Source organism: Dendrobates tinctorius, unplaced genomic scaffold (assembly GCF_039654945.1).
Source record: "Dendrobates tinctorius isolate UK_male_01 unplaced genomic scaffold, ASM3965494v1 ptg000559l, whole genome shotgun sequence".
In the NCBI taxonomy this organism is placed as follows: Eukaryota; Metazoa; Chordata; class Amphibia; order Anura; family Dendrobatidae; genus Dendrobates; species Dendrobates tinctorius.
The window spans coordinates 411614-555792 of NW_027362217.1; the positions used below are offsets into that span (position 1 = coordinate 411614).

Genomic DNA, 144179 nt, shown 5'->3' on the forward strand with positions numbered 1-144179 from the left:
GCTGAAATAATAATAATAATATAATAATAAATTTTTAGATAGAGAAAGGCACCGCGCTCACAGGACGATTCAAAGATGATAACGTAATGCTGTAATGCTGTAGATAAGCCCCTGATGAAACCTGAAAAATAAGAAAAACATGTTAGATTATACTCACCGGGGGGGGGGTGGGTGTCGTGGTCCGGTGCCTCCCATCTTCATACGATGATGTCCTCCTCCTTGCTTCTGTTGAGGGTATTGTAAAGTACTGCAGTGCGCAGGCACCAGGAAAGGTCAGAGAGGTTCGGCACCTGTGCACTGCAGTACTCTGCTCTGCCCTCAACAGGGCCGATAAAGTATGCATGCGTCATCATATGAAGATGGGAGGTGCCGGATGTTACGGCGACACCCATTGGACCAGACACCAGGGTGAGTATAATCTAACTCTTTTTTCTTATCTTTCAGGTTTCACCGGGGGCTTATCTACAGCATTACAAAATGCTGTAGATGAGCCCCTGATGGTGGTGGCTGCAGCTGATAGGCCAAAAATGGGGTGACAGATCCCATTTAAATTCCGCGCCAATATCGCTGATTGCGGCAAATCCGTGCGTGCAGGAGATGACCCGAGGCAACCGTCGGGAGATCAGCGGCTAACGCAGCATATCGCCTGGCGGTGGCGTGCGTCGTTCGAAATCCGTGCCAATTCGCGGCCGGACTGCGCCTGTAGCTGATCGGTCGCGTCCGGCCGGCCGCGACCAATCAGCAACGCGGGATTTCCATTGCAAACAGACAGACAAAATTAGACGATTATATAGTAGATGGCTCCATTAACACAAACATCGGAAAACGTTTTTCTAGGGCTTCAGCTGCAAGCCCCCAACCATAGACAAAGACACAATGTGAACTTAGATCAAGTTCAGCAGCGTAGCTAGCAGGGGGGCACAGGGTGCAGTCGCCCCGGGCCTCTTGATCTGAGGGGCCCATCCAGAGCTTCTGCCACTGTAAACCATGTCAGCGTGCGCAGCTCACTGATGTAGCTAAGCTGCACTGTAGTTGCAGGGAGATTATAGCTTTAAGCTTCCTCCGGCGAACTGCAGACACGCCCACACTGCTCCTTGTGTGTCTGCAGGAGAGAGGTCACCACACAGCACTAGCTTCTTCACCTGGACAGGAGCAGGACAAGACGGTGCTGTGAGTAAGAACTCGGGGGGCCCTGAGGGGTCTGTGCAGTGAGGAGGGGGGAGGACGCTGCTCACCTCCTGACAAATCCTGGATGGTTTATTTTCTTGTATCTGAGGCACAGTAGATTTATGGCGGCTGCTTGAACTCTTATACAGCTCAGAAGATGTCTCTGTCAGTGCAAATCAGCTGCCATAAATCTCACTGTGCCTCAGAGCCACTGACATGAGTGATATCATATACCGTATATACTCGAGTATAAGCCGACCCGAGTATAAGCCGACCCCCCTAATTTTGCCACAAAAAACTGGGAAAACTTATTGACTCGAGTATAAGCCTAGGGTGGGAAATGCTCCATAGATTATTCCCCATATGCTGCCCCCATAAGAAGCTCCATAGATTATTCCCCCATATACTGCCCCCATAAGAAGCTCCATAGATTATTCCACCATATACTACCCCCATTAGAAGCTCCATATTGTTCCCCCATATACTGCCCCCATAAGAAGCTCCATATTGTTCCCCCATATGCTGCCCCCATTAGAAGCTCCATATTGTTCCCCCATATGCTGCCCCCATAAGAAGCTCCATATTGTTCCCCCATATGCTGCCCCCATTAGAAGCTCCATATTGTTCCCCCATATGCGGCCCCCATTAGAAGCTCCATATTGTTCCCCCATATACTGCCCCCATTAGAAGCTCCATATTGTTCCCCCATATGCTGCCCCCATAAGAAGCTCCATATTGTTCCCCCATATGCTGCCCCCATTAGAAGCTCCATATTGTTCCCCCATATGCTGCCCCCATTAGAAGCTCCATATTGTTCCCCCATATGCTGCCCCCATTAGAAGCTCCATATTGTTCCCCCATATACTGCCCCCATTAGAAGCTCCATATTGTTCCCCCATATGCTGCCCCCATAAGAAGCTCCATATTGTTCCCCCATATGCTGCCCCCATTAGAAGCTCCATATTGTTTCCCCATATGCTGCCCCCATTAGAAGCTCCATACTGTTCCCCCATATACTGCCCCCATTAGAAGCTCCATATTGTTCCCCCATATGCTGCCCCCATAAGAAGCTCCATATTGTTCCCCCATATGCTGCCCCCATTAGAAGCTCCATATTGTTCCCCCATATGCTGCCCCCATTAGAAGCTCCATATTGTTCCCCCATATACTGCCCCCATTAGAAGCTCCATATTGTTCCCCCATATACTGCCCCCATTAGAAGCTCCATATTGTTCCCCCATATGCTGCCCCCATTAGAAGCTCCATATTGTTCCCCCATATGCTGCCCCCATTAGAAGCTCCATATTGTTCCCCCATATGCTGCCCCCATTAGAAGCTCCATATTTTTCCCCCATATACTGCCCCCATTAGAAGCTCCATATTGTTCCCCCATATACTGCCCCCATTAGAAGCTCCATATTGTTCCCCCATATGCTGCCCCCATAAGAAGCTCCATATTGTTCCCCCATATGCTGCCCCCATTAGAAGCTCCATATTGTTCCCCCATATACTGCCCCCATTAGAAGCTCCATATTGTTCCCCCATGTGCTGCCCCCATTAGAAGCTCCTTAAGATTATTCCCCCATGTGCTGCCCCCATGCTGCTGCTGCATGTAAAAATAAAAAAATGACATACTCACCTCTCCGTCGCTGGGTGTCAGATTCTCACCTGTCCTGCGTCCATGGCTGCTCACCGCTATCTGCCACGTCATCAGTCAGTGACGTTCAGACTGCAGGGGGCGCGGCACGCACTAACCACGTCACCGCGCCCTCTGCTGTCTGAAGTCACTGACCGATGACAGACAGCAGCAAGCAGCCATGGACGCAGGACAGGTGAGTATCGCTATACTTACCCGTCCTGACGCTGTCTCTTGAGCCCCCAGCTTCTCCGCGCTCTCTCTTCCTGCCTTCAGCGGTCACATGGTGCCGCTCATTAATATGCGCATATTCATGAGTTTTAATGAGCGGCACCACGTGACCGCTGAAGGCAGGAAGAGAGAGCACGGGGAGAAGCTGGGGGCTCAAGAGACAGCGTCAGGACGGGTAAGTATGACCTGACACACCCGCCCCCCTCCCCCTCTGACCCCCCGGTGTATATGACTCGAATATAAGCCGAGAGGGGGACTTTCAGCCCCAAAAAACGGGCTGAAAATCTCGGCTTATATTCGAGTATATATGGTATATGGTATATATGGTATATAAATGTAAAAATCTAAAGTAGTAAAAACTGAAGGCAGCAGTCTATTGACAAAATTAAGAAATAGTGTTTTAATAGCTCATTGGGGCTCAGCAATGTTTCAGTTTACTGAGAACCTTTTTCCAGGAGAATCAAAACTCTGTTTTTTTTCATTTTGTCTAAGCGGTGTGCTACTTTCATTTTTGCTGCTATATTGAAGATCGGTAAATGCCTGAAATGTTTGGCAGCCGTATATTTCATTTATCTCTACATATATGTATATATACAGTATACATACACCCCCCCCCCCGTGACTTGGTCCTGTAGCCGGGGTGAGGGTCATATCATCTCATATTGTAAATCCAGGGTGGCAAACATGAAAAGCCAATTACGGTATATAACTTTTTACTAAAAAAAATAATCCCCACAAAGTTGAGGATGAATATATATGATAAAGAGCCAAATAGAAGAAAATACAAACAGCCAGCAGGTGCGTATAGCTGATCACATATAGACCCCTGAACATATACTCAGTCTGGACAAGACCCCCCCAAAGGCAGAAAGGGGAATAAAAGAGAAGACGTACCAGGGTGCACTTTTCTTCTTTACATGAGTAATATTTTACCTCCCTCTCTTCTAATTCCCTCTTTCTTTCTCCCTCTTTGGGGTCTTGTTCAGCCAAGAATATTTCTTTTAGGGTCACCTGGGTACATTCAGGGAGCTATACCCATATCCTGGACTCTATACGCACCCACTGGCTGTTTATATTTTCTTCTATTTAGTTCTTTGTCATATATATCAGGACTGTGCAGGTTGTAGCTCACAGACAGGGACTGACAGAGACCAGAATCAGAGGCATGGGAGCTACAGCGGGGGCCATTATACAGTGTTAGAGCTAATTCGAGGGTCATAATCCAGCGGATGAGCTAATGCGGGAGTCAGTATACAGTATGGGAGCTGGTGTGGGGCCAGTATAGAGCGTGAGAGCTAATGCAGGGGTCATTATACAGTATGGGAGCTAGTGTGGGGCCAGTATAGAGCGTGAGCGCTAATGTGGGGGCCATTATACAGTACAGTTTAAAGGCTACTGTGGGGGCTGTCATACAGTATGGGGGCCTATATACAGTGTGGGAGCTACTGTGAGGGCCATCATACAGTATGGGGGTCTATATACAGTGTGGGAGCTACTGTGGGGGCCATCATACAATATGGGGGTCTATATACAGTGTGGGAGCTACTGTGGGGGCCATCATACAGTATGGAGGTCTATATACAGTGTGGGAGCTACTTTGGGGGCCATCATACAGTATGGGGGTCTATATACAGTGTGGGAGTTACTGTGGGGGCCATCATACAGTATGGGGGTCTATATACAGCGTGGGAGCTACTGTGGGGGCCATCATACAGTATGGGGGTCTATATACAGTGTGAGAGCTACTGTGAGGGCACAAGAGACATTCTGCTATGTAAAGGGCACAATAGTGGCATTATTATGTGAGGCAGTTAGAGGATTCCTGCGCTTGTACCACACAGCAGGTGCATTAATAGGGACACATACGGCAGCAGCAGCAGCTCAGTATTGGGGTATCAGGTACAATAGTAGGGACACATACGGCAGCAGCGGCTCAGTATTGGGGTATCAGGTACAATAGTAGGGACACATACGGCAGCAGCGGTCAGTATTGGGGTATCAGGTGCAGTAATAGGGACACATACGGCAGCAGTGGCTCAGTATTGGGGTATCAGGTACAATATAGGGACACATATGGCAGCAGCGGTTCAGTATTGGGGTATCAGGTGCAGTAATAGGGACACATACGGCAGCAGCGGCTCAGTATTGGGGTATCAGGTACAATAGTAGGGACACATACCCCAATGCTGAGCCACTGCTGCTGTATCAGGTACAATAGTAGGGACACATACGGCAGCAACGGCTCAGTATTGGGTGAGTAGTTTGTGCAGGTTGGAGATAGATGGGTACTAAGCTGGAAATGTGAGAAGTCAAATGTGTCTTTGTTGTATTCTCTGCAGATGAGTCCTGGCTGGAGAAGTAGACATGTCGGTCTGAGTAAAGTGTAAAAGTGAACGATTATCAGAAAGAACGGGGCCTGTAAGTTATCATATGTAACTGTATAGTAAACTCTTGTATATGCTGCAGGACTGGTATCTACCACTATGAGATCACCATATGGCGGTAATATCAGTATTGTTTTTTGAATAGAGATTTGTTTCAGTTACAGCGCGGTCATCTGCTGAGGTTCTCCTATACTCACGACTAGAGTGTGCCAACCTGAGTTGTAATCAGGGTTACCGGTTAGGAGCCCACTCAGATTTTTTCGCCCCCACCATAAGCCGAACCCCTAGCTACGCTTCTGATCAAGTTAATAAGTTATAGCCATCAAGAAGAAAGAAAAAAAATGGATCCAGCTCACTGCTTGTAGTCCAAATGGAGATCCTAAAAAATACCTTTTAAATAGTCTGTGGGCTGGCGCATGGGTCGAGATACATACCAGGCTGGCTCCATAGTCAAATAGCTTCAAAAAGTAGTAGTATATGTAATTACTGCTATCTCCTGCCAAATTCCTTAGTGATGAGTGCCGAACCTTTATTCAGGTTATTTTTTAACGCAGAATGCTTAAGACAACGAATAGGTTAATAAAAACACACTATGCCAATAATAGTTATTCCATGTTCCCGTGCTCTACAATGGGCTGCAGGGCTTTGCTACATTGCACAAACAAAAGAGAAGATTCAAATTATCCACAACTTTAATAAAAAAAATTGATACACATATAAAGCATTCACGGAAAGCCTACAAGTGAAGATCATTAACTGGAAAAATATAGTGTTTGTGTATCCATAGTCCAGCATAGTGCAATTATTCGCATGTACTTTTATATCTTGGTTGATTTTGGTCTCAGAGACCTGCTGCAAGTATTGGCAACGTGAAATAATAGTGGTTAGATTTGGCTTGGGGGAAAAAAAAAATTATATACAATTTTTTTTTTAATAATAAAATAGAAGGGACGATTCATTAAGACTGTGCTGTGCAGGCCAGTTTAAGAAGAGGATTGCTGGAGTACAATCCACCCAATTCTGGTGCCGTCAATATACCCCAGTCAGACTCTTTATGCAGGTGGGTGCAGCCATGCCCTGTCCATATTGGCATAGCTGGCTTGTAAAGTAAACTCCAAATGTTGCAAGATTTTTGTGCAACTTCACCAGAATTATGCTGAAAACAGCTTAATAAATCAGGACCCAAAAGGCTTCAAAATAGTGAATAATGAAGTTATTAAAATCTAATAAAGGCTCATTTTAATAGCTTACACATGTAGCAGAATATGAGCACTGAACTGTTACTTGCCAATTACAGGTGGGCTACATAGAGGTAAAGGGACCCCATCCCATTAGAAGGGAGGTACAGTTTACCATTACCTTTTTTGGGACAGTCACAATAACAGCCCCAATACACGTTAGTTGAAAGCCGGTCAAAGCCACAGATTTTGGGAGGATCGCTTGGCCATCTGATGTGTATGGGCAGCTCCTGGCTCTCCCCCCATAGAAGAGAGAAGGACCGGGCAGGTGGAGTGGCAATGCCTGATACTTTTGTTCTCAAGGGAGATAATCCCAAAATCCCTAGCACTCACAAGTATGTGGAGACGGGAGTGATAGTCTTTGACCGAACATTCAGCACATGGCTACCCAATGTGTATGGTTAGCTTTTTCCATCTCGTGTAGCTTTACAACTAGAGTTGAGAGAATATGTTCGTAAACCATCACCAAATCCGAGTTTGCCATATTCATGCCTTTTTTTGTACCCTATTCGTGCAGAATTTATGTTTGATGATCAGTCCCGAACATATTCGCTCAACTCTAGACCCATTGACGTTTGGTGAATACTGCAAATATAATAATCGCCGGCGATCGTAATCCGAACCAAATTTTGCAAAATTCTCTCAACTCTTGTCACAACCCCTATCTCCTGTGGCATTGCTTACTCCCAACACTACATTGATAGCTATACGATAGGGATTCATTTTTATAATAGACACAACCTGAATTTTAATGCCAGGTAACAGGAGAATACAAACCATCTTGCAGCAAGAATTCAAACCAAAATTTGTTTGCATAAAGTAAAATATGAAAAAAGCAATTTCACAAAAAAACAAACAAAACAAAGCAACCTTCATAATGTTGATAATAAATTGGAATATTCAGAAATGCAAAAAAAAAAAATGCATACTAGTTTTTCCAATTAAAGAAATTATTGCTGATTTGTATCCCCAGAAACCCTCTTGGCAGTGAACCTGTCAGACACCTGATGTGGGAGTTTTCAAATTAGGCCAGGATCACACATTGCTATGCAGCCGCACGCTCCGCTCCCGAGTGCAGGCGGCAGTTCCGGGTATTATCATGCGAGACTCGTCCAAGTTTCTCGCATGTGTGATCCCGGACTTAAACCAATTGTCGGTGGTAAGAACATTTTATTTGCTGCCGATGTGCACAAACAGCAATTGGTGTGAAGAAACCGAGACGTTGTTCATAGGACGGCACTTTTTATTGCAGCTTATCCCATTTTACATCAATGAAGCTACAATACTGAGCTAATCCCATGGACACAAGTATCTAATTATCCATTTATTAGATTTGCTGGCGTTTATATTATACTAGCTGAAGAGCCCGGCGTTGCCTGGGCATAGTAACCAACTGTAGTTAGTTATAACAAATTATAATGATTATATTGCACATAAAACCGTGCATCTAATCCTATCCTGTGTGATACTGACTGCTGAGCCGTGTATCTAATCCTATTCTGTGTGATACTGTCTGCTGAGCAGTGTATCTAATACTATTCTGTGTGATACTGTGTGCTGAGCTGCGTATCTAATCCTATCCTGTGTGATACTGTCTGCTGAGCCGTGTATCTATTCCTATCCTGTGTGATACTGACTGCTGAGCTGTGTATCTAATCCTATCCTGTGTGATACTGACTGCTGAGCTGTGTATCTAATCCTATCCTGTGTGATACTGACTGCTGAGCTGTGTATCTAATCCTATCCTGTGTGATACTGACGGCTGAGCTGTGTATTTAATCCTATCCTGTGTGATACTGTCTGCTGAGCCGTGTGTCTAATTCTGTCCTGTGTGATACTGGGCTCCCCCTGCAGTCTGTGTCAGAGGGTGGTCTGTGTTGGCACGGTAATAAATTGTGTTATTTCCAGCTTTACAGAAGGATGATAACACCATAGAAATGATAAGAATAATAGGCCTCAGTTACCACAACTGTTTACAAAGAAAACTGTTGCTGATAGCAACCAATCACAGCTCATTTTTCATCTTTTAAACAGCTCTGGGACAGCGTGGCGAGTTTTGAGTGGCGACTTTTGTGTTTGGACTTTTAGGTGGCGAGGTTGGTGTATGTGTGGTGAAATGTGTGCTGATGGTGGTATATGTGTTGAAGCACGTGGTAGTGTGTGGCGCATTTTGTGTGTGTGTTCATATCCCCGTGTGGAGGAACACACATGGACCCATTCCTCCCACGTCACCACCGTGACGTAACTACACAGGCACAGCTCTCCGGCGCCCCCTTTGGGGGTGATAAAGGGGGGGTTTATTTACTTTTTTTATTTTGATCACTGTGAGAGTTTATCACAGTGATCAAAATAAATGAACGGAATCTGCCAGCCGGTGGGCGCACTGCGCATGTGCCCGCCATTTTGCAGGATGGCAGCGCCCATGAAGGATTTGGGAGGGACACCGGGACGGACACAGGGACATCGGAGATACTAGGACAGGTGAGGGGGGATCAGAAGGCGGGGGAAGTGGAGGGAAGGGGGAGAGGAGCAGATGGTTACGGCGGCGGCAGATCGACGCCGTTAGTCAGTGGTGGGGGCTGATCGCCCCCATCATTTGGTGTGGGGGGCTCGGATCTCGGTTTCCAGCCATGACAGATGCTATTGCAGCATCAGCCATGGCTGGATTGTAATATTTCACCAAATTTCATTGATGAAATATTACAAATCGCTCTGATTGGCTGTTTCACTTTTAACAGCCAATCAGAGCGATCGTAGCCACGGGGGGGGCTAACGCACCCCCCGAGGTGAAGTACAAAGGGTCTTGTGCCTTCGGGTGAGGTGACCTTTCAGTGACCCCAGTCACCTGACCCGCAGGAACGCGATCCTTCCATGACACAGCATATGCGTCACAGGTCAGATTGGCACTGACTTTCAGGATGCATACGCTGTGTCAAAGGTCAGGAAGGGGTTAATCGCATATGGAATCCATGGGATGACTATGTAACTAAGCTAACCAATTGATGTTACGTGCTTCTTTTCTTTCTTTTTTTTCCCCCCTCCCTGACTTTTTCCCTATGTCTTCCCTGTACCACACCTACTCTTAGATGATGTATTAGATGTTTGACCTAATGTTAGTAGGAGCAGAAGTTCTGAGTACTGTACCACTGGATGAAACTTCTAAAATGTTTTGCATTGTTTTGCATAATATTGCTACAAGTCTACTTGTGTTTATGATGTTATTTGTACAAGAAAATAGAAAATATTTAAAAAATAAACAGTTTAACCCCTTAACGACCACCAATACGCCTTTTAATTGCGGTAGTTAAGGGTACCTAAACCACATCGCCGTTAATTAACAGCGCTGTGGAGAAAGTGTATAGCAACCCCCAGAGTCGGATTTTCTCCGGGGTCTTAGCTGCCGGAGGTAGCCGAGACTCCAAAGAACATGATTCGGGTTGATTTTTACTGACCCCGCTTTTGCCATCGCCGTTATTAACCGTATAACGGCGACCGAAAAAAAAGTCCAATGTGCCATTCAATTTCTCTCTCCTATGATGTGATCGCACATGAGAGGAGAGAGAAATAGGATCCCCAACCCCCCGGTACCTCCCGGTGGTCCTCGGCCCTCGTGCTTACCCTCCATGGGTGCCGCCATCTTCTTCTGGGAAGAAAATGGTGGGCGCATGCGCAGTGCGCCCGCCGAGATATGCCGGCCGGTACCCGGCAACAATAGGAAGATTTTTCCTATTGGTTCATTTTGGTCACTGTGATAGACCCTATCACAGTGATCAAAATAAAAAAATAGCAAATAAACCCCCACTTTATCACCCCATAGGTGGGAAAAATAATGAAATAAAGAAAATATTTTTATTTTCAGTTTTCCATTAGGGTTAGTGTTAGCATTAGGGTGGGAATTAGGGTTAGGGTTGGGATTGGCGTTAGGATTAGGGTTAGGTTTGGCATTAGGGTTAGGGTTGGGACTAGGGTTAAGAATTAGGGCTAGGGGTGTGTTGGTGTTAGGTTTGTGGTTAGGGTTGTGGTTAGGGTTGTGTTGTGGTTAGGGTTATGGTTAGGGTTGGGATTAGAGTTAGGGGTGTGTTGGGGTTAGGTTTGTGGTTAGAGTTATGATTAGGGTTGGGATTAAGGTTACGGGTGTGTTGGGGTTAGGGTTGTTGTTAGAATTGAGGGGTTTCCACTACTTAGGCACATCACAGGGTCTCTAAACGCGACATGGTGCCACCATTGATTTCAACCAATTTTGCGTTGAAAAAGTCAAATGATGCTCCCTCCCTTCCAAGCCCCGACGTGTGCCCAAACAGTGGTTTACCCCAACATATGGGGAATCAGCGTACTCAAGACAAATTGCACAATAACTTTGGGGGTCTAATTTATACAGTTACCCTTGGGAAAATTAAAAAATTGGTGGCTAAAAAATCATTTTTGTGGAAAAAAAATTATTTTTTATTTTCACGGCTGCGTTATAAACTTCTGTGAAGCACTAGGGGGTTCAAAGTGCTCACCACACACCTAGATAAACTCATTGGGGGGTCTAGTTTCCAAAATGGTGTCACTTGTAGGGGGTTTCCACTGTTTAGGCACATCAAGGGGTCTCCAAACGTGACATGGCGTTTGACCTCAATTCCAGCCAATTCTGCATTGAAAAAGTCAAATGACGTTCCTTCACTTCTGAGCTCTACCGTGCCCCCTAACAGTCATTTACCCCCACATAAGGGGTATCGACGAACTCAGGACAAATTGCACAACTTTGGGGGTCTAATTTCTCCTGTTACCCTTGTGAAAATAAAAATTCAGGGACAAAAAGATAATTTTTGTAAAAAAAAAGGTTTTTTTATTTTCACGGCTCTGCGTTATAAACTTCTGTGAAGCACTTGGAGGTTCAAAGTGCTCACCACACATCTAGTTAAGTTCCTTAAGGGGTCTAGTTTCCAAAATGGTGTCAATTGTTGGGGGTTTCCACTGTTTAGGCACATCAGGGACTCTACAAACGCGGCATGGCATCCGATTTCAATTCCAGCCAATTCTGCATAGAAAAAGTCAAACGGCGCTCCTTCCATTCCAAGCCCTGCCGTGCGCACAAACAGTGGTTTACCCCCACATATGGGGTATCACCGTATTCAGGAAAAATTGCACAGCAAATTTTGTGTTTTATTTTCTCTTTTTACGCTTGTGAAAATAAAAAAATTGGTTCTGAAATAAAATGTTTGTAAAAAAAAGTTAAATGTTAAATTTTTTCTTCTACGTTGTTCAGTTCCTGTGAAGCACGTAAAGGGTTAATAATCTTCTTGAATGTGGTTTTGAGCACCTTGAGGGGTGCAGTTGTTAGAATGGTGTCACTTTTGTGTATTTTCTGTCATATTGACCTCTCAAAGTGACTTCAAATGTGAGGTGGTCCCTAAAAAAATGGTTTTGCAAATTTTGTTGTAAAAATGTGAAATCGTTGGTCAACTTTTAACCCTTATAACTTCCTAACAACAAAAATTATGCTACTGTAAAGCAGGCATGTGGGAAATGTTATTTATTAAGTATTTTGTGTAACATATCTCTCTGATTTAAGGGCATAAAAATTCAAAATTTGAAAATTGCAAAATTTGAAATTTTTTTGCCATATTTCCGTTTTTTTCATAAATAAACACAAGTCATTTCGAAGAACATTTACCACTAACATGAAGTAAAATATGTCATGAAAAACAGTCTCAGAATCTGCGGGATCTGTTAAAGTGTTCCAAAGTTATAACCTCAAAGTGACAGTCGTCAGAATTGTAAAAATTGACCTGGTCAGTAAGCTGCAAATTGGCTCAGTCACTAAGGAGTTAAAAAAAGATTACTGTACTTGTCTTTTATTATGTACACCCCTCCTCACATGTAAAGCGCCATGGATTAAATGTCGCTATAATAATAATAATAATAATACATAATAATAAGACTTTTGGTTTGGCGTTCCAGTGATTTCTACTTATGCTCCTGCTCAGGGGCATTACTATCAGGAGGCAGACTGCAAAATCAGTATCATTACAGGGAGAGAACAGGAGACATATTATTATAAGCAATCACGGGGGTAAGAAGGTACGGGGTCAATATTATTACTATAAAGGGTGAAGGAGAATTATTATAAGGAGGCATGGGGGCATTATTTCTATATGCTGCTGTACTTAGATATAAAGAAATATATGAAAGACATTAGAATGTCTGGGGTAACAATGGACCAAAAGGAATATATGAATGGATAATATCCAAATGTATATATTATATATAAATCTCACAAAATCATATAAATATGACTGGTCATAGATCCCCAAACAATGCATAGGACTGGTAAGAACAGATTGCCAATAATCATACAAAGGAGGGAAGGAAACCAACAAAAATTGCAATCACAAGAGTCCATGTAATGCAAAAAATATATAATTTTTATTAGTCAAAATGAGCAGACAAAGATAGAAGGAGTTAAAAACATCAGTGGACATAACACCCTGCACTGCAGCCCTGATTCATATTGCACAGTGCCCAGCTATATCAGCCATAGAGATAAAGCAGTCACTGCATACATGTATACCCATCACTCTCACTTCTATACACAGAAGTATATGGGCTCAAACATCAGAATGTATACATGAACAAATGTCCAACATACTGTATGTATAATAAAGTGCATAAAGTCTTACAATAATTACCTGTTGGTGATAAGTGGTGATAGATGGCAGCAGCGTCTACAAGAGGCCAGCCCGCCCTCCCCTACGCACGTTTCGGATTACTCCTTTATCAGGGGGCGTGGTAAAGGTTGACCTAAGTGATGTTATAAAGGGAGGAGGCCGGAAATAATGTAATACCTAATAAGAGAAGAGGTGGTGCATCACCATGGTGTCCAAGATGCCAGCATCCGACACAGGAACTCCCAGCACTGGAAACACATTATCATGTGACCAGACGCCGGAGGCACCACGTGCCGGGGACCGACGCGATGAACCAAGAAGGCGTCGCATGTGCAGAGGAGGGGGAGCGGGAACAAGTGACGCGCTGCCAAGGAGGTGAAATAGTGTATATGTACAAGGCATGGCAGCCCGCACCCAAACCATGGTGTCCCTGAGGTCTGGCGTGGGATGCACTGCCGACACAAGATATGCAGAAGGGCAACATAATACAATAGAAAGCAGAGTAATACAGAATAGTACAAATACATAAGAAGCAGCACCACCGCACATGCAGCAGTGCCAACAATCAAAAAACATCCTATATGTATCCCACAAGTTTTTATAATAGCAATAGAAACATACCCTTCACTGCATAATATTTAAAGGGGAATGCCATATATATTTTTTGATAGATAATATAAAAATAGATAAGAATTCATATTATATTCACAATTTTCAAGCAATATCAAAATTGATATACAATCATATCACAAAGAAAGATATAATAATATTATATTTAATTATTGCCCACAAAATATATAGAACAGCATTACCAAGATATGATTATATAAGAGACATTATCATACAGTCCTAATTATATATCATTGAAAAAAATAGAAAAATAAATAAAATAAAATAAACAAAATAAAGATATCCAAAAGACATCCCCCCGACTCATCTTCAACCTCGTCAAAGGATCTTCTTCAAACATAGGTATAGGATGGACATAGAAAACAGTAGAAATTAGTCCATCTGTACAAGGTACCGCCACTATCCTGGACTCTGGAATCTTCATAGATCCACAAAATATCATAAAAATACCTAATACATGAAAAATACACAATTAAAAATATAATAAAAACAATAAAAAATAGCAAGGATTAGATCCACCCAATGTCCACCTGGAACAGTAAGGTGGTCACAGGAACGGATCGAAACTCAAATTCTCGTTTAGTCCTTGTGGATATACCGTATTAAGCGTCCAGATCCAGCGAGTCTCAAGTTTACCCAATCTTTGAAACAGATTGCCACCATGAATCCCAATATTTAAGGCATCGATACCCCTCACCTGTAGCACCGTACTGTCACAGTCATGAAAGTTTTTAAAGTGACGGGGTAACGTTTTAAGAGTGGATGAATCCATGTGGCCAGCCGCCGCCTGAATATCCAACACATACTCGTACACGCGAACCTTGAATTGTCTAGTTGTTAAACCGACATAAATTAATCCACATGGACAGGTGACATAATAAATAACATATCTCGTAGCACAAGTAATGTATTTATTGATCTTAGAATTTTTAACGCCACCTGAATCGGAAAAAGAATCACACTTTTCAATGTTGGGACAGGCAACTCAATGTCCACACGGAACACACCCACTCCTATGTGTGAAATTATCCAAAAATGTACCCTTTCTCTCACTTGTATAATGACTACGGGTGAGGTGATTGCACAGATTCTTAGCACGCCTAAATGTAATGACTGGTATATCCAGAATAAATTTGCCAATTATTGGGTCAATTTTCAATATAGGACATGCTTTAGACAAAGCCTGCCTGACCTGCCTAGAATGGGAATGATAATTTGCAATGAAGCATAGCTTCCAGGTCCCTCCATCTTCCTAGCTGATTCCCTATTGTATAGTAGGCCATTTTGGGAAGAATAAATAGCCCTGTTATAGGCTCTTTTGAGTAGATGCCGACTATAGCCATGTTCCAAGAATCTCATTTTTAGCTCCTCTGCTCTTCTCTCAAAATCCTCATTAATAGAGCAAATCCGACAAAGTTGGAGGAACTGACCAATGGGAACAGACCTGACCATGTGATCAGGATGACATAGCGAAGCGTGTAACAACATATTAGTAGAAGTCATCTTCCTAAAAATATCGGTCTGCCCCAGACCATCAGTATCCTTTTAAACAATGACAGAGAGGAACTCAATCTTATCAGCATCGCATGTGAATGTTTAACGTATATTTTGGTTGTTGCTATTCAGGCGACCAATAAACTCCTGTAGTTCCAGAGTAGTACAGAGTAGTACCCTACCAGACCAAAAATATAGGGCAAAATGGAGGAAATATACACTCCCTGATCGCCTCCCTCCACACGACCAGGGGGACGCGGCTTCTTAGATGGTACAGAAGATTTGGCGTTCGTTGGGCAGACCCTGAAAACATGACCAGTCTGCCCATAGCTAAAACATGCCCCCACACCACGACGAACTGGAGGAAACACCGCTGGAGAACCACCTCTTCCCACCTGCCTGGGCTCGTCTTCCTGCACCAGTGTGTCCTCCTCCCTAGCAAGGACTACATTGGGCATATTCGCCAAAGCCACAAAAAACTCGTCTACCGACCGTAGAGATGGTGAATCGGCCGGCAAGGAGAAGGCCCAGGATTGGGGATCACCCTCAAGGAGGGCTATAGTGAATCCCACCTGCTGTTCCTCACTCCCTAATGAGCGATTGTGGAGCCTGAAGTGTAGCTTGTAGGCCTCCTTAAAAACAAAAAATTCTCTCCCTCCAGAAAACCTGTCTGGGAGAGATAACTTGGGCTCTGGTTGAACCTGCATCTGAGCTGAAGCCCCGTACCCCACCAACTGCTGTAGCTGCTGCTCCACCACACCACGCAGCACCCCACGCTCCTCAGTGAGGGTCTGCAGCAATTGGAGACAGGTATGCATTATGGCCATGGCTCACCAGAAAAAATGGGATTGTTGGTAATAATGTCACAGGACAGTAGGGAAAAGGCAGGAGACATGGAACCTGGGCCCCTGAACTGTCCCTCAGGTTTAGGGGGTGCCCTGACTTTCCTTAACTTGGGGGTACACTTAATGGTAGTGAGGCCCAATTCTCTGACCTGTCCCTATCCCCTGTTTAGCCATGAGCTCAACCCCAACCCCCTCCCCAAGAGGTGAGACAGGGAATAAAGTAAACTGCACCAAATAACACAAGGGAAAATAAAACAGATACCACGGGGTTAAAGCAACTATAAACGCAAACTTAGCTTTATCTGCTGCCAATGCTCCAAGCAGCAGAGAAAGGCACCCAATCAGCATCCAGCAGCAACTCCACTGCTCCAGATAAGCTGAACCCCTTCTCCACCAGGTAGGTCCACACTTCACCAAGGTTCGTTAGCAAATGACTAGTATTACCAACAGGGAGCTGCAGCAGCTGATGATCTTTTATAGGATGGAGGGGGGAGGTCACCACATGCTGGCTAATTGAACATGTAGTAACACCAGCGGCCACCAGGAGAAAACCAGCAGCAGAGCAACTACAGTTGTAGTAACACCAGCAGCCACCGGGAAAAAAACCCATATTAACCCCCAGGGCCTGAAAGGAAAAAGGTTTATATAAGAGAGTCCAGACTCTGACACAGATCCAAAAATGGATTGTGACAAGTAAGCTCGGTTCTGCTCCCATACCGCTGTAGTAAGCTCGGTTCTGCTCCCATATCTCTGGAGTAAGCTCTTTTCTGAGCCAATATCTCTGTAGTAAGCTCCATTCTGCTCCCATATCTCTGGAGTATTCTCCATTCTGATCCATATCCATATCTATGTAGTAAGCTCAGTTCTTCTTCCATATGTCTGTAGTAAGCTTCTCCCTCCTGCCCAGCCTGGTTCCAGCACGCCTGCTGTTTCTGGGTAGTGTCAACGTCACTTTGCCACCGATACGTTGTCCTGTCGTGTTGCGGTCGGGTTAGCCGAGTCTATGGTGCCTGCAGTTTCGGTGCTTCCTATGTGGGCTGCGGGTTCTGGTAATAAAGGCTGGTTCCGTAGTGCCAATAGGACAAGCACCCCCTGTAGAACTGTGGGTTTCGGTATCTGCGGCCGGCTCACTGCCTTGCAGCTTTGTTTTTTTCCTGGGTACCTTCTGCTACCCATCCGGGTTCCAGCACCGTCAGCTGGTTCTCGGCAGAGCCTTTGGCCTAGGTGCCTCCTTCTTGATATCCGAGTTCCAGCAACGTCTGCTGGTCCTTGGTAGTGCTTTGGAGCACAGGTACCTCCTGCTTAGTAACCATGTTCCAGCACCGTCAGCTGGTCCACGGTTGTGCCATTGGCTGTTGTTCCTTCTGCTACCCCTCCAGGTTCCAGCACCGTCAGCTGGTTCTCGGTAGTTCCATTGACTCTTGTAGCTAATGCTACCCATCCGGGTTCCAGCACCGTCAGCTGGTTCTCGGCAGTGCCTTTGGCCTAGGTGCCTCCTTCTTGGTATCCGAGTTCCAGCAACGTCTGCTGGTCCTTGGTAATGCTTTGTAGCACAGGTACCTCCTGCTTAGTAACCGTGTTCCAGCAACGTCAGCTGGTCCACGGTTGTGCCATTGGCTCTTGTTCATTCTGCTGCCCTCCGGGTTCCAGTACCGTCAGCTGGTTCTCGGCAGTTCCTCAGCCTTCTTGTACCTTCTGCTACTTTTCCAAGTTCAAGCTTGTGGAAATGGTTTTTAGTTCTCACTCTGGATCTCCCTGACAATGACCCTGAAGACGACGACCCTGAAGACCACACAGAATAATACTTAAAAGATGACCCTGAAGAAGATGACCAAGAGGACAAAGAACAGGAAGACAACCAGCAAGATGCAGAACAACAAGAGACAGAAGACCAAGAAGCATAAAAACCAAAAGCAGAAGAACATGAAGCATAAGACTAACAATCAGAGCAAATGATATTATTTAATTTATAAGCAGAAGAAGACTAAGTGTATGGGGGTGAGTCCGTTCCTCCTCGTGGTGCCCCTGGAAAAGGCCTGCTGCTGCAGGCCAAACTGAACGCGGACAAATCCTGTTGTAAATCTTTTGTGACAGGCTGAACGGAAGGTGTAATCTTCAAACTTTTATAGATAACAACTACAGGAATGCCTGACACAAATAAGAATATGATGAAGAAGAATAGGAAGAAGATGAAGAAGTAGAATATGAAGAAGAATAAAAGAAGAAGATACTGCTGCTGCTGAAGATGATGAAGGAGAAAGTGTGGGAGAAGTAAAAAAGAAGGTGAAAGAGCATGGAAGTAGTGAAACATACATATCTGACAAAAAAATTAAAGACTTTAACATAGTCAATATCTTTGTAACTACGAATGTCTTTAAAAAAAAAAAATACTGCGATTCCATTTTATTGGGCTAAAGCTCTATGGCTTTAATGTCTCCCACAATACATTCTACATTATTATTAGTTGTTTTTCTCCATGTAGAATTAACCAACAGGGAAAGAAAGGTTTTTTTTAATTCCGATATTTCTGTTCCATTGACTTGAATGGGACTTCCGGGATCGGAATCGGCGATACCCGATACTTTTTTTAGATCGGCCGATCCATTCCGATACGATATTTTTCAGTATCGGGTGGTATCGCTCAACACTAATCACCACACATAAAGGGAAACGGGAAATACCAGCAGCAGCAATCACACGGTGATATATGCAGACCCAGTGGTATCTACAGCTGATAACCCCACAGACTATATAATTATAATTGTTAGGACAGTCAAATCACTGAACACAGCACAACACACAAAGAACACACTGACCATAAGTCCTGAATGTAAAAATATATATACTTTATTATTTTATAAATAAAGGTACTTGAGGCATTTTAAAAGTAGCAAAGCATCAGTGTTTTATAATATAAAAATATACATAAGAGGGCAGTACTATCCATTTCATAAGGGCATATTATTGCAGTAAATGGTGCTAACAAATATATATATCTCAACAGTGGAAAAAAAAAATTTTTTAAACCAAAATGATAATATATATTCATAAGTAAGGTGCATACAAATTAGTAAACATTTTATATCAATTCCTTATAGGTTTACATCATAATTATACAAATAAGAAAACGTATATAAAGTGCAAAAAATATATAGGTATTAAAGTGCAATATTAGTGCAAAAATAGTGAACACCATATGTGTCACTGCATAGATATACCACATGAATAATGGGAATAATACCCAATAGCACCAGCAGGTATCAGTATATGCATAGTTTATGTCATGGACCAGAAAAATTTCTGAAAACAGCATTAGACATCAAAGAGTATGGTAAGTATAAGGTATGACTTACAAGCTACACTGCACCTGATCTGGACAGCCGCCCTCCCCAACACGTGTTTTGGCCCTTATCCTTTGTCAGGGGGTGGCGCCTATAGGAGACAGGTAAGTATATATACCCAAACTCAACCAATCGTACATCGGATATGGCAAAACTGGCCAATCAAAGTGGAAGGGTGTGTTTAACAATCACCATGATGAACTTCCCATCCTATTCTACCTCATACATCATTTAACCCCTTACCTACAATGGACAAAATATTCTGTCCATGTGACCCTGGACCTAATTTCCATGGACGGAATATTATGTCATAGCGATCAGCGGCGCCCACGTGGTGAGCGCCGCTGATCGCGGCCGGGTGTCAGCTGACTATCACAGCTGACACCCAGCACAATGTGTCAGGGGCGGTCACGGACCGTCCCTGACACGTTAACCCCTTGCACACCGCGATCAAACACGATCGCGGTGTACCGGGGTTAAAGGGAAGCGTCGGCAGGGAGGGGGCTCCCTCCGTGCTTCCCTGAGCCACCCACAGCAGCGTAATGTGCAGCGCTGCTGTGGGGGGCTCTTTCCCTGCAGGCCCCCGAATCCAAGATGGCGACGGGGATCTTCGGGGGCCTGCAGGGAGCTGGCTTCCTCAGTGCCTGCAAAGCTGCGGCATGAGGAAAGCCTGTGCAGTGCCTGTGACAGATCGCTGATCTGTCACAGTGATCTGTGATGTGACAGATCAGCGATCTGTCACAGGACAGTGATGTCCCACCTGGGACAATGTAATAAAGTTGAAAAAAAGTGTACAAATAATTTAAAAAAAATCGCTAAATAAATAATTAAAAAAAAATATTCCTAAATAAATAAATTTTTTGGAAATAAAAAAAAAACAATAAAAGTGCACATATTTGGTATCGTCGCGTCCATAACGACCCGCCCTATAAAACTGTCCCATTACTTAACCCCTTTAGCGAACACCTTAAAAAATAAAAATAAAAAACGAAGCAAAAAATAATGATTTATTATCATACTGCCGAACAAAAAGTGCAATAACGCGCAATCAAAAAGACGCATATAAATAGCCATGGTACCGATGAAAACGTCATCTGGTCCCGCAAAAAACGAGCCACATACAGCATCATCAGCAAAAAAATAAAAAAGTTATAGCTCGCAGAATAAAGCGATGCAAAAATAATTATGTTTTATGTAAAATTGTTTTCATTGCATAAAACCGACAAAGCATAAAAAAACGACCTAAATGAGGTATCGCTGTAACCGTACTGACCCGAAGAATAAAACCACCTTATCAATTTTACCGCAGGCGGAACGGTGTAAACGCACCCCCCCAAAAGAAATTCATGAAATGCTGATTTTTGTTCAATCTGTGTCCCAAAAATCGGAATAAAAAGCGATCAAAAGATGTCATGTGCCCGAAAATGGTACCAATAAAAACGTCAACTCGTCCCGCAAAAAATAAGACCTAACATGACTCGGTGGGTCAAAATATACAAAAATTATAGCTCTCAATATGTTGTGATGCAAAAACTATTTTTACAGTAAAAAGCGTCTTTTAGTGTGCGACAGCTGCCAAACATAAAAACCGCCATAAATAGTAAATGAACCCCCGTTATCACCCCCTTAGTTAGGGAAAAATAATAAAATTAAAAGAAAATGTATTTATTTCCATTTTCCCATTAGGGTTAGGGTTAGGGCTAGTGTTAGGGCTAGGGTTAGGGCTAGGGCTAGAGTTAGGGCTGAGATTAGGGTTAGGGGTGTGTTGGGGTTCGGGTTGGAGTTAGAATTGGGGGTTTCCACTGTTTGGGCACATCAGGTGCTCTCCAAATGCAGCATGGCGTCTAATCTCAATTCCAGCCAATTCTGCGTTGAAAAAGTCAAATGGTGCTCCTTCCGTTCCAAGCTCTGCCATGTGCCCAGTGTTTTACCCCCACATATGGGGTATCAGCCTACTCAGGACAAATTGCAAAACAACTTTTGGGGTCCAATTTCTCCTGTTACCCTTAGGAAAATTAAAAAATGGGGGCAAAAATATAATTTTTGTGGAAAAAAATGATTTTTTTATTTTCACGCCCGGGCGTTATAAACTTCTGTGAAGCACTTGGGGGTTCAAAGTGCTCACCACACATCTAGATAAGACATCTAGATAAGTTCTCTGGGGGGTCTAGTTTCCAAAATGGGGTCACTTGTGGGGAGTTTCAATAGTTTAAGTACATCAGGGGTTCTCCAAATGCACATGACACCCGCAGACCATTCCATCAAAGTCTGCATTCCAAAACGTCACTACTTCCCTCCAGAGCCCCGACGTGTGCCCATATAGTCGTTTTCTCCCACATATGAGGTATCAGCGTACTCAGGACAACTTGGATAACAACTTTTGGTGTCCAATTTCTCCTGTTACCCTTGGGAAAATGAAAAAATTGGGGACTAAATGATCTTGTTTGTTGAAAAAATACGATTTTTTTATTTTCACACCCGGTCGTTATAAACTTCTGTGAAGCCCTTGGGGGTTCAAAGTGCCCACCAGACATCTAGATAAGTTCCTAAGGGGGTCTAGTTTCCAAAATGGGGTCACTTGTGGGGGGTTTCCACTGTTTAGGTACATCAGGGGTTTTCCAAATGCGACATGGTGTCCAATCTCAATTCCAGCCAAAAACGTCAAATGGCGCTGCTTCCCTTCCGAGCTCTGCCATGCGCCCAAATAGTGGTTTACCCCCACATGTGGGGTATCAGCGTACTCAGGACAAATCGCACAATAACTTTTAGGGTCCTGTTACCCTTGGAAAAATAAGAATTGAGGGTGAAAAGATCATTTTTGTGGAAAAAATATGATTTTTTAATTGTACGGCTGTACGTTATAAACTTCTGTGAAGCCCTTGGGGGTTCAAAGTTCCCACCACACATCTAGATAAGTTCCTTGGGGGGTCTAGTTTCCAAAATGGTGTCATTTGTGGGGGGTTTCACTGTTTTGGTACATCAGGGGTTTTCCAATCGCGACATGGTGTCCCATCTCAATTCCAGCCAAAAAAGTCAAATGGCGCTGCTTCCCTTCTGAGCTCTGCCATGCGCCCAAATAGTCATTTACACCCACATACGGGGTATCAGCGTACTCAGGACAAATTGTAGAATAACTTTTAGGGTCCTGTTACCCTTGGGAAAATAAAAATTAGGGGTGAAAAGATCATTTTTGTGGAAAAATATGATTTTGTAATTGTACCGCTGTACGTTATAAACTTCTGTGAAGCCCTTGTGGGTTCAAAGTTCTCATCACACATCTAGATAAGTTCCTTGGGGGGTCTAGTTTCCAAAATGGGGTCACTTGTTGGGGGTTTCCACTGTTTAGGTACATAAGGGGCTCTCCAAACGTGACATGGCGTCCGATCTGAATTCCAGCCAAATTTGCATTGGAAAAGTCAAACGGCGCTTCTTCCCTTCTGAGCTTTGCCATGCGCCGAAAAAGTGGTTCCCCCCACATATCAGGTATCAGCGTACTCAGGACAAACTGCAGAATAACTTTTGCAGTCCAATTTCTCCTGTTACCCTTTGTAAAATAAAAAAAATTGAACCTGAAGTATTTTTTTTGTGAAAAAAGTTAAATGTTCATTTTTTTTTTAAATATTCAAAAAAATTCCTGTGACGCACCTGAAGGGTTAATAAACTTCTTGAATGTGGTTTTGAGCACCTTAAGGGGTGAAGTATTTAGAATCGTGTCACTTTTGGGTATTTTCTATCATATAGATCCCTCAAAGTGGCTTCAAATGTGATGTGGTCTGTAAAAATAAAATGGTGTTGTAAAAATGAGAAATCGCTGGTCAACTTTTAACCCTTATAACTTCCTAACAAAAAAAAATTTTGGTTCCAAAATTGTGCTGATGTAAAGTAAACATGTGGGAAATGTTATTTATTAAGTTTTTTGTGTGCCGTATCTCTGTGATTTAAGGGCATAAAAATTCAAAGGTGGAAAATTGCAAAATTTTAAAAATTTTTGCCAAATTTCCATTTTTTTCACAAATAAACGCAAGTTATTTGAATGAAATTTTACCACTAACATGAAGTACAATATGTCACGAGAAGACAATGACAGAATCACCAGGATCCGTGGAAGCGTTTCAGAGTTATTACCTCATAAAGGGACAGTGGTCAGAATTGTAAAAATTGGCCCGGTCATGAACGTGCAAACCACCCTTGGGGGTGAAGGGGTTAATCAAAACCATATCATTATAAGCTGTGAATCGCTGCAATATGTGTGAAAACAGGAGACCAGGCCCTAATAGCGCGTGACAATCAAGAAGTAATCGTCACCGCTCATAAATACAAAGCGTCCCTGGTAACATAATGACACGCATACTGCGCATGACAGTTAAAACATGGCCGCCGCTACTCGTAGATATACAGCGCCCATAGTAACATAACGAATCACACTGCGCATGACCGGAAGAAAATGGCCACCCGCTACTCATAGATACACAGCGTTCCTAGTAACAACAAGTCGTACTGCACATGACAGGAAAAAGATGGCCGCCGCTACTCATGATTACAAAGCTTCCATGGTAACTTAGATACTTAAATTGCGCATGACAGGAAAAAATGACCGCCGCTTGTCCTAATTGCGTAGCGTACGTTATTACTTGTAGATGATACAAAAGCGTCCATGTTGATATCAATATTCATACTGCCCCTAAGCAGGGGAAAAAAAAATGATCGCCGCTGTAAATTTATAGCATCCATTAGAAATCACTCTGCGCATAACATAAAAATGGTAACCATTATTCTTAAATATCTAGCGCAGTAATATATGAAACAAACCACTGTACATAGGCAGAAAAAGAACAAGAACATGGACGCCAACATCTAAGGAGAAACAATATCCATAATGACCAAATGTCACATAGAATTAAGAGCCATCCTTGTATAATACCGGACGATCATGACAACCAAAATTAAGGCGCAAAAAGGATGGTACATGATAACATTAGGCATATATAATATAATAGGTGCATAATAGATGGGACATGATATCATTAGGCATATGTTAATATCAATAATAGCTAAGGTAAGATGAAATAACATTGGCATAGACAAGAACACCACTCCTTACACTTTTAGGAGGAGAAAGGCGTACTACTGCAAGATACACTAGATCTAAAAGGATTACAGATAACCATTTAATATCTCACCACACATGTCAGACGGAATATCTTGTGTATCTTGTACTAGTACACCTTCCTCCTCGTAAAAGTGTAAGGAGTGGTGTTCTTGTCTATGCCAATGTTATTTCATCTTACCTTAGCTATTATTGATATTAACATATGCCTAATGATATCATGTCCCATCTATTATGCGCCTATTATGTTATATATGCCTAATGATATCATGTACCATCCTTTAGGCGCCTTAATTTTGGTTGTCATGATCATCTGGTATTATAAAAGGATGGCTCTTAATTATATGTGACATTTGGTCATTATGGATATTGTTACTCCTTGGATATTGGCGTCCATGTTCTTCTTTTTCTGCCTATGCACAGTGGTTTGTTTCATATATTACTGAGCTAGATATTTAAGAATAATGGTTACCAATTTTATATTATGCGCAGTGATTTCTAATGGATGCTATATATTTACAGCGGCGGTCATTTTTTTTTTTCTCTGCTTAGGGGCAGTATGAATATTGATATCAACATGGACACTTTTGTATCATCTACAAGTAATAACGTACGCTATGCAATTAGGACTAGCGGCGGTCATTTTTTCCTGTCATGCGCAATTTAAGTATCTAAGTTACCATGGAAGCTTTGTAATCATGAGTAGCGGCGGCCATCTTTTTCCTGTCATGCGCAGTACGACTTGTTGTTACTAGGAACACTGTGTATCTATGAATAGCGGCGGCCATTTTCTTCCAGTCATGTGCAGTGTGATTCGTTATGTACTATTAGTGTTGAGCATTCCGATACTGCAAATATTGGGTATCGGCCGATATTCGCTGTATCGGAATTCCGATACCGAGTACCGATATTTTTTCAATATCGGATACCGGAATCGGAAGTCCCCATAATGTAATAAGCCACTGTTGTGGCTGTGATTGGCTGCTGAAATGATGTCATCATGATGCGCGGTCTGTGCCGACTGCGGGGGGTCTGTGCCGACTGTCGGGGGTCTGTGTCGGCTGCCGGTGGTCTGTACGGGCCTCTCGGGGGTCTGTACAGGCCTGTCGGGGGCCTGTGCCGGTGGTCTCTATGGGCCTCTTGGGGGCCTGCGCTGGCTGTCGGTGGTCTGTACGGGCCTCTCGGGGGCCTGTGCCGACTGCCGGTGGTCTGTACGGGCTTCTCGGGGGTCTGTACAGGCCTGTCGGGGGCCAGTGCCGGCTGCCGGTGGTCTGTACGGGCCTCTCGGGGGCCTGTGCCGGCTGTCAGTGGTCTGTGCCGGCTGCCGGGGGCCTGTGCCGGCTGCCGGTGGTCTGTACGGGCCTCTCAGGGGCCTGTGCCGGCTGTCGGTGGTCTGTGCTGGCTGCCGGTGGTCTGTGCGGGCCTGCCGGGGGTCTTGTATGTGTGCAGGCATCGTCCGATGGGACTACAAGTCCCATCGGGCGATGCCTGCTACAATGACAGTTATTGACACATTAGCCAATGATGGGACAGTAGTAGTCCCATCATCCGGCTAATGTGTTGAATGTAAAAAAAAACCCCAACATACTACATACATACTACATATATACTACATTCATACAACATACATACATACTACATACATACTTCATATATACTACATTCATACAACATACATATATACTACATACTACATACATGCTACATATATACTACATTCATACAACATACATACATACTACATACATGCTACATATATACTACATTCATACAACATACATACATACTACATACATGCTACATATATACTACATTCATACAATACATACATATAGACATACAGTACATATAACATAGAGTACATACTCACCATCACTTGTCACTTTGATCCCCGAAGCCAGTGTCATCTATGAAAAAATATGAAAATAACAAACAAGCCATATACTCCCTGATCCGCAGAAATCCACGAGGGTCACACGCAGATCTCCCGTGGAGAACAGCAGCATCAGCTGATGCGACCGCTCTCTAGGGGCTTCAATAATCCAATGACGGGAGGTAGGTATCCTTCCACACTGTATTCCTCCGCCACCGTAAAAAAATAGTCCCTAGTCTCACTTTTGGCATTGCTGTGTGAGAAAGTTCCCATGCACCTTTTGCCATAAAGTGAGACCAGGGACTATTTTTTTACAGTGGCGGAGGAATACAGTGCGGAAGGATACCTACCTCCCATCACTGGATTCCTGGAGCCCCGTAGAGAGCAGTCGCATCAGCTGATGCTGCTGTTCTCCACGGGAGATCGGTGTGGGACACGCGGGATTTCTGCGGATCAGGGAGTATATTGTTTGTTTGTTATTTTCATATTTTTCCACAGATGACACTGGCTTCGGGGATCAAAGTGACAAGTGATGGTGAGTATGTACTCTATGTTATATGTACTGTATGTCTATATGTATGTATTGTATGAATGTATTGCATGCAGTATGTATGTAATATGTATGCTGCATGTAGTATGTATGTATGTAGTATGTATGTACTATGTATGTATGTTGTATGAATGTAGTATATATGAAGCATATATGTAGTATGTATGTATGTTGTATGAATGTAGTATATATGTAGCATGTATGTAGTATGTATGTATGTATGTTGCATGAATGTAGTATACATGTAGAATGTATGTAGTATGTATGTATGTTGTATGAATGTAGTATATATGTAGCATGTTTGTAGTATGTAGTATGTATGCTGTATGAATGTAGTATATATGTAGCATGTATGTAGTATGTAGTATGTATGTATGTTGTATGAATGTAGTATATATGTAGAATGTATGTAGTATGTATGTATGTTGTATGAATGTAGTATATATGTAGCATGTATGTAGTATGTATGCTGTATGAATGTAGTATGTATGTAGTATGTATGTATGCTGTATGAATGAAGTATATATGTAGCATGTATGTAGTATGTATGTATGTTGTATGAATGTAGTATATATGTAGCATGTATGTAGTATGTATGTATGTTGTATGAATGTAGTATATATGTAGCATGTATGTAGTATGTATGCTGTATGAATGTAGTATATATGTAGTATGTATGTAGTATGGTTTTTTTTTTTACATTCAATACATTAGCCGGATGATGGAACTACTACTGTCCCATCATTGGCTAATGTGTCAATCACTGTCATTGTAGCAGGCATCGCCCGATGGGACTTGTAGTCCCATCGGACGATGCATGCACACACACAAGACCCCCGGCAGGCCCGCACAGACCACCGACAGCCGGCACAGGCCCCCGAGAGGCCCGCACAAACCACCGGCAGCCGGCACAGGCCCCCGGCAACCGGCACAGACCACAGACAGCCGGCACAGGCCCCCGAGAGGCCCGTACAGACCACCGACAGTCGGCACAGACCCCCGAGAGGCCCGTACAGACCACCGGCAGCCGGCACAGGCCCCCGGCAGCCAGCACAGACCACCAACAGCCGGCGCAGGCCCCCAACAGGCCCGTACAGACCACCGGCAGCCGGCACAGGCCCCCATCAGGCCTGTACAGACCCCCGAGAGGCCCGTACAGACCACCGGCAGCTGGCACAGGCCCCCGACAGTCAGCACAGACCCCAGAGAGGCCTGCACAGGCCCCTCCCGCACACACAGACATGCACAGTGTCCGCCCACGCACTGCCCACACTCTTCCCCCTCCCAAATAGGATGTACAAGGCAAGAAAGGGTTTTTTTTAATTCCGATATTTCTGTCCCATTGACTTGAATGGGACTTCCGGTATCGGAATCGGCGATACCCGATACTTTTTGTGTATCGGGCCGATCCAATCCGATCTGATATTTCTGAATATCGGATGGTATCGCTCAACACTAGTTACTATGGGCGCTGTATACCTACGAGTAGCAGTGGCCATGTTTTATCTGTCATGCGCAGTATGCCTGTCATTATGTTACCAGGGACGCTTTGTATTTATGAGCGGTGATGATTACTTCTTGTTAGTCACGCGCTATTAGGGCCTGGTCTCCTGTTTTCACACATATTGCAGTGATTCACAGCTTATAATGATATGACTTTGATTAAATGACGTATGAGGTAGAATAGGATGGGAGGTTCATCATGGTGATTGTTAAACACACCCTGCCGCTTTGATTGGCCAGTTTTGCTATATCCGATGTGCGATTGGTTGAGTTTGGGTATATATACTTACCTGTCTCCTATAGGTGCCACCCCCTGAAGAAGGCTAAGGGTTGAAACACGTGTTGGGGAGGGCGGCTGTCCAGATCAGGTGCAGTGTAGCTTGTAAGTTATACCTTATACTTACCATACTCTTTGATGTCTAACGCTGTTTTCAGAAATTTTCCTGGTCCATGACATAAACTATGCATATACTGACACCTATTGGTGCTATTGGGTATTATTCCCATTATTCACATGGTATATCTATGCAGTGACACATATGGTGTTCACTATTTTTGCACTAATATTGCATTTTAATTCCTATCTATTTTTTGCACTTTATATACCTTTTCTTATTTGTATAATTATGATGTACACCTATAGGGAATTGATATAAAATTTTTAACAATATGTTTGCACCTTACTTATGAATATATATTATCATTTTGGTTTTTAAAAAATGTTTTTTCACTGTTAAGATATATATATATATTTGTTAGCACCATTTACTGCAATAATATGTCCTTATGAAATGGATAGTACTGCCCTCTTATGTATATTTTTATATTATAAAACACTGATGCTTTGCTACTTTTAAAATACCTCAAGTACCTTTATTTATAAAATAATAAAGTATGTATATATTTACATTCAGGACTTATGGTCAGTGTGTTCTTGTGTGTTGTGCTGGCTCAAACCTTGAACCTGGTGGTGCAGTGCTTCCTAAACAATTATCCAGAGTTCATCCCTGCTCCATAAGATGCGAAGACTGTGCTCGCATATCCGTCGCTCGCCCGTAGACTCCAGTCGTATGCAGAGGCTGCAGCGATCGCTCCACCTCCCCAAGCACCGCCTAATCAGATGTTGCAACAAGGTGGAACTCCACCATGCACATGGTTGAGAGGCTGTGCGAACAGAGGCAGGCTGTAATGCATTTGTGGGAGGATACACGGGCAGGCAGTTTGAGGGCAGACATGGAGTTGTCGGGTTTGCAGTGGTCCAAGCTGAAAGACCTCTGTAAAGTCCTTCAGTGTTTTGTGGAATGCACACGGCTGGTAAGCGCAGACGGCGCCATCATAAGCATGAGCATACCACTTATGCATCTGCTCATGCAAACTTTGACGCACATTAAGGATCAGGCGTCTGCAGAGGAGGAGGAACAGGAGGAGGAGGAGGAGGGAAGCCTTGATGACAGACAGCCATTGTCTGCTCAGGGAACTGTCCTGGACGAGGTGGAGGAAGAAGAGGAAGAGGAGGAGGATGAGGGGCATGATTATTTTGGGGAGGAGGATGCTTCTCGGGGGGCAAGTGAAAATGTTGGCTTGCCCAGGTCATGTACAGGGATTGTGCGTGACTGGAGGGATGTGGATTTGGCAGAAAGTGCTTCTCCACCCACCACTGTCAGTGCATCATTGACACCTGGAACATTGGCCCACATGTGTGATTATCTCTTGCGGATCCTAAAAAGGGACCCCCGCATTGTCAAAATTATGAAGGATGACGACTATTGGTTGGCCAGCATCCTCGATCCATGCTATAAAGGCAAATTACAGAACATCATGCCACAGGAGAACCTAGAGCTAATATTGGCGAACAAACAAGCAACTCTGGTAAACCATTTGTAAGAGGCATTCCCAGCACACAGCAGCGGTGCAGGTTCTACCTCGAGCCGTACTGGGCCAAATGGAAGAGGTATTCGTGGGGCACACAGCCGAACTGGTGTTGGAGACAGGTGTTTCATGACCATGTTGTGGACTGATTTCTCGAGGACCGCTCACATGACTGTTAATACTGAATCGATTGCAACAGACAGGAGACAGCAGTTGTCAACTATGGTTCAAAATTACCTCTCCTCCCCTATCGATGTTCTCCCTCACAGTTCATTCCCCTTTGACTACTGGCCCTCTAAACTGGACACCTGGCCTGAATTGGCACAATATGCCTTACAGGAGCTCGCTTGCCCTGCTGGTAGTGTGCTATCAGAAAGAGTCTTCAGTGCTGCTGGATCAATCCTGACAGAAAGAAGGACCCGGCTGTTGACCCAAAATGTTGGTGATCTCACCTTCATTAAAATGAACCATGCCTGGGTTTCAAAGCATTTTGTACCACCTTCCCCTGATGACACATAGGTTGCCAGCAAAATGGCTCACTTTGTACTCCTCTTCCTTCGACTTCTGCAATTCCTCCATTTGCAGCTGCTGAACGTCCAGCCTACACCTCAACATATGCCAGTTTTTCCACCTCCCTAACTGGCCTGTACCCCCCCAGGGCCGACATCAGTACCTGGCGCACCCGGGCAAGTGTCGGGGCCCTGAGCAGGTGGGGGGGCCCACTCGTGGGCGACGGCACTGGCTTAGGGCCCCTCACAGTACGCAAAAGTCTTTGAGGGTGGGGGCTCACTCGCTGTCACAGACACCGTCGTACTATGAGGGGCCCTGTGCCACTGCCGTTGCCCACGAGTGGGCCCCCCTGCTTGCTCAGGGCACCAGCACTTGCAATACTTACCTCTCCCTGCTCCACTGCTGTGACCTCTTCCGCGTTTCCTGACAGTGACATTCAGATCAGAGAGCGCGATGACTTCACGTCTGTACGCCCTCTGCCTGAACAGTCCAAGTGCAGAGAGCTGGAAGATAGTGATGCTGAGGAGTCTAGAGTAGAGCAGTGCCCAGCGATGAGAGGTATTTCATTTTTTTAATGTTTGGAGCAATATATGGGGAGAGCATTATACACTGGAGAATTATATATGGGGCCCATCATACACTTGAGCATCATATATATGGCCCATTATACACTGGAGCATCATATGGGGCCCATTATATATGGAGCATTATATGGGCCCATCATACACTGGAGCATTATAAATGGGGCCCATCATACACTTGAGCATCATAGATAGGGTCCATTATACACTGGAGCATCATATGGGCCCATCATACACTGGAGCATTATAAATGGGGCCCATCATACACTGGAGCATCATCCATGGGGCCCATCATACACCTGCGCATTATAAATGGGGCCCATTATATATGGAGCATTATACACTGTTTGCATAATTATTTTTTTATATCAGGTAATTTTTTATTAAACATTTTCAAAAATTGAAAAAACAGGTAGTCATATACAGGATATTTCCCAAATAGTGTATTACATAAACACAATAGAACCTCACAAAAATCCCTCCCAACTCACCCCCCACCCTCACCCGAAAAAACACCTCTCGTCTCTCCCGATGCATTTGATCTCTCACAGCTACAATTTTTGGGTTATATCCTCCTCAACGCTCTCATCCATGTTAATCTAGGAGGTGCCAACCCGGGTGTGTCCAACCAAGGTGCCCACATATCTTCCCATTTCTTAGTTGTTCTTCTCTTTTGATACACATATTTTTCCATATCTATATTATTATTAACTGCATCAGTAACTTCCATGATTGTGGGTACGGAAGATCTCTTCCAGTGAGCCACCACCCTTTTACGAGCTTGATATAATATTCGTGAGACTGCCTGCTGGTGCTCCTCCGAAAGCGGCAAAGTCTCCACCTGCCCCAGAAGAGCCATTTTGGGGTCTAGTACCATTTGACATTGATAGACAGTAATAAGTAATAGACACCTCCCCAAAACCTACGTAACCGAGGCCAGTTCCAGGTCATGTGTATCAGATCCGCATTGGGCGTTCCACATTTCCAACAATCTGCCTCTCTAGCATAGCCCATTTTCAACAGCCATACAGGGGTTCGATAAACTCGATGAAACAAATAAAGATGCGACACTCTGCGCCTCGGTAACCGAGACTTTCGTGACTTCTTGCAATGCATTCTCCCATTCATCATCTGTTAAATCACCTACATCAACTTGCCACTTATTCTTCAGTGTCTCCAAACTTGCCACTCTCTTTTCCAACATGGTTGCATATATCATGGATATAATACCTCTTGATCCTCCTCCCATCACTACTCTATCCAACAGCGGAGTTTTAGCTAGATTACCTAGTGGAGAGAGTCACTGTTGTGCTTCACAAGCATGTCTCAGCTGGAGATATTGAAAAAATCTTTTATTAGGGATGGAAAATGTCTGTTTGAGATCCTCAAAAGAGCCAAACTCCCCTTCCAAATAAAGCTGTGATACTAGTTTAAGCCCTCTCCTCTCCCATAGCTCAAACCCTCTAATTTATTTAGCTCTGTACATGTCAAGTTTCTCCAGATCAGGGAATGCGCCGTGACTCCCTGTATACCTAATATTTCTTTGGCCATGTTCCATACCTTATCCATGCACTTCATTATCGGAGTATTGATAGCTTGAACCTGACGGAACTGCACTGAGTCTAGCGCCTGCACCAGTAAGTCCCTTCCCACTACGCATGTAAGCATACATCACGAGGAACTTCACATGAAGGAATTTTCCTCCCCCCATCCTCTGAAATGTTGCAACTGCGCTGCAAGATAATGCAGAAACGGGTCAGGAACCGCTAACCCCCCCAGTTCTTTAGATGTACGCAAAACCTCCAACCGAATTCTAGGAACACTCCTCTTCCAGATAAGCTCTCTAAATATTCTGTTTATCTGATAAAAGATTCGACCAGGAATCCAAATGGGCGCATTGTGGAGGGCATACAAAGCTTGTGGCATGAGAACCATTTTTACCAGGTTTGCCCTTCCCACCATACTCAGTGGTAACTTGCACCAGTCATTTATTTTTTTTTTAAATTTAGCAAGTAGCGGGGTAATATTTAAATGCTCAAAATCTTGTATATTATATCCAATATGAATATTGGAGAATTGGGCTGAAAAATGGCAAATGAGGTTTAACACGGATAAGTGTAAGGTTATGCACATGAGAAGGAGAAACAGATGCTACAATTACTTACTAAATGGGAAACTGCTTGGGAAATCAGACATGGAAAAAGACTTAGGCTACTTTCACACATCAGGTTTTCGGCGTCAGGCGCGATCCGGCGTCGTGCCGGAACGCCGGATCCGGCAAATGTTTTGTAAAACCTGATGTGCCGGATCCGGTATTCTGCCGGATCCGTCTTGTTCTTGACAGACAAAACCGGATCCGTCTCATCCGGTTCATCCGTTTTTCTATCCGTTTTTCGGATTACGCCGGATCCGGTTTTTAAAATTGACCCTTGAGGCCTTCCCAACGGGATTGGCTACTGGAAAACTATATATAGCGTGTTCCTACAGCCCTTCTTTGACAGGTTGTAGAGGAGAAAGTGCAGGTTGGAGAGAAGAGCAAGTTGGCGAAGATGGATGTTGTGATTGGAAATATTTTGAAGAATTTGGCGGATTTTATAGCGGAGGCGAATCGTTTGAGGGTGATTGTTCTGGAGAAGGAGAGAGCGAGACAGCAGCGCATCAGGCATCGTAGACGACGTTTGTGGATCCACCCCATCACAGCCAAGAGAATGACGCGTGGGGTCTATTCTACACTCTGCATGGACCTTCGACGAAACCCGGATACATTTTTTGGATATGTTCGGATGAAAATGGAGAATTTTGATTACTTGGTGGAGCGCATTGCACACCTCATAAGAAAAGCGGACACCTATTGCCGCTTCTCTGTTTCACCCGCAGAGCGTCTGATGGTGACTTTAAGGTAAGCCACATTTATTGGATGTGATCGCATCAGAGCACACTTTCACTGCAATATTGTTGGTGGTAGTTTGTATCTCCAAGTGTTATAGCTGAGTTTTGGTATGTAATGCTATGATTTAAAACTAATTGATTGTTTTTTAATTCCCCACAGATTTCTTGCAACTGGAGAATCCCTTTCGTCACTGCATTTCCAGTACAGACTTGGGATTTCCACCATATCTGGAATAGTGAAGTACACATGCCGTGCACTGTGGGACTCCTTAGCTGAAGAGTTTTTACCAGAGCCCACAACAGAGAGGTGGATTGAAATTGCTGACAAGTTTCAACAGATATGTCAGTTTCCCAACTGCTTGGGCGCTGTGGACGGGAAACATATCCGCATTGTAAAACCAGCCGGATCGGGATCGGAATATTTCAATTACAAGAAATATTTTTCAATTGTCCTCATGGCCATCACTGACGCGGAATACAAATTTATTGCTGTTGATATTGGGGCCTATGGCCGCTCCAATGACTCTCAAGTTTTCAAACTGTCTGCCATGGGGCGTAAACTGTTTGGAAACACCTTCCAGTTCCCACCACCTAGACCGCTGCCGCAAACATCTGGTCCACCTATGCCATTTGTCTGTGTAGGGGATGAAGCCTTCCAGCTGTCAGAACACCTTTTGAAACTGTACTCTAGCAGGGGATTGACAAGACCAAAACGCATTTTTAATTACCGCCTCACAAGAGCAAGAAGAATGGTTGAATGTACCTTTGGTATTCTGACAGCCAAATGGCGGGTCCTATTGACTGCGATCAACCTCAAGACAGAAACTGTTGACGAGGTGATCAAAGCTTGCGTGGTACTCCACAATTTTGTTATCTACAAGGAACCCATTTCCATTGAGGACACCTCTGAAGAAACCACCTTGCAAGATTACCATGACATTACCACTAGAAGTTCTGTGACGGTTTCAGTAATGAGGGACAATTTTGCACTATACTTTATGTCATCTCAAGGCAGAGTACACTGGCAGGATGACAGAGTGTGAAAGATTTGTGCCCTAACCAAACTTGTGTACCTTCTGTACCAACAGTATATACCTTTGCCAACCAAAGTTGGCTATCTTGTCATGGTCTCTATTTTTAGCTTTAGGCCACAGGTGTGCACCTGGTTGTGTTTTATGCAAAGTATTTCACCTTTTAACAAAAGTTGTGTACATTGTTAGGAAATCACCAACAATAAACACAACTTTTTAGGTGAAATACTTTGCTTCAAACACAACCAGGAACACAACTGTGGCAAAAAGCTAAAATTTACCCACAGTTATATACCTGGTTTTGAATACCTTTTTACCTTTTAAATACCCTGTATTTAACCTTTTTTTTTAAACAGAAAGAAATGACAGACAACCAGTGTAAACAATAATTTAACTTTTATTTAAAATATTTTTTTTTTGTAAACTGTTTTTAAAGTTAAAAAAAACTTTTTTAATAAAGGTTTGAAACCAACTGGGCATTTTTATTACAAAACACATCATAAATCTGTGTAGTGTGGGGTGGAAATACTGCTGGAGGGGCTGCGGGACACTTCGACAATGGGAGTGTGGAGAGAGGACTGGGATCGTGGTGGGGAAGGAACAGTTAGAGGTGATGGTGTGGAAAAAGCTACAGAATGGGTGGACATGTGGGAGGCAGAAGAGGTGGTGGGCGGTGGAGTGGAGGGTTGGGCAGGGACTCTAGGAGCAGATGATGTTGATGGAAAGTTGTATGGGGAAGGAGTTTGGTACGGGGAAGGAGTTTGGTACGGGGAAGGAGTTTGGTACGGGGCAGGTTGCTGGAAGTGGGGAGATGTCTGGTACTGGGGAGGTTGCTGGTACTGGGCAGGTTGCTGGTATGTAATAGGAGGGGGAGGATGGAAAGTGGCTGGAGGGGGTGCAGATGTAATAGGAGGGGGAGGATGGAAAGTGGCTGGAGGGGGTGCAGGTGGAGGAACTACAGTGGTGGGAGGTGGAGGTTGGGAGGTAACCTGCTGTAGAGCACCGTGGCACGAATGCATTACATGCATCTGCTGGGTAGGAGATAGTGTTGCCATGCGCTCCACAACAGACCTGAAAAAGGTGTGGTTTGGCGAAGATCTTGCTTCTGAATGCATGGTTTGCAGAAGTGTCTTCACCTCCAGAATGCTGGAGTTGATCTGCTGAAAGCCTGCGGAGATTTGCTCTGACAAGACTTTTAGACAGTTCTGGAAAGATGCATTCAGATGCAAGAACTCTGGCGCATAACTCTTTTCCTGACCCCTCTGCCACTGCCGCCCAGTACCCGCAGGTGTACTAGAGGTGGCAGGGGCAGAAGGGTGGGGTAAAGGGAAAGCGATCTCCTCACCAGCAGCTTCATGTAATGTAGGCAGCCACGATGCTCCTGTGCTGGTGGATGGGACAGATGGGTCGAATGTGTGGGAAGGTGCAGATGTACCGGGGCGGTCAAAGTGTCCCTCGGTGCCGGTCTCCTCAGGGATCGCCTCAGAAGGGTCCAATCGTGCAGGCTCCCGAGTGCTGCTCACCGTGCTGTGGAATAAAGAGAAAAAAAAACAATTAAAATAGTGACATGGTATGGCCCTGGCTGAAAAAAAAAAGTTACATCTAAACATTTTTTTGTCACATGTGGTGTGTAATATTTACCTTCTGGTGAGCATTGTCTCCCGGAGGAACGACAGGGCTCGTGCGTACTTGTACTTGCTCCTGTGTCCTCCAGATCCACTCGGGGCCTGCATCTCTTTATTGAACTCCTTCTTGAAACGATCCCTCACAGACCGCCACCGCTTCACAATTCTCTCCCCTGAAACGAGAAAGGACAAAGTGGTTAGTATACAACATCAGTGTTTCCCAAACTCCAGTCCTCATGGTCCCCAGGGGTCATGTTTTCAGGATTTCCAAAGTAAATAGAAATCCTGAACACATGATCCGTGGGGACCACGAGGACTGGAGTTCGGGAAACACTGGTTTAAATCAAGCAACCGGTACTGTATATACTTACGCTCTTTAATCTGGGCCCGAGCTTCGAGGTCCTCCCAGCGGTCCACAAGGAGCGAACAGATTTCCTCCCAGAGTCGTCGGGTAACGATAAGGTCAGCGTGGCGGCGGTCAGCCATATTCCAGAGCGGCTCCCTTTCTCTGACGAGATCGATGAGGTGGTTCACATCAATCCCTCCATCCTCACCGTCAGAGTCGGGAGCACGCTGTGAAGGCTGTTAAAGAAAAAGACAAAAATAACATAATTAGCCTCCACAAAAGAAATGAAATAAAAAGTGCAAAAAAAACAAAGCAAAAATATTTATACTTACACGCTGGTGACCGCCGCGTTGCTGTCGCCGACGACCCCGGGAGGCACTGCGAGGACCTCTTGGCCGAGCACCAGATTGGGAAGACTAGAGAAGAAAACAAAAAATGTTATGTCTTTGGATGTAGGCATTTGTTTGCTGTGTGTGGTCTGCAGAACATTGTTTTCTATGTGTTGTGTGTAGTGTGATGTTGTGTTTCTGCGTTTGATGCAAAAAACTTACCAATTGTGAGCCCACTCCAAGTGTCTGTCCACCTCTTCCTTCTTCTTCTGGGAGCTCCTCTTCATCTTGTGATTCCTGTTTTGAAATAAAAGGCAATGAATAGACATATATTACAGAGATGATGGATTTTGGAAATAAAAACTTACCGTCAAACGCTGACGATGCGAGGGAGGGCTCCCAGAAGAAGATGTGCTGTCTTCCTCATGGCCAGACTCCATGGCTGTGGGTGGTGTTCCTGCTGCTGCCGCCATTGCTGCTGCTGCTGCATCTATTGGGCGGCTGTTGAATAAAGAGAAACAAAGGGCCAATGAATATCTTGATATTCCATAGCCCTAGTTTGTAGGAATGGGGGATTTGATAATTACCGTCTCTCATCTGCTGCTGGACTCCCCTCCCGTTGTTCAGCATGCTGCTCCATTTGGGGTGGTGCTGATGGTGCTGCTGCAGATGTCTGCTGCCTTCTCCTGCTCCTGGTTCTTGGCTTGGGTGTCATGTTGGGTGTGGCTGAGGGTCCCACTGTCTTGCTTTTATATATGTCTTGTGGGCAGAGCTACTGAGCATGCTCAGACCAAAAAAAACGGATCCGGCCACCGGATCCGGCTGTCGCCGGATCAGGCGCATTGCGGCGCTCATAGGCTTTCATTGTATGAAAAAGCCGGACACGCCGGATCCGGCGTGTCCGGCTTTTTCGCCGGAGACAAAAAACGTTACAGTAGTCGTTTTTTCCAGACGCCGGATCGCGTCACATTGCCGGATCCGGCGAAAATCGGATGAAACGCATGGACATCCGGCTCGATCCGGCTCTAATGCAAGTCAATGGGGGGGAAACCGGATCCGGCATTGCATTTCGCCGGATCCGGTTTTTGTCAAAAGCGCCGGATCGCGCCTGACGGCGAAAACCTGATGTGTGAAAGAGGCCTTAGACATCTTAGTCAATAAGAAGCTAAATTGGAGTGCCCAGTAGAGTTGAGTGAAACGGGTCGAAAAATTTCAAAAGTCGCCGACTTTTGGCAAAGTCGGGTTTCATGAAACGAAACCCGACCCTAGGATGAGGTCGGCCACAAGGTCGGCGACTTAAGTGCCAAAGTCGCGTTTCAAAAGTTTGTTTTGCGCTCTTTTTCAGCCAATCAGGATCCACGGACACTGTGGGCAACGTGATGACATAGCCAGGGGTCACCACCATCTTTCAGAAGGGCATGCAAGTGATTGGCTTGCTTTGGTGGGCGTCACAGGGGGTATAAAAGGGCGTGCACACCGACCGCCATGTTACTCATTCTGATCTCAGAATAGGGAGAGCTGCTGCTGCTGATGATTTTGTAGGGAGAGTGTTAGGCAGGGAAGAAGACACCAAAAACTGCTTCTGCTGCTAGCGATTTTGCCTGTACAACACACCAGTCACTGTGTGTGCAGTGCAAGTGGAGGCTATATTTTGCTGGATCAGCGGTGTTGGTTGTTAGGCTGCCTTCTAAGGCTTCCTGACGGCTGCATTGCTGTTTACCCACTGCTCTGCAAACTGCTTTTTTAAAAGCCATCCCAATTTTTTTTTTGTCCTGGTGAGGTACTGAGCGTGCATTTTTTCACACCATACAGCGGTGACACTCCTCACACAGTACCGTGTAACAGCTGTTATCACAGCCACAGTGAAGCTATCTGTGTGTCACTCTGTAAGGATAAGTCGAGGACATGTTCCGTTCTTACAGACCTGCACCTTCTAGTTTTGTCTAGCTTTCAAACAGTTAAATATATTTGCTGTTTGATCACATTCAAAACTATAGAGAGACAGCATGTGTCAGTCCGTATACTTAAAAAACACGGAGCTTGACAATTTTACGTACACCGGACAGCCGTGTACGTGCACGCTCCTCTCTCAGTACCATGTAACGGCTGTTATCACGGCCACAGTGAAGCTATCTGTGTGTCGCTCTGTAAGGATAAGTCGAGGACATGTTCCGTTCTTACAGACCTGCACCTTCTAGTTTTGTCTAGCTTTCAAATAGTTAAATATATTTGCTGTTTGATCACATTCAAAACTATAGAGAGACAGCATGTGTCAGTCCGTATACTTAAAAAACATGGAGCTTGACAATTTTACGTACACCGGACAGCCGTGTATGTGCACGCTCCTCTCTCAGTACCATGTAACGGCTGTTATCACGGCCACAGTGAAGCTATCTGTGTGTCGCTCTGTAAGGATAAGTCGAGGACATGTTCCGTTCTTACAGACCTGCACCTTCTAGTTTTGTCTAGTTTTCAAACAGTTAAATATATTTGGTGTTTGATCACATTCAAAACTATAGAGAGACAGCGTGTGTCAGTCCGTATACTTAAAAAACATGGAGCTTGACAATTTTACGTACACCGGACAGCTGTCTACGTGCACGCTCCTCTCTCAGTACAGTGTAACGGCTGTTATCACGGCCACAGTGAAGCTATCTGTGTGTCGCTCTGTAAGGATAAGTCGAGGACATGTTCCGTTCTTACAGACCTGCACCTTCTAGTTTTGTCTAGCTTTCAAACAGTTAAATATATTTGCTGTTTGATCACATTCAAAACTATAGAGAGACAGCGTGTGTCAGTCCGTATACTTAAAAAACATGGAGCTTGACAATTTTACGTACACCGGACAGCCGTGTACGTGCACGCTCCTCTCTCAGTACCGTGTAACGGCTGTTATCACGGCCACAGTGAAGCTATCTGTGTGTTGCTCAGTAAGGATAAGTCGAGGACTTGTTCCGTTCTTACAGACCTACACTCTAGGGAGATTCCTATTCTGCCCAATTCTATATACACCTTGTAGTTTGTCATACACTAGCCAATTTCTGCCTGTGACATGTGACATAGCGCTGTGATATTCAGTAGGCCTCACACAATCCAAAAGTGTCCAGTGTCCACAAGTGTGTGCTGAAATTCAAAATCTCCGTTATCTTCTAGTGACATTTTTCACACCTGTGACATCAAGCCTGTGACATAGCGCTGTGATATTCAGTGGGCCTCACACAATCCAAAAGTGTCCATTGTCCACAAGTGTGTGCAGAAATTCAAAATCTCCGTTATCCTCTAGTGACATTTTTCACACCTGCGACATCGAGCCTGTGACATAGCGCTGTGATATTCAGTGGGCCTCACACAATCCAAAAGTGTCCAGTGTCCACAAGTGTGTGCAGAAATTCAAAATCTCCGTTATCCTCTAGTGACATTATTCACACCTGCGACATCGAGCCTGTGACATAGCACTGTGATATTCAGTGGGCCTCACACAATCCAAAAGTGTCCAGTGTCCACAAGTGTGTGCAGAAATTCAAAATCTCCCCTGTCCTATAGACACCTTGTACCTTGGTTTACATTACTATATAGTTTGTTGGATTTTTTCTACATTTCTACCAAAAATGAGGAAGGCTGGTGGAAGAGGCCGTGGAATTGGACGGGGGTTGGCAGCTGGTAATGATGGTGTTGGTGGTGGATCTGATGGTAGTGGCAAAAAAGCAAAATAGGACTGAATGCAGGAAGTGTTGAGCCTGCGTCATCGTCTGGCTCCACAAGGCCTCGAAGGCTTAGTTTTCTAGGAGTTGGCAAACCGCTTTTAAAGCCAGAGCTTCAGGAAAAAGTTTTGTCTTACATTGCTGACTCAGCCTCCAGCTCTATCGCCTCCTCTTCTGAAGTTGTAAAAAATAAAAGCACTGAGTCGTCATTGGAGGCTCATGTTCAAGAACCACACCTTTCCTTGTGTCCTTCACCCCAACCAAGATTGAAGGATGACGCAGGCCATACTACTGATTACTCCATGGAGCTGTTTTCACATACCATGCCTGGATTATCAAGTGAAATGGTGAATTACCCAGGCCAAGATGAATCTGACATGGAGTGCACTGATGCACAGCCACTGATAAATGATTCTGCTGGTACATTCAGTCAGAGCACTACATTGTCCTAGCAGTGTACAGAGCCAGATTCTGACCCTGATGAGACTCAGGTGCCCCTTCCCGCACTCTATACCACCATACACGGTGACACAGAGGAAGGTGCACATGACATTGAAGAGGAGGTGATGGATGACCCAGTTGTTGACCCAGATTGGCATCCATTGGGGGAAGAGGGTGCTGCTTCCAATAGCTCAGATGAGGAGGAGCATCCACAGCAGACATCGACATTGCAACAGCTGTTATCTGGCAGGCCCGGAGCACTCCAAAGACAGGTTCCAAAAATCAAAAGAGTTGCTGGACAGCTTGTCCAGAGGGTCAAAATATCACAGCGTGCTAGGCCGCAAAATGTCTGCCAAAGTAGGAAGAGTGCAGTGTGGCACTTTTTTGAACAAAATCCTCATGATCAGGCCAAGGTTATCTGTAAGAAGTGCGCAAAGACCTTTAGCCGAGGGAAAAATCTGAAAAATTTGAATACCAGTTGCATGCTTAGACATTTAACCAGCATGCACTTGCAAGTGTGGACACAACACCAAACCTCAAGTACCACATGTGCAACTGATCACAAAGAAGGTAGTCAGCAGCGCTACATTGTTTCCCCCACTGTAAGCCCACCAGTTAGCACAGCAGCAAATGTTGAGGTGTCGTTGCAAGGCCACAGCAGTCAGGGAATCCCACTGTTATATCAACGAAAGACTGAATCTAGGTCATCAGAAAGAACACCAACTCCATCACCATCATCAACCCTCTCTCAGTCCACCCTGTCCACCGCTACTTCCACCATATGCAGCTCTCAATCCAGCTCATCCTCCCAGACCCTATGAGTAGGTCAAGAAAGTACTCAGTCTCTCATCCGCATACACTGGGTTTGAACGCCCACATTGCCAAACTAATCTCGTTAGAGATGATGCCCTATCGGTTGGTGGAAAGCGCAGCTTTCCGCGAACTCATGGCCTATGCAGTACCACGCTATGACCTACCTAGTCGCCACTTCTTCTCTCGCAAAGCCATCCCAGCCCTCTACCATCATGTGAAAGACCGCATTGTCCATGCACTCAAGCAGTCAGTGAGTGGAAAGGTGCACCTCACAACTGATGCATGGTCCAGTCGGCATGGCCAGGGCCGTTACGTGTCCATCACTGTGCACTGGGTTAATGTGGTGGATGCAGGGTCCACAGGGGACAGCGGTGGTGGGACAGTGCTGCCTAGCCCACGGTATAGGAAACAGTTGGCTGTAGGTGTTCGACCCTCCTCCAGAAGCGAAAGCTCGTCCACAGAGCGCAGTCGTACGAGCACTCCATCTGCAGCTGCCACTGTTGCACACGAGGTGTCCCCCTATCGAGCAGCTAGTGGAAAGCGTCAGCAGGCTGTGCTGCAGATGATGTGTTTGGGCGACAGACACACTGCCGAGGTGCTGGCCGAGTACTTTCAGCGACAAACTGAGTCATGGCTGGGCAGTGTACATCTTGAGGCAGGCAAGGTAGATAGTGATAACGGCTGTAATTTTGTGGCAGCCATAGCCCTTTCAAAACTCAGCCACATACCTTGCTTGGCTCACACCTTGAACCTGGTGGTGCAGTGCTTCCTCAATAATTATCCGGAGCTAACAGCCCTGCTCCAGAAGGTGCGAAGACTGTGCGCGCACATCCGCCGGTTGCCTGTACACTCCATTCGTATGCAGAAGCTGCAGCGATTGCTCCACCTTCCCAACCACCGCCTCATTATCATTGCAACAAGGTGGAACTCCACCCTGCACATGGTTGAGCGGCTGTGCGAGCAGAGGCAGGCCATAATGCATTTGTGGGAGGATACACGGCCAGGCACTTTGAGAGCAGACATGGAGTTGACAGGTGTGCAGTGGTCGAAGCTGAAAGACCTCTGTAAAGTCCTTCAGTGTTTTGAGGAATGCACACGGCTGGTAAGCGCAGACGACGCCATCCTAAGCATGAGCATCCCACTTATGCATCTGCTCATGCAAACTTTGACGCACCTTAAGGAGCAGGCGTCTGCAGCCAATGTTGACGAGGAGGAAGAGGTGGAGGGAATCCTTGATGACATTCAGCCATTGTCTGCTCAGGGACCTCTCCTGGACGAGGTGGAGGAAGAAGCGGAGGAGGAGGATGATGATGGGGATGATTACTTAGGGGAGGAGGATGCATCTCGTGGGGCAAGTGAAAATGTTGGCTTGGCGTGGCAAGGTCTGTTACAGGGTTTGTGCGTGACTGGAGGGATGTGGATTTGCCAGAAAGTGCTCCTCCACCCAGCACTCGCAGTGCATCATTGACATCGGGAACATTGGCCCACATGTCAGATTATGCCTTGCAGATCCTAAAAAGGGACCCACGCATTGCCAAAATGATGAACGATGACGACTACTGGTTGGCCAGCATCCTGGATCCATGCTATAAAGGCAAATTACAAAACATCATGCCACAGGAGAACCTTGACCTAATATTGGCTACTAAAAAAGCAACTCTGGTTAACCGGTTGGTTGAGGCATTCCCAGCACACAGCAGCGGTGATGGTTCTCACACGAGCTGTACGGGCCGGGGGCAGCTTGGCAGAAGTGTTCGTGGTGCACACAGCAGAAGTGGCGTTGGAGACAGGGGTTTCATGACAATGTTGTGGACTGATTTTTCACGGACCGCTCACACAACTGGTAATACTGCATCGATGGAAAGTGACAGGAGACAGCAGTTGTCAACTATGGTTAACAACTACTTTTCCTCCCATATCGATGTTCTCCCGCACAGGTCATTCCCCTTTGACTATTGGGCCGCTAAACTGGACACCTGGCCTGAATTGGCACAATATGCCTTACAGGAGCTCGCTTGCCCAGATGCAAGTGTGCTATCGGAAAGAGTCTTCAGTGCAGCTGGATCAATCCTGACAGAAAAAAGGACCCGTCTGTCAACCCAAAATGTGGATGATCTAACCTTCATTAAAATGAACCATGCATGGGTTTCCAAGGATTTTGTCCCACCTTCCCTTGATGACACATAGGTTGCCAGAAAAATGGCTTGCTTTGGTCCTCCACCTATTCCGCGATCTTGACCTATTTCGCCTTTTGCAGCAGCGGAATGACCCACATCTACATATGCCACTTTGTAAACCTCCCTAAGTGGGCGCCCCCCGCCATGGCCGGGGTCACCACCTAGAGCACAAAACTGTGCGAGTGCCGTTGCTCTGGACAGGTGGGTAGGCCGACTCTTGGGCGCAGGCACTGGCATAGGGTCCCTCATAGTGCAATCAAGTGTCTCTGACAGTAGTGGTGCACACCCGCCGTCAGACACACCGCCGTACTATGAGGGGCCCAGTGCCAGTACCGACGCCCACGAGGGTGCCCCCCTTGCTTGGGCAGGGCCCCAGCATTTGCAATGTTTACCTCTCCCTGCTCCTCCGCTGTGTAGTCTGGGCTGTCAAATCCTTCACTGGGACTGCCACTACAAATTGATTGAACTAAAAGATGATGGTTAAGATGTAGCTATGCCCTGTCCTGCTGGCCGGGCTCTAGCTCCAGATGATCAGTGGCTTCCATTTCTTATGGACGTCGACTCACAATTACATGCAGTGGTGATTTATCATCAGCTTTCACAGTTTTCCTACTCACAAACGTGTGACATTCCGGCGCACATTTCAAAATGTGCCCTCTCATGCCAATCAAATAGAATCGCCTACGACCTGTGGCTTCTGTCTTTTGCACTCCAAAGTTACGTGACAGATCATGATAGCCAGTGAGCACCATGTTTACATCGCTCCCTGTGATAAAAAATCGCTCCCTGTGATAAAAATTGGATTGAGATGAGTAACAGTGATGGAATCAACGGAAGTGCGATACAGCAAGACTTTATTCACAAAAAAATGTTTTTCACTGTCTCAACACACAAATTAATTGAGGGTCAGCATCGCCTATGAGAATTGTGATGGAAGTTTTTCCCGTGAATAATAATTCCTAGATTTCTGCAATCAATAGCCTTTATGTCATTAATTGTATGCATCTCATTTCCTATTGCGGAGAGGCTGGACTGTATTACTGAGACAGAAATATATATGAAGATTTAAAAATAACACCAAAAGTATATAGTTGTGTACGCCTCAAATGCATTTCCTTTTTCCACTTTTTAGATTGCTGTGTAATCCATACTGAGAACACGGAGATTTTACATGTTTAAACTATGCTATATATACCTGCTATCCAGTGATAAAGTACCCTTTCTCAACTTTGTACAATCTGGTCAAATCCATACTGGGCCTGAGAACATCTGAGTCTGCCTCCTGATCTATAGACATTTTTTTTTAATATGTAAACTAGGCTACATATATATGTGTTATTCGGTGAAACTGTACCCTTTATCAACTTTCTACAATGTTGTTGAATCCATACTGGGCCTGAGAACGGCTGCCGAGCTGTTAAGCAAGCTACAGCACCTGTGGTTTGGACACGTAATTTTTTCAGGAATGACGGTTAGGCCTAACACCGGAATTGCGGTTGACCTGAACCTACTGGGAAATCATCGTTCGCGGGGAATAATCTGAATCCCAGATCCCCATCACTAACGGAGTTCAGCAGGTTATCTGCACCTGTAAGCGACAAAAGCTGGTCCTTTCAGTGTAGCGTGCATGCAGCCCCGGACATGTACTGGAATGCTAGACCTGTTATTGCTCGATCCCACGTGCCACAGCCTCGCGTATCCCTCTAGTAAGCTTGACGTGTACCGCGGGGCCATGCCGGAGTCTCGGTCGTTAACGGAATAAAGCTGAGAAATCGCTAGCACAACTACAAACTGACATACCACACCACACACAGAATCGACAAAGCTTGCAATCTGTCCATCTTTTCTGTAGCTTGTATGGTAGTGGTTTCCCGGGTGCAGTCCAATTAAGCCACAGGCTCCACTCCTGGTGGTGCTCTTTTGGACATTCCATTAAGGTTCAGCTTTGCAATCATACTGCTCCCGGAAACCAAAAACTTTGCCTTCAGGGACGCTGTTTGGAGGTTCGTGGGAATAACGCCGCCCGATCAGCAGTCGGCATATGGGTCGCCCTCCCAGGGCTGTAGGGTACTCGGTACCGGGCCGGTGTCAGTGGGATGTGTCACAGCAGCGGTGACCCGGACGGTGGCCCTGGGCACCCATGTAAATGGCGTGGTATAATGGTAAAGAGTTTATATAGATAGTTTGACGCCACCTGTGGTGTTCGGCAACATAGATGTTAGGCTGACGCTGCATGCAGATCCTCTGGGACTGATGTTGTTGTGCAGCAAAGATGGTGAAGCTCCCCACAGGTGGAGCTGGAGTCCCAGGGAAGTGTAGATGTAGTGATGGGGGAAAGGCACAGGTGGTGTAGGTGCTGGTACCCAGATGTAGCGGTGCTGGAATAACTGTAGGACACCAGAGCGTGCAGTTCCAAAGCTTTACTCACAGTCTGCAGTTTACACAGATGCCTGCCTCCGTGCTGTGTCCTCCGGGTGAGGACCTCTGCCAACCTCCGGGACCAGAATGGAAAGCTCCCTTCCAACACTCCGCCAACATGTACCTTCCTGAACGTCTCCTTTCTAGCGCTTGTGGGGGAAGCACTCACAGGACCGTGGTTCACTGAAACGCCTCCTGTCTAACAGATGTTCCTCAGACTTTACTTGTATGGCAGACAGCTGTAGCCTTTTCCTTCTTCCTCGCACACGTCGATGCTGGGGCCTCCGAGCCTTAGTTGGGTACAGAGCATTTATAGCTGCTACTTCCCCCGGTTTCTGCTGCAGGAACGTCAGTGTCCCTACAAACTCGGAGACCGGAATCGGGACCATGCGCTCCAGGTAGGAGTGAGCCTTAACTCTGCTCATCCTCCAGCTCCCCTTCTCATGTCCACACACTTCCCTGCACAGAGTGCCCTAACTTACCTCCTCCCGACAACAGAGAGCAGCTCCTCAGCAGTCAGGTTCAGAGGTTTCCCTGCTGGCCTGGAGTGGGAAATGTGTTGTGTGTTGGTTTCACTGCTAGAGAGATCCTTCGTTGCTCCCAAGCTTGACAACACACTCCCTAGGAGGAAGGCAATGCCACAGTGGCGACCGTACTCTTGGGGACGCCACAAGAGCACTGAGGCCCAGCCACTGCTGGATGATGCTGCTGGTACATTGACCCAGACCACTACATTCCCCTCGCACTCTACACAGCCAGAATCTGACCCAGAGGAAACTCAGGTTCCCCTTCCTGCATACTATACCACCTTACACGGTGACAAAGAGGAAGGTACAGATGAAAGTGCAGGTTCCTTGAGCAGGTGGGGGGCATACTCATGGGCGATGGCACTGGCACAGGGCACCGCATAGTACGCAAAAGTGTTTCTGCCGGTGGGAGGGCCTAAACAGCCAAGTGCAGTGAGATGGAAGATGGGGATGACAAGGAGTTCAGAGTAGTGCAGGGATTCCCTAGCAAGGAGACTTATGTCATTGTTTTCAATGTTGGGACAGCAATTTTTGGAGAGCACTATACTCTGGTGAATGATATATGGGGCCCACCATACACTGGAGCATTCCAAAGGTGGACATCAGACACTGGAGCAGCATTTACAGGGCCCATTATACACTAGAGCAATAGAAATGGGGCCCATTATATATGGAGCATTATTTGGGCCCATAAGACAGTGGAGCTTCATCCATTGGGACCAACATATACTATAGCATTATGTGGAGCTCATCATATATGGTTTGAAACATTATATGGGAATAATGATTCCGTATGGAGAAATATATGGGCCTCATTACTCTGTATAGCGCACTAAGCGCTGGCCATAATACTGTATGGAGTTATATACTGTCCGTTTTTGGAGGTATTGGAGAATTTAAAATGGATATCAGTCATGAGATGTAAGAAGTGAAGTATTTTTCATTGTACTATACTGCTATTTCTCTGCCGTATCGGAGCATCATGAGTTGTGGTATGTGTTAAAGGGGCGCTCTTTGGCCCTGGGCCCACGAAAACCTGGAGCCAGCCCTCCCCCCCCACAACTGTAGCCAAATAACCCCCATTTTTCAGTGCATAACTAGTATTATGAAGTTAATTAAGGTTGACAAGCTTCAGTAACAAGAATTTATGCTTTTGGCATTCAAATGGGCACTGTTGGTGTGTTTCCTGTCCTCCTCTCACTGTCGACTTTAATTCTCCATTGACTTACATTGGGTTTCGTGTTTCGGGACGACCCCGACTTTTCCCTAAAGTCGGCCGATTTTGCTCGACCCGACTTTTGGAAAAGTTGGGTTTCATGAAACGAAACTCGACCCTAAAAAACCAAAAGTCGCTCAACACTAGTGCCCAGTGTCAGGCAGCTGCCACCAAAGCAAATAGGGTCATGGGATGCATTAGAAGAGGTCTGGGGACACGAGATGAAAACATAATTCTCCCTCTGTACAAATCACTCGTCAGACCACCCTTGGAGTATTGTGTGTAATTTTGGACGCCGGTGCTCAAGAAAGACATTACTGAACTTGAAAGGGTTCAAAGGCGGGCTACTAAAATGATAAATGGAGTTGGTTCACTACAAAACCGAGAAAGGTTATCAAAATTAGGCCTATTTACTCTAGAAAAGAGAAGACTTACTGGAGACCTAATATATATGTGCAAGTATATCAGAGGGCAATACAGAGATCTCTCCAATGAACTGTTTGTACCAAGGACTGTGACAAGAACAAGGGGGCATTCTCTTCGTTTGGAGGAAAGACAATTTCTACACCAGCATAGAAGAGCGTTCTTCACGGTAAGAGCAGTGAGGCTCTGGAATTCTCTTCCTGAGGAAGTGGTGATGGCCAACTCACTGAATGAATTTAAGAAAGGAATGGATGTTTTTCTTGTGATTAACAGTATAGAAGTTTACGAATAACATAATATTATAGGTAGATGGTTGACCCAACTTAGGGGAAGGAATTTTTTTCCCTATGGAGAAAATTTGCTTCTACTCTGTGGGTTTTTTGCCTTCCCCTGGATCAACAATGCAGAACAGCTGCACTAAAAATAGGCTTAACTAGATGGACATAAGGTCTTCCTTCAGCCTTCAAAACTATGTTACTATGTTACTATGAATTCCCAATTATTTAAACTCTTTGACTACATTTAATCGTCCGGCCAATTCCAAGGAGTTCTCGGGAGCATCTCCCACCGGCATAATTGAAGATTTCTCCCAGTTAATACATAAACCAGAGATCACTGCGAAGGATCCAAAGACTTACATTGCCACCCTCAGAGAAGATGGCCACTCTCCAAAAACAAGAGCATGTCATCAGCATACAACACTATTTTTTCTTGCAAAGACTCATACCCAAACCCCTTAATTTCAGGTGTCGCCCGAATTACTACTGCCAAGGGCTCAATGCCAGATCAAACAGTAGGGGAGACAGGGGGCACCCCTGTCTGGTCCCTATGTATAAGTTAATTGTATTTGAGATCTCCCCATTAATTCTAATTTTGGCCTCTGGACTCGAATTCAGCAGCTGTATCCAGGCAATAAAATTTTTACAGAAACCCATCTTGGCTAATATAGCCCAGAGATATGGGTATTCGACGCAGTCAAATGCTTTAGCAGCATCCAAAAATGCAACAGCCCTAGGTTCCTATCCCTTAGATGGGATCTGTAAATTTAGATACAACCGCCTGATATTAATCGCAGTTGATTTCTCTGGCATAAAACCAGTTTGATCTGGATGAATAATACTAGATATTACTCCAGACAGCCGCATCGCCAGAATCTTTGCAAAAATCTTGACATCAATGTTTAAAAGGGAGATAGGCCTGTATGACTCTGGAAGACAAGGATCCTTATCAGCCTTGGGGATCACCACTATGATTGCTTCATTCAAGGACCGGGGCAAGTGCCCATCTTCCCTAGCTGCCTCAAACACCTTCAACAGCTGTGGAAGCATTATATTTGAGTACTGCTTATATACCTCCACAGGCAGCCCATCAGACCCCGGTGTCTTATTCCCTGCCATAGAATCTAGAGCAGTGATGGTGAACCTTGGCACTCCAGCTGTTGGAGAACTACAACTCCCAGCATGCCTCAACTGCTGCCTCAACTGCTGCAGGTTGCAAGGGCATGCTGGGAGTTGTAGTTTTACAACAGCTGGAGTGCCAAGGTTAGCCATCACTGATCTAGAGCCTCCTCTAATTCCTCCAGAGTAATTGGTGCCTCCAGCCCAACAGCTTCCGATTCTGACAGAGTAGGCAGACCAGCAGTCCCCAAAAAGCTACTGAGCAACTCGTCAGAGAACCCGCCCTGCGAATTATATAATGTCTCAAAAACTCGCTAAAAGTTGCTAGAATTGCCCCAGAAGATCTTTCTAGTTCCCCATTTTTGTTTTTTTATCTCCGCTACCATTGCAGGGCCAGATTGAGTCTTGATCAGGGTAGCTAGTAGCTGTCCAGTTCCCTCCCCCTCCCCGAAATAGACCTGCCGCCGGAAGTATCGTTTATCTGCAGCTTTTGAAAGCTTATGTTGGGTTGATTGTTTTTCCCCATCTTTTAATGCGTTAAAATGTATATCCGACAGAGTTTTCAAATATTGCAATTCTGCAGAGATAGCTTCCTTCTGTAAAAGTTCCTCATATTCTCTAGACTTAGTTCTAACTCTATTCACTTCCGAGATCAACAGTCCTCTCAGATAAGCTTTAGACGCATCCCATATTATTTCCCTGGGGGCTGTACCCTCATTAATAGCAAAAAATTATTTTAGCAATCAGGGATCCTAGCATCTGCTTGAATAATAGGTAACCAGAATGCGTTAAACGACCATGGTGCCCGTTCCCCTCTCCCACCATTTTCCCAATTAAATGTCGCCATAACAGGGGAGTGATCTGACAAGGCCCTAGGTTGATATTTGTTTGCATAATTATTACTAGGCAAGTTGTATTTGAGAGGATTCTTTTTATTATTGAACAACAACTATGTTCTCAATCAACCGAAAAGACTCATAAATATCAAAGCTTAATATTTTTGGAAGTTGGAGTGGGTTTTTTTTAGATTTGGCTATCTCAGGAGGATATCTGTTTGTGCAGGTAACTATTACTGTGCAGTATATACCCATCTCACTTGTTTGTTTTCACCAGGTAAACCAATATAACAACACAAAATGTAGAAATAAACATTTCTGACATTCAAAACAAAAAAAAAGTGACCAACATAGCCACCTTTCTTTACGATGACACTCAAAAGCCTTCCATCCATACATTCTGTCAGTTGCTTGATCTGTTTACGATCAACATTGTGTGCAGCAGCCACCACAGCCTCCCTGACACTGTTCCCAGAGGTGTAATGTTTTGACTCCCTGTAGATCTCACATTTTATGAGGGACCACAGGTTCTCTATGGGGTTCAGATTAGGTGAACAAGGGGGCCATGTCATTATTTTTTCTTCTTTTAGACCTTTACTGGGCAGCCACGCTGTGGAGTATTTGGATGCATGTGATGGAGCATTGGCCTGCATGAAAATCATGATTTTCTTGAACAATGCTGACTTCTTCCTGTACCACTGGTTGAAGAAGGTGTCTTCCAGAAACTAGCAGTAGGTCTGGGAGTTGAGCTTCACTCCATCCTCAACCCGAATAGGTCCCACAAGTTTATCTTTGATGATACCAGCCCATACCAGTACCCCACCTCCACCTTGCTGGCGTCTGAGTCAGAGTGGAGCTCTACAGCATTTACTGATCCAGCCTCGGGCCCATCCATCTGGCCCATCAAGAGTCACTCTCATTTCATCAGTCCATAAAACCTTACAAAAAACTGTCTTAACATATTTCTTGGCCCAGTCTTCACATTTCATCTTATGTTTCTTGTTCAAAGGTGGTCGTTTTCCTGCCTTCCTTACCTTGGTCATGTCCCAGAGTATGGCACACCTTGTGCTTTTTGATACTCCAGTAACGTTGCAGTTCTGAAATATGGCAAAACTGGTGGCAAATGGCATCTTGGCAGCTTCACGCTTGATTTTCCTCAATTCATGGACAGTTATTTTGAGCATTTTTTTAATAAAAACGCTTTTTGTGACCCTGTTGGCTATTTGCCATGAAATGCCTGATTGTTCAGTGATCACGCTTCAAAAGTTTGGCAATTTCAAGACTGCTGCATCCCTCTGCGAGACATCTCACAATTTTTGACTTTTCAGAGTCCGTCAAATCTCTCTTCTGACCCATTTTGCCAAAGGAAAGGAAGTTACCTAATAATTAAGCACACCTTATATAGGGTGTTTATGTCATTAGACCACACCCCTCCTCATTACAGAGATGCAAATCACCTGATTTACATAATTGACAGTTGGCTTTCAAGCCTATATAGCTTGGAGTAGGACAATATGTATGAAAAGGATGATGTGATCAAAATACTCATTTGCCTTATAATTCTGCACACAGTATATAGGCCCATCATACACTGGAGCATCATCCATGGGGCCCTTCATATACTGGAGCATCATATGGGGCCCATCATATGCTAGAGCATCATATGGGGCCCATTATATATGGAGCATAATATAGGCCCATCATACAATGGAGCATCATCCATGGGGCCCATCATATACTGGAGCATCATATGGGGCCCATTATATATGGAGCATAATATAGGCCCATCATGCAATGGGGGATCATCCATGGGGCCCATCATATACTAGAGCATCATATGGGGCCCATTATATATGGAGCAATATATAGGCCCATCATACAATGGAGAATCATCCATGGTGCCCATCATATACTGGAGCATCATATGGGGTTCATTATTTATGGGGCTGGAGCCCATTCTGTATGGAGCAATATATGGGGCCCATCATATACTGTATGGAGCTTTATATGCGACTCATTATACTGTATGGAGCAATATATGGGGCGCATTCTATTCTATGGGGACCGTCCTATACTGTATGGCACATTATATGGGGACCATCATAAACTGTAGCATTATGTGGAGCTCATCATATACTGTATGGAACATTATATGGGAGTAATTATTCTGTATGGAGCATTATATGGGGCTCATTATTCTGTATGGTGCACTATGTGGTGGACATAATACTGTATGGAGGAATATACTTTTTGCGCTATTGTAGAATTTAAAATAGATATCAGTCATGTAATGTAAGAAGTGAAGTATTTCTCATTGCACTATACCAATATTTCTCTGCTGTATCGGAGCATCATGAATTGTGGTATGTGTTAAAGGGGCCCACTGACACTCTTTCACCCGGGGCACACGAAAACCTGGCGCCAGCCCTACCCCCCCACAACTTTAGCCAAATAACCCCCAGTTTTCAATGCGTAACTATTATTATAAAGTAAATTAAGCTTGACAAGCTTAAGTAATAAGAATTGATGTCGTTGGCATTGAAATGGGCACTGTAGGTGTGTTTACTGTCCTCCTCTCCCTGACGACTTTGCTTCCCCATTGACTTGCATTGGGTTTCGTGTTTCAGTCGGACCTCCGACTTTTCCGGATAGTCGGCCCATTTCGTTCGACTCGACTTTTGAGAAAGTCGGGTTTCATGAAACCCGACTTGACCCTAAACAAGGCAAAGTCGCTCATCTCTACTCAAAAATATTTCTCGGATCCGTACATTCCTCAACCAAGAATCTGCAAAAACCCTAATCCATGCCCTCTTCATCTCCCACCTTGACTACTGCAACCTCCTGCTCTATGGCCTCCCCGCTAACACTCTCGCACCCCTCCAATCTATTCTAAACTCCGCTGCCTGACTAATCCACCTGTCTCCCTGCTATTCCCCAGCCTCCCTCCTCTGTCAATCCCTGCACTGGCTCCGTATTACCCAAAGGCTCTAGCTCAAAACCCTAACCATGATATACAAAGCCATCCACAACCTGTGCCCTCCATACATCTGTGACCTCGTCTCCCGGTACTTACTTGTACGCAACATCCGATCCTCACAAGATCTTCTCGACTCCCCTCTTATCTCCTCTTCCCACAAACGCATACAAGATTTCTCCGGTGGATCCGCCCTACTCTGGAACTCTATCACAACATATCAGACTCTCACCTACCGTGGAAACCTTCAAAAGGAACCTGAAGACCTACCTCTTCCAACACGCCTACAACCTGCAGTAACCACCGATCCACCAAACCACTGCATGACCAGCTCGGCCCTCACCTATTGTATCCTCACCCAGCCCTTGTAGATTGTGAGCCCTCATGGGCAGGGTCCTCTCTCCTCCTGTACCAGTTGTGACCTGTGTTGTTTAAGATTACTGTACTGCTACATCGAATAGCTTAATCAGTCCTCACCTCTCCAAAAACGCAGGGGGGTATTACCTTTCCAGACGTCTGGAGATATAACTTGGCCGTGCACCTTAGAAGGATACCAGCTTGGGCCTCCTTGCGGGCTTATAGCAAATGGGTAGAAATCGATAAACTTTGGATGGCTCCAGCGCATCCCGATTCATTGTTATGGAGAGATGGGAGTACATGCCCCTCAGTTCCTCTGCTGGGCTCTATGGCATTTACAATGAAAATTTGGAGGATAAGCAACAGGGCCTTTCCATTGATCTCCCCCAGGTCCCCATATTATCTCCTTCTTTTTTACACTCTTCATACTTTATAGTATTCCTGCAGCTATGACAGAACCATGGCTTCAAGCACAATTATTTTATTACGCAGATATTTTAGACCCCTTTAACATAAATATTCTTCCTTTCCAGACTCTTAGAGAGCGGTTTAATCTCCCACTTAGGACCTACTTCTCATACTTACAAATTCGCCACCTGGCCTTATCTTTATATAAAAACACAATGTTCTCTACCCCCACTCCCTTTGAACGACTCTGTAAAGGGAACCCCTCTACAAAGGGTTTGATCACAGACTTTTATAATATACTGCTCACTCTGCCATTAGACCCCCTCCTAAACATACTTACATGATTAAGTGGGAGAGATACCTGGGGAGGGAACTTCTGCTTCCTATATGGCAGGTCATATGGTCAAAGGCAGCTAAATCATCACCATGCACAATACAGAAGGAAAATCAGTACAAGATACTGATGTATTGATATCATACGCAGGAGGTTTTACATAATATTTACCCTGCCATGTCAGATAGATGCTGGAGATGCCTGGGGGCAGAGGGCTCATTGCCACATATATTCTGGGATTGCCAGACTATACCCCCCTTCTGGAAGAGAGTATAGGGGTTGATTTCTTAGGTGTTGGCTGTAGAGATACCTCTGGATCCTGTGGCTTATTTACTTAATGATCCACCCGTATCTATGAGCAAAGGTCCAGCCAGGCTGCTCCTCCATATCCTAACATCGTCAAAGTGTCTAATAGCCTCATACTGGAAGAAAAGATCAGCTCCTTCCATGAAAAAACTCAGCTTGAAGATTAAAGAAATGAAGACATATGGAGATTCTTACGGCCTGCATTAATAATGAACTTGATTTGTTCAACCCCTTCATGACCCAGTCTATTTTGACCTTAATGACCAGGCCATTTTTTGCAATTCTGACCAGTGTCCCTTTATGAGGTAATAACTCAGGAACGCTTCAACGGATCCTTGCGATTCTGAGATTGTATTTTGTGACATATTGGGCTTCATGATAGTGGTAAATTTAGGTTGATAATTTTTGCGTTTATTTGTGAAAAAACGGAAATTTGGTGAAAATTTTGAAAATTTCGCAATTTTCATATTTTGAATTTTTATTCTGTTAAAACAGAGAGTTATGTGACACGAAATAGTTAATAAATAACATTTCCCACATGTTTACTTTACATCAGCACAATTTTTTTGGAAACAAAATTTTGTTTTGTTAGGAAGTTATAAGGGTTAAAAGTTGACCAGCGATTTCTCATTTTTACAACAAAATATACAAAACCATTTTTTTAGGGGCCACCTCACATTTGAAGTCACTTTGAGGGGTCTATATGGCAGAAAATACCCAAAAGTGACATAATTCTAAAAACTGCACCCCTCAAGCTACTCAAAACTACATTCAAGAAGATTATTAACACTTCAGGTGCCTCACAGGAACTAAAGCAATATGGAAGGAAAAAATGGACATTTTAATTTTTCTGACAAAAAATTTATTTTAGCATCAATTTTTTTCATTTTCACATGGGTAACAGGATAAATTGGATCCTAACTTTGTTGGGCAATTTCTCCTGAGTACAACGATACCTCATGTGTGGTCATAAACCACTGTTTAGTGCACGGCAGGGCTCAGAAGGGAAGGAGTGCCATTTGACTTTTTGAATGGAAAATATGCTAGAATATTTAGCTGTTGCCATGTCGCATTTGGAGAGTCTCTCTGTGCCTAAACATTGGAGCTCCCCCACAAGTGACTCCATTTTGGAAACTAGACCACCCAAGGAACTTATCTAGATGCATAGTGAGCACTTTGAACCCCCAGGTGCTTCACAAATTGATCTGTAAAAAAAAGAAAGTACATTTTTTCACAAAAATTATCTTCTAGCCTCAGTTTTTTATTTTCACATGGACAACAGGATAAAGTGGATCCTAAAATTTGCTGTTCACTTTCTCCTGAGTACATCGATACCTCAAATGTGGTTATAAACCACTGTTTGGGCGCACGGCAGGGCCCAGAAGGAAAGGAGTGCCATTTGACTTTTCAAATACAAAAATTAGCTTCAATCGTTAGCGGACACCATGACGCACTTGGAGAGCCCCTGTGTGCCTAAAGAGTGTAAAAAACCACAAGTGACACCATTTTGAAAAGTAGACCCTTTAAGGAACTTATCTAGATGTGATGTGAGCACTCTGAACCCCCCAAGTGCTTCACAGAAGTTTATAACGCAGAGCGGTGAAAATAAAAAATCTTTTTTTTTCCTCAAAAATGATATTTTAGCCCACAATTTTTTATTTTGACAAGGGTAACAGGAGAAATTGGACCACAAAAGTTGTTGTGCAATTTGTCTTGAGTATGCTGGTATCCCATATATGGGGGGGAACCACTGTTTGGGCACACGTCGGGGCTCGGAAGGGAAGTAGTGAAGTTTTGAAATGCCAACTTGATGGAATGGTCTGCGGGCGTCATGTTAGGTTTGCAGAGCCCATGATGTGCCTAAACAGTAGGAACCCCCCACAAGTGACCCTATTTTGGAAACTAGATCCCCCAAGGAACTCATCTAGATGTGTGGTGAGCACTTTGAATCCCCAAGTTCTTCACAGAAGTTTATAACGCAGAGAATAAAATAATAATTTTTTTAGTACCCAATTTTTTATTTTCCCAAGGGTAAGGCTAGTTTCACACTTGCTTTTTTTTGCAGCGCGTTTTTCCCGCAAAAAAACGCATTGAAAAAACGCATACAAAAGCATACAACTGCTGCGTTTTTTTCAAGCATTTTTTTGAGCATGCATGAAAAAAACGCAGCGTTTTTATGCGTTTGTATGCGTTTTTAGTGCGTTTTTACCGCGTTTGCGTTTTTTTCCAACATTAGGTGGCCCCTCACACTAACCCAAACCATGACTTTACTAACCCTGACCCTAACCCTAACCCTAACCCTGACCCTAACCCTTAACCAAACCATACTTAACCCTAACCCAAACCCTAAACCCTAACTAACCCTAACCCTGACCTTAACCCTGACCCTAACCCTAACCCTAACCCTCACCCTAACCCTAACCCTAGCCCTGACCCTAACCCTAACCCTAACCCTGACCCTAACCCTAACCCTAACCCTGACCCTAACCCTAACCCTAACCCTGACAATAACCCTAACCCTAACCCTGACCCTAACCCTTACCCTGACCCTAACCCTAACCCTGACCCTAACCCTGACCCTAACCCTTAACCAAACCATACTTAACCCTAACCCTGACCCTAACCCTAACCCTGACCCTAACCCTTAACCAAACCATACTTAACCCTAACCCAAACCCTAAACCCTAACTAACCCTAACCCTAACCCTAACCCTGACCCTAACCCTAACCCTAACCCTGACCCTAACCCTAACCCTGACCCTTAACCAAACCATACTTAACCCTAACCCTGACCCTAACCCTAACCCTGACCCTAACCCTTAACCAAACCATACTTAACCCTAACCCTGACCCTAACCCCAACCCTAACCCTGACCCTGACCCTAACCCTAACCCTAAACCCCCTTAACTAACCCTAACTCTAACCCAAACCCCTAAATTCCATGGTTAACAAAAAAAAACGCATGTGCAAAAAAACGCATACATGAGCATGCCAGTGCGCATGTATGCGCATCCATAGGCTATAATGGCCATTTTTAGCGCAAAACGTGCGCATACGTGCGCATGCGCTTTTTTGCAGGGCCAAAAAATGCAACATGCTGTGTCTGGAAAATACAAACGCACACCCCAAAAAAACGCAGCGCATGAAAATCGCATACGTGCGCTTACCAGCGCGCAGGTATGCGCACCCATGTTAAATATAGGGGAAAAAACGCATGCGCACATATGCGTTTTTTTCCAGCGCAAAAAAACGCAAATGTGAAACCAGCCTTACAGGAGAAATTAGACCCCCAAAGATGTTGTGCAATTTTTCCTGAGTACGCTGAAACCCCATATGTTGGGTAAACCACTGTTTGGGCACACGTCGGGGCTCAGAATGGAGGGAGCACTGTTTGACTTTTTGAACGCAAAATTGGCTGGAATCAATGGTGGCACCATGCCGCGTTTGGAGACCCCCTGATGTGCCTAAATAGTGGAAACCCCCATTCTAACTCCAACCCAAACCCCAACACACTCCTAACCCTAATCCCAACCCTATCCATAACCACAACCTTAACCTCAACACACCCCTAACCCTAATCCCAACTCTAACCCTAAACACAAGCCTAACCCTAATCTTAACCCTAATTCCAACCGTAGCCCTAATCCCAACCCTAATTCCAACCCTAACCCTAATTCCAACCCTAACCGTAATTCTAACCCTGACCCTAATTCCAACCCTAACCCTAATTCCAACCCTAAACCTAATTCCATCCCTAACCCTAATTTCAACCCTAACCCTAATTCCAACCCTAACCCTAATTCTAACCCTAATGGAAAAATAAAAAATATTTTCTTTATTTTATTATTTGCCCCTACCTATGGGGGTGATAAAAGGGGGGGGGGTTATTTACTTTTTTTTATTTTGATCACTGTGAGAGTTTATCACAGTGATCAAAATAAATGAATGGAATCTGCCGGCCGGCGGGCGCACTGCGCATGCGCCCGCCATTTTGCAGGATGGCAGCGCCCATGAAGGATCCAGGAGGGACACCGGGACGGACACAGGGACATCGGAGGTACTGGGACAGGTGAGGGGGGATCAGAAGGCGGGGGAAGTGGAGGGAAGGGGAGCAGATGGTTACGGCGGCGGCAGATCGACGCCGTTAGTCAGTGGCGGGGGGTGATCGCCCCCCTCATTTGGTGTGGGGGGGTCGGATCTCGGTCTCCAGCCATGACAGATGCTATTGCAGCATCAGCCATGGCTGGATTGTAATATTTCACCAAATTTCATTGATGAAATATTACAAATTGCTCTGATTGTCTGTTTCACTTTTAACAGCCAATCAGAGCGATCGTAGCCACGGGGGGGCTAACGCACCCCCCGAGGTGAAGTACAAAGGGTCTTGTGCCTTCGGGTCAGGTGACCTTTCAATGACCCCAGTCACCCGACCCGCAGGAACGCGATCCTTCCATGACAGCATATGCGTCACAGGTCGGATTGGCACCTACTTTCATGATGCATATGCTGTGTCAAAGGTCGGGAAGGGGTTAATCGCATATGGAATCCATGGGATGACTATGTAACTAAGCTAACCAATTGATGTTACGTGCTTCTTTTCTTTCTTTTTTTCCCTCCTCCCTGACTTTTTCCCTATGTCTTCCCTGTACCATACCTACTCTTAGATGATGTATTAGATGTTTGACCTAATGTTAGTAGGAGCAGAAGTGCTGAGTACTGTACCACTGGAAGAAACTTCTAAAATGTTTTGCATTGTTTTGCATAATTTTGCTACAAGTATATTTGTGTTTATGATGTTATCTGTACAAGAAAATAGAAAATATTTAAAAAATAAACAGTTTAACCCCTTAACGACCACCAATACGCCTTTTAATTGTGGTAGTTAAGTGTACTTAAACCACATCGCCTTTAATTAACAGCGCTGTGGAGAAAGTGTATAGCAACCCCCAGAGTCAGATTTTCTCCGGGGTCTCAGCTGCCGGAGGTAGCCAAGACTCCAAAGAACATGATTCAGGTTGATTTTTACTGACCCCGCTTTTGCCATCGCCGTTATTAACCGTATAACGGCGACCGAAAAAAAAAGTCCAATGTGCCATTCAATTTCTCTCTCCTATGATGTGATCGCGCATCAGAGGAGAGAGAAATAGGATCCCCAACCCCCCCGGTACCTCCCGGTGGTCCTCGGCCCTCATGCTTACCCTCCATGGGCGCCGCCATCTTCTTCTGGGAAGAAAATGGTGAGCGCATGTGCAGTGTGCCCGCCGAGATCTGCCGGCCGGTACCCGGCAACAATAGGAAGATTTTTCCTATTGGTTCATTTTGGTCACTGTGATAGACCCTATCACAGTGATCAAAATAAAAAAATAGTAAATAAACCCCCACTTTATCACCCCATAGGTGGGGAAAAATAATGAAATAAAGAAAATATTTTTATTTTCATTTTTCCATTAGGGTTAGGGTTAGTATTAGGGTGGGAATTAGGGTTAGGGTTGGGATTGGCGTTAGGATTAGGGTTAGCTTTGGCATTAGGGTTAGGGTTGGGACAAGGGTTAAGAATTAGGGCTAGGGGTGTGTTGATGTTAGGTTTGTGGTTAGGGTTGTGGTTAGGGTTAGGGTTGTGTTGGGGTTAGGGTTATGGTTAGGGTTGGGATTAGAGTTAGGGGTGTGTTGGGGTTAGGTTTGTGGTTAGAGTTATGATTAGGGTTGGGATTAAGGTTACGGGTGTGTTGGGGTTAGGGTTGTTGTTAGAATTGAGGGGTTTCCACTACTTAGGCACATCACAGGGTCTCCAAACACGACATGGTGCCACCATTGATTCCAACCAATTTTGCGTTGAAAAAGTCAAATGATGCTCCCTCCCTTCCAAGCCCCGACGTGTGCCCAAACAGTGGTTTACCCCAACATATGGGGAATCAGCGTACTCAAGACAAATTGCACAACAACTTTGTACAGTTACACTTGGGAAAATTAAAAAATTGGTGGCTAAAAAATCATTTTTGTGGAAAAAAAATGATTTTTTATTTTCACGACTCTGCGTTATAAACTTTTGTGAAGCACTTAGGGGTTCAAAGTGCTCACCACACACCTAGATAAACTCCTTGGGGGGTCTAGTTTCCAAAATGGTGTCACTTGTAGGGGGTTTCTACTGTTTAGGCACATCAAGGGGTCTCCAAACGCGACATGGCATTTGACCTCAATTCCAGCCAATTCTGCATTGAAAAAGTCAAATGACGTTCCTTCACTTCTGAGCTCTGCCGTGCCCCCTAACAGTCGTTTACCACCATATAAGGGGTATCGGCGCACTCAGGACAAATTGCACAACTTTGGGGGTCTAATTTCTCCTGTTACCCTTGTGAAAATAAAAATTCGGGGACAAAAAGATAATTTTCGTGAAAAAAATATGATTTTTTATTTTCACGGCTCTGCGTTATAAACTTCTGTGAAGCACTTGGAGGTTCAAAGTGCTCACCACACATCTAGTTAAGTTCCTTAATTGGTCTAGTTTCCAAAATGGTGTCAATTGTTGGGGGTTTCCACTGTTTAGGCACATCAGGGACTCTACAAACGCGGCATGGCATCCGATTTCAATTCCAGCCAATTCTGCATTGAAAAAGTCAAACGGCGCTCCTTCCATTCCAAGCCCTGCCGTGCGCCCAAACAGTGGTTTACCCCCCATATGGGGTATCACCGTATTCAGGAAAAATTGCACAACAAATTTTGTGTTTTATTTTCTCTTTTTACGCTTGTGAAAATAAAAAAATTGGTTCTGAAATAAAATGTTTGTAAAAAAAAGTTAAATGTTAAATTTTTTCTTCCACGTTGTTCAGTTCCTGTGAAGCACGTAAAGGGTTAATAAACTTCTTGAATGGTTTTGAGCACCTTGAGGGGTGCAGTTGTTAGAATGGTGTCACTTTTGTGTATTTTCTGTCATATTGACCTCTCAAAGTGACTTCAAATGGGAGGTGGTCATTAAAAAAAATGGTTTTGCAAATTTGTTGTAAAAATGTGAAATTGCTGGTCAACTTTTAACCCTTATAACTTCCTAACAAAAAAAATTATGCTACTGTAAAGCAGGCATGTGGGAAATGTTATTTATTAAGTATTTTGTGTAACATATCTCTCTGATTTAAGGGCAGAATCGTCGGGATCTGTTAAAGTGTTCCAAAGTTATAACCTCAAAGTGACAGTCGTCAGAATTGTAAAAATTGGCCTGGTCAGTAAGCTGCAAATTGGCTCAGTCACTAAGGAGTTAAAAAAAGATTACTGCACTTGTCTTTTATTATGTACACCCCTCTTCACATGTAAAGCGCCATGGATTAAATGTCGCTATAATAATAATAATAATAATAATAATAATAATAAATAATAATAAGACTTTTGGTTTGGCGTTCCAGTGATTTCTACGTATGCTCCTGCTCAGGGGCATTACTATCAGGAGGCAGACTGCAAAATCAGTATCATTACAGGGAGAGAACAGGAGACATATTATTATAAGCAATCACGGGGGTAAGAAGGTACGGGGTCAATATCATTACTATAAAGGGTGAAGGAGAATTATTATAAGGAGGCATGGGGGCATTATTTCTATATGCTGCTGTACTTAGATATAAGGAAATATATGAAAGACATTAGAATGTCTGGGGTAACAATGGACCAAAAGGAATATATGAATGGATAATATCCAAATGTATATATTATATATAAATCTCACAAAATCATATAAATATGACTGGCCATAGATCCCCAAACAATGCATAGGACTGGTAAGAACAGATTGCCAATAATCATACAAAGGAGGGAAGGAAACCAACAAAAGTTGCAATCACAAGAGTCCATGTAATGCAAAAAATATATAATTTTTATTAGTCAAGATGAGCAGATAAAGATAGGAGTTAAAAACATCAGTGGATATAACACCCTGCACTGCAGCCCTGATTCATATTGCACAGTGCCCAGCTATATCAGCCATAGAGATAAAGCAGTCACTGTATACATGTATACCCATCACTCTCACTTCTATACACAGAAGTATATGGGCTCAAACATCAGAATGTATACATGAACAAATGTCCAACATACTGTATGTATAATAAAGTGCATAAAGTCTTACAATTAGAGTTGAGCGAAACGGGTCGAAAAAATTCAAAAGTCGCCGACTTTTGGCAAAGTCGGGTTTCATGAAACGAAACCCGACCCTAGGATGAGGTCGGCCACGAGGTCGGCGACTTACGCGCCAAAGTCGCGTTTCAAAAGTTTGTTTTGCGCTCTTTTTCAGCCAATCAGGATCCACGGACACTGTGGGCAACGTGATGACCTAGGCACGGGTCACCACCATCTTTCAGAAGGGCATGCAAGTGATTGGCTTGCTTTGGTGGGCGTCACAGGGGGTATAAAAGGGCGTGCACGCCGACCGCCATCTTATTTCTGCCGATCTTAGTATAGGGAGAGGTTGCTGCTGATTCTGTAGGGAGAGCGTTAGGCAGGGAAGAAGACAAAAAAACTGCTTCTGCTGCTAGCGATTTGGCCTGCACAACACACAAGTCACTGTGTGTGCAGTGCAAGGGGAGGCTATATTGTGGTGTATCAGTGGTGTTGGTTGTTGGGCTGCCTTTTAAGGCTTCCTGACATGCTGGCATTGCTGTTTACCCACTGCTCCGCAAACTGCATTTTTAAAAGCAATCCAATCTCCCTTATCCTCTCGTCACTTTGGTCACAGGCAGCTGTGCCATCGAGCGTGTCACATAGCGCTCAGATATCAGTGGGCCGCACACAATCCACAAGTGTCCAGTGTCCAAAAGTGTACGCAGAGATTCAAAATCTCCATTATCCTCTCGTCACTTTGGTCACAGGCAGCTGTGCCATCGAGCGTGTCACATAGCGCTCAGATATCAGTGGGCCGCACACAATCCACAAGTGTCCAGTGTCCAAAAGTGTACGCAGAGATTCAAAATCTCCATTATCCTCTCGTCACTTTGGTCACAGGCAGCTGTGCCATCGAGCGTGTCACACAGCGCTCAGATATCAGTGGGCCGCACACAATCCACAAGTGTCCAGTGTCCAAAAGTGTACGCAGAGATTCAAAATCTCCATTATCCTCTCGTCACTTCGGTCACAGGCAGCTGTGCCATCGAGCGTGTCACATAGCGCTCAGATATCAGTGGGCCTCACACAATCCACAAGTGTCCACTGTCCACAAGTGTACGCAGAGATTCAAAATCTCCATTATCCTCTCGTCACTTTGGTCACAGGCAGCTGTGCCATCGAGCGTGTCACATAGCGCTCAGATATCAGTGGGCCTCACACAATCCACAAGTGCCCGCTGTCCACAAGTGTACGCAGAGATTCAAAATCTCCATTATCCTCTCGTCACTTTGGTCACAGGCAGCTGTGCCATCGAGCGTGTCACATAGCGCTCAGATATCAGTGGGCCGCACACAATCCACAAGTGTCCAGTGTCCAAAAGTGTACGCAGAGATTCAAAATCTCCATTATCCTCTCGTCACTTTGGTCACAGGCAGCTGTGCCATCGAGCGTGTCACATAGCGCTCAGATATCAGTGGGCCGCACACAATCCACAAGTGTCCAGTGTCCAAAAGTGTACGCAGAGATTCAAAATCTCCATTATCCTCTCGTCACTTTGGTCACAGGCAGCTGTGCCATCGAGCGTGTCACATAGCGCTCAGATATCAGTGGGCCTCACACAATCCACAAGTGTCCACTGTCCACAAGTGTACGCAGAGATTCAAAATCTCCATTATCCTCTCGTCACTTTGGTCACAGGCAGCTGTGCCATCGAGCGTGTCACATAGCGCTCAGATATCAGTGGGCCTCACACAATCCACAAGTGTCCACTGTCCACAAGTGTACGCAGAGATTCAAAATCTCCATTATCCTCTCGTCACTTTGGTCACAGGCAGCTGTGCCATCGAGCGTGTCACATAGCGCTCAGATATCAGTGGGCCGCACACAATCCACAAGTGTCCAGTGTCCAAAAGTGTACGCAGAGATTCAAAATCTCCATTATCCTCTCGTCACTTTGGTCACAGGCAGCTGTGCCATCGAGCGTGTCACATAGCGCTCAGATATCAGTGGGCCGCACACAATCCACAAGTGTCCAGTGTCCAAAAGTGTACGCAGAGATTCAAAATCTCCATTATCCTCTCGTCACTTTGGTCACAGGCAGCTGTGCCATCGAGCGTGTCACATAGCGCTCAGATATCAGTGGGCCGCACACAATCCACAAGTGTCCAGTGTCCAAAAGTGTACGCAGAGATTCAAAATCTCCATTATCCTCTCGTCGCTTTGGTCACAGGCAGCTGTGCCATCGAGCGTGTCACATAGCGCTCAGATATCAGTGGGCCTCACACAATCCACAAGTGTCCACTGTCCACAAGTGTACGCAGAGATTCAAAATCTCCATTATCCTCTCGTCACTTTGGTCACAGGCAGCTGTGCCATCGAGCGTGTCACATAGCGCTCAGATATCAGTGGGCCGCACACAATCCACAAGTGTCCAGTGTCCAAAAGTGTACGCAGAGATTCAAAATCTCCATTATCCTCTCGTCACTTTGGTCACAGGCAGCTGTGCCATCGAGCGTGTCACATAGCGCTCAGATATCAGTGGGCCGCACACAATCCACAAGTGTCCAGTGTCCAAAAGTGTACGCAGAGATTCAAAATCTCCATTATCCTCTCGTCACTTTGGTCACAGGCAGCTGTGCCATCGAGCGTGTCACATAGCGCTCAGATATCAGTGGGCCGCACACAATCCACAAGTGTCCAGTGTCCAAAAGTGTACGCAGAGATTCAAAATCTCCATTATCCTCTCGTCACTTTGGTCACAGGCAGCTGTGCCATCGAGCGTGTCACATAGCGCTCAGATATCAGTGGGCCTCACACAATCCACAAGTGTCCACTGTCCACAAGTGTACGCAGAGATTCAAAATCTCCATTATCCTCTCGTCACTTTGGTCACAGGCAGCTGTGCCATCGAGCGTGTCACATAGCGCTCAGATATCAGTGGGCCTCACACAATCCACAAGTGTCCACTGTCCACAAGTGTACGCAGAGATTCAAAATCTCCATTATCCTCTCGTCACTTTGGTCACAGGCAGCTGTGCCATCGAGCGTGTCACATAGCGCTCAGATATCAGTGGGCCGCACACAATCCACAAGTGTCCAGTGTCCAAAAGTGTACGCAGAGATTCAAAATCTCCATTATCCTCTCGTCACTTTGGTCACAGGCAGCTGTGCCATCGAGCGTGTCACATAGCGCTCAGATATCAGTGGGCCACACACAATCCACAAGTGTCCAGTGTCCAAAAGTGTACGCAGAGATTCAAAATCTCCATTATCCTCTCGTTACTTTGGTCACAGGCAGCTGTGCCATCGAGTGTGTCACATAGCGCTCAGATATCAGTGGGCCGCACACAATCCACAAGTGTCCAGTGTCCAAAAGTGTACGCAGATATTCAAAATCTCCATTATCCTCTCGTCACTTTGGTCACAGGCAGCTGTGCCATCGAGCGTGTCACATAGCGCTCAGATATCAGTGGGCCTCACACAATCCACAAGTGTCCACTGTCCACAAGTGTACGCAGAGATTCAAAATCTCCATTATCCTCTCGTCACTTTGGTCACAGGCAGCTGTGCCATCAAGCGTGTCACATAGCGCTCAGATATCAGTGGGACTCACACAAACCACAAGTGTCCTCTGTCCACAAGTGTACGCAGAGATTCAAAATCTCCATTATCCTCTCGTCACTTTGGTCACAGGCAGCTGTGCCATCGAGCGTGTCACATAGCGCTCAGATATCAGTGGGCCGCACACAATCCACAAGTGTCCAGTGTCCAAAAGTGTACTCAGAGATTCAAAATCTCCATTATCCTCTCGTCACTTTGGTCACAGGCAGCTGTGCCATCGAGCGTGTCACATAGCGCTCAGATATCAGTGGGCCTCACACAATCCACAAGTGTCCACTGTCCACAAGTGTACGCAGAGATTCAAAATCTCCATTATCCTCTCGTCACTTTGGTCACAGGCAGCTGTGCCATCGAGCGTGTCACATAGCGCTCAGATATCAGTGGGCCTCACACAATCCACAAGTGTCCACTGTCCACAAGTGTACGCAGAGATTCAAAATCTCCATTATCCTCTCGTCACTTTGGTCACAGGCAGCTGTGCCATCGAGCGTGTCACATAGCGCTCAGATATCAGTGGGCTGCACACAATCCACAAGTGTCCAGTGTCCAAAAGTGTACGCAGAGATTCAAAATCTCCATTATCCTCTCGTCACTTTGGTCACAGGCAGCTGTGCCATCGAGCGTGTCACATAGCGCTCAGATATCAGTGGGCCGCACACAATCCACAAGTGTCCAGTGTCCAAAAGTGTACGCAGAGATTCAAAATCTCCATTATCCTCTCGTCACTTTGGTCACAGGCAGCTGTGCCATTGAGCGTGTCACATAGCGCTCAGATATCAGTGGGCCGCACACAATCCACAAGTGTCCAGTGTCCAAAAGTGTACGCAGAGATTCAAAATCTCCATTATCCTCTCGTCACTTTGGTCACAGGCAGCTGTGCCATCGAGCGTGTCACATAGCGCTCAGATATCAGTGGGCCTCACACAATCCACAAGTGTCCACTGTCCACAAGTGTACGCAGAGATTCAAAATCTCCATTATCCTCTCGTCACTTTGGTCACAGGCAGCTGTGCCATCGAGCATGTCACATAGCGCTCAGATATCAGTGGGCCGCACACAATCCACAAGTGTCCAGTGTCCAAAAGTGTACGCAGAGATTCAAAATCTCCATTATCCTCTCGTCACTTTGGTCACAGGCAGCTGTGCCATCGAGCGTGTCACATAGCGCTCAGATATCAGTGGGCCGCACACAATCCACAAGTGTCCAGTGTCCAAAAGTGTACGCAGAGATTCAAAATCTCCATTATCCTCTCGTCACTTTGGTCACAGGCAGCTGTGCCATCGAGCGTGTCACATAGCGCTCAGATATCAGTGGGCCTCACACAATCCACAAGTGTCCACTGTACACAAGTGTGTGCAGAAATTCTAAAACTCCCCTGTCCTATAGACACCTTACATTACTTTTACATTACTATATAGTTTGTTGGATTTTGTCTACATTTCTACCAAAAATGAGGAAGGCTGGTGGAAGAGGCCGTGGAATTGGGCGGGGGTTGGCAGCTGGTAATGATGGTGTTGGTGGTGGATCTGATGGTAGTGGCAAGAGCAAAATAGGACCGAATGCAGGAGGTGCTGACCCTGCATCATCGTCTGGCTACATAAGGCCTCGAACGCTTAGTTTTCTAGGAGTTGGCAATCCGCTTTTAAAGGCAGAGCATCAGGAAAAAGTTTTGTCTTACATTGCTGACTCAGCCTCCAGCTCTACCGCCTCCTCTTCTTCAGTTGTAAAAAGTAAAAGCACTGAGTCGTCATTGGAGGCTCATGTTCATGAACCACACCTTTCCTTGTGTCCTTCACCCCAACCAAGATTGAAGGATGACGCAGGCCATACTACTGATTACTCCATGGAGCTGTTTTCACATACCATGCCTGGATTATCAAGTCAAATGGTGAATTACCCAGGCCAAGATGAATCTGACATGGAGTGCACTGATGCACAGCCGCTGATGGATGATTCTGCTGGTACATTCACTCAGAGCACTACATTGTCCTCGCAGTGTACAGAGCCAGATTTTGACCCTGATGAGACTCAGGTGCCCCTTCCCGCACACTATACCACCATACACGGTGACACAGAGAAAGGTGCACATGACATAGAAGAGGAGGTGATGGATGACCCAGTTGTTGACCCAGATTGGCATCCATTGGGGGAAGAGGGTGCTGCTTCCAATAGCTCAGATGAGGAGCATCCACAGCAGACATCGACATCGCAACAGCTGTTATCTGGCAGGCCCGGAGCACTCCAAAGACAGGTTCCAAACATCAAAAGAGTTGCTGGACAGCTTGTCCAGAGGGTCAAAAGATCACAGCGTGCTAGGCCGCAAAATGTCTGCCAAAGTAGGAAGAGTGCAGTGTGGCACTTTTTTGAACAAAATCCTCATGATCAGGCCAAGGTTATCTGTAAGAAGTGCGCAAAGACCTTTAGCCGAGGGAAAAATCTGAAAAATTTGAATACCAGTTGCATGCTTAGACATTTAACCAGCATGCACTTGCAAGCGTGGACACAACACCAAACCTCAAGTGCCACATGTGCAACTGATCACAACGAAGGTAGTCAGCAACGCTACATTGTTTCCCCCACTGTAAGCCCACCGGTTAGCACAGCAGCAAATGTTGAGGTGTCGTTGCAAGGCCACAGCAGTCAGGGAATCCCACTGTTATATCAACGAAAGACTGATTCTAGGCCATCAGAGAGAACACCAACTCCATCACCATCATCAACCCTCTCTCAGTCCGCCCTGTCCACCGCTACTTCCACCATATGCAGCTCTCAAGTCCAGCTCACCCTCCCAGACACTATGAGTAGGTCAAGAAAGTACTCAGTCTCTCATCCGCGTACACTGGGTTTGAACGCCCACATTGCCAAACTAATCTCGTTTGAGATGATGCCCTTTCGGTTGGTGGAAAGCACAGCTTTCCGCGAACTCATGGCCTATGCAGTACCACGCTATGACCTACCCAGTCGCCACTTCTTCTCTCGCAAAGCCATCCCAGCCCTCCACCATCATGTGAAAGATCGCATTGTCCATGCACTCAAGCAGTCAGTGAGCGGAAAGGTGCACCTCACAACTGATGCATGGTCCAGTCGGCATGGCCAGGGCCGTTACGTGTCCATCACTGCGCACTGGGTTAATGTGGTGGATGCAGGGTCCACAGGGGACAGCGGTGGTGGGACAGTGCTGCCTAGCCCACGGTATAGGAAACAGTTGGCTGTAGGCGTTCGACCCTCCTCCTCCTCCTCCTCCAGAAGCGAAAGCTCGTCCACAGAGCACAGTCGTACGAGCACTCCATCTGCAGCTGCCACTGTTGCACACGATGTGTCCCCCTATCGAGCAGCTAGTGGAAAGCGTCAGCAGGCTGTGTTGCAGATGATGTGTTTGGGCGACAGACACACCGCCGAGGTGCTGGCCGAGTACTTGAAGTGACAAACTGAGTCATGGCTGGGCAGTGTACATCTTGAGGCAGGCAAGGTAGTTAGTGATAACGGCCGTAATTTTGTGGCAGCCATAGCCCTTTCAAAACTCAGCCACATACCTTGCTTGGCTCACACCTTGAACCTGGTGGTGCAGTGCTTCCTCAAAAATTATCCGGAGTTAACAGCCCTGCTCCAGAAGGTGCGAAGACTGTGCGCGCACATCCGCCGGTCGCCTGTACTCTCCGTTCGTATGCAGAAGCTGCAGCGATTGCTCCACCTTCCCAACCACCGCCTCATTATCGACATTGCAACAAGGTGGAACTCCACCCTGCACATGGTGGAGCGGCTGTGCGAGCAGAGGCAGGCCATAATGCATTTGTGGGAGGATACACGGCCAGGCACTTTGAGAGCAGACATGGAGTTGACAGGCGTGCAGTGGTCGAAGCTGAAAGACCTTTGTAAAGTCCTTCAGTGTTTTGAGGAATGCACACGGCTGGTAAGCGCAGACGACGCCATCCTAAGCATGAGCATCCCACTTATGCGTCTGCTCATGCAAACTTTGACGCACCTTAAGGAGCAGGCGTCTGCAGCCAATGTTGATGAGGAGGAAGAGGAGGAGGGAATCCTTGATGACATTCAGCCATTGTCTGCTCAGGGACCTCTCCTGGACGAGGTGGAGGAAGAAGAGGAGGAGGAGGAGGAGGATGATGGGGATGATTACTTAGGGGAGGAGGATGCATCTCGTGGGGCAAGTGAAAATGTTGGCGTGCCAAGGTCTGGTACAGGGTTTGTGCGTGACTGGAGGGATGTGGATTTGCCAGAAAGTGCTCCTCCACCCAGCACTCGCAGTGCATCATTGACACCGGGAACATTGGCCCACATGTCAGATTATGCCTTGCGGATCCTAAAAAGGGACCCCCGCATTGCCAAAATGATGAACGATGACGACTACTGGTTGGCCAGCATCCTGGATCCACGCTATAAAGGCAAATTACAAAACATCATGCCACAGGAGAACCTTGACCTAATATTGGCTAATAAACAAGCAACTCTGGTAAATCGATTGCTTGAGGCATTCCCAGCACACATCAGCGGTGATGGTTCTCACACGGGCCGTACGGGCTGGGGGCAGCTTGGCAGAGGTGTTCGTGGTGCACACAGCAGAAGTGGCGTTGGAGACAGGGGTTTCATGACAATGTTGTGGACTGATTTTTCAAATACCGCTCACACAACTGGTAATACTGCATCAATGGAAAGTGACAGGAGACAGCAGTTGTCAACTATGGTTACAAACTACTTTTCCTCCCATATCGATGTTCTCCCGCACAGGTCATTCCCCTTTGACTATTGGGCCGCTAAACTGGACACCTGGCCTGAATTGGCCCAATATGCCTTACAGGAGCTCGCTTGCCCAGCTGCAAGTGTGCTATCGGAAAGAGTCTTCAGTGCAGCTGGATCAATCCTGACAGAAAAAAGGACCCGTCTGTCAACCCAAAATGTGGATGATCTAACCTTCATTAAAATGAACCACGCATGGGTTTCCAAGGATTTTGTCCCACCTTCCCCTGATGACACATAGGGTGACAGAAAAATGGCTTGCTTTGGTCCACCTCTTCCTGGTACTTCACCTATTTCGCCTTTTGCATCAGCTGAATGTCCAACATCAACATATGCCACTTTCTAAAACTCCCTAACTGTGCTGCCTCCCCCCCCATGGCCGGGGTCACCACCTACCGCACGACACCGTGCGAGTGCCGTTGCCCTGGACAGGTGGGTAGGCCGACTCTTGGGCGCGGGCACTGGCACAGGGTCCCTCATAGTGCAATCAAGTGTCTCTGACGGTGGTGGTGCACACCCGCCGTCAGACACACCGCCGTACTATGAGGGGCCCAGTGCCAGTACCGACGCCCACGAGTGGGCCCCCTTGCTTGGCCAGGGCCCCAGCATTTGCAATCTTTACCTCTCCCTGCTCCTCACCGTCTGAGCCTGCCTCCTGAGACATATATTTTGAATGTGTACGCTATCCATACATGTTATCCGGGGATACGGTACCCTTTCTAACCTTTGTGCAATCACGTGCAATCCATACTGGGCCTGACACCATCTGAGCCTGCCTCCTGAGACATATATTTTGAATGTGTACGCTATCCATACATGTTATCCGGGGATACGGTACCCTTTCTAACCTTTGTGCAATCACGTGTAATCCATACTGGGCGTGAGAACGGCTGGCGAGCTGTTAAGCAAGCTACAGCACCTGTGGTTTGCACACGTAAGTTTTTCATTTTTTCAGGAATGACGGTTAGGCCTAATTCCGGAACTGCGGTTGACCTGCACTTACTGGGAAATCATTGTTCGCGGGTAATAATTGTAATCAGTGATCCCCATCACTAACGTTGTTCAGCGGGTTATCTGCACCTGTAAGCGACAAACGCTGGCCTTTTCAGTGTAGCGCACATGCAGCCACGGACATGTAAGGGCATGACACACCAGTTATTGGCCAATCTCATGTGCCAGAGCCTCACGTGTCCCTCTAGTAAGCCGGACTCGGACCGCGGGGCATGACGGAGTCTCGTTCGTTAACGGAATTAAACTTGCAATGTGTGCATCTGTTCTGTAGCTGGCATGGTTGAGGTTTCCCAGGTGGAGTCGAATTTAACCGTAGGCTCCACTCCTGGTGGTGCCCTTCTGGACATTCCTTTAAGGTTCAGCTTTGCAACCATACTGCCCACGTAAAACAAACACTTTGCCTTCATGAACACTGTTTGGAGGGTCATGACTCGTGGGAATAACGCCGCCCAATCAGTTAACCTGCTAGAGAGATCCTTCGTTGCTCCCAAGCATGACATCACACTCCCTAGGAAGAAGGTAATGCCACTGTGGCGACCGTACTCCTGGGGGAGACACAAGTGCACTGATGCCCAGCCACTGCTCGATGAATCTGCTGGTACATTGACCCAGACCACTACATTCCCCTCGCACGCTACACGACCTGAATCTGACCCTGATGAAACTCAGGTTACCCTTCCCATATACAGTTCCATCTTACACGGTGACAAAGAGGAAGCTGCAGATGAAAGTGCAGGTTCGGCCCACCCGCCATCAGACACACCACCGTACTATCAGGGGCCCTGTGCCAGTGCCGTCGCCAACGAGTGGGCCCCCCCTGCTTGCCAAGGATCACAGCACCTTCAAAGTTGAAATACTGTGCAGTGAGATGGAAGATGGGGACGACGAGGAGTCCAGACAAGTACAGGGATTCCTTAGCGAGGAGACTTATTTGATTGTTTTCAATGTTGGGACAGCAATTTTTGGGGAGCACTATACTCTGGAGAATGATAGATGGGGCCCACCATACACTGGAACATTCCAAAGGTGGACATCAGACACTGGAGCAGCATTTACAGGGCCCATTATACACTAGAGCATTAGAAATGGGGCCCATTATGTTTGGAGCATTATTTGGGCCCATAAGACAGTGGAGCTTCATCCATGGGGACCAACATATACTGTAGCATTATGTGGAGCTCATCATATACTGTTTCAAACATTATATGGGACCAATGATTCTGTATGGAGAAATAGATGGGCCTCGTCATGAGATGTAAAAAGTGAGGTATTTTTCATTGTACTATACCGCTATTTCTCTGCCGTATCAGAGCATGATGAGTTGTGGTATGTGTTAAAGGGGCGCTCTTTTGCCCAGGGCACATGAAAACCTGGAGCCAGCCCTCCCCCCCACAGTCTGTAGCCAAATAACCCCCATTTTTCAGTGCGTAACTTGTATTATGAAGTTAATTAAGGTTGACAAGCTTAAGTAAGAAGAATTGATGCTTTTGGCATTCAAATGGGCACTGTTGGTGTGTTTCCTGTCCTTCTCTCACTGCCGACTTTTATTCCCCATTGACTTACATTGGGTTTCGTTTTCGGGACGACCCCGACTTTTCCCTATAATCGGACGATCTTCCTCGACCCGACTTTTGGAAAAGTCGGGTTTCACGAAACGAAACGCGACCCTAAAAAACCAAAAGTCGCTCAACTCTAGTCCTAACGAGTAGATTCGCCCATCCCTAGAGCAGAACAGAGCTTACTACAGAAATATGGAAGCAGAGCAGCGCTTACTCCAGATATATGGGAGCAGAATCAAGCTTACTACAGAGATATGTTAGCAGAACTGAGCATACTCCAGAGATATGGGAGCAGAACCGAGCTTACTACAGACATATGGGAGAACTGAGCTTACTACACAGATATGGATATGGATCAGAACGGAGAATACTCCAGAGATATGGGAGCAGAATGGAGCTTACTACAGAGATATTGGCTCAGAAAAGAGCTTACTCCAGAGATATGGGAGCAGAACCGAGCTTACTACAGCGGTATGGGAGCAGAACCGAGCTTATTTGTCACAATCCATTTTTGGATCTGTGTCAGAGTCTGGACTCTCTTATATAAACCTTTTTCCTTTCAGGCCCTGGGGGTTATATGGGTTTTTTCCCCGGTGGCTGCTGGTGTTACTACAACTGTAGTTGCTCTGCTGCTGGTTTTCTCCCGGTGGCCGCTGGTGTTACTACATGTTCAATTAGCCAGCAGGTGGTGACCTCCCCCCTCCTTCCTATAAAAGATCATCAGCTGCTGCAGCTCCCTGTTGGTAATACTGGTCATTTGCTAACGAACCTTGGTGAAGTCTGGAACCCCTTCAGCTTATCTGGAGCAGTGGAGTTGCTGCTAGATGCTGATCGGGTGCCTTTCTCTGCTGCTTGGAGCATTGGCAGCAGATAAAGCTAAGTTTGGGTTTATAGTTGCTTTAACCCCGTGGTGTCTGTTTTATTTTCCCTTGTGTTATTTGGTGCAATTTACTTTATTCCCTGTCTCACCTCCTGGGGAGGGGGTTGGGGTTGAGCTCATGACTAAACAGGGGATAGGGACAGGTCAGAGAATTGGGCCTCACTACCATTAAGTGTACCCCCAAGTTAAGGAAAGTCAGGGCACCCCCTAAGCCTGAGGGACAGTTCAGGGGCCCAGGTTCCATGTCTCCTGCCTTTTCCCTACTGTCCTGTGACATTATTACCAACAGTCCCATTTTTTCTGGTGAGCCATGGCCCTAATGCAGACCTGTTTCCAATTGCTGCAGACCCTCACTGAGGAGCGTGGGGTGCTGCGTGGTGTGGTGGAGCAGCAGCTACAGCAGTTGGTGGGGTACGGGGCTTCAGCTCAGATGCAGGCTCAACCACAGCCCAAGTTACCTCTCCCAGACAGGTTTTCTGGAGGGAGAGAGAATTTTTTGTTTTTTAAGGAGGCCTACAAGCTACACTTCAGGCTCCACAATCGCTCATGAGGGAGTGAGGAACAGCAGGTGGGATTCTCCTTGAGGGTGATCCCCAATCCTGGGCCTTCTCCTTGCCGGCCAATTCACCATCTCTACGGTCGGTAGACGAGTTTTTTGTGGCTTTGGCGAATATGCCCAATGTAGTCCTTGCTAGGGAGGAGGACACACTGGTGCAGGAAGACGAGCCCAGGCAGGTGGGAAGAGGTGGTTCTCCAGCGGTGTTTCCTCCAGTTCGTCGTGGTGTGGGGGCATGTTTTAGCTATGGGCAGACTGGTCATGTTTTCAGGGTCTGCCCAGCGCGCGCCAAATCTTCTGTACCATCTAAGAAGCCGCGTCCCCCTGGTCGTGTGGAGGGAGGCGATCAAGGAGTGTATATTTCCTCCATTTTGCCCTATATTTTTGGTCTGGTAGGGTACTACGCTGTATTACTCTGGAACTACAGGAGTTTATTGGTCGCCTGAATAGCAACGACCAAAATATACGTTAAACATTCACATGCGATGCTGATAAGATTGAGTTCCTCTATGTCATTGTTTAACAGGATACTGATGGTCTGTGGCAGACAGATATTTTTAGGAAGATGACTTCTACTAATCTGTTGTTACACGCTTCGCTATGTCATCCTGATCACATGGTAAGGTCTGTTCCCATTGGTCAGTTCCTCCAACTTTGTCAGATTTGCTCTATTAATGAGGATTTTGAGAGAAGAGCAGAGGAGCTAAAAATGAGATTCTTGGAACGTGGCTATAGTCGGCATCTACTCAAAAGAGCCTATAACAGGGCTAATTATTCTTCCCCAAATGGCCTACTGTACAATAGGGAATCAGCTAGGAAGATGGAGGGACCTGGAAGTTACGCTTCATTGCAAATTATCATTCCCATTCTAGGCAGGTCAGGCAGGCTTTGTCTAAAGCATGTCCTATATTGAAAATTGACCCAATAATTGGCAAATTTATTCTGGACATACCAGTCATTACATTTTGGCGTCCTAAGAATCTGCGCAATCACCTCACCCATAGTCATTATACAAGTGAGAGAAAGGGTACATTTTTGGATAATTTCACACATAGGAGTGGGTGTGTTCCGTGTGGACATTGAGTTGCCTGTCCCAACATTGAAAAGTGTGATTCTTTTTCCGATTCAGGTGGCGTTAAAAATTTTAAGATCAATAAATACATTACTTGTGCTACGAGATATGTTATTTATTACGCCACCTGTCCATGTGGATTAATTTATGTCGGTTTAACAACTAGACAATTCAAGGTTCGCGTGCGCGAGTATGTGTTGGATATTCAGGCGGCGGCTGGCCACATGGATGCATTCACTCTTATAACGTTACCCCGACACTTTAAAAACTTTCATGACTGTGACAGTACGGTGCTACAGGTGATGGGTATCGATGCCTTAAATATTGGGATTCGTGGTGGCAATCTGTTTCAAAGATTGGGTAAACTTGAGACTCGCTGGATCTGGACGCTTAATACGGTATATCCACAAGGACTAAACGAGAATTTGAGTTTCGATCCGTTCCTGTGACCACCTTACTGTTCCAGGTGGACATTGGGTGGATCTAATCCTTGCTATTTTTTATTGTTTTTATTATATTTTTAATTGTGTTTTTCATGTATTAGGTATTTTTATGATATTTTGTGGATCTATGAAGATCATTGGACGGAGTCCAGGATAGTGGCGGTACCTTGTACAGATGGACTAATTTCTACTGTTTTCTATGTCCATCCTATACCTATGTTTGAAAAAGATCCTTTGATCCTTTGACGAGGTTGAAGATGAGTCGGGGGGATGTTTTGTGAATATCTTTATTTTGTTTATTTTATTTATTTTTCTATTTTTTTCAATGATATATAATTAGGACTGTATGATAATGTCTCTTATATAATCATATCTTGGTAATGCTGTTCTATATATTTTGTGGGCAATAATTAAATATAATATTATTATATCTTTCTTTGTGATATGATTGTATATCAATTTTGATATTGCTTGAAAATTGTGAATATAATATGAATTCTTATCTATTTTTATATTATCTATCAAAAAATATATATGGCATTCCCCTTTAAATATTATGCAGTGAAGGGTATGTTTCTATTTCTATTATAAAAACTTGTGGGATACATATAGGGTGTTTTTTGATTGTTGGCACTGCTGCATGTGCGGTGGTACTGCTTCTTATGTATTTGTACTATTCTGTATTACTCTGCTTTTTATTGTATTATGTTGCCCTTCTGCATATCTTGTGTCGGCGATGCATCCCACGCCAGACCTCAGGGACACCGTGGTTTGGGTGCAGGCTGCCATGCCTTGTACATATACACTATTTCACCTCCCTGGTAGCGCGTCACTTGTTCCCGCTCCCCCTCCTCTGCACATGCGACGCCTTCTTGGTTCATCGCGTCGGTCCCCGGCACGTGGTGCCTCCGGCGTCTGGTCACATGATAATGTGTTTCCGGCGCTGGGGGTTCCTGTGTCGGATGCTGGCATCTTGGACACCATGGCGATGCACCACCTCTTCCCTTATTAGGTATTACATTATTTCCGGCCTCCTCCCTTTATAACATCACTTAGGTCAACATTTACCACGCCCCCTGATAAAGGAGTAATCCGAAACGTGCGTAGGGGAGGGCGGGCTGGCCTGTTGTAGATGCTGCTGCCATCCATCACCACTTATCACCAACAGGTAATTATTGTAAGTAGAGTTGAGCGACTTTTGGTTTTTTAGGGTCGCGTTTCGTTTCGTGAAACCCGACTTTTCCAAAAGTCGGGTCGAGCAAGATCGTCCGATTATAGGGAAAAGTCGGGGTCGTCCCGAAACACGAAACCCAATGTAAGTCAATGGGGAATAAAAGTCGGCAGTGAGAGGAGGACAGGAAACACACCTACAGTGCCCATTTGAATGCCAAAAGCATCAATTCTTCTTACTTAAGCTTGTCAACCTTAATTAACTTCATAATACAAGTTACGCACTGAAAAATGGGGGTTATTTGGCTAGAGTTGTGGGGGGGAGGGCTGGCTGCAGGTTTTCATGTGCCCTGGGCGAAAGAGCGCCCCTTTAACACATACCACAACTCATCATGCTCCGATACGGCAGAGAAATAGCGGTATAGTACAATGAAAAATACCTCACTTTTTACATCTCATGACGAGGCCCATCTATTTCTCCATACAAAATCATTGGTCCCATATAATGTTTGAAACAGTATATGATGAGCTCCACATAATACTACAGTATATGTTGGTCCCCATGGATGAAGCTCCACTGTCTTATGGGCCCAAATAATGCTCCAAACATAATGGGCCCCATTTCTAATGCTCTAGTGTATAATGGGCCCTGTAAATGCTGCTCCAGTGTCTGATGTCCACCTTTGGAATGTTCCAGTGTATGGTGGGCCCCATCTATCATTCTCCAGAGTATAGTGCTCCCCAAAAATTGCTGTCCCAACATTGAAAACAATCAAATAAGTCTCCTCGCTAGGGAATCCCTGTACTTGTCTGGACAGGTGCTGTAGCTTGCTTAACAGCTCGCCAGCCGTTCTCACGCCCAGTATGGATTGCACGTGATTGCACAAAGGTTAGAAAGGGTACCGTATCCCTGGATAACATGTATGGATAGTGTACACATTCAAAATATATGTCTATACAGCATGAGGCAGGCTCAGACGGTGTTAGGCCCAGTATGGATTGCACGTCATTGCACAAAGGTTAGAAAGGGTACCGTATCCCCGGATAACATGTATGGATAGCGTACACATTCAAAATATATGTCTATACAGCATGAGGCAGGCTCAGACGGTGTTAGGCCCAGTATGGATTGCACGTGATTGCACAAAGGTTAGAAAGGGTACCGTATCCCTGGATAACATGTATGGATAGCGTACACATTCAAAATATATGTCTATACAGCATGAGGCAGGCTCAGACGGTGTTAGGCCCAGTATGGATTGCACGTCATTGCACAAAGGTTAGAAGGGGTACCGTATCCCCGGATAACATGTATGGATAGCGTACACATTCAAAATATATGTCTATACAGCATGAGGCAGGCTCAGACGGTGTTAGGCCCAGTATGGATTGCACGTGATTGCACAAAGGTTAGAAAGGGTACCGTATCCCTGGATAACATGTATGGATAGCGTACACATTCAAAATATATGTCTATACAGCATGAGGCAGGCTCAGACGGTGTTAGGCCCAGTATGGATTGCACGTCATTGCACAAAGGTTAGAAAGGGTACCGTATCCCCGGATAACATGTATGGATAGCGTACACATTCAAAATATATGTCTATACAGCATGAGGCAGGCTCAGACGGTGTTAGGCCCAGTATGGATTGCACGTCATTGCACAAAGGTTAGAAAGGGTACCGTATCCCCGGATAACATGTATGGATAGCGTACACATTCAAAATATATGTCTATACAGCATGAGGCAGGCTCAGACGGTGTTAGGCCCAGTATGGATTGCACGTCATTGCACAAAGGTTAGAAAGGGTACCATATCCCCGGATAACATGTATGGATAGCGTACACATTCAAAATATATGTCTATACAGCATGAGGCAGGCTCAGACGGTGTTAGGCCCAGTATGGATTGCACGTCATTGCACAAAGGTTAGAAAGGGTACCGTATCCCTGGATAACATGTATGGATAGCGTACACATTCAAAATATATGTCTATACAGCATGAGGCAGGCTCAGACGGTGTTAGGCCTAGTATGGATTGCACGTCATTGCACAAAGGTTAGAAGGGGTACCGTATCCCCGGATAACATGTATGGATAGCGTACACATTCAAAATATATGTCTATACAGCATGAGGCAGGCTCAGACGGTGTTAGGCCCAGTATGGATTGCACGTGATTGCACAAAGGTTAGAAAGGGTACCGTATCCCTGGATAACATGTATGGATAGCGTACACATTCAAAATATATGTCTATACAGCATGAGGCAGGCTCAGACGGTGTTAGGCCCAGTATGGATTGCACGTCATTGCACAAAGGTTAGAAAGGGTACCGTATCCCCGGATAACATGTATGGATAGCGTACACATTCAAAATATATGTCTATACAGCATGAGGCAGGCTCAGACGGTGTTAGGCCCAGTATGGATTGCACGTCATTGCATAAAGGTTAGAAAGGGTACCGTATCCCCGGATAACATGTATGGATAGTGTACACATTCAAAATATATGTCTATACAGCATGAGGCAGGCTCAGACGGTGTTAGGCCCAGTATGGATTGCACGTCATTGCACAAAGGTTAGAAGGGGTACCGTATCCCCGGATAACATGTATGGATAGCGTACACATTCAAAATATATGTCTATACAGCATGAGGCAGGCTCAGACGGTGTTAGGCCCAGTATGGATTGCACGTCATTGCACAAAGGTTAGAAAGGGTACCGTATCCCCGGATAACATGTATGGATAGCGTACACATTCAAAATATATGTCTATACAGCATGAGGCAGGCTCAGACGGTGTTAGGCCCAGTATGGATTGCACGTCATTGCACAAAGGTTAGAAAGGGTACCGTATCCCCGGATAACATGTATGGATAGCGTACACATTCAAAATATATGTCTATACAGCATGAGGCAGGCACAGACGGTGTTAGGCCCAGTATGGATTGCACGTTATTGCACAAAGGTTAGAAAGGGTACCGTATCCCCGGATAACATGTATGGATAGCGTACACATTCAAAATATATGTCTATACAGCATGAGGCAGGCTCAGACGGTGTTAGGCCCAGTATGGATTGCACGTCATTGCACAAAGGTTAGAAAGGGTACCGTATCCCTGGATAACATGTATGGATAGCGTACACATTCAAAATATATGTCTATACAGCATGAGGCAGGCTCAGATGGTGTTAGGCCCAGTATGGATTGCACGTCATTGCACAAAGGTTAGAAAGGGTACCGTATCCCTGGATAACATTTATGGATAGCGTACACATTCAAAATATATGTCTCAGGAGGCAGGCTCAGACGGTGTCAGGCACAGTATGGATTTGACGGCCCAGATTACACAGCGGAGGAGCAGGGAGAGGTAAAGATTGCAAATGCTGGGGCCCTGGCCAAGCAAGGGGGACCCACTCGTGGGCATCGGTACTGGCACTGGGCCCCTCATAGTACAGCGGTGTGTCTGACGGCGGGTGTGCACCACCACCGTCAGAGACACTTGATTGCACTATGAGGGACCCTGTGCCAGTGCCCGCGCCCAAGAGTCGGCCTACCCACCTGTCCAGGGCAACGGCACTCGCACGGTGTCGTGCGGTAGGTGGTGACCCCGGCCATGGGGGGGGGGGCAGCACAGTTAGGGAGTTTTAGAAAGTGGCATATGTTGATGTTGGACATTCAGCTGATGCAAAAGGCGAAATAGGTGAAGTACCAGGAAGAGGTGGACCAAAGCAAGCAATTTTTCTGTCACCCTATGTGTCATCAGGGGAAGGTGGGACAAAATCCTTGGAAACCAATGCATGGTTCATTTTAATGAAGGTTAGATCATCCACATTTTGGGTTGACAGACGGGTCCTTTTTTCTGTCAGGATTGATCCAGCTGCACTGAAGACTCTTTCCGATAGCACACTTGCAGCTGGGCAAGCGAGCTCCTGTAAGGCATATTGGGCCAATTCAGGCCAGGTGTCCAGTTTAGCGGCCCAATAGTCAAAGGGGAATGACCTGTGTGGGAGAACATCGATATGGGAGGAAAAGTACTTTGTAACCATAGTTGACAACTGCTGTCTCCTGTCACTTTCCATCGATGGAGTATTACCAGTTGTGTGAGCGGTATTTGAAAAATCAGTCCACAACATTGTCATGAAACCCCTGTCTCCAACGCCACTTCTGCTGTGTGCACCACGAACACCTCTGCCAAGCTGCCCCCGGCCCGTACGGCTCGTGTGAGAACCATCACCGCTGCTGTGCTGGGAATGCCTCAAGCAACCGATTTACCAGAGTTGCTTGTTTATTAGCCAATATTAGGTCAAGGTTCTCCTGTGGCATGATGTTTTGTAATTTGCCTTTATAGCGTGGATCCAAGATGCTGGCCAACCAGTAGTCGTCATCGTTCATCATTTTGGCAATGCGGGGGTCCCTTTTAGGATCCGCAAGGCATAATCTGACATGTGGGCCAATGTTCCTGGTGTCAATGATGCACTGCGAGTGCTGGGTGGAGGAGCACTTTCTGGCAAATCCACATCCCTCCAGTCACGCACAAACCCTGTACCAGACCTTGGCACGCCAACATTTTCACTTGCCCCACGAGATGCATCCTCCTCCCCTAAGTAATCATCCCCATCATGATCCTCCTCCTCCTCCTCCTCTTCTTCCTCCACCTCGTCCAGGAGAGGTCCCTGAGCAGACAATGGCTGAATGTCATCAAGGATTCCCTCCTCCTCTTCCTCCTCATCAACATTGGCTGCAGACGCCTGCTCCTTAAGGTGCGTCAAAGTTTGCATGAGCAGACGCATAAGTGGGATGCTCATGCTTAGGATGGCGTCGTCTGCGCTTACCAGCCGTGTGCATTCCTCAAAACACTGAAGGACTTTACAAAGGTCTTTCAGCTTCGACCACTGCACGCCTGTCAACTCCATGTCTGCTCTCAAAGTGCCTGGCCGTGTATCCTCCCACAAATGCATTATGGCCTGCCTCTGCTCGCACAGCCGCTCCACCATGTGCAGGGTGGAGTTCCACCTTGTTGCAATGTCGATAATGAGGCGGTGGTTGGGAAGGTGGAGCAATCGCTGCAGCTTCTGCATACGAACGGAGTGTACAGGCGACCGGCGGATGTGCGCGCACAGTCTTCGCACCTTCTGGAGCAGGGCTGTTAACTCCGGATAATTTTTGAGGAAGCACTGCACCACCAGGTTCAAGGTGTGAGCCAAGCAAGGTATGTGGCTGAGTTTTGAAAGGGCTATGGCTGCCACAAAATTACGGCCGTTATCACTAACTACCTTGCCTGCCTCAAGATGTACACTGCCCAGCCATGACTCAGTTTGTCGCTTCAAGTACTCGGCCAGCACCTCGGCGGTGTGTCTGTCGCCCAAACACATCATCTGCAACACAGCCTGCTGACGCTTTCCACTAGCTGCTCGATAGGGGGACACATCGTGTGCACCAGTGGCAGCTGCAGATGGAGTGCTCGTACGACTGCACTCTGTGGACGAGCTTTCGCTTCTGGAGGAGGAGGAGGAGGAGGGTCGAACGCCTACAGCCAACTGTTTCCTATACCGTGGGCTAGGCAGCACTGTTCCACCACCGCTGTCCCCTGTGGACCCTGCATCCACCACATTAACCCAGTGCGCAGTGATGGACACGTAACGGCCCTGGCCATGCCGACTGGACCATGCATCAGTTGTGAGGTGCACCTTTCCGCTCACTGACTGCTTGAATGCATGGACAATGCGGTCTTTCACATGATGGTGGAGGGCTGGGATGGCTTTGCGAGAGAAGTGGAGACTGGGTAGGTCATAGCGTGGTACTGCATAGGCCATGAGTTCGCGGAAAGCTGTGCTTTCCACCAACCGAAAGGGCATCATCTCAAACGAGATTAGTTTGGCAATGTGGGCGTTCAAACCCAGTGTACGCGGATGAGAGACTGAGTACTTTCTTGACCTACTCATAGTGTCTGGGAGGGTGAGCTGGACTTGAGAGCTGCATATGGTGGAAGTAGCGGTGGACAGGGCGGACTGAGAGAGGGTTGATGATGGTGATGGAGTTGGTGTTCTTTCTGATGGCCTAGAATCAGTCTTTCGTTGATATAACAGTGGGATTCCCTGACTGCTGTGGTCTTGCAACGACACCTCAACATTTGCTGCTGTGCTAACCGGTGGGCTTACAGTGGGGGAAACAATGTAGCGTTGCTGACTACCTTCATTGTGATCAGTTGCACATGTGGCACTTGAGGTTTGGTGTTGTGTCCACGCTTGCAAGTGCATGCTGGTTAAATGTCTAAGCATGCAACTGGTATTCAAATTTTTCAGATTTTTCCCTCGGCTAAAGGTCTTTGCGCACTTCTTACAGATAACCTTGGCCTGATCATGAGGATTTTGGTCAAAAAAGTGCCACACTGCACTCTTCCTACTTTGGCAGACATTTTGCGGCCTAGCACGCTGTGATCTTTTGACCCTCTGGACAAGCTGTCCAGCAACTCTTTTGATGTTTGGAACCTGTCTTTGGAGTGCTCCGGGCCTGCCAGATAACAGCTGTTGCGATGTCGATGTCTGCTGTGGATGCTCCTCATCTGAGCTATTGGAAGCAGCACCCTCTTCCCCCAATGGATGCCAATCTGGGTCAACAACTGGGTCATCCATCACCTCCTTTTCTATGTCATGTGCACCTTCCTCTGTGTCACCGTGTATGGTGGTATAGTGTGCGGGAAGGGGCACCTGAGTCTCATCAGGGTCAGAATCTGGCTCTGTACACTGCGAGGACAATGTAGTGCTCTGAGTGAATGTACCAGCAGAATCATCCATCAGCGGCTGTGCATCAGTGCACTCCATGTCAGATTCATCTTGGCCTGGGTAATTCACCATTTCACTTGATAATCCAGGCATGGTATGTGAAAACAGCTCCATGGAGTAATCAGTAGTATGGCCTGCATCATCCTTCAATCTTGGTTGGGGTGAAGGACACAAGGAAAGGTGTGGTTCATGAACATGAGTCTCCAATGACGACTCAGTGCTTTTACTTTTTACAACTGAAGAAGAGGAGGCGATAGAGCTGGAGGCTGAGTCAGCAATGTAAGACAAAACTTTTTCCTGATGCTCTGGCTTTAAAAGCGGTTTGCCAACTCCTAGAAAACTAAGCGTTCGAGGCCTTATGTAGCCAGACGATGACGCAGGGTCAGCACCTCCTGCATTCGGTCCTATTTTGCTCTTGCCACTACCATCAGATCCACCACCAACACCATCATTACCAGCTGCCAACCCCCGCCCAATTCCACGGCCTCTTCCACCAGCCTTCCTCATTTTTGGTAGAAATGTAGACAAAATCCAACAAACTATATAGTAATGTAAAACAAGGTACAAGGTGTCGATAGGACAGGGGAGATTTTGAATTTCTGCAGACACTTTTGGACACTGGACACTTTTGGATTGTGTGAGGCCCACTGATATCTGAGCGCTATGAGACAGGCTCGATGGCACAGCTGTGACCAAAGTGACTAGAGGATAAGGGAGATTTTGAATCTCTGCACACACTTTTGGACACTGGACACTTTTGGATTGTGTGAGGCCCAATGAATATCTGAGCGCTATGTGACAGGCTCGATGGCACAGCTGTGACCAAAGTGACTAGAGGATAAGGGAGATTTTGAATCTCTGCACACACTTTTGGACACTGGATGGACACTTTTGGATTGTGTGAGGCCCACTGATATCTGAGCGCTATGTGACAGGCTCGATGGCACAGCTGTGACCAAAGTGACTAGAGGATAAGGGAGATTTTGAATCTCTGCACACACTTTTGGACACTGGACACTTTTGGATTGTGTGAGGCCCACTGATATCTGAGCGCTATGTGACAGGCTCGATGGCACAGCTGTGACCAAAGTGACTAGAGGATAAGGAAGATTTTGAATCTCTGCACACACTTTTGGACACTGGACACTTTTGGATTGTGTGAGGCCCAATGAATATCTGAGCGCTATGTGACAGGCTCGATGGCACAGCTGTGACCAAAGTGACTAGAGGATAAGGGAGATTTTGAATCTCTGCACACACTTTTGGACACTGGATGGACACTTTTGGATTGTGTGAGGCCCACTGATATCTGAGCGCTATGTGACAGGCTCGATGGCACAGCTGTGACCAAAGTGACTAGAGGATAAGGGAGATTTTGAATCTCTGCACACACTTTTGGACACTGGACACTTTTGGATTGTGTGAGGCCCAATGAATATCTGAGCGCTATGTGACACGCTCGATGGCACAGCTGTGACCAAAGTGACTAGAGGATAAGGGAGATTTTGAATCTCTGCACACACTTTTGGACACTGGACACTTTTGGATTGTGTGAGGCCCAATGAATATCTGAGCGCTATGTGACAGGCTCGATGGCACAGCTGTGACCAAAGTGACTAGAGGATAAGGGAGATTTTGAATCTCTGCACACACTTTTGGACACTGGATGGACACTTTTGGATTGTGTGAGGCCCACTGATATCTGAGCGCTATGTGACAGGCTCGATGGCACAGCTGTGACCAAAGTGACTAGAGGATAAGGGAGATTTTGAATCTCTGCACACACTTTTGGACACTGGACACTTTTGGATTGTGTGAGGCCCACTGATATCTGAGCGCTATGTGACAGGCTCGATGGCACAGCTGTGACCAAAGTGACTAGAGGATAAGGGAGATTTTGAATCTCTGCACACACTTTTGGACACTGGACACTTTTGGATTGTGTGAGGCCCAATGAATATCTGAGCGCTATGTGACAGGCTCGATGGCACAGCTGTGACCAAAGTGACTAGAGGATAAGGGAGATTTTGAATCTCTGCACACACTTTTGGACACTGGATGGACACTTTTGGATTGTGTGAGGCCCACTGATATCTGAGCGCTATGTGACAGGCTCGATGGCACAGCTGTGACCAAAGTGACTAGAGGATAAGGGAGATTTTGAATCTCTGCACACACTTTTGGACACTGGACACTTTTGGATTGTGTGAGGCCCAATGAATATCTGAGCGCTATGTGACAGGCTCGATGGCACAGCTGTGACAAAAGTGACTAGAGGATAAGGGAGATTGGATTGCTTTTAAAAAAGCAGTTTGCGGAGCAGTGGGTAAACAGCAATGCAGGAATGTCAGGAAGCCTTAGAAGGCAGCCCAACAACCAACACCACTGATACACCACTATATAGCTTCCCCTTGCACTGCACACACAGTGACTGGTATGTTGTGCAGGCCAAATTGCTAGCAGCAGAAGCAGTTTTTTTTTCTTTTCAGCAGGACAAAATAAAAAAATTGGGATTGCTTTTAAAAAAGCAGTTTGCGGAGCAGTGGGTAAACAGCAATGCAGGAATGTCAGGAAGCCTTAGAAGGCAGCCCAACAACCAACACCACTGATACACCACTATATAGCCTCCCCTTGCACTGCACACACAGTGACTGGTGTGTTGTGCAGGCCAAATCGCTAGCAGCAGAAGCAGTTTTTTTGTCTTCTTCCCTGCCTAACGCTCTCCCTACAGAATCAGCAGCAACCTCTCCCTATACTAAGATCGGCAGAAGTAAGATGGCGGTCGGCGTGCGCGCCCTTTTATACCCCCTGTGACGCCCACCAAAGCAAGCCAATCACTTGCATGCCCTTCTGAAAGATGGTGGTGACCCCTGCCTATGTCATCACGTTGCCCACAGTGTCCGTGGATCCTGATTGGCTGAAAAAGAGCGCAAAACAAACTTTTGAAACGCGACTTTGGCGCGTAAGTCGCCGACCTCGTGGCCGATCTCATCCTAGGGTCGGGTTTCTTTTTATGAAACCCGACTTTGCCAAAAGTCGGCGACTTTTGAAATTTTCGACCCGTTTCGCTCAACTCTAGTTAGGACTCGTTACTCTGCGAGTAGTAGGGGACTCGCAGGAGTCGGTACTCTGCGAGTTTCCAAGAGATTACTCGCACAGTAACAAGTCCAATGCAAATCAATGGCAATCCTAGTTTTTTCAGAGTTTAATACAAGCAATCCTAGTTTCTTAGCGATTTTGTGTCCCGCTGTCAGCAGCGAGTCTTAGCGAGTCTAGGACTCCTATATACTGTATTCGCGACTCGCAGAATACAGAATATGTTAATTTTCAGAGACAGCCTAGTTTGTTAGGTGAGAAAACTGTGAAGAGCACTACTATGATTGGCTGCTGTCCATCGTGATGCCTATGTCATGTATCACAGGCAAGGCTGTATATAAACCCTGCCCCCGCCATTTTGGGCACATTCCTGTGACGATCTGAGCTAGTGCAGGGCGAGTTGGAGACATAGAGCAGATCTAGGGACTGTTAGTCAGTGTAAGACCTCAAGATTCCACACATATAACACAAAAGTTATTTTCAGAACTACCAGGACGGAGGAGTTCTGTAGAGGACTGTAGGCAGGGAGAAAGGCAGGAGCAGCCTTACAGTGCATACAGCACCATCCTCAGAGCTTAGCTTACTCACTCAGCTTCCATCAGAGCTGAAATCAGAAGCATAGCTGAGCAAATTTTCTTTTTTTTTTCCACCAGATATTATTGGGGTCATATTTACCCCTGCAGCGTTATTGTTTCTGTGGCAGACCAGTGCGTTGCTGCTATCTATCCCACTAGCTAATAGCACGCACGCTGCCTGCTTGTGTGCACTAAACAATTTTTTCAGGGAGAGTGCGTTGCTTCTCTGCTAAGTTACAGCACGCACTTCACCCCAGAGCGGTGACGCAGACAGCACCACAGTCCACCTAGGTGACTGCCTTTGCGCACTAAACAATTTTTTCAGGGAGAGTGCAGGGCTTCTCTGCTACCAGCTAATAGCACGCACGTTACCTTCCTGCTGTGCCAATACGCATCACTAGCCTTGATTGTCCTCCTATTACAGTCCCCTGTAGTTATCCCCTTTGCACTGTGCATCCCCTGAGACTACAGCACGGGTCACATCACATCCCCCAGTGAAGCAGACCCCGGCCCGGTGCTGGGTACCACGGTTTCAGTGCGTCACAGACGCCAATGGTGACACAAGAAATCTCACTCTCTCCTAATCCAAAAAAGGGTACAGTAAAAGAAAATAGAAGAAATGACATCACATAACTCTTACCCATGTTTGCCTGCCCATCTTCTCCAGCGTGATCAAATGACGGGAACATACTTCTGGCGATGGACCTCCAAGCCATATTTCGCTGTCTTTCATCACCATAGCCAGGGTGGGTTGGCTGCCACAGCTGGGGCCACTCTTCAACCAGGCCGATCAGCCTCTCTGTATCACGTCTGCTACACATCTTTGGTGGGCCTGTGTGTGCAGATCTGATCGCCCTGTGTGTGCAGAACAGATCGCCCTGTGTGTGCAGAATATCAGATCAGCCTGTGCAGTAAATCGGTTAGCACAGGCGACTTCCTGTTTAGCTTCTAGTGTGATGTAGAAACGATTTTCTGTGCTTTAGGGATGAATTCTAAATCGCTAAGCTAGGGGCCACTTGCGAGAGTAAAGAGTAAAAAAAATGGCAGCAGAGGAATCGCTGCAATACTCGCATCCCCATTCATTAACATTGGACTCGCTAGACTTGCAACGAATAGCGAGTTTCCGAGTCAGACTCGTTAGAGTCTAGCGATTCCGAGTATTTCAGGATTCGCCCATCCCTATTCTGCTCCCATATCTCTGGAGTAAGCTCCATTCTGCTCCCATATCTCTGGAGTAAGCTTGGTTCTGCTTCCATATCTCTGGAGTACGCTTGGTTCTGCTACCATATCTATGCAGCAAGCTACTTACTGTTCCCATATCTACATACCAGCCTATTTTTAAAGCCTGTTATCTCTGCTGCTTTAATACAATGGCCAGAGATAGGGAGGGAAAAGGAGGGCCACTGCAACTCGAGGGCCACTGCCTTGTGATTGCTCCCCAGGCTGAAAAGTGCCATCCAGCCCCTGTCTGTGTTAGAGTAGTTGGTGAGTTCTTGATGTCGCAGATTTTCTGCTGCATTTTTCCACCTATTTTTGTATCTTTTTGACTGCGTTTTTTTGTTTCTTTGCTATGTTATGTGTTGAATAAATCTGTTTTAATTTTGATACTTCCTGGTACTCGGCTTTAACAAAGCTTTATTGATAGAGTCATGTGTGGATTTTATGCATTTTGTGTTTTTTACCTGCGTATTTTCCTCATCTAATGCAATTCTATGGATAAAATCTGCATATAAATCTCAGCGTAAAAATCATAGTGGGCATGAGATTTCTATAAATCCCATCCACTTTGTGGGGACTGTAAGAAAATGCGTTTTCTATGCAGTGAAAATATTCAATGTGAGAACTTAGCTATATATTGCAATATTATTATTATGAAATCTGGTTCTTCCCTCCATGCCTGAGTTTGAAACTGATGCTAAGCCTATGGTGTTGCCACAATAATTATTGCTAGGCAACTTCCTTTTATGGTGAGATGTCCCTTTAAGATTCCATCACCAGATTCCATTATGACATCACTGATGTCAAGTTAACATTCCACCCCAAGATTCCATTATGACATCATAATGCACCGCCACTACTTAACCAAGTGCTTACTGCCCAGGTGTCATTATTGTCAGTGATTGGCTGCGAAGCTGGTGATATACTGACTGCGCTTGGATTTGCTTGAAATGTCTGACATTTCTTCAGATAAACTTGAGGAGTTGGCACTACTCCAGGGGATTCTTACCATCTATGCCCCTGACAATGTGCTACCAATACCCGATGGCGTCCTCAGCTTCACTTACCGGCTGGTTATGAAGCTAGTGAGAGACTGCCTGACCAAACACCAACAAGGTCGTATAAGCTCAGAATATCTTGAGCATTTACAGATGAACATCAGGACATCAGTACAACAGGTAACAGACAATCTGGGCAAAGCATATAAAACAACAATGGATAATATTCATAAAATACAAGCTGGGGAGGGGGGCGGTGATAGCGTGAGCCTGCGTGCTCTACAATGCCAGGGCTGAATTTTACTCCCTGTCCACCCTGGTCACAATATGAAGAAAAAGTAAATGTTTACACATGTAAAGAATATTTAGCATCCAAAACCTGGTTAAAATAATATTTTTGGGGAAAGACGGATATAAAAGCCTGATCAGAAGAGCAAAGCCATGGTTTTCCCTCTTTCCCTGATTCTGGTTCTGATGCCCAACCCATAATCTTGCCACGTTAATTGTTACTAGAATGTTGCTAGGCAACTTCCATTTATGGTGAGATGCCCCTTTAACCCCTTCACCACCTTACGATTTTCCATTTTATGTGCTTTCATTTTTTTGCTCCCCTTCTTCTCAGAGTCAGAACATTTTTTTTACCATCAATATAGCCTATGAGGTCTTGTTTATTGCAGGCTGAGTTGCAGTTTTAAATGACACCATAGATTACATATATTGTACTTGAAAACGGGGAAAAAATTTCAAGTGCTGTGAAATTGCAAAACAGTGCAATTCCACAAATTTTTTTAATTTAAAATGTTTACTAAATGCTAAAACTGACCTGGTAATATGATTCTACAGGACAGTACGAGAATGCAGATACCAAACATGTATAGGTTCTTTTTTTAATTAAGTGGTAGGAAAAACATCTGAACGCCGGCCATGAGTCGGTGTTCATAAAAGAAGATCAATGGACAGGCACACTGGTCTTCTGCAGACCCCCGGCTTTTATGATAACCCATCGCAACCCCAGAATCATGTGACAAGGGCGCTGATGAGCGAGACTTGTGACACGGTTTCGGTCAGCATGTCTGATATGCAGTTGTCAGTGATTGACAGCAGCATATAAGTGGTTGACAGCCAAAATCCATCTGCATCTATTTGCAGGACATGACAGCTGATCACACCATCAACTGTCATGTGCGGGTAGAGATGCGGGCTCTGGTGCTGCCTAAAAAAGACAGGGACACAACCTTGGATGTAACTATACTTTCAAAGTTGTAACTGGGTTAAGATTCCATCCCCGATTCCATGATGACATCACTGATGGCATGTTAACATTCCACCACAAGACTCCATTATGACATCATAATGCACCACCACTACCTACCCAATTGCTTACTGCCCAGGTGTCATTGTTGTCAGTGATTGGCTATGAAGCTGGTGATATACTGACTGCACTTGGATTTTTTTGAAATGTCTGGAATTTCTTCAGATAAACTTGAGGTGTTGGCACACTCCAGGGGATTCTTGCCATCTATGCCCCTGCCCATGTGCTACCACTACCCGATGGCGTCCTCAGCTTCACTTACCGGCTGGTTGTGAAGCTAGTGAGAGACTGCCTGACCAAACACCAACAAGGTCGTATTAGCTCAGAATATCTTGAGCATTTACAGATGAACCTCAGGACATTAGTACAACAGGTAACAGACAATCTGGGCAAAGCATATAACAATAATAATGAATAATATTCACAGCACATGAAACAATAATGAATAATATTTATAAAATACAAGTTTCTTTACATGAAATATATAGTTTGGCCAAGAGCAATATAATTTTTAGCTTATAAGAAATATCCATATATGTATTAATTGTAGCTGTAGATTGCAGGAGTAAAATGGTGACATAAATAGCGTCCTATATTCTCTACTTTCTCTCATGATTTTCCTTTTTTGTTTATTTCCATTTTTATAGGCTGAAGAAAGATCCCAATGTGGAGATCTGGCCTTTTTTAAACAATTGGCCCAACATTTCCTGTATGTACTAGAGTTTATTGCCCGCCCACTGAAGCATTTGGTAAGAATCTGTCATCTTCTATATCTCATGTCTTTCTTGTCTGATCTTCTCCAGATTACTAGTCATATAGCAGATTGTCATATTTCTCATCATAGAAGCCCCCTGTCCGCTCCAGGCAGATACAGGATCTTTTATGGCAGCCTGTCTCTGCTCCATCCTCTGTGGTGACAGTCTGTACTGTGCTCAGTGGTGCGGACCTTTCATATCACATCGGTCTCGCTTTATCTTCACAATCTTCCTTCTTGTAAATGCTGCAGTTCTGGTAATAGATGTTATTGGAGAACTGTTGTATATACAAGTTCCTTATATATTAATGTGGATTTACTGGGCAGAGCGGCCGTGTATATTCCCCGCAATTATGTAAATCCAGGTTTAGTCCATTCTGTCTTTTGTGTACTGTAATTTAGTATTTGTGAGTTGTTATATTAATTGCACATATTATATCCATCAGGAAACACCGGCCGGTGACTCCAAAGAGGGGCAACACCGAAATATCGCTGACCCCAATACCAGTGAGCCAGGGCTAAAAAGTGATCTGATTGAAGGTAAGCTGATCATCTCGCATTCCTACAAACATTAATATTATGGAGACACCAGAGAATATATAAATTTACTCTTCATCCTCTGTATGAGGCCGGTGACGGCTCCTGAACCTCCTGTAGACTGTAATGGAGAGGGCTCATGCAATTCTGAAAACCCCTCTGGTTCTCTCTTCTGGGATCTTCTCAGCCCCAAAATGCACAGAGGACCTCACAAGGTCCCCATCCAAGTCACTGTCAGATCACGAACAATCACACATTTATGGCAGAGTATATCTATCTATGGATGTGCCATAAGTATATACAGTATGTGCAGAATATCCATATAACTAGTATTATACCATTTACTTGTCTTTCCTTCCTTATATCGATGTGTTATATATTAAGTTCTGATATCGTCTAATACATGATGTCTCATTATTTTATCATTATATTAGAGACAACTGAGCCGGCAACTGCTGACGGTGGAATATCTGAGACACCAGAGATCCCCGAATCTGCCAGTGTAAGTATCAGAGAAAACATCTGTATATCATCAGATAACGGGGTATGAATTACACATCACATGTTACACCCCAGAGTACAGTGGGTTAACTCTATTCTTAATGTAGATTGGACCTATTATTATTATTCCTGTCTCCTCTGTGTGATGTCCCTTACCATCCCCTCCAGTACAATGATACATGTGTATGGAGGATATCCCTATAATATAATAGTGTCTGGGGAGCGTCCTGCTGGTATCATGTCCTTTACATCTGCTGCAGTGTAATCAGCGGGGACATAATGTAGAGAAGTTCCTGCATCTGCAGCTTTTATCTTCCTGCAACTTATATGTCTTATTGTCATTTCTTATTCTTCTAGGCCGTGATCAGATCATTGACCCCTATGAGAAAACCAAGTATGAGCGACTATACCAAGATCAAAGAGATTGGCAGAGGATCTTTAGGGTGAGCGTTATGTATAATCTTCATTTTTCCCAAACTCCTTATGATGGTGCCTCAGTCTATATGTCCTGCCTTTTGGAAATTCCTGTATATGAGTCCACATCTAAATTTTACTGTATTCCAAGATGTGTAACATTTTTATTTTTTCATCCCATAGAGCTTTGTAAGGACTTGTTTTTGGTGTGTTGAGCTGTTGTTATCGGTACCACTTTGCACTAGATCTAATCTACATCTAGTCATCTACTCCACATCTATTTGTCATGATTCAGCTCAGTTATGATGTGATATGTATGAAAACCTCCCATAAGGGCTCATACTCACTTGCGAGAGACTCACACGATTCTCGATACTCGCACTGGGACCGGAGCGTGCGGCTACATGTATCTCTATGCAGCCGCACGCTCCAGTCCCAGTGCCGGCGGCAGTGCCGAGTTTTCATGCGAGAGACTAACACGAGAATCGTGCGAGTCTCTCGTAAGTGAGTATGAGCCCTAAGTGATCATTTATGCTGAGTAATTTTGTGTATTTCCAGACATTGGTTTCTAGTGACGGCCATACATCTAGTATTAACTATTAGTGATGAGTGAGTGTACTTGTTACTCGTGATTTCCGAGCATGCTCGGGTGTTCTCTGAGTATTTTGGCATGCTCGGAGATTTAGTTTGTGTCGCCGTAGCTACATGATTTGCGGCTCCTAGACAGCCTGAATACATGTGGGGATTTCCTAACAAACAGGCATTCCTCCTCACGAGTATTCAGACTGTCTAGCAGTCGCAAATCATGCAGCTGCGGTGACACAAACTAAATCTCCGAGCACGCCAAAATACTCAGAGAACACCCGAGCATGCTCGGAAAACTCGAATAACGAGCATACTCGCTCATCACTATTAATCACTATTAACTATTAGGACAGAAGATCATTTGACATACAGTATAGACAGACTGTTAGTAAGAATTCTGTATAAATTATGGATTTTTCTCCTCTACAGGGCCGTCTACTTAGTGCGTCATAAAGACACAAACAAGGTATTCGCCATGAAGAAACAAGCAAGGGGTATCCTGGAGGATCCAGAGTATCTTGAAATGGCCTATCTGGAAAGGGACATCGCAATATTCGCTGATTGCCCCTTTGTTGTCTCCACGTTTTGTTCCTTCCCAGGTAAACGACATCTGTGTATGGTCATGGACTTTGAAGCAGGTAAGACATATCCATTGTATCTATAATCAGCCCATTTCTGCTTAAACATATAAAGCTACCAATGTATTTATATTTCATCATTCTACATGCTCATAAGAACAGATTAGGAAGGTTACATCTTTCTGACAGATAATAATTTTCATTGCTTCTTATTACATTTTTTTCTGATGTTGGGGCAACAAAAACACTGCAATTCCATCTGAGTTTATTTTTTTTTTTTTATTTTGAATGGAGAAAAAGTGATTTTTATATTAAATTTTCTTTCCCCAAATATTTTGGTATTTTATTTTTTAGTCTCCATAAGGGACCTGAACTTGTGATTATATAATCGTAATTACTATGTACTGCAGTATGGGCATTGCAGAATATGGTGAAAATCTTGGTCCACTATGAAGCCAAGCTACACACTGACCTTCACAGAAGTACCATAGTGGCAAGGATAGTAGTCTTCCGCAGACACTCAGCAGCCATAGCAAACCACTGACATGGAATGGGAGCGATGAGTGCTTAGAGCAGCTCGCCTCCAGGTCACCTGCTGTAAATGCCGCTGTCAGAGATTGACAGTGCAATGTAAGAGTTTACCAGCAGGGGGCAGATCTCAGCTCTCTTTTTGTATAGGATTACTCTGCAGTATACAGTATACGCTCTACATCACACAGTGTATCTCTATGATTGACTCCCTGCCCCAATGTCTCAGCTTATTTCTCATTCACACTCATCATGTGTAATTTACATTGTAACAAACCCTCACCTGTCATATTTGCTTTCTGCTCTAGGAGGAGACTGTGGCAGTCTCTTAGAGTTATATGGTCGTTTACCCCTCGCCTTGGCCCGCAGGTACCTTGCAGAAACGGTTGTTGCTGTGGAATATCTGCACAGCTATGGTGTGGTTCATCGAGACCTGAAGCCTGAAAAGTAAGTGAGCGCTGCAGGATAATAAAGGGAGACAGTTATAGTTATAGTCTATGGGTTATTACTTAGGGCTGACAATATCTTTTCTTTTACAGCCTCATGATATCATCAACTGGACATATCAAAGTCACCGATTTTGGGATTTCAAAACTCGGACTCATGAGACCAACATCAGACATTTACAAGGCTCAAACTATCGACATCACCAGAGAGTTTCCTGCTGATGGGGTTAGCTATACATAAAAAACTTATTCTTTACAGATCTGATCTATTACTGCTTCTCTGATATTTTCTCACATAGAAAACTTTTCCACTGATATTATTTGTCACAGTTATTTTCATTGATCATCTTCTTATTGTTCTGTTGGTTTTCAGATGACTGGCACCTTGCATTATATAGCCCCAGAAGTCATCTTAGGGGAGGGCTACGGAAGGCCTATTGACTGGTGGTCAATAGGGATCATCATGTATGAATTTCTTACCGGCGATGTGCCATTTAAAGGAAGATACAAAAGTGATATTTTCAACAGTATCACCACGGGTAAGTAAAATATTCTGAATGCTGTGTGATGCCACAGTAATTTGGTTCAGTTGTTATGTTCATTCTTTGATTTAGTTACTTGTTGCTTTTGATGAGTTTTTTAAATGATAGTAAATGTAGAGACCTTCTTTTCTGTAATATTTACTTTTTATATAACAGATGACATCACTTTGAAATTTCAAGAGTGTGCTCTTCATCCCAAAGCTCAAAGCATCATTACTCAGCTACTCATAAAAGATCCAACACATAGACTCGGGACAGGTAATATATATAGTAGTATTAATAATGACTTATAGCTCCTCTGTGACCTGACAAATAGATCATTTCCATGAGGATAAACACTGAGGACTCTGCATTATCTTCTTGTCCATTCCCCATTCTTCATTCCATGACTTACAGTATATTTTGGATCTGCTATATCTTCAGTTTAGATTAACTTAAAATGTACAGTCTTCCTAACATTGTCTGGATCACTTTTTTCTTGTCTTCCATTTCCAGGAGGAGCAAATGAAATCAAGAGTCATCCATTCCTGAGTGAGTTAGACTTTGAGAACCTTCAAAATATGCCAACGTTAAGGCCAGATATTACGTCAGAGGAGGACACCCGCTACTTTCCCAGTAAGTAGAATGAGACATCATCTGGTTAAAGTTGCCGTTTGTCTTGTCTTTCATTTTATGTGACAATATGTTCCCATCATTATTAGTAATAACATGGTGACTGTCTGTGATTATATTAATAATCTCTGATAATACTTGTACTTTGTAGCTGGCATTGAGAGACCCAAATATATGAATTCAGATGAGGAGGTCAGTGATTGGCCAGAAAGTCTAAACTATGTATCATCTTCTCAAAGACTTTCTAAGGTAAGTATATGATCAGTAAATCCACAAAACTATAACTAAAATAGTATTATAATACTATATATACTGTATATATATATATATATTTAATTTTACTCTGTGTATTTTAGCTATATGACCCCAATACCAGGATGATGAGAGATGAAGATCATGAGCCATCTCCAGATTGCTCTCTAGAGACCAGCACAAAACACTCAGATATGTGAGTAAATTATTATAGGGTATAGTACTGACATATCTTCAGAATACCAAATACAATACGCATATGACACAATACTAAATACAGAATCCACCATCCCATGATTGATCATCACTGTAATGTCTGGCTTGTGATAACGCTGGTGATAACAGTTGATCATTATGACCAGCCTTTCATTTCCATTTCATTAAAGCCCTTTATTACTAGTTATTATTCATTCATGCTGACAGAAGGCAGTCCTGTGCAAGGTATACCCTTCATTTTGGCCAAGTGTCCTAATTGCCCATAAAAACGGAGTCTTTTTAATTTTCATTGCTTTCACTTGTAATTTATTTATTTTTCTTCTACTAAACAGGCAGAAAGAATCTTCTCCAACTGGAAATGATGGTGATAATCAGTGCTTCACTACTGAAAACAACAAGTCACCCTCTCCCATATTGCCAGGTATGTGCAGGTCTATAGGACATCTTGTTGTCGCCACTGATCATAAGGTGTAATGTAAATGTCACATGAGGACTCAGAAAATCACTGCTTTTTTGTGCCTTTAAAATAAACAACAATCCAACACGTTAACGTATAAAATTCTCACTCTTATGTGCTGCGCATTAAAAGGTATAAGGGGCCATACAGTCTGGTGCCTGATACTGATCACGAATACTCTGCCCATGGCTCAATCAGGCCCCAAACTAACCTTATATATACCCTTAATGTGCCACAGATGTTTAAACCCCTTAACCCCCGAACCTTTGTTTAGATTTTGCGTTTTGGCGCTTTTGTTTTTCTTTCTACTTCTTTCCAGAGCCATAAGTTTTTTATTTTTAGGTCAATATGGCCATGTGAGGGCTTATTTTTTGTGGAACGAGTTGTACTTTTGAACAATACCTTTGTTTTTACCATGTCGTGTAACAGAAAACAGGAAAAAAATTCCAAGTACAGTAAAATTGCAAAATAAATGCAATCACATACTTAATTTTTGATTGACTTTTTTGCTAGGTTCACTAAATGCTAAAACTGACCTGTGACTTGGATTCTACAAGTCATTATGAGTTCATAGACACCAAACAGGTTCTTTTTATCTAAGTGGTGAAAAAATATTCCAAACTTTGCAAATAAAAAAATAAATTGCGCCCTTTTCTGAGACCCGTAGCGTCTCCACTTTTTGGGATCTCTGGTTGGGCGAGAATTTAGTTTTTGCACGCTGAGCTGACGTTTTTAATGATAACACTTTTAGGCAGATACATTCTTTTGATCGCCTGTTATTTCATGTTAATGCAATATCGCGGCGACCAAAAAAACTTAATTATGGCGTTTCGATTTGTTTTCTCGCTCAGCCGTTTAGCGATAGGGTTAATCTTTTTGTTTATTGATAGATTGGGCGATTCTGAACACAGCAATACCAAATATGTGTAGGTTTGAATTTTTTTATTGTTTAATTTTGAATGGGGCGAAAGAGGGGTGATTTAAACTTTTGGTTTTTTACATTTTTTAATATTTTTAAAAACATTTTTTTTATTTTTGCATTGCTCCATAGGAGGCTAGAAACTGCCATAAATCGATCGCCTCTGCTACATAGAGGAGATGCATAGATCCCCTCTATGTAGCAGAATTATAGGTGTGCTATGAACCCGACCACAGGGTTGTGCTGATAGCAATCCGGCATCAGCAACCATAAAGATATGACTCTAATCTTATAGGAGGTTATCATTGACTTGTTTTTCTTAATATTTTGTATGATTTTCCAGTTGATACGAAAAATACATCTGCACTAAAACTGGAAGAGCAAAGACCAGAAATAGTAGTAAAGACAGAACCTAGCAGAGGTAAGTGTGACAATAAGGTCTATGTGGTCTGATTTCAGCGACTGAGAATAATTCACAAGGAGGATATATTATATGTTACTTTTTTACATGAATTTCCAGTTGAGACAATAAATACATCTGCATTAAAACTGGGAGAAGATCAAGACCCAAAAATAGTCCCAGAGACAGAACCGAGCAGAGGTAAGTGTGACAATAAGGTCTTTGTTGTCTGATGTCGGCGACAGAATAATTCACGAGCAGGATATATTATACAGTGGGGAAAAAAAGTATTTAGTCAGTCAGCAATAGTGCAAGTTCCACCACTTAAAAAGATGAGAGGCGTCTGTAATTTACATCATAGGTAGACCTCAACTATGGGAGACAAACTGAGAAAAAAAAATCCAGAAAATCACATTGTCTGGTTTTTTTTTCATTTTATTTGCATATTATGGTGGAAAATAAGTATTTGGTCAGAAACAAAATTTCATCTCAATACTTTGTGATATATCCTTTGTTGGCAATGAGAGAGGTCAAACGTTTTCTGTAAGTCTTCACAAGGTTGCCACACACTGTTGTTGGTATGTTGGCCCATTCCTCCATGCAGATCTCCTCTAGAGCAGTGATGTTTTTGGCTTTTCGCTTGGCAACACGGACTTTCAATTCCCTCCAAAGGTTTTCTATAGGGTTGAGATCTGGAGACTGGCTAGGCCACTCCAGGACCTTGAAATGCTTCTTACGAAGCCACTCCTTCGTTGCCCTGGCGGTGTGCTTTGGATCATTGTCATGTTGAAAGACCCAGCCACGTTTCATCTTCAATGCCCTTGCTGATGGAAGGAGGTTTGCACTCAAAATCTCACGATACATGGCCCCATTCATTCTTTCATGTACCCAGATCAGTCGTCCTGGCCCCTTTGCAGAGAAACAGCCCCAAAGCATGATGTTTCCACCACCATGCTTTACAGTAGGTATGGTGCTTGATGGATGCAACTCAGTATTCTTTTTCCTCCAAACACGACAAGTTGTGTTTCTACCAAACAGTTCCAGTTTGGTTTCATCAGACCATAGGACATTCTCCCAAAACTCCTCTGGATCATCCAAATGCTCTCTAGCAAACTTCAGACGGGCCCGGACATGTACAGGCTTAAGCAGTGGGACACGTCTGGCACTGCAGGATCTGAGTCCATGGTGGCGTAGTGTGTTACTTATGGTAGGCCTTGTTACATTGGTCCCAGCTCTCTGCAGTTCATTCACTAGGTCCCCCCGCGTGGTTCTGGGATTTTTGCTCACCGTTCTTGTGATCATTCTGACCCCACGGGGTGGGATTTTGCGTGGAGCACCAGATCAAGGGAGATTATCAGTGGTCTTGTATGTCTTCCATTTTCTAATTATTGCTCCCACAGTTGATTTCTTCACTCCAAGCTGGTTGGCTATTGCAGATTCAGTCTTCCCAGCCTGGTGCAGGGCTACAATTTTGTTTCTGGTGTCCTTTGACAGCTCTTTGGTCTTCACCATAGTGGAGTTTGGAGTCAGACTGTTTGAGGGTGTGCACAGGTGTCTTTTTATACTGATAACAAGTTTAAACAGGTGCCATTACTACAGGTAATGAGTGGAGGAGAGAGGAGACTCTTAAAGAAGAAGTTACAGGTCTGTGAGAGCCAGAAATCTTGATTGCTTGTTTCTGATGTTTCTGACCAAATACTTATTTTCCACCATAATATGCAAATAAAATGAAAAAAAAAACCAGACAATGTGATTTTCTGGATTTTTTTTTCTCAGTTTGTCTCCCATAGTTGAGGTCTACCTATGATGTAAATTACAGACGCCTCTCATCTTTTTAAGTGGTGGAACTTGCACTATTGCTGACTGACTAAATACTTTTTTTCCCCACTGTATGTCAATGGTGAGATTTTCACATCTATGACTGACAATGATCACTGACTTGTTTTTCTTACTTTTTTTGTATGAATTTCAAGATGAGACAAAAAATACCTCTGCATTAAAACTGGGAGAAGATCAAGACCCAGAAATAGTCGCAGAGACAGAGCCTAGCAGAGGTAAGTGTGACAATAAGGTCTATGTTGTCTAATGTCGGAGACTGAGAATAATTGAGGAGGAGGATATATTATATGTCAATGTGGGATTTTCACATCTATGACTGACAATGATCATTGACTTGTTTTTCTTACTTTTTTGTATAATTTTCCAGTTGAGGCAAAAAATACATCTGCATTAAAACTGGGAGAACAAGACCCAGAAATAGTTGCAGAGACAGAGCCTAGCAGAGGTAAGTGTGACAATAAGGTCTATGTGGTCTGATGTCGGCGATTGAGAATAATTCACAAGGAGGATATATTATATGTAGTGATAAGCGAATGTACTCTTTACTCGAGTTTTCTGAACATGCTTGGGTGTTCTCTGAGTAGTTTCGGCGTGCTCGGAAATCAAGCTTTAGTCCCCACAGCTGCATGATTTGAGACTGCTAGACAGCCTGAATTCATGTGAGGATTTCCGAAATAACGGGCAATCCCCACATGTATTCAGGCTGTCTAAAAGCTGCAAATCATGCAGCTGCGGGGACTAAAACTTAATTCATGAGCACCCTCAAAATGCTCGGAAAACTCGAGTAATGAACACACTCGCTCATCACTATATGTCAATGGTGGGATTTTCACATCTATGACTGACAATAATCATTGACTTGTTTTTCTTACTTTTTTATATGAATTTCCAGTTGAGGCCAAAAATACATCTGCATTAAAACTGGGAGAAGAACAAGACCCAGAAATAGTTGCAGAGACAGAGCCTAGCAGAGGTAAGTGTGACTATAAGGTCTATGTTGTCTGATGTCGGCAACTGAGAATAATTCATGAGGAGGATATATTATATGTAGTGATAAGTGAGTGTGCTCTTTACTCGAGTTTTCCGAACATGCTCGGGTGTTCTCTGAGTAGTTTGGGTGTGCTCGGAAATCAAGTTTTAGTCCCCGCAGCTGCATGATTTGAGACTGCTAGAGAACCTGAATACATGTGGAGAACACCCAAGCATGCTCGGAAAACTCCAGTAACGAGCACACTCGCTCATCGCTATATGTCAATGGTGGGATTTTCACATTTATGACTAACAATGATCATTGACTTTTTTTTCTTACTTTTTTAGATGAATTTCCAGTTGAGACAATAAATACATCTGCACTAAGACTGGGAGAAGATCAAGACCCAGAAATAGTCCCAGAGACAGAACCTAGCAGAGGTAAGTGTGACAATAAGGTCTGATGTCGGCGATTGAGAATTAGTCACGAGGAGGAGATGTTAACTCCCAGTGGGTACGATTGTCACATGTATGATGACTGACAATGATCATTGACTTGTTTTTTCACTTTTTATATGAATTTCTAGTTGAGAAGAAAAATAACTCTGCAATAAAACTGGTAGAAGAGCAAAATGCCAAAATAGTAGAAGAGCGAGAACCTAGAAGACGTAAGTGTGATAATAAGGCCTATGTTGATTGATGTTGGCCAGTGAGAATATTTCATGTGGAGAAGATGTTATCTGTCAGTGGTGGGATTGTCACATGTATGATGAGTGACAATGATCCTGTTCCTCTGCACGGATAAGATTTCTCTACTGTCCTGCCACAATGACACCAAAGCAGTATCCTCTAATATGGAGTACCATTACTTACATTAGTTTTATATCTCTTCTCCTAGGGTCCATCTTCCGCCGGATTATATCATCCTGTCGGCGTGGATTATCCAGGGCCGCTCGCAGCATCAGTAGATGCATTTGCCCAATCTATGATTAGGGCACCATATACATCTAGTACAGCAAGTCCATCATCAAAGCTGTACTTGGGCAGCACGGTGGCTCAGTGGTTATCACTGTTGCTTTGCAGCACTGGGATCCTGGGTTTAAATGTCACTAAGGAAAACATCTGCAAGGAGTTTGTATGTTCTCCCCGTGTTTGCGTGGGTTTCCTCCGGGTACTCCGGTTTCCTCCCACACTCCAAAGACATACTGATAGGGAATTCCTAATTTAAAAAAATTAAATAAAAATTCTGAATTAATTAATATTCGTTTGTAATAGAATATTTCTGAAATATATGGCATACCAATACTGTACATCGTACATATTTGAAGAATCCTCATGAAGTTTTGCTTTTTTCACTAAACGTGTATGTACTGTAGTGTGGTGGGGTAATATACTTCCCAACTGCCGTCTTCTCTGAGATCAAGCTCTGTCCGGCTCCACTTTTATGTGATGTCATAGATACATAGCTACATACATAGGTTGAAAAAAGACTTGGGTCCATCAAGTTTAACCTTTCTCCACCAATTGTCCATTTTGTCACTAAATTAAATATAACCCACAATGTTATGTGTATTGAGGAAATCATCCAGCCCTTTTTAAAAGCTGTTGTAGTGTCTGCTATTACTATTTCTTGTGGTCGGCATTCCACAGTGTGACTGCTCTAACTGTAAATAACCCTTTCCTATTTAGCTGTCGGAATCGCCTTTCATTGCTCTCCAGACTCTTCGGCTCACTCTATGCTCTCGGTGAGAGCGAGAAGTCTCTTCTATAATGCTAGCCTATGGGGCCTTGTTCTGACGCTCCATAGGCTTACATTGATAAAGGCAACCTGTCACCTCGCTTTTCAGCTATAAGCTGCGGCCACTGCCTTTCAGGGCTTATCGACAGCATTCTAGAATGCTGTAGAAAGGCAGTGGCCGCAGCTTATAGCTGAAAAACGAGGTGACAGGTTTCCCTTTACTAGTCGACTACATACTTGCCGATGTGGGAGATGTTGTGACCTGGTCATCATCTAGCCGTGACAATTATTCCCTTATAAAAGGTTCTAGAGACATTCATTAACTAGTAGGACTTGGGCATCCTAAGACAGTCCTGCTTAGACTGCAGAGACCCGTATGACGTAAACGGTGCCTCCCCGCCTCCCACCAATCCCATAATAACGAAACAACAAAAAGGCCTGGATGGGTTGAACAGGTGGGTCACAGTTTACTGAATTCTAAACCGAGAGAGGCAAATACAAATTCTCAACGGACTCAGAGCCGAAAGCCCCCCGTAACTGACGGTGGGCAAGGAAGCTGATGAGAGGTTACGAACCTTTGCCCCCCATACTACCGCTGTGACATTGAATACAACAAAATCATGCAAGTAATGAAAACATTGTCCAAAATTTTTATTTTTTTTTTAAATAAACATTATATACAATAGCCGCACAGCACAATTGCGAATTTATAAGGGAGGGAGGGTGGTGACAAAACTTTGACTGGTCAGCCAGGGGAGGAAGAGGAATTCTCCGGCCCAGCACAAGAATTTAACCCCTGAGGGTGTGGCCGGACGCCCCTTCCCCTTTTTCCCATTGGTCAGTGGGCGTCCTAATATATGGCATCACCTGAGAAGTAGTGGGAGGGGGGAAGCACTGCCCAAAGTTCCTTTATAGCTTAACCTATCTATGGGGACTCTGCAGTCAGACACACATTCCCTATACGGTGCCGTGCCTCTCAGACTGTTCACATTGGACTATGATCAGTGGCCCTGTCGGTATTTGTGTCTGAAGCCCCATAGAATGGGATTCAGATGTTCGCACCAACAGGAACATTGAATATAATGATGCAGGCAGAGTCAGTGTTCTATATTAGCATTATTATATGCCTATTTGAGGCAGGCACCAAGACGCCATCTTGGTGTCTGCCTCAAAAAGGCATACGAGGACAAAAATTATGACCTATAGAGCACACACTGACTCCATCTACTTCATTATAATCAACAAGATGGTGGCCCGATTCTAACACATCTGGTATTCTAGAATATGCATGTAGTTTATTTAAAGGGAATAAGTCACCCCATTTTTGCCCCATAAGCAGGGGCCACCGCAATCAGGGGCTTATCTACAGCATTCTGTAATGCTGTAGATAAGCCCCCGATGAAACCTGAAAAATAAGAAAAACACGTTAGATTATACTCACCGGAGGCGGGGGCGGTGGTTCGTCGCTGTCCGGCGCCTCCCATCTTCATACAATTATGTCCTCCTCCTTGCTTCCCCTTGGCTCCTGTGCACATGTACTTTATCTGCTCTGTTGAGGGCAGAGTAAAGTACTGCAGTGCGCAGGCGCCGGGAAAGATCAGAGAGGTCAGGCGCCTGCGCACTGCAGTACTCTGCTCTGCCCTCAACAGGGCCAATAAAGTACGCGTGCGCAGGAACTGAGGGAGAAGCAAGGAGGAGGGCGTCATCATATGAAGATGGGAGGTGTCGGATGGGACAGCAACACCCATCAGACCGGACCGAACGCCGGGGTGAGTATAAGCTAACTCTTTTTTCTTATCTTTCAGGTTTCATCGGGGGCTTATCCACAGCATTACAGAATGCTGTAAATAAGCCCCTGATGGCAGTGGCTGCAGCTGATAGGCCAAAAATGGGGTGACAGATCCCCTTTAAATTCCACGCCAATATCGCTGATTGCGGCAAATCCGTGTGGCAGGAGATGACCCGAGGCAACCGTCGCGAGATAAGAGGCTAACGCCGCAGATCTCCCGATGGTAGCAGTGGCGTGCGCCGTTCGAACTCCGCACCAATTTGCGGCCGGACTCTGCCTGTCGCTGATTGGTCGCGGCCGGCCGGGCGCGACCAATCAGCGATGCGGGATTTCCATTGCAAACAGACAGACAGATAGAATTATTATATAGTAGATGGCTCCATTAACACAAACATCGGAAAACGTTTTTCTAGGGCTTCAGCTGCAAGCCCCCAACCGTAGACAATGACACAATGTGAACTTTGATTAAGTAATTAAGTTATAGCCATCAAAAAGAAAGAAAAAAAATGGATTCAGCTCACTGCTTGTATTCCAAATGGAGATGCTAAAAAATAACTTTTAAATAGTCTGTGGTCTGGCGCATGGGTCGAGATACATACCAGGCTGGCTCCATAGTCAAATAGCTTCAAAAAGTAGTAGTAGTAGTAGTATATGTAATTACTGCTATCTCCTGCCAAATTCCTTAGTGAGGAGTGCCGAATATTTATTCAGGTTATTTGTCAACCCAGAACGCTTAAGACAATGCATAGGTTAAAAAAACACACTATGCCTATAATAGTTATGACATGTTCTTGTATGGACCTTGAGAATATATCCATGTCAGAAGGAGCAGACATCAGAAGGAAGGGTCGGAGGTTGAACATAGAACTTTGCTTTACCTTATTCACTTAACGGAGTACAAAACATGAACCGATTGGCTTTATTAAAAAAATAAAGTTTTTTCCTGATCCCGAGGGACAATCAGAGTGGACCTACAGGCATTTAGGCTTCACGGCGGTCAGAGCCAGAACAAAAAACAATTAGTTCCAGTCAGAGCATAACAGTTCATTTTAATGGCTACATTTAATCAGCAACATTCCCTTTATAATCTACAGTAGATGATAAATGGATCTGGCAGATTTAAAGGGAACTAGCTGAAGAGCCCGGCACTGCCCGGGCATAGTAACTAACTGTGGTTAGTTAAAACAAATAATTATCCTCCATCCCATAGGCCCGTGCCCATATACCCATCATACATATCCTCCATCCCATAGTCGAGTGCCCATATACCCATCACACATCCTCCATCCCATAGTCCCATGCCCATATACCCATCATACATATTCTCCATCCCATAGTCCCATGCCCATATACCCATCATACATATTCGCCATCCCATAGTCGAGTGCCCATATACCCATCACACTTCCTTCATCTCATAGTCCAATGCCCATATACCCATCATACATATCCTCCATCCCATAGTCCTGTGCCCATATACCCATCATACATATCCTCCATCCCATAGGCCCGTGCCCATATACCCATCACACATCCTCCATGCCATAGGCCCGTGCCCATATACCCACCATACATATCCTCCATCCTATAGTCCCATGCCCATATACCCATCACACATCCTTCATCTCATAGTCCAGTGCCCATATACCCATCACACATCCTCCATCCCATAGTCCCATGCCCATACACCCATCACACATCCTCCATCCCATAGTCCCATGCCCATATACCCATCATACATATTCGCCATCCCATAGTCGAGTGCCCATATACCCATCACACATCCTTCATCTCATAGTCCCATGCCCATATACCCATCATACACATCGTCCATCCCATAGTCCCATGCCCATATACCCATCATACATATTCGCCATCCCATAGTCGAGTGCCCATATACCCATCATACTTATTCGCCATCCCATAGTCTTGTGCCCCTATACCCGTCGTACATATCCTCCATCCCATAGTCCAGTGCCCATATACCCATCACACATCCTCCATCCCATAGTCCCGTGCCCATATACCCGTCATACATATCGTCCATCCCATAGTCCCGTGCCCATATACCCGTCACACATCCTCCATCCCATAGTCCCGTGCCCATATACCCATCATACATATCCTCAATCCCATAGTCCTGTGCCCATATACCTATCATACATATCCTCCATTCCATAGGCCCATGCCCATATACCCGTCATACATATCGTCCATCCCATAGTCCCGTGCCCATATACCCGTCACACATCCTCCATCCCATATTCCCGTGCCCATATACCCATCACACATCCTCAATCTCATAGTCCCGTGCCCATATACCCGTCATACATATCCTCCATCCCATAGTCCCGTGCCCATATACCCGTCATACATATCCACCATCCCATAGGCCCGTGCCCATATACCCGTCATACATATCCTCCATCCCATAGTCCAGTGCCCATATACCCATCACACATCCTCCATCCCATAGTCAACCATTATGACATCATAATGAGCAGCGGCAGGGTTTGCAACCTATGATGACATCAGCGTCACCATGGCAACTATTGTGACATCATAATGAGGGGCAGGGCTTGATACGCACACACTGTTTCCCCAGTATGCAAATAGGGGCATTATGACATCATAATGAGGGGCGGGGCTTGACGCGCACACACTTTTTCCCTCAGTATGTAGATAGGGGCAAAATTGTTTGGTGAATTGAAATGCACGGGGTTAAAATTTCACCTCACAACATAGCTTAGGACGCTCTTGGGGTCCAGATGTGTGACTGTGCCAAATTTTGTGGCTGTAGCTGCGACGGTGCGGATGCCTATCCCGGACATACACACATACATACATACATACACACACACATACATACACACATACATACATACATACTGTACATACATACACACTTTGAGCTTTATATATTAGATGTGCCCATTTTTTCTCAACAATTGGAAAAAAAAATGCAAAAACGTATATTTTTTAATGGTATAAAATAGCAATTTTTGTTCATATTTTCAACTTGAAAAACTGGAGGGAGTGGGGGGCAACTGCTGATATTTGCCATAAAAATTGAATGTAATGTGAAATAGTGCAACTGCAGTACACATTGGTGGGATCTGCTCCATGTGTGAGACGTCACTCCTCGCCTTCTAGAAGTTTGCCAAAGGATAAGGCAGGATGAAGCATAGGAGCCATTTTGTTAGTGGCGGCAAAGTGATATTGACAAGTGGACAGTGACACAGAGGTCGGTCGTTAGCACCGATTCTGTTAGTTGAAGCTGCGCTGCTCACCGTTTCAGTGACCGCATGAGATACATGGCTCAGCAGACCGTCACACATGATGGGACTAGATACATGGCTGTGCTCAGTGTAAAGCCTCACTCAGATGTATAATGTAGGGACAACTGAATGAGACTTTACACTGACTGAGCAGAGATGAGTCAGTGTTCAGAGCACAGCAACGTGATGATGAGCTCTGAATACTGAAGTGAATACAGGTCGGCAGCCTGACATTGTACGACTAATCCCAGGCCACCGAGCTGCTCAATAGCCTGATATTAGTACAGCGTCAGGCTCCTGATCTGTGCTCACCACATCTCACAACCACTGCGCAGACCTCCTGTCACCGACAGCTACGTGAGCTGTTGATATGGGGGTGTAAATTGTAGCCAAGAGCACAGTTCTGGACTACAATAAAATGGCACCTGACTCCCCCGCAGTGTTGAACTGGACACCCCATGGGGAATACACAGTCCACAGCTGAGGCAGACACAATATAGGAGATTGTGGTCTGTGCGTCTCTGGTCTCCTATGGCTGCAGTATTTGCGGTGTGCAAGTGTCATACCCAAACAGTTTTGTTGCTACATTGCTACAAACAAAAGAGAAGATTCAAATGATCCACAACTTTAATAAAAAAAATTGATACACATATAAAGCATTCACGGAAAGCCTACAAGTGAAGATCATTAACTGGAAAAATACAGTGTTTGTGTATCCAAAGTCCAGCATAGTGCAATTATTCGCATGTACTTTTATATCTTGGCCAATTTTGGTTTCAAAGACCTGCTGCAAGTATTGGCAACTGAAATAATAGCGGTTAGATTTGGCTTGGTGAAAAAAAAAAATTATATACAATTTTTTTTTTTTAATAATGAAATAGAAGGCACGAGTCATTAAGACTGTGCTGTGCAGGCCAGTTTAAGAAGAGGATTGCTGGAGTACAATGCACCCAATTCAGGTGCCGTCAATGTACCCCAGTCAGACTCTTTATGCAGGTGGGTGCAGCCATGCCCTGTCCATATTGGCATAGCTGGCTTGTAACGTAAACTCCAAATGTTGCAATATTTTTGCGCAACTTCACCAGAATTCTGCTGAAATCAGTTTAATAAATCAGGACCCAAAAGACTTCAAAATAGTGAATAATGAAGTTATTAAAATCTAATAAAGGCTCATTTTAATAGCTTACACATGTAGCAGAATATGAGCACTGAACTGTTACTTGCCAATTACAGGTGGGCTACATAGAGGTAAAGGGACCCCATCCCATTAGAAGGGAGGTACAGTTTACCATTACCTTTTTTGAGACAGTAACAATAACAGCCCCAATACATGTTAGTTGAAAGCCGGTCAAAGCCACAGATTTTGGGAGGATCGCTCGGCCATCTGCTGTGTAGGGGCACCTCCCGCCTCTTCCCCGATAGGAGAGAGAAGGACCGGGCAGGTGGAGTGGCAATGCCTGATACTTTTGTTCTCAGGGGAGATTGTTGTGAGTTCATTCTCTCCTTCACCTTTGATGTCTGATGAACTCCCTCTGCTGGTGAAGAGAGGTAGTGAAATTGATTGGGATGGGAAGAACCTGTCATCTGAACAGGCGGAGTGTGATTGGACATCTGGAATTTCTGAGTGGATATAAGGCAGCCGACGCCCTGCAGGGCTGCTGGTGATCCTTTCTGCTCTGAGCTCTTGCATCCAGTTTTGTTCTTGTCTACTAAAAGCTAAGTTTTTGCCCTGCTAATATTCCATGAGATTTTGTCTGGTTTCCTTAGTGTTTGTATTCAGCCAGTCCTGGTTGGGACTGGCTGAATTCCATTTTTGTCTCTGATCAGTTGATCTCTTTGCTCTGTTTTCAGAATATACCTGAGTGCTGATATAGTGATTTTTGTCTAGTGACTTCAGGGCCTTTTTCCCTATCAGATGGTTGGGACATTTTTGGAAGGGTTTTTTGCGGATTGCAGCCAGCATCTTTTCTGTCCTGTCCTATCTAATTAGTTGGGCCCCATCGTTTGCTCAGTCTGCATTTCTGTCTGTGTTTGTGTTTTCATCTGTTTTTCACCGACAATACATGTTGGGGGCTGTCTATTGCTTTGGGGTCTGCTCTGGGGCAGTTTAGATTTCCCCTTTCCTACTTTAGGCTTATGTAGTTCTCCGGCTGTGACGAGGGGTCTAGGGCACCATAGGAACCCCCCACGGCTACTGTTAGTTGTGGTGTATAGGATCAGGGGTCTGCAATCCGATAGCTACCAACCTCTCCGGTTTTCTGGACTTAGCTTGTATTTTTGTTTTCTCCTCCTCCGGTGACTCATTCATAACAGGAGATAATCTCAAAATCCCCAGCACTCACAAGTATGTGGAGTCGGGAGTGATAGCCTTTGGCCGAACATTCAGCACACGGCTACCCAATGTGTATAGTCAGCTTTTTCCATCTCGTGTAGCATTACAACTGGAGAATATGAAACCATCCTCAAATCCGAATTTGCCATATTCATGGCTTTTTTGTACTCTATTCGTGCAGAATTTATGTTTGACGATCAGTCCCGAACATATTCGCTCAACTCTAAACCCACTGACGTTTGGTGAATACTGCAAATACAATATTCGCCAGCGATCGTAATCCGAACCAAATTTTGCAAAATTGGCTCAACTCTTGTCACAACCCCTATCTCCTGTGGCATTGCTTACTCCCAACACTACATTGATAGCTATACGATAGGGATTCATTTTTATAATAGACATTACCAGAATTTTAATGCCAGGTAACACAAGAATACAAACCATCTTGCAGCAAGAATTCAAACCAAAATTTATTTGCATAAAGTAAAATATGAAAAAGGCAACTTCACAAAAAAACAAAAAAAAAAAAACAAAGAAACCTTCACAATGTTGATAATAAATGGAGTATTCAGAAATACAAAAAATAAATGCATACCTATTTTTCCCATTAAAGAAATTATTTCTGATTTGAATCCCCAGAAACCCTCTTGGCAGTGAACCTGTCAGACACCTGATGTGGGAGTTTTCAAATTAGGCCAGGATCACAAATTGCTATGCAGCCGCACGCTCCGCTCCCAAGTGCAGGCGGCAATGCCTGGTATTAACATGCGAGATTCGTCCGAGTTTCTCGCATGTGTGATCCCGGACTTAAACCAATTGTCAGTGGTAAGAACATTTTATTTGCTGCCGATGTGCAAAACAGCAATTGGTGTGAAGAAACCGAGACACTGTTCATAGGACGGCACTTTTTATTGCAGCTTATCCCATTTTACATCAATGAAGTTACAATACTGAGCTAATCCCATGGACACGAGTATCTAATTATCCATTTATTAGATTTGCTGGCGTTTATATTATACTAGCTGAAGAGCCCGGTGTTGCCTGGGCATAGTAACCAACTGTGGTTAGTTATAACAAATTATAATGATTATATTGCACATAAAAACCGTGCATCTAATCCTATCCTGAGTGATACTGACTGCTGAGCCGTGTATCTGGGTCGCCCTCCCAGGGCTGTGGGGTAAACGGTACCGGGCCGGTCACTCAAGGGGAAAGGTGTCACAGCAGCGGTGACCCGGTCCGTGGCCCTGGGCACCCAAGTAAAAGGGAGATTGAATGGTGGATTGTAGTTGATTAAATGAATAGTTCGTGACGCCACCTGTGGTGTTTGGCAAGGAGGTGTTAAGCCGACGCTGCATGCAGATCCTCTGGGACTGATGGTATGATGCAGCAAAGATGTAAAAGCTCCCCACAGGTGAAGCTGTAGTCCCAGGGCAGTGTAGATGTGGAGGCCAAGGGGAGATGTAGGTCAGGCGGTGTTGGGCACCAAGATGTAGCAGTGCCGGGTGTGTTGGCGCAGGAATAAGTGGAGGACACCAGGGCATGTAGTTCCAAAGCTTTACTCACAGTCTGTTGTGCAAACAGGTGCCTGCCTCTGTGCTGTGTCCTCCAGGTCAGGGACTCAGTCAACCTCCAGGCCAGGTGGAATACTCCTTTCCAACACTCCGCCAACATGTGCCTTTCTGAACGTCTCCTCTTATAGCGCCTATAAATGAAGTACTCCCAGTACTGAGTTACACTGGAGTTTCTCCTGTCCGATGTTCTTATGAACTTTCCTTGTATGGCAGACAGCTGTAGCCTGCTTCGGGGACTTCTTGCTTCCTAGTCCCAGCTCACTATCAATGTTGCTGTTGTGCCACCAAGTCTGATGTGGGAATAAAGTATTGCTAACTTCTTTTCCTCCGGTGTCTGCTGCAGGATCATTAGTATCCATACAACCTCGGGGACCGGGCCCCGGCCTTGCACTTAGAACTCCTAGGCAGGGTTCTTCTCTAACCCACGTCCTCTGTTCTGTCTCTTACTCCTCACATTCTGTACTAATCCTTTCTTTCTATGGAACAATCAGGTTTTCCTTCTATGTCTATTTCTTGTGCCAGCAGACCCAGGTCACTGTGGCCTGCTGCAGCACTTCCTTCATCCATCCATCTCCCGGGGATCTTCTCTGTCTCACTCTCTGTCCTTCTGCATCCTCACTCACTCTCAGTGACTGACTGAATGACTGAATGCCTATGACTGAATGACTGACTACTAACTAACTGCTGAATCCTAAACTCTTCTCGCTCTTTTAATGTAAACTCAACTCCACCCACCTCCCAGCACGTTTCGTGTTCCAAGCAGGGAGCCACCAATGGGTGCTTTGCTATACTCCAAGCAGGGAGCCGCTGAAGGTGCTTTGCTACACTACTTTGTGGTGTGGGGTGCAGGTGTTGGAGTGTGGTTAGGAGCTTCCCACCTTACCTGGATGGTGGGGCACCACACCTCAGGAGGAGGTGCAGTACCTCTGTGGCAACCGAGCCTCAGGGGCGCCACATATCTAATCCTATTCTGTGTGATACTGTCTGCTGAGCCGTGTATCTAATACTATTCTGTGTGATACTGTGTGCTGAGCTGCGTATCTAATCCTATCCTGTGTGATTCTGTCTGCTGAGCCGTGTATCTATTCCTATCCTGTGTGATACTGACTGCTGAGCTGTGTATCTAATCCTATCCTGTGTGATACTGACTGCTGAGCTGTGTATCTAATCCTATCCTGTGTGATACTGCCTGTTGAGCCATGTGTCTAATCCTCTCCTGTGTGATACTGACTGCTGAGCTGTGTATCTAATCCTATCCTTTGTGATACTGACTGCTGAGTCGTGTATCTAATCCTATTCTGTGTGATACTGTCTACTGAGCTGTGTATCTAATACTATTCTGTGTGATACTGTGTGCTGAGCTGCGTATCTAATCCTATCCTGTGTGATACTGCCTGCTGAGCCATGTATCTATTCCTAGCCTGTGTGATACTGACTGCTGAGCTGTGTATCTAATCCTATCCTGTGTGATACTGACTGCTGAGCTGTGTATCTAATCCTATCCTGTGTAATACTGCTTGCTGAGCCGTGTATCTAATCCTATACTGTGTGATACTAATTGCTGAGCTGTGTATCTAATCCTATCCTGTGTGATAGTGACTGTGGAGCCGTGTGTCTAATTCTCTCCTGTGTGATACTGACTGCTGAGCCGTGTATCTAATCCTATGCTGTGTGATACTGACTGCTGAGCCATGTGTCCAATCCTCTCCTGTGTGATACTGACTGCTGAGCTGTGTATCTAATCCTATCCTGTGTGATACTGGGCTCCCCCTGCAGTCTGTGTCAGAGGGTGGTCTGTGTTGGCACGGTAATAAATTGTGTTATTTCCAGCTTTACAGACGGACGATAACACCATAGAAATGATAAGAATAATAGGCCTCAGTTACCACAACTGCCTACAAAGAAAACTGTTGCTGATAGCAACCAATCACAGCTCATTTTTCATCTTTTAAACAGCTTTGGGACAGCGTGGCGAGTTTTGAGTGGCCACTTTTGTGTTTGGACTTTTATGTGGCGAGGTTGGTGTATGTGTGGTGAAATGTGTGCTGAGGGTGGTATATGTGTTGAAGCACGTGGTAGTGTGTGGTGCATTTTGTGTGTGTGTTCATATCCCTGTGTGTGGTGAGTATCCCATGTCAGGGCCCCACCTTAGCAACTGTACGGTATATACTGTTTGGCGCCATCGCTCTCATTCTTTAAGTCTCCCTTGTTCACATCTGGCAGCTCTCAATTTGCCTCCAACACTTTTCCTTTCACTATTTCCCCATTATGTAGATAGGGGCAAAATTGTTTGGTGAATTGGAACGCGCGGAGTTAAAATTTCGCCTCACAACATAGCCTATGACGCTCTCTGTGCCCAGGTGTGTGACTGTGCTAAATTTTATGGCTGTAGCTACGATGGTGCAGATGCCAATACATACATACACTTTTTCCCCATTTTGTAGATAGGGGTAAAATTGTTTGGTGAATTGGAACGCGCGGGGTTAAAATTGAGAAAGTTTAGCGCATAAACTTGGCCATTTTATGCACTAAACTTTCTCAATTTTTCATATTTCTAATGCAGTAATGCAATTCATTATTCATTTTTCATGTTTGCATGGTTTGGCGCTACAGTGTGCTTCCTTTTTTGCTTGAATGTGCCAAATTTTATGGCTGTAGCTGCGACGGTGCGGATGCCAATCCCGGACATACACACATACAGCACATACACTCCCACATTGAGCTTTATATATTATATAGTATGGTGTTGTGTACACAACTGTATTATGGCTCCATAAAAGCAAAGCGTTGTATAATCATAGCCAAACTAGAGAGCCAGTTCTGCACCTCTAGGTCTCATATGGAGGATTTTTTCATGGCATCCATATTTTTTTTTTGGATACCATTTATAGAGCATCATATGGCGGCACAATGGCTAAGTAGGACGTTCCAACAGGGACTACTGTCTATGTCTTGAGGCTTTACTCTCACACTTGACAATATGGATCAGGCATGTGTTGTCGAATGCAGTATTTTTTCCCCCACATTTCTCTCCATATTGTAACCCTTTTGCTCAGCGTTGACCATTTTTCATGTAGTAGATTCGTTTTTGGTTAAAGCATTAACCAATTTTGCAGAAAAGCAAATGAAAAAAAAACAAAAAAAAATGCATGCTTAAACTAATTAAAAATCTTTTTTTTGTTTTTTTCTTAAATAAACGTCTATGTGGTAAAAATGGTACCAATACCGAGCTGTTGCCACATGCTGGGCCTTTTAGAAAAAAAAATAAAGAAAAAGTAAAATATATATTTACAGGTCACTTTTTCTTCTCTTTTTGCAAGTGACATGTAAATTAAATCATGAACATCTACTGCCAAATTTAAAAAAAAGAAAACGAATCTAAAATAAGCAAATGTGAATGAGCCCTTGGCATAAAAGACTGCGGACTACTAGCCAAAAAATCGGACCAGATTAAGCTTTTTAGTGCAACTATATTGTATGCGACAGGCATTTATTTAGGGGGGGTGCACCTGAGGAAAGCCTTAAAAAAAGGGTATTCCCATCGCCAAGATCCTACCCCAATATGTAGTAGGTTTAATAATAATAATAATATCAAATACCTCCAATTAGAAAGGTAGTATAGTTCTCCTGAGATGCTATGTCCCTTTCCTTAGGCATCCATGGTTACGGCCACTCATATAGTGGCACTTATCTAGTTGCTAGTGGTCGTAACCATGGAAACCTAGGCTACAGCAATGCCCTGCACATGAGGAAAGAGACATGGCAAATAAGAACTATGCTACATTTCTAATAGGGGCATTTGATAATACAGGGTGGGCCATTTATATGGATAAACATGGGTGGGCCATTTATATGGATACACCATTGTTTTTCCTGTGAAATTCTCAATAAGTTTGTCACATGACCCTCTTCCCATTTAATTTAGGTGTATCCATATAAATGGCCCACCCTGTTTATTGGGATAGAATCTTGGAAATTAGAATACCCCTTTAAGGCCTAAATACGCAATTGATTACTTTTGTTTGATCCTGACGAAATGTGATGTCAGGGAAGAGAAAAAGGCTTGAAATTTAAAGGACCCGACTTGTATCAGAGGAGTGTGTAGGTGGTAAAGGGAGAGATCACTGACGGCACAATGAGCAGTGGTCCATTTGCCATCATAAGTTTATGGCCAGCTTTAGGTCTACAGCTCCCACATGAGTGACAGGTTCACGTAGTTACACGTCTACAACAGTTTAGTAGGTTGCAGTAATGCTGCAGTTACACGGCCCCAGAGGGCCACCAGTATACAATTCCTAATTACATTTATACATTTTGTATAATTTAAAGGGAATCTATCATGTTAAAAAAGGCAAACCTATACCTACAAGGCGGATACCCTGGTACATATGTGGTGCCCCTGAGGGTTCAGTCGCCACAGAGGTACTGCACCTCCTTCTGAGGTGTGGTACCCCACTATCCAGGTAAGGTGGAGACACCTGACCACACTCCAACACCTGCACCCAGCACAGACACTTTAGAATAGCAGAGCACCCTGTAAGCCAGCTGCTTTGGTTCATGAAGGGTGCTGGAGAAGTGGGTGGAGCTTAGACTGCACAAGAGAGCGGGAGAATGTTAGGAAAGGGTCAGTGAGAGAGAGAAGATCCCGAGAGAGGGATGGAGTGGAAGCAAGTGCTGCAGCAAACTGTTGTGAGTCGGAGCTGTTGGCACGTGGATCGCCCGCCAGGGCAGTGTGGTACTGGGCCGGTATCTCAGAGGGAAGTGTCACAGTAGCGGTGACCCGGTCCGTGGCCCTGGGCGTCCATGTAAAAGGGGTTAAGCGTGGCTGGTTAAAGTCTATAAGTGGATGATACGCGATGCCACCTGTGGTGCTCGGCAATGAAGGGGTTAATCCGATGCTGCAGGCAGATTCTCTGGGACAGATGGTATAAGGCAGCAAGATATAATAGCTCCCCACAGGTAGAGCTGTAGTCCCAGGGCAGTGAGAATAGGTGTTGAGGAAGAGGGTGCAGTGTTAGGCACAGAGATGTAGCAGAACTGAGGGGGTTGCAGGAAGAAGGCAATGACACAACAGGGTGCAGTTTCCTTTACCTTTACTTTGCTTTGCAAAGTCCAGGATCCAGATTGCAGATGGAACAGGAGTTGGCTAGCCTGGAAGCAACTCAGGAATCTCTCTATGCAGATGAGTTGTGTAGTCTCTTTTCTAGCGCTTATCTGAGGTACATGCAGTACTGAGTTACACTGAAGATCCTCTTGCTTGCTCTCTTTTAGAACCCCCTCGTATGGCAGACAGCTGTATCCTCCTTCTTCTGGCTCACACGTTGCTGTTGTGCCTCCTAGTCTTATGTGTGAACAGAGCATTTACAGCTTCCTATTCCTCCGGTTTCTGCTGCAGGAACATCAGTTTCTCAAACTTCTCGGGACCGGACCCCGGAACCATGCGCCACTCTAGAAGTGAGCCTGAACTCTGCTCAATCCTCCAGCTCTTCTCCTCTCATCCACACACTACGCCCTCCTCACACGAACTAACTAAACTTCCCCTTCCTGGCCTCCAGAGAGCAGCTCTTTCCCCAGTTTTGGTTCAGAGCTCCCTCTGCTGGCCTGGAGTGGGAACTGTGCTGTGTGTTGTATTTACCTGACAGAGAGACCCTTTATTGCTTCCAAAAGCATGACATCACACTCCCTAGGAGGAAGGTAATGCCACTGGAAAGAGCAAGAGAAAGCCTGATTCTCCAGAAGGAAGATAGATTAGTATGGAACGTGGGGAGAAGAGAACTGAGGATAAGGGTGAGAGCAGAGCCCTTCCTTAAGTTAAAGCGCATGGTCCGGAGTCCGGTCTCCGAGGTTGTATGGATACTGATGTTCTTGCAGCAGAACCTGGAGGAAAAGAAGCTGTCACCACTTTATTCCTACCTAAGACTTGGGGGCCTTCTGTCTCCCTGTCTCCCTCTTCTGGTGTGATGTCACTTCCTTCTTCTTCTCCCTGTGTCTCATTCTCCATCTTGGCTTCATTAGAAGCACATGTGTTTTCAGCCTGTCTGAAGAAAGTCTTTTTTACCTGCTGCTGTTTGTATGCATTCATCAAGAATTCTTAAAGAAATCAAAGTCTCTTCTGGATTCTTCATAAGGCCGGGGTCACACTAACCGACGCAAAATACGGTCAGTAGTTTACATGCATAATACGGATGAATGACCCCTAAATAGTGCTCGGTATGTCATCCGTAAGCAAGGTGTGGTTGCGTATTTTGCGCATGTCTGCATCCGTATGTAATCCGTATGACATTCGTATGGCGAGATTTTCTTGCCGCCTTGCAAAATGGACATATAATGGAGCCCTATGACAGGGTTTATAACAGATATGAAATAGATATAGACACATAGAATGCATGTAAGTCAATGGGGAAGAAAAGTCGGCAGTGAGAGGAGGACAGGAAACACACCAACAGTGCCCATTTGAATGCCAAAAGCATAAATTCTTATTACTGAAGCTTGTCACCCTTTATTTACTTCATAATACTAGTTACGCACTGAAAAATGGGGGTTATTTGGCTAAAGTTGTGGGGGGGTAGGGCTGGCTCCAGGTTTTCATGTGCCCTGGGCTTAAGAGCGCCCCTTTAACACATACGACAACTCATGCTGCTCCGATACGGCAGAGAAATAGTGGTATACTACAAAGGAAAATACTTCACTTTTTACATCTCATGACGAGGCCCATCTATTTCTCCATACAGAATCATTGGTCCCATATAATGTTTGAAACAGTATATGATGAGCTCCAAATAATGCTACAGTATATGTTGGTCCCAATGGATGAAGCTCCACTGTCTTATGGGCCCAAATAATGCTCCATACATAATGGGCCCCATTTCTAATGCTCTAGTGTATAATGGGCCCTGTAAATCCAGTGTCTGATGTCCACCTTTGGAATGTTCCAGTGTATGGTGGGCCCCATCTATCATTCTCCAGAGTATAGTGCTCCCCAAAACTTGCTGTCCCAACATTGAAAACAATGAAATAAGTCTCCTCGCTAGGGAATCCCTGTACTAGTCTGGACTTCTCGTTGTCCCCATCTTCCATCTCACTGCACAGTATTTCAACCTTGCAAGTGCTGTGATCCTGAGCAAGCAGGGGGGCCCCACTCGTTGGCGACAGCACTGGCACAGGGCCCCTGATAGTACGGTGGTGTGTCTGACGGCGGGTGGGCCGAACCTGCACTTTCATCTGCAGCTTCCTCTTTGTCACCGTGTAAGATGGAACAGTATATGGGAAGGGTAACCTGAGTTTCATCAGGGTCAGATTCAGGCTGTGTAGAGTGCGAGGGGAATGTAGTGGTCTGGGTCAATGTACCAGCAGATTCATCGAGCAGTGGCTGGGCATCAGGGCACTTGTGTCGCCCCATGGAGTACGGTCGCCACAGTGGCATTACCGTCCTCCTAGGGAGTGTGATGTCATGCTTGGGAGCAACGAAGGATCTCTCTAGCAGGTTAACTGATTGGACGGCGTTATTCCCATGAGTCACGACCCTCCAAACAGCGTTCATGAAGGCAAAGTGTTTGATTTACGTGGGCAGTATGGTTGCAAAGCTGAACCTTAAAGGAATGTCCAGAAGGGCACCACCAGGAGTGGAGCCTGCGGCGTAATTTGACTCAACACGGGCAACCTCAACCATCCAGCAACAAAAAAGATGCACACATTGCAAGCTTAATTCCGTTAACGAAGGAGACTCCGTCATGTCCCACGGTCTGAGTCCGGCTTACTAGAGGGACACGCGAGGCTCTGGCACGTGAGATTGGCCAATAACTGGTGTGTCATGCCCTTACATGTCCGTGGCTGCATGTGCGCTACACTGAAAGGGCCAGCGTTTGTCGCTTACAGGTGCAGATAACCCGCTGAACACCGTTAGTGATGGGGATCTGGGATTACAATTATTACCAGCGAACGATGATTTCCCAATAAGTGCAGGTCAACCGCAGTTCCGGAATTAGGCCTAACCATCATTCCTGAGAAAATGAAAAACTTACGTGTCCAAACCACAGGTGCTGTAGCTTGCTTAACAGCTCGCCAGCCGCTCTCAGGCCCTGTATGGATTACACGTGATTGCACAAAGGTGAGAAAGGGTACTGTATCACCGGATAACATGTATGGATAGCATAGTGTACACATTCAAAATATATGTCTATAGATCAGGAGGCAGGCTCAGACAGTGTCAGGCCCAGTATAGATTACACGTGATTGCACAAAGGTGAGAAAGGGTACCGTATCACCGGATAACATGTATGGATAGCATAGTGTACACATTCAAAATATATGTCTATAGATCAGGAGGCAGGCTCAGACGGTGTCAGGCCCAGTATGGATTACACGTGATTGCACAAAGGTGAGAAAGGGTACCGTATCACCGGATAACATGTATGGATAGCATAGTGTACACATTCAAAATATATGTCTATAGATCAGGAGGCAGGCTCAGACGGTGTCAGGCCCAGTATGGATTTGACGGCCCAGACTACACAGCGGAGGAGCAGGGAGAGGTAAAGATTGCAAATGCTGGGGCCCTGCCCAAGCAAGGGGGGCCCACTCGTGGGCGTCGGTACTGGCACTTGGCCCCTCATAGTACGGCGGTGTGTCTGACGGCGGGTGTGCACCACCACCGTCAGAGACACTTGATTGCACTATGAGGGACCCTGTGCCAGTGCCCGCACCCAAGAGTCAGCCTACCCACCTGTCCAGGGCAACGGCACTCGCACGGTCTCATGCGCTAGGTGGTGACCCCGGCCATGGGGGGGAGGCAGCACAGTTAGGGAGTTTTAGAAAGTGGCATATGTTGATGTTGGACATTGAGCTGATGCAAAAGGAGAAATTGTTCAAGTCCCAGGAAGAGGAGCACCAAAGCAAGCCATTTTTCTGTCAACCTATGTGTCATCAGGGGAAGGTGGGACAAAATCCTTGGAAGCCCATGCATGGTTCATTTTAATGAAGGTTAGATCATCCACATTTTGGGTCGACAGATGGGTCCTTTTTTCTGTCAGGATTGATCCAGCAGCACTGAAGACTCTTTCCGATAGCACACTTGCAGCTTGTCAAGCGAGCTCCTGTAGCGCTTTTTGTGCCAATTCAGGCCAGGTGTCCAGTTTAGCGGCCCAATAGTCAAAGGGGAATGACCTGTGAGGGAGAACATCGACATGGGAGGAAAAGTAGTTTGTAACCATAGTTGACAAGTGCTGTCTTTTGTCACTTTCCATCGATGCAGTATTACCAGTCGTGTGAGCGGGACTTGAAGAATCAGTCCACAACATGGTCATGAAACCCCTGTCTCCAACGCCACTTCTGATGTGTGCACCACGAACACCTCTTCCAAGCTGCCCCTGGCCCCTACGGCTTGTGTGAGAACCATCTCCGCTGCTGTGTGCTGGGAATGCCTCAACCAACCGGTTTACCAGAGTAGCTTGTTTGTTAGCCAATATTAGGTCAAGGTTCTCCTGTGGCAAGATATTTTGGAATTTGCCTTTATAGCGTGGATCCAGGATGCTGGCCAACCAGTAGTCGTCATCGTTCATCATTTTGGCAATGCGGGGGTCCCTTTTTAGGATCTGCAAGGCATAATCTGACATGTGGGCCAATGTTCCCGGTGTCAATGATGCAGTGCGACTGCTTGGTGGAGGAGCACTTTCTGGCAAATCCACATCCCTCCAGTCACGCACAAACCCTGTACCAGACCTTGCCACGCCAACATTTTCTCTGGACACACGAGAAGCATCCTCCTCCCCTAAATAATCATCCCCATCATCACCCTCCTCCTCCTCTTCCTCTTCTTCCTCCACCTCGTCCAGGAGAGGTCCCGGAGCAGACAATGGCTGACTGTCATCAAGGATTTCCTCCTCCTCAACCTCGGCTGCAGACGCCTGCTCCTTAATGTGCGTCAAAGTTTGCAAGAGCAGACGCATAAGTGGGATGCTCATGCTTATGATGGCGTCGTCTGCGCTTACCAGCCGTGTGCATTCCTCAAAACACTGAAGGACTTTACAGAGGTCTTTCAGCTTTGACCACTGCACACCTGTCAACTCCATGTCTGCCCTCAAAGTGCCTGTCCGGGTATCCTCCCACAAATGCATTACAGCCTGCCTCTGTTCGCACAGCCGCTCAACCATGTGCAGGGTGGAGTTCCACCTAGTTGCAACGTCGATAATTAGCCGGTGCTTGGGAAGGTGTAGCAATCACTGCAGCTTCTGCATGCGACTGGAGTGTACGGGCGACCGGCGGATGTGCGAGCACAGTTTTCGAACCTTCTGGAGCAGGCCTGTTAACTCTGGATAATTATTGAGGGAGCACTGCACCACCAGGTTCAAGGTGTGAGCCAAGCAAGGTATGTGTCTGAGTTTTGAAAGGGCTATGGCAGCCACAAAATTACGGCCGTTATCGCTGACTACCTTGCCTGCCTCAAGATGTAGACTGCCCAGCCATGACTCAGTTTGTTGCTGAAAGTAGTCGGCCAGTACCTCCGCGGTGTGTCTGTCGCCCAAACACATCATCTTCAACACAGCCTGCTGATGCTTTCCACTAGCTGATCGATAGTGGGACACCTCGTGTGCAACACTGGCAGCTGCGGATGGAGTGCTGCTGCGACTGCACTCTGGGGATGAGCTTTCGCTTCTAGAGGAGTAGGAGGAGGAGGGTCGAACGCCTACAGCCAACTGTTTCCTATACCGTGGGCTAGGCAGCACAGTCCCACCACCGCTGTCCTCTGTGGACCCTGAATCCACCACATTAACCCAGTGCGCAGTGATGGACACGTAACGGCTCTGGCCATGCCTACTGGACCATGCATCAGTTGTGAGATGCACCTTTCCACTCACTGATTGCTTGAGTGCATGGACAATGCGGTCCTTCACATGAAGGTGAAGGGCTGGGATGGCTTTGCAAGAAAAGAAGTGGCGACTGGGTAGTTCATAGCGTGGTACTGCGTAGGCCATGAGTTCGAGGAAAGCTGCGCTTTCCACCAACCGATAGGGCATCATCTCGAGAGATTAGTTTGACAATGTGGGCGTTGAAACCCAGTGTACGCGGATGAGAGCATGAGTACTTTCTTGTCCTACTCATAGTCTCTGGCAGGGTGAGCTGGACTTGAGAGATGCCTATGGTAGAACTAGCGGTGGACAGGGCGGACTGTGAGAGGGTTGATGATGGTGATGGAGTTGGTGTTCTTTCTGATGGCCTAGATTCAGTCTTTCGTTGATATAACATTGTGATTCCCTGACAGCTTTGGCTTTGCAACGACACCTCAACATTTGCTGCTGTGCTAACCGGTGGGCTTACAGTGGGGGAAACAATGTAGCGTTGCTGACTACCTTCTTTGGGAGCATTTGCACATGTGGTACTTGAGGTTTGGTGTTCCGTCCACGCTTGCAAGTGCATGGTGGTTAAATGTCTAAGCATGCAACTGGTATTTAAATTTTTCAGATTTTTCCCTCGGCTAAAGGTCTTTGCGCACTTCTTACAGATAACCTTGGCCTGATCATTAGGATTTTGTTCAAAAAAATGCCACACTGCACTCTTCCTACTATGGAAGACATTTTGCGTCCTTGCACGCTGTGCTATTTTGACCGTCTGGCCAAGCAGTCCAGCAACTTTTTGGCTTTTTGTAACCCGTTTTTGGACTGCTCCGTGCCTGCCAGATAACAGCTGTTGCGATGTTGATGCCTGCTGCGGATGCTCCTCCTCCTCTTCGGAGCTATTGGCAGCGGCACCCTCTTCCCCCAATGGATGCCAATCTGGGTCAACAACCGGGTCATCCATCACCTCCTCTTCAATGTCGTGTGCACCTTCCTCTGTGTCACCGTGTATGGTGGTATAGTATGCGGGAAGGGGCACCTGAGCTTCATCAGGGTCAGAATCTGGCTCAGTACACTGCGAGGAACATGTGGTGCTCTGAGTGAATGTACCAGCAGAATCATCTATCAGTGGCTGTGCATCAGTGCACTCCATGTCAGATTCATCTTGGCCTGGGTAATTCACCATTTCACTTGATAACCCAGGCATGGTATGTGAAAACAGCTCCATGGAGTAATCTGTTGTGTGGCCTGCCGCATCCTTCAATTTTGGTTGGGGTGAAGGACACAAAGAAAGGTGTGGATCATGACCATGAGCCTCCAAAGACGACTCAGTGCTTTTATTTTTTACAAGTTCAGAAGAGGAGGCGATAGAGCTGGAGGCCGAGTCAGCAATGTAGGCCAAAACTTGTTCCTGAAGCTCCGGCTTTAAAAGCGGTTTACCTACTCCCAGAAAAGGGAGCCTTCGAGGCCTTGTGGAGCCAGACGATGACGCAGGCTTAACACCTCCTGCATTAGGTGTTATTTTGCTTTTGCCACTACCAGCAGATCCAACACCAACACCATCATTAACAGCTGGCAACCCCCGCCCACTAACACGGCCTCTTACACCACACTTCCTCATTTTTTTAAAAAATGTACCCACAATTCCACCAACGATATGGAACTGTAAAACAAGGTACAAGGTGTATATAGGACAGGGGAGAATTTAATTCTCCTACCACTTTTGGACACTGATGTATTGTGTCAGGCCAGTGTATATCACACCGCTGTATGACAGGCTGAATTTGGCTGGTGTGTAAAATGTGATATATGACGGGAGAAATGGAATGTCCTTACACACTTCTGGACACTGATGTATTGTGTCAGGCCAGTATATATCACACCGCTGTATGACAGGCTGAATTTGGCTGGTGTGTAAAATGTGATATATGACGGGAGAAATGGAATGTCCTTACACACTTCTGGACACTGATGTATTGTGTGAGGCCCAATGTATATCACACCTCTGTATGACAGACTGAATTAGGCTGGTGTGAAAAATGTGACATAGGACGGCAGAAATGGATTGTCCTTACACTCTTCTGGACACTGATGTATTGTGTGAGGCACAATGTATATCACACCGCTGTATGACAGGCTGAATTTGGCTGTTGTGTAAAATGTGATATGTGACGGGAGAAATGAAATGTCCTTACACATTTCTGGACACTGATATATTGTGTCAGGCCAGTGTATATCACACCGCTGTATGACAGGCTGAATTTGGCTGGTGTGTAAAATGTGATATATGACGGGAGAAATGGAATGTCATTACACACTTCTGGACACTGATGTATTGTGTCAGGCCAGTGTACATCACACCGCTGTATGACAGGCTGAATTTGGCTGGTGTGTAAAATGTGACATATGACGGGAGAAATGGAATGTCCTTACACACTTCTGGACACTGATGTATTGTGTCAGGCCAGTGTATATCACACCGCTGTATGACAGACTGAATTAGGCTGGTGTGAAAAATGTGACATAGGACGGCAGAAATGGATTGTCCTTACACACTTCTGGACACTGATGTATTGTGTGAGGCCCAATGTATATCACACCGCTGTATGACAGGATGAATTTGGCAGGTGTGAAAAATGTTATATAGGATGGGAGAAATGGAATGTCCTTACACACTTCTGGACACTGATGTATTGTGTCAGGCCCAGTGTATATCACACCGCTGTATGACAGGATGAATTTGACAGGTGTGAAAAATGTTATATAGGACAGGGCAGGATTGGAATCTCCCTAGAGTGTAGGTCTGTAAGAACGGAACAACTCCTTGACTTATCCTTACAGAGTCACACCCTTAGCTTCACTGTGGCCGTGATAACAGCCGTTACACGGTACTGAGAGAGCAGCGTACACCGCTGTACGGTGTGAAAAAATGCACGCTCATTATCTCACCAGGACAAAAAAAAAAGGATTGCTTTTAAAAAAGCAGTTTGCAAAGCAGTGTGAAACCAGCAATGCAGCTGATCCACCAAAATATAGCCTCCCCTTGCACTGCACTGGTGTGTTGTGCAGGCAAAATCGCTAGCAGCAGCAGCTGATTTTTTTTCTTCTTCCCTGCCTAACGCTCTCCCTACAGAATCTGCAGCAGCAGCATCTCTCCCTATACTGAGATCAGCAGAAGTAAGATGGCGGTCGGCGTGCACGCCCTTTTATACCCCCTGTGACGCCCCCCAAAGCAAGCCAATCACTTGCATGCCCTTCTCAAAGATGGTGGGGACCGCTGCCTATGTCATCACGTTGCCCACAGTGTCCGTTCTTCCTCATTGGCTGAAAAAGGGCGCTGAAGCATGTTTTGAAATGCGACTTTGGCGCTAAAGTCGCCGACCTCGTGGCCGACCTCATGCTGAGGTCGGGTTTCATTTCATGAAACCCTACTTTGGCGAAAGTCGTCGACTTTTGAATTTTTTCGACCCGTTTCGCTCAACTCTACCCGGTGGCTTTTCGGTTGCGTCTCCCACCATATCTGCGGATCCCAAATGTTTTTCATAAGGCCCTTTTGAAACCTGTGAGGTCCGCTGGGGAGGGATCATCAGCTTCCCCAACACCGGTTTTGGTAGCCGGGCAGTCGGAGTACAAGGTGGAACGAATTGTCGACTCAAGGTTGGTCCATCGTCCCCTTCAATATCTAGTACATTGGAAAGGCTACGGTTCTGAAGAACGCTTGTGGGTTCCTGCTCGATCGGTTCATGCGGATTGGTCGGTCCGGGCCTTTCACGCCAAGTACCCTGAGAGACCTGAGGGTCCAGTGGCCCCCCATTGAGAGGAGGGTACTGTCATGATGATCCAGTACTGGGTTTAGCTTTGGCCCGTCCTGGTCTGACTGGGGGTTAATTGTTCCGCCTCTCCCTGGCAGAGGGCGGCTATTTAATGCTCACTGGACCTAGGTCCGGTGTCAGTTATACTCCTGCCCTCGGCTGAGTTAGTTGACCTTGTGCGTACGTGTGCCTTGTGCCTGATATCTTGCTTGCTTGTTTGGTTTTGATCCGGTTCTGTCCCTGTTACGAGTTCTGCCTGTCCCTCTTGTACTGCGCTACCTCTCGTGTATGACTTTCTGCTTGTGACCCGACTTCTCTCTGCTCGTCCCCTTGGTACCGCGTCACCCTCTTGTGTATGACCTTTGGCTTTGTCTGACCTCCCGTCTGTTTACCCTCCTGTACCTCGCTGTCCGTACTGTGAATGACCTCCATTTTGCCCGACTCTGAGTTTTCTGTCTTCTCTGAAAGCAGGACGCTAAGCCCCTCCCCCTTGCAGTCACATGACCGTAGGTCCCGTGCCGGCTTGCTAAACTTCATCACTCAGGTCCTGTACACCTATACTTTCTGGCTATCCTGGTCCCCAGGGGTCCCTACAGTGCGGGTGAGTCCCTGCTCAGCGGAGGCTGTACGCCGGCACTGTCAGGATCCTGATAGATAGACAGTATTAAGTAAATCATTCACACCTCCCCAAAACCTACGTAACCGAGGACAGTTCCAGGTCATGTGTATCAGATCCGCATTGGGCGTTCCACATTTCCAACAATCTGCCTCCCTAGCATAGCCGATTTTCAACAGCCATACAGGGGTTCGATAAACTCGATGAAGCAAATAAAGATGCAACACTCTCTGTGCCTCGCTAACTGAGACTTTCGTGACTTCTTGCAATGCATCCTCCCATTCATCATCTGTTAAATCACCTACATCAACTTGCCACTTATTCTTCAGCATCTCCAAACTTGCCACTCTCTTTTCCAACATGGTTGCATATATCATGGATATAATACCTCTTGATCCTCCTCCCATCACTACTCTATCCAACAGCGGAGTTTTAGCTGGATTACCTAGTGGAGCGAGTCGCTGTTGTGCTTCACAAGCATGTCTCAGCTGGAGACATTGAAAAAATCTTTTATTAAGGATGGAAAATGTCTGTTTGAGATCCTCAAAAGATCGAAACTCCCCTTCCGAATAAAGCTGTGATACTAGTTTAAGCCCTCTCCTCTCCCATAGCTCAAACCCTCTAATTTCTTTAGCTCTGTACATGTCAAGTTTCTCCAGATCAGGGAATGCGCTGTGACTCCCTGTATACCCAATATTTCTTTGGCCGTGTTCCATACCTTATCCATGCACTTCATTATCGGACTATTGATAGCTTGACCCTGACGGAACCGCATTGAGTCTAGCGCCTGCACCAGTAAGTCCCTTCCCAATACGCATGTAAGCATACATCCCGAGGAACTTCACATGAAGGAATCCTCCTCCTCCATCCTCTGAAATGCTGCAACTGCGCTGCAAGATAATACAGAAACGGGTAAGGAATCGCTAATCCCCCCAGTTCTTTAGATGTATGCAAAACCTCCAACCGAATTCTAGGAACACTCCTCTTCCAGATAAGCTCTTTAAATATTCTGTTTACCTGATAAAAGATTTGACGAGGAATCCAAATGGGCGCATTGTGGAGGGCATACAAAGCTTGTGGCATGAGAACCATTTTTACCAGGTTTGCCCTTCCCACCATACTCAGTGGTAACTTGCACCAGTCCTTTATTTTTTGATGAAATTTAGCAAGTAGCGGGGTAATATTTAAACACTCAAAATTTTGTATATTATATCCAATATGAATTCCCAATTATTTAAACTTTTTGATTACATTTAATTGTCCTGCCAATTCCAAGGAGTTCTCGGGAGCATCTCTCACCGGCATAATTGAAGATTTCTCCCAGTTAATACATAAACCAGAGATCACTGCGAAGGATCCAAAGACTTCCATTGCCACCCTCAGAGAAGATAGCCACTCTCCCAAAACAAGAGCATGTCATCAGCATACAAAGCTATTTTTTCTTGCAAAGACTCATACCCAAACCCCTTAATTTCAGGTGTCGCCCGAATTACTACTGCCAAGGGCTCAATGCCAGAGCAAACAGTAGGGGAGATAGAGGGCACCCCTGTCTGGTCCCTCTGTATAAGTTAATTGTATTTGAGATCTCCCCATTAATTCTAATTTTGGCCTCTGGACACGAATACAGCAACTGTATCCAGGCAATAAAATTTTTATAGAAACCCATCTTGGCTAATATAGCCCACAGATGTGGCCATTCGATGCTGTCAAATGCTTTAGCAGCATCCAAAGATGCAACAGCCCTGGGTTCCTTTCCCTTAGATGGGATCTGTAAAGTTAGATACAACCGCCGGATATTAATTGCAGTTGATTTCTCTGGCATAAAACCAGTTTGATCTGGATGAATAATACTAGATATTACTCTAGACAGCCGCATCGCCAGAATCTTTGCAAAAATCTTGACATCAACGTTTAAAAGGGGGATAGGCCTGTATGACTCTGGAAGACATGGATCCTTATCAGCCTTGGGGATCACCACTATGATTGCTTCATTCAAGGACCGGGGCAAGTGCCCATCTTCCCTAGCCGCCTCAAACACCTTCAACAGCTGTGGAAGCATTATATTTGAGTACTGTTTATATACCTCCACAGGCAGCCCATCAGACCCCGGTGTCTTATTCCCTGCCATAGAATCTAGAGCCTCCTCTAATTCATCCAGACTAATTGGTGCTTCCAAGCCAACAATCAGTGAGAATCACTCACTATATACACAGATAGCATATATGAATATTCATAAAAGACAATAGAAACCTTCTCAATTAGATATGAATAAACCAAAATAAAGTCCAAATTGATAAAGACTTAAAAAGTTTTTATTTAATTACGGAATAAAAGGAAAACCAAACAAGTTGGACATAATAAAATACCATAAAATGTCATAGTATAAGGGGATAGTTACATAGTAAACACATGGGCCATGAATAGTGTTGAGCATTCCGATACCGCAAGTATCGGGTATTGGCCGATATTCGCTGTATCGGAATTCCGATATTTAGTTCCGATACTTTTTTCATATCGAATACCGGAATCGGAAGTTCCCATAATTCTATGAGCCCGCTCCATTTGATTCAGCCAATGGGAATCCTCAGAAGTGTGGGCACATCCTGTTAGGCATGTTAACTATTGGCATGGCTGTGATTGGCTGCTGAAATGATGTCATGATGCACTATAAAAGCCGCTGCCGCCATGTCTGTTCACTCTGCTGTGAATTCAGTTAGGGACAGGCTGCTGTTGAAGACTGTGAGGGACAGTTAGAAATAGCGATTCTCAAAAAAATATTGTGCTTTACCCAGGCTACATAAACCACCACTGTAGCTTTCTTTTGCCTAGCAGCAGTGTTCACACCTCAGTACGCATCAGATGATGATGAGACTCAGTTACCACTTTCTGGTGCGTACGGTGCTGGCGAGACAACCCAGGAGAAGTAGGTGTTTGAAGAGGGGAGTGTAGATGATGAGGTCCTTGACCCATCATGGCGTGAGGAACAGGAAGGTGGTGGGAGCAGCTCTGAGGAAGAGATTCCCCGAACGGCCAAAACAGGAGGGAGAGGGAGGGAGCAGACTTGGTTGCCTGTAGCCTCCACTTCGGCACCCAGTAGGAGCATTCCTCTTTCAAAAGGCAAAACGGGCGCTCCAAAGACTTGCAGTGCATGGTCCTTTTTTGACACAGTTGCAGATGACATTTGCTTTGTCAAATGCAAGCTGTGTCAACAGAAAGTCAAAAGAGGGAAATATGTCAGCAACCTCAATACCACAAATATGTGGAAACATGTGCGGACCAAGCACGAGGTGGAGTTACACAGACACACTGAAGACGTAGGCCAACGTACAGCACCACCTACCACCTCTTCAGCTCATGTTGGGGCCTCTTCCTCCAGCTCACACACAGCTGGTTCGGCTTCCTCACAGGATCGCCAAGGAAGAACCTCTGGCAATGTTGTCCGGAGATCCAGTGAACTTCCACCCACAGCACCACGTTCCCAGTCCTCCTCACACTCCCAGGCCACTCTACAGCCATCGGTAGCACAGGCATGGGATAAAAGGCGGCCATACTCGGCAAACCATCCTCGAGCACAGGCTCTGAATGCTGGCATTGCCAAACTACTGGCACTTGAAATGCTCTCATTCAGGCTGGTGGAGACTGACACCTTCCGGGACGTGATGGCATTGGCAGTCCCTCAATACACTGTACCGAGCCGCTTTTATTTCAGCAGGCGAGCCGTCCCTGCCCTGCAAAAACATGTGGAGGGAAAAATACAACATGCGCTACTAAATGCCGTCAGTAGCAAGGTCCACCTGACCACCGATGCGTGGACCAGTAACCATGGACAGGGACGATACCTTTCCCTCACTGCCCATTGGGTCAATGTTGTGGAACCTGGTACAGATATGGAGAGTGGCGCTGTACGTGTTCTGCCAATTCCACGGATTGCAGGAATCCAGTCTGTACACATTGACTCCTCCTCCTACTCAAGTTCCTCAGAAACAGCGCAGCAGGAGCCTGTTACGACCGATATGAGCACAGCCATGGCCAAACATCAACAGGCCATACTCAAATTAATTTCATTGGGGAATCGAAGCCACACAGCGCAGGAGCTCTGGAATGCCATCAAGCAGGAGAGCGATGTGTGGTTTCTGCCAGCGAATCTCCAGCCAGGCTTGGTAGTGTGTGACAATGGCCGAAATCTGGTGGCAGCTCTTGGCCTAGGCAACCTCACTTTCATCCCATGTCTGGCACATGTGCTGAACTTGGTCGTGCAGAGCTTTCTGAGGGACTATCCGGATCTTGATGCACTGCTGCACAAAGTCCACATAGAGTGCGCTCACTTGCGTTGTTCCAGCACGGCAAGATCGCGCCTTGCTGCTCTGCAGCGCCGATTACGCCTTCCGGAACATCGCATCATATGTGACCTACCCACCAGGTGGAATTCAACGTTACATATGTTGGAGCGGTTGTGTGAGCAGCAGGCAGCAGTCATGGAGTACCAGCTGCATTAGGCGCAAACAAGTCGCACTGTGCGCCGGTCACACTTCAGCACCACTGAGTGGGCCTCTATGAAGGACATCTGCCTCGTTTTGTGTGCCTTCGATGATTCCACGTGGATAGCGAGTGCAGATGATGCACTAGTCAGAATGACTGTCCCCCTTATCTGCCTGCTACAAAAAACACTGCAAGCACTAAGGGAGGAGGTTTTGGAAGAGGTGAAGGATGAGGAGTCCCAAATGCCATCTGCTTCTGGACAGTCTGCGCTACATGGTTCCTCACAAAGGCCTAGGCAGGGGACACTTTGTGAGGAGGATGAGGAGGAGTCGATGGAGGAGGAAGACATCTCTCCAGAGGAGGGAGGTACACAATCCTCTAGTCAGTATGTACAGCGAGGGTGGGGTGATGCAGAGCAGGCAAAGATGACACATCAAGCAGGGGACAGCGTTTCTTTGGCAGTTGGGAGTCTGCAGCACATGGTTAATTTCATGCTGCAGTGCCTGAGAAACGACCACCGCATCGACCACATTCTCAACACGACTGATTATTGGGTGTACACCCTCCTAGATCCTCGCTACCGGGACAACTCACAAAGCCTCATACCACCATTGACCCGGGAGCGTAAACTGCGGGAGTACCAAGACACACTGGTGCAGTCATCATGTTTTCCATTCCACCAGACAGCAGTGGTGCTAGTGCTTTACAAAGCAGCCCTGTGCGTCGAGGCAGTGGAGGAAACTCTGCACAAAGAGGGAGCAGAGGCAGCGCCTCAGCACAAGGCAAAACCACTATGGCCCAAATGTGGCAAAGTTTTGTTGTGTCCGCCACAGTTGTCTACACCATCACAGACGGCTCCAGTCAGCAGGAGGCAACGTTTCCGTCAGATGTTGACAGACTACATGTCTTGCCCTGTCAGTGTACTCCCAGATGGCTCTTTGTTGTGAGTTCATTTTTCCCTTCACCATTGAGGTCTGATGAACTCCATCCTCTAGTGAAGGAAGGTAGTGAGGCTGATTACCAAACACCTGGGCAGCTAGATGATGACTGGGTGGCTGGAATTGAGGACTGGATATAAGGCAGCCGACGCCCTTCTGCCTTGCTGGTGATCCTGCTGGATTCTTGGAGACCAGTCTGATTCCTGCGTCTCAAAACTAAGTTTTTCTGCTCTGCTTTGTACTCTTCAGTTTTGTTTTTGTTTTGCCTTGTTCTTTGGGAGTTCTGCCATCCCTGGCTGGGGGTGAGCTGAATTCCATTTTTGTCTCTGATCTGTTGATCTTTTGCTCTGTCTTCAGAATATACCTGAGTGCTGATATAGTCTTTTGAAGCCTAGCAACTTCAGGGCCTGTTTTTCCTATCAGTCGGTTGGCTCATTTTGGATAGGGTTTTTGCGGATGGCAGACAGCAGCTTTCCTATCCTGTCCTATTTAGTTAGCTTGGGCCCCATCATTTGCTCAACCTATCTTTCTATCTATGTTAGTGTTTTCATCTGGCTTCACCGTCATTATATGTTGGGGGCTGCCTATTGCTTTGGGGTCTGCTCTGGGGCAGTTTAGTTTTTCCCCTTTCTGTCTTTAGGCTATGTAGTTCTCCGGCTGTGATCGAGGGGTCTAGGGCATCGTAGGAACCCCCCATGGCTACTGCTAGTTGTTGTGGATAGGTTCAGGGGTCTGCAATCCGATAGCTGCCAACCTCTCTGTTTTTTCTGGACTCAGCTAGTATTTTGTTTTTTCCTCCTTCGGTGACTCATCATAACAGAATCACCAGCCATACCGCAGATCCTAGGGTACTCAATAGCAGGAGAGAATTGTAAAAAAAAAAAAAAAAAAAAGTGTTTCAGAATTTTTTTTTTGGTGCATATTTTTTCCTCTATATCTCTGAGGCCGTAGGGGGAATTTTTCTCTCAATGGAGATGAAGCAATTGTCTGATCGTGTGGAGCAGCTCGCTGCTGAAGTGCGGGGAATTTCCGCCTATCTTGCTCATTCACATGCTGCTGAACCAAAGATTCTCCTGATGTGTTTTTTGGGGATAGGTCTAAATTCTTGAATTTCAAGAATAATTGTAAATTATTTTTTGCCTTGAAGCCTAACTCGTCGGGGAACTCCGCGCAGCAGGTTAAGATTGTCATCTCTTTGCTGCACGGCCATCCCCAGGATTGGGCATTTTCTTTGAAACCTGATTATCCTATTCTGAATAATGTGAACGCATTTTTTCAAGCCTTGGGGTTGTTGTATGATGAACCTAATGCTACTGATCAGGCTGAAAAGACCCTGTTGGCATTAAGCCAGGGTCGGGATTCGGCAGAGTTGTACTGTGAAAAATTCCGAAAGTGGGCGGTCCTTACTACCTGAAATGATGGTGCCTTGGCAGCCCTCTTTCGGAAGGGTTTGTCAGAAACTGTAAAAGATACTATGGTGGGATTTCCTGTTTCCTCTGGTCTTGACGATTCTATGTCATTAGCCATTCAGGTTGATCGGCGTTTACGTGAACACAAAACTACACGAGAGATGTTGCCACCTGTTGAACAAATGTCTGAACCTATGCAATGTGATAGAGTTTTGTCTAGGGCACAACGTCAGGAGTTCAGAAGGCGTAATAAGGTGTGTTTTTTTTGGAGATGCCTCACATATTATTTCTGTCTGCCCTAAACGAGAGAAACATTGTGCACACATGTTTTCTGTGGGTGGTGTTCAACCTAAGTTTCTTCTGGCAATTACTCTGATCTGCTCCCTGTCCACATTTTCCGCCATGGCTTTTGTGGATTCGGGAGCAGCTCTGAACCTGATGGACTTGGATTTTGCTAAACGTTGTGGATTTCCTATGACACCTCTGCGGACGCCTATCCCTTTGAGGGGTCTTGATGCTACTCCTTTGGCGAAGAATAAACCTCAGTTTTGGACCCAGGTGGTAATGCGGGTCGCCCCAGACCATCAAGAAAATTGCAGATTTTTGGTGTTGCATAATTTGCATGATACCATTGTTCTGGGGTTTCCCTGGTTGCAAATCCATAATCCAGTTCTGGATTGGAAATCTTTGTCTGTGGTGAGTTGGGGTTGTCGGTGTGCCCTTAGTGATGCTCCTGTTTTCTCCACCTCTCCCCAGTGGCATGATGTTCCTGACTATTTGGCTGACTTTTATGATGTATTTAGTGAGAATGAGTCTGCGTCTTTGCCTCCTCATAGGAGTTATGTGCAATTGAGCTGAACCCGGGGTGTAAATTCCCCAAGGGTCGGCTTTTCAATTTATCTGTACCCGAGCACGAGGCTATGCGATCGTATATTAAGGAGTCATTGGAGAAGGGTCATATTAGACCATCCTCTTCACCCTTAGGTGCTGGGTTTTTTTTCGTGGCTAAAAAGGATGGTTCATTAAGGCCTTGTATTGACTATCGTGCCCTCAACAAAATTACTGTTAAATATCAGTATCCGTTACCCCTGATTTCTGATCTATTCTCCAGAGTTAAAGGTGCTTGCTGGTTTGCAAAGCTTGACCTCAGGGGGGCGTATAATCTTATTCGCATTAAGCGTGGGGATGAATGGAAGACGGCGTTTAATACTCCGGAGGGACATTTTGAGTACTTGGTGATGCCTTTTGGGCTCACTAATGCCCCTTCTGTCTTCCAGTGCTTCATGAACGATATATTCCGAGACTTTGTGGATAAATTTTTGATTATCTATCTCGATGATATTTTGATCTTCTCCAAGAATTGGGACTCTCATGTGGAACATGTTCGGACTGTGTTCCGGATTTTGAGGGAGAATTCCCTGTATGTCAAGGGATCGAAATGCCTTTTTGGGGTGCAGAGGATTTCATTTTTGGGATTTATTTTGTCTCCGTCAACTATTGAAATGGACCCGGCCAAGGTACAGGCCATTTATGATTGGGTTCAACCCACTTCTTTGAAGGCTCTCCAGAAGTTTTTGGGTTTTGCTAATTTTTATCGGAAATTTATAGCTAATTTTTCTGGTATTGCCAAGCCATTGACGGATTTGACTAGGAAGGGTGCTGATGTGCTGAATTGGTCTCCGGAGGCTGTTTCTTCCTTTCAGGAGCTGAAGCGAAGATTCACTTCTGCTCCGGTTTTGCGGCAACCTGATGTCTCACTCCCGTTTCAGGTGGAGGTGGACGCTTTTGAGATTGGTGCAGGAGCGGTGTTGTCCCAAAAAGATCCTGTGATATCTAAAATGAATCCTTGCGCTTTCTTTTCCCGAAAGTTCTCCCCATCCGAACGTAACTATGATGTGGGGAATCGGGAACTGTTGGCCATGAAATGGGCATTTGAGGAGTGGAGACATTGGTTGGAGGGAGCCAAACACCAAGTCGTGGTCCTTACTGACCACAAGAATTTGATTTACCTGGAGTCGGCCAAGCGCTTGAATCCTAGACAGGCTAGGTGGGCCTTATTTTTCACACGTTTTGATTTTGTGGTCTCTTTTCTTCTGGGCACTAAGAATGTCAAGGCAGACGCCCTCTCTAGGAGTTTCTTTGCTGATTCTCCTGTTGTGACTAAGCCTGCTACCATCTTAGGCGAGGGGGTAGTTATTTCTGCCATCTCGCCCGATTTGAGACGTGCTCTGGAAGAGTTTCAGGAGGACAAACCTGAGCGTTGTCCCAGTGGAAAGTTGTATGTTCATGACCAGTGGAGGAAGAGAGTGATGTCTGAGGTTCATTGCTCTGCATTGGCTGGTCATCCAGGTATTTTTGGTACTAGAGATCTGGTGAGTCGGTCTTTTTGGTGGCCCGCCTTGTCTCATGATGTCAGGAATTTTGTGCAGTCCTGTGGGACTTGCTCCCGGTCTAAACCTTGTTCTCGCTCTAGTGGCTTGTTGATGCCTTTGCCGGTGCCCAGGAGGCCATGGACCCATATTTCAATGGATTTTATCTCTGATATGCCTGTCTCTCAGAGAATGACTGTTATTTGGGTGATTTGTGATAGATTCTCTAAGATGGTCCATCTTGTACCACTCCCTAAGTTGCCATCTTCCTCTGAGTTGGTGTCCTTGTTTTTGCAACAGGTGGTTCGCTTGCACGGGATTCCTGAGAACATTGTATCTGACAGAGGAGTTCAGTTTGTGTCTAGATTTTGGAGGACTTTCTGTTCCAAGCTGGGAATTCAGTTGTCCTTCTCCTCTGCGTTTCACCCTCAGACCAATGGGCAGACGGAGAGAACAAACCAGACTTTGGAGTCGTATTTGAGATATTTTATTTCTGCCGATCAGGATGATTGGGTTTCATTTTTGCCCTTGGCCGAATTTGCTTTAAATAATAGAGCTAGTTCTGCCACTTTGATGTCACCTTTTTTATGTAACTTTGGGTTTCACCCTCGATTTTCTTCAGGGCAGGTGGAGCCTTCTGCCTGCCCAGGTGTTGACACTGTGGTGGAGAGAATGCACCAGATCTGGGACCAAGTAGTGGATAAGTTGTCTCTCTCCCAGGAAAAGGCCCAGCGGTTTTCCAACCGGCGTAGGACCGTTGGTCCCCAGTTTAAGGTGGGTGATATGGTTTGGTTGTCATCAAAAAATATCACTATGAAGGTGGCTTCTCCTAAGTTTAAGCCTAGATTTATTGGACCTTACAAGATTTTGGAGATTATTAATCCGGTCTCTTTTCGGTTGGCTCTTCCTGTCACATTTAAAATTCATAATGTGTTTCATAAGTCCTTGTTGAAGAGGTTTGTTGAACCAGTAGTTCCTGTGGTGGCACCTCCTGACCCTATATTGGTTGAAGGTAACATGGAATATGAGGTAGAGAAGATACTGGATTCCCGTCTGGCTAGACGGAGACTCCAGTATTTGGTTAAGTGGAAGGGTTATGGTCAGGAGGATAATTCCTGGGTCTCTGCCTCTGATATTCATGCCGAAAGATTGGTGCGTGCCTTTCATCGGGCTCACCCGGATCGCCCTGGTGGCATGGATGAGGGTTCGGTGACCCCTCCTCAAGGGGGAGGTACTGTTGTGAGTTCATTTTCCCCTTCGTCACTGAGGTCTGATGAACTCCCTCCTCTGGTGAAGGAAGGTAGTGAGGCTGATTACCAAACACCTGGGCAGCTAGATGATGACTGGGTGGCTGGAATTGAGGACTGGATATAAGGCAGCCGACGCCCTTCTGCCTTGCTGGTGATCCTGCTGGATTCTTGGAGACCAGTTTGATTCCTGCGTCTCAAAGCTAAGTTTTTCTTCTCTGCTTTGTACTCTTCAGTTTTGTTTTTGTTTTGCCTTGTTCTTTGGGAGTTCTGCCATCCCTGGCTGGGGGTGAGCTGAATTCCATTTTTGTCTCTGATCTGTTGATCTTTTGCTCTGTCTTCAGAATATACCTGAGTGCTGATATAGTCTTTTGAAGCCTAGCGACTTCAGGGCCTGTTTTTCCTATCAGTCGGTTGGCTCATTTTGGATAGGGTTTTTGCGGATGGCAGACAGCAGTTTTCCTATCCTGTCCTACTTAGTTAGCTTGGGCCCCATCATTTGCTCAACCTATCTTTCTATCTGTGTTAGTGTTTTCATCTTGCTTCACCGTCATTATATGTTGGGGGCTGCCTATTGCTTTGGGGTCTGCTCTGGGGCAGTTTAGTTTTTCCCCTTTCTGTCTTTAGGCTATGTAGTTCTCCGGCTGTGATCGAGGGGTCTAGGGCACCGTAGGTACCCCCCATGGCTACTGCTAGTTGTTGTGGATAGGTTCAGGGGTCTGCAATCCGATAGCTGCCAACCTCTCTGGTTTTTCTGGACTCAGCTAGTATTTTGTTTTTTCCTCCTTCGGTGACTCATCATAACAGCTCTTCCCACTTCTAGTTTTGGGTCTCTAAGCTGGATACATGGCCAGAGCTTAGCCAGTATGCATTGGAGGTGCTGGCTTGCCCTGCTGCCAGTGCATTATCGGAACGCGTCTTTAGTGCCACAGGTGGTGTACTAACAGACCGTCGCACGCGACTATCTTCCGATAACGTTGACCGGCTTACTTTTCTGAAAATGAACAAGGCCTGGATCTCGCCAGAATTTGCCAGTCCTCTTCCCGAATAAATAATTGGTTGGCAACAGTATCCAGGTCTCCTGTTGTGTTCATGTTTCTACCACCTGAACTATAATCCCTGGGCTTCAACACAGCCAGTTGTCGCTCAGAAGTGTCTTCTGCACAGAAAAAAACACTAGCTCCTGTGTTAGTGGGGTTCATTAACGCCAGCTGCTTCCCTGCTGTGCGGACGGCAGAGTCTCCTGCTCCATCCACATTCAAACTACTACTGATTTTTAACCGTGCTCCACTTAGGCCTGTGGCTCCACTGTCTCTAGTTTTTCCCCTGCCCTCCAACCCCACCAGTTGCTGCTCTGAAGTGGCATCTGCACAATCCACACTTGTTCCTGTGTTACTGGGGCTCAGTCATGTCTGTTGATCCCCTGATATGTGTCCGGCAATGTCTCCTGCTGCCTCCACATGCCAAAAACATCAGGCCTCAGCCTGCTCCATGCTTTATCCTGGGCTCCAACAATGCCAGTTGGTGTTCAGAAGTGCCGTCTTCACAGAGAAAAACACACTAGCTCCTGTGTTAGTGGAGTTCAGTAATGTCTGCTGTTCCCCTGCTGTGTAGACGGCAATGTCTCCTGTTGCCTCCACATGCCAAAAACATCAGGCCTCAGCCTGCTCCATGCTTTATCCTGGGCTCCAACAACGCCAGTTGGTGTTCAGAAGTGCCGTCTTCACAGAGAAAAGTACACAAGCTCCTGTGTTAGTGGGGTTCAGTAATGTCTGCTGTTCCCCTGCTGTGTAGACGTCAATGTCTCCTGCTGCCTCCACATGCCAAAAACATCAGGCCTCAGCCTGCTCCATGCTTCATCCTGGGCTCCAACAACGCCAGTTGGTGTTCAGAAGTGCCGTCTTCACAGAGAAAAACACACTAGCTCCTGTGTTAGTGGGGTTCAGAAATGTCAGCTATTCCCCTGCTGTGTAGACGGAAATGTCTCCTGCTGCCTCCACATGCCAAAAACATCAGGCCTCAGCCTGCTCCATGCTTCATCCAGGGCTCCAACAACGCCAGTTGGTGTTCAGAAGTGCCATCTTCACAGAGAAAAACACACTAGCTCCTGTGTTAGTGGGGTTCAGTAATGTCTGCTGTTCCCCTGCTGTGTAGACGTCAATGTCTCCTGCTGCCTCCACATGCCTAAAATATCAGGCCTCAGCCTGCTCCAAGCTTCATCCTGGGCTCCAACAACGCCAGTTGGTGTTCAGAAGTGCCGTCTTCACTGAGAAAAACACACAAGCTCCTGTGTTAGTGGGGTTCAGTAATGTCTGCTGTTCCCCTGCTGTGTAGACGGCAATGTCTCCTGCTGCCTCCCAAATCACACGACATCTTATTTTCTACTTGCTCCCAGTTGGCCTCAGCCAGCTCCATGATTTATCCTGGGCTTCAACACAGCCATTTGTTGCTTGGAAGTGCCATCCGCACAGATAGAAACACTCGCTCCGGTGTCAGTGGGGTTCAGTAACGCCATCTGCTCCTCTGCTGTTTGGATGACAAAATCTCCTGCTGCCTACACAGTCACACTACTACTGATTTTTAACCATGCTCCACTTAGGCCTCTGGCTCCACTGTCTCTAGTATTTCCCCTAGCCTCCATCCCCGCCAGCTGCTGCTCTGAAGTGGCGTCTGCACAATCCACACTTGTTCCTGGGTTACAGGGGCTCTGTCACGTCAGTGGATCCCCTGATGTGTGTCCGGCAATGTCTCCTGCTCTGTCTACATTCCCATTACTAGTAGTGGGAATGTGGACAGAGCAGGAGACCTTGCCGGACACACATCAGGGGATCCACTGACGTGACAGAGCCCCTGTAACCCAGGAACAAGTACCCCCTCCTGCCCTGCCTGGTTCTAGCACGCCTGCTGTTTTCGGGTAGTGTCAACGTCACTTTGCCACCAATACATTGTCGTGTCGTGTTGCGGTCGGGTTAGCCGAGTCTATGGTGCCTGCATTTTTGGTGCTTCCTATGTGGGCTGCGGGTTCTGGTAATAAAGGCTGGTTCTGTAGTGCCAATAGGACAAGCACCCCCTGTTGGACTGTGGGTTTCGGTAACTGCGTCCTGCTCGTGGCCTTGCAACTTTGTTGATTATGGGTACCTTGTGCTACCCATCCGGGTTCCAGCACCGTCAGCTGGTTCTTGGCAGAGCCTTTGGCCTAGGTGCCTCCTTCTCGGTATCCGAGTTCCTGCAACGTCAGCTTGTCCTTGGTAATGCTTTGTAGCACAGGTACCTCCTGCTTAGTAACCATGTTCCAGCACCGTCAGCTGGTCCACGGTTGTGGCATTGGCTCTTGTTCCTTCTGCTGCCCCTCCGGGTTCCAGCACCATCAGCTGGTCCTCGCTAGTTTCATTTGCTCTTGCAGCTTCTGCTACCCATCCGGGTTCCAGCACCGTCAGCTTGTTCTCGGCAGAGCCTTTGGCCTAGGTGCCTCCTTCTTGGTATCCGAGTTCCAGCAACATCTGCTGGTCCTTGGTAGTGCTTTCTAGCACAGGTACCTCCTGCTTGGTAACCGTGTTCCAGCACCGTCAGCTGGTCCACGGTTGTGCCATTGGCTGTTGTTCCTTCTGCTGCCATGCTGGGTTCCAGCACCGTCAGCTGGTTCTTGGAAGTCTCTTTGGCACAGGCACTCCCTCCTGCCCAGCCTGGTTCCAGCACGCCTGCTATTTCTGGGTAGTGTCAACGTCACTTTGCCACCAATACGTTGTCCTGTCGTGTTGCGGTCGGGTTAGCCGAGTCTATGGTGCCTGCATTTTCGGTGCTTCCTATGTGGGCTGCGGGTTCTGGTAATAAAGGCTGGTTCCGTAGTGCCAATAGGACAAGCACCCCCTGTTTGACTGTGGGTTTTGGTAACTGCGTCCTGCTCGCGGCCTTGCAACTTTGTTGAT

The 144179-nt window shown here is 45.6% G+C and overlaps 1 protein-coding gene and 3 long non-coding RNA genes across 4 annotated transcripts; all 4 read left to right on the forward strand.

Moving 5' to 3' along the window:
- Positions 1–1101: 1101 nt before the first annotated feature.
- Positions 1102–94150, forward strand: LOC141078424 (uncharacterized). The gene is made up of 3 exons (XR_012227849.1): positions 1102–1170; positions 5374–5452; positions 93942–94150. It is a non-coding gene; the product is annotated as an uncharacterized lncRNA (long non-coding RNA).
- A 349-nt stretch (positions 94151–94499) lies between these two features.
- On the forward strand, positions 94500–95514 carry LOC141078409 (uncharacterized). Its single transcript, XR_012227840.1, has 3 exons — positions 94500–94588; positions 95020–95087; positions 95444–95514. It is a non-coding gene; the product is annotated as an uncharacterized lncRNA (long non-coding RNA).
- A 1094-nt stretch (positions 95515–96608) lies between these two features.
- LOC141078416 (microtubule-associated serine/threonine-protein kinase 3-like) lies at positions 96609–101268 on the forward strand. Its single transcript, XM_073565149.1, has 11 exons — positions 96609–96723; positions 97500–97638; positions 97731–97863; positions 98011–98176; positions 98336–98437; positions 98675–98794; positions 98943–99040; positions 99148–99239; positions 99592–99680; positions 100979–101056; positions 101156–101268. The coding sequence occupies exons 1-11, from the start codon at positions 96609–96611 to the stop codon at positions 101266–101268; spliced, it is 1245 nt and encodes a 414-aa protein (XP_073421250.1).
- Positions 101269–103245: 1977 nt separating this feature from the next.
- On the forward strand, positions 103246–105059 carry LOC141078420 (uncharacterized). The gene is made up of 5 exons (XR_012227846.1): positions 103246–103319; positions 103767–103847; positions 104192–104284; positions 104431–104511; positions 104742–105059. It is a non-coding gene; the product is annotated as an uncharacterized lncRNA (long non-coding RNA).
- Positions 105060–144179: the final 39120 nt, after the last annotated feature.

Coding starts and splice junctions, on each gene's coding strand:
- LOC141078416 (XM_073565149.1), top strand. CDS start 96,609: ATGGCCTATCTGGAAAGGGACATCGCAATATTCGCTGATTGCCCCTTT. Junction 98,177..98,335: donor TTTCAACAGTATCACCACGG/GTAAGTAAAATA, acceptor TTTATATAACAG/ATGACATCACTTTGAAATTT. Junction 98,438..98,674: donor AACACATAGACTCGGGACAG/GTAATATATATA, acceptor TTCCATTTCCAG/GAGGAGCAAATGAAATCAAG.